The 137,060-nt window shown below is 33.7% G+C and overlaps 3 protein-coding genes and 1 pseudogene across 4 annotated transcripts; 3 read left to right on the forward strand and 1 right to left on the reverse strand.

Annotated features, from left to right (window-relative positions):
* Positions 1 to 28,640: 28,640 nt before the first annotated feature.
* On the forward strand, positions 28,641 to 43,791 carry LOC112679440 (soluble guanylate cyclase 88E-like). Of its 2 annotated transcripts, XM_025549230.1 has the most exons (14): positions 28,644 to 29,028; positions 32,622 to 32,796; positions 32,998 to 33,124; positions 35,829 to 36,007; positions 36,074 to 36,255; positions 36,502 to 36,625; positions 36,701 to 36,836; positions 36,998 to 37,124; positions 37,328 to 37,532; positions 37,617 to 37,763; positions 37,868 to 38,000; positions 38,361 to 38,588; positions 38,872 to 39,102; positions 42,566 to 43,791. In XM_025549230.1, the coding sequence occupies exons 2-14, from the start codon at positions 32,629 to 32,631 to the stop codon at positions 43,588 to 43,590; spliced, it is 3,012 nt and encodes a 1,003-aa protein (XP_025405015.1). In that variant the 5' UTR covers positions 28,644 to 29,028; positions 32,622 to 32,628; the 3' UTR covers positions 43,591 to 43,791. The 2 variants fall into 2 exon arrangements, with proteins under 2 accessions (XP_025405016.1, XP_025405015.1); XM_025549231.1 differs by lacking the exon at positions 36,998 to 37,124 and having other exon boundaries at positions 28,641 to 29,028; positions 37,345 to 37,532.
* Positions 43,792 to 50,881: 7,090 nt separating this feature from the next.
* Positions 50,882 to 56,784, forward strand: LOC112679439 (annotated as a pseudogene).
* A 4,131-nt stretch (positions 56,785 to 60,915) lies between these two features.
* LOC112679442 (major centromere autoantigen B-like) lies at positions 60,916 to 62,644 on the forward strand. The gene is made up of 2 exons (XM_025549234.1): positions 60,916 to 62,190; positions 62,252 to 62,644. The coding sequence occupies exons 1-2, from the start codon at positions 61,961 to 61,963 to the stop codon at positions 62,331 to 62,333; spliced, it is 312 nt and encodes a 103-aa protein (XP_025405019.1). The 5' UTR covers positions 60,916 to 61,960; the 3' UTR covers positions 62,334 to 62,644.
* A 5,287-nt stretch (positions 62,645 to 67,931) lies between these two features.
* Positions 67,932 to 83,668, reverse strand: LOC112679441 (teneurin-m). Its single transcript, XM_025549232.1, has 26 exons — positions 82,826 to 83,668; positions 81,529 to 81,806; positions 80,607 to 80,823; positions 79,976 to 80,170; positions 79,688 to 79,897; positions 78,847 to 79,182; positions 78,373 to 78,580; positions 76,287 to 76,503; positions 76,040 to 76,216; positions 75,234 to 75,895; positions 74,916 to 75,151; positions 74,378 to 74,821; positions 73,551 to 73,731; positions 72,899 to 73,482; positions 72,574 to 72,819; positions 72,307 to 72,475; positions 72,052 to 72,229; positions 71,704 to 71,986; positions 71,465 to 71,636; positions 71,130 to 71,387; positions 70,827 to 71,055; positions 70,194 to 70,513; positions 69,765 to 70,108; positions 69,474 to 69,634; positions 69,120 to 69,395; positions 67,932 to 68,508 (listed from the first exon to the last, which is right to left on the reverse strand). The coding sequence occupies exons 1-26, from the start codon at positions 83,523 to 83,525 to the stop codon at positions 68,050 to 68,052; spliced, it is 7,740 nt and encodes a 2,579-aa protein (XP_025405017.1). The 5' UTR covers positions 83,526 to 83,668; the 3' UTR covers positions 67,932 to 68,049.
* Positions 83,669 to 137,060: the final 53,392 nt, after the last annotated feature.

The following is a 137,060-nucleotide window of genomic DNA, read 5'->3' on the forward strand; positions in this document are numbered from 1 at the left end:
TCAGGTGGTACAGCATTTAAATACAGGCAAGCATAACAAAAATATTAATTTAAAAGCCAAATCTAAACAGTCGTTCATTAAAAATACATTAGATAACCAAAATAAACAAGTGAATTTTCCCCTAGATTTATGTAGAGCAATGTTAGAATCGGATATACCTTTATAAAAGTTAAATCATCCATCATTTAAAATTTTTTTTAGAAAAATATACCGGTAAATGTGTTCCTGACCAGTCTACAATTCGCTAAAACTATGTTTCTGCAATTTATGAAAATAATATTTCTCGTATGTGATTGCCCAATTTGGGTTTCAATAGATGAGACCACGGACGTTGACGGTCGAAATGTTTGTTACGTCATAGTTGGTCTCCTCCACGAAGACAATTATTCAAAGCCGTATCTATTAATGTGTGAAGAACTTGAAAAATGTAATTTTCAAACTATTGGCAAAATATTTAATGATGCAATGCACCTATTATGGCCATCAGGATTGATAAAAGAAGAAGTATTACTTTTTGTTTCTGAAGCCGCGCCATATATGGTTAAATCAGCGAATTCCTTGACTATGTTAAATCCTAATTTAATTAATTTAACATGTTTGGCACATGGGATTCATAGAACTAGCGAATGTTTATGAAATTAATATTCTACTGTTGATAAATTAATAGTGACAATTAAAAAAATATTTTTTAAAAGCTCCCAGCTGAATTATTAAACTACGTGAACTATTCCCAAATTTACCTTTACCACCTCAACCAATTATCACTAGATGGGGTACATGGTTAAAAGCAGTAAAATACTATTCAAATAATTTTGGTTCAATAAAATCTGTAATATCACATTTAGACGACGAAGCAGAATCAATTAAAAAATCAAAAGAATTGTTTGAAGACAAACATTTACAAAATGATTTAGCTTATTTAAAAAGTAATTTTTGTTTTCTCATCCAAACTACTATTACTAACCTAGAAAAAAGTGCACTATCTCTTGACGAAGGTTTGAACATTATTTTAAATGTGAAAAATAAACTGAATAAATGTAACGGGAGAACAGCAGAATTGGTAAAAACTAAAATGGATTTTATACTAAAAAAATAAGGGATTTAAAACACTATTAAAAATTCATAGAATTATAAACGGTGAATATGAAAATGAAGAAAAAAGATATTAATATTAATCTAACTCCAGGGAAAATCGCGTCATTCAAATATGCACCAATAACCTCGTGTGATGTGGAAAGGAGTTTTAGTCAGTATAAATCTATTCTACGTTCAAATCGTCGGTTGTTCGTATTTGAAAATTTGAAACAACATACCATAGTAGTGAGTAATAATATAAACTAATATTTAATGTAATTATATGAACTTATATTTAATGTAATAATAATAAATTATGAATTATGATAAAAATATATATCTAGAAATAATAAAAATTTGTTTTTGCATATAAATCCTAGCCCTACTAATAACTATAATGATACAAACGGAACCTGTCGTGCCTCTAGTGATTATCGGACCATGGATTTTTGTTGAATTGGTAAATCTATATAAATTATCTACAAAATAAGATTATATTTAACATTATCATTATGCCTATAATAACTATAATAGTATAATAAACAAAGTAAATCGAAAAACGCGCATTTATTGGTGTGATGTGTACGTTGCGTATAATAATAAATCATAAGAATTATCACATAGGGTACCATTACTTAAAATTAAATAAATAAAGGACAGGACAACGGTAGGTACTTAACAACCTATAGGTATTATAATTACAATACAGTTTTCAAGATCAAATATTATTTATTTTTTATAAGCATATTTACATACATAATTATGTTATAGTATATTTAAATATAATAAATCAATTAAATAAATATAATAATGTAATAAATAAAATAGATACCAAATTTTAATTTTTTTATATAAATAACTAGCAGAACTCAGATATACTATGATCTAATGTTGTTACAATTGCCTTTTTATATAATATAGGTACAAAATAACATTTATATTTTACATCTGTAACACTTATTACAAATTCATCAGATAATAATGTAGTGTCAACAATAAAAGTTCCTAAATTAGATGATAGTGTGGAGAAGAATAAAAATTTGAGCAATTTAAAAATATTTGAACTATTATCTTATACTCGATTCATTATGCCATTTAACTATATGCCCATGGCCGGCTCAAGGTATAGGCGAGCTAGGCACCTGCATAGAGAGGCACTTTAGTAGGGGCAGTATTTTCAAAATTGACTCGTACATTTATTTTAGTTCTATTAATGTGTTATAAGAAAAATATTTAAATTAATTAATTTGTGAAAACCACTTACCTATATAATAAATTAAATTGTAAAAAAAAAAATAATATAAGTAGTATACGCTTATCAGAGAAAAATGTTTTACTTTTGGCTTAGCTCCCCTTTTCGTTTATATTTCTGCGGCCGCCATTGATCAAGACAAATATACTTAAATTTCAATTGTTAAAACTTAATTTTAATGAGTTAAAATTAAATATTAATTATAGTAATTTCCTGTGTAGTGTGTATATAGATTTTAGATAAATAAAAACAAATAAACTTTTAATGAAATATTTTATTTAATAATTTCAATATTAAAGGTATATATCATAAGCAATTTTGTAGGACTAAAATCAGGCAATTCAGTAAAATATGAAGAAGGAACAATTTGAGTTTTTTCAACGTAATATGATTGTGAATGTTCATTAAAATTAATTGTTTTTAGTACTTCAAAAATAGCTGAAGGTGTAAGGTCAGACAATATTAAAATGTATTTTAAAATATCAAAAATAGGTAAATCTACAATATCCAATACCAATTACATATTATTGTTTATTGTATAGTTTATATTTTTTATTTCAACCCAAGGAACAAAATTAGAATTTTCTATTCACGGATGATTTAGAATAGAAGCTAAGTTTTGTTTTATGTCAAAAGAATACTTTAAATTTTCACCGATCTTTAAAGAAGTTAATGTTGGAGAATATTTTGAAATCTGAGTAAATTTATATGAAATTTTTAACTGATTTTTTTAAAATTAATGTATAACAAATATTTTTTTTTTTACTTGATATTTATCGTGAAGCTGTTTTTCAATTTTCATGTTTGGCCTTTAACAGCATGGACCAAATATTAATCAACGGATCTACTTGTTCCATAATATGAGAATAATGAATCAAATAGTAGAATTTGGATTCTAAATTAATTTTTTTCAGTTTTAAATATAAATCATGATGTTATGATATCAAAATTTCAAGTAACTGTGGGCATTCGAATCCAATTGATGGAGCAGTAGTCAAATCAAGTATTTTTTTAAGTAAAATATATTATTTCCAAAATGCTGATTCTATAGGTACCAAATCACCTATCATAAAACCAAAACATCGTACAAAACACCATATTTCCGAAGCTGACATTTTACATATTGAGGGTTTGTTACTTTTTAATGATAGTTCAGCTATAAATGGTGGCCGATTATTAATTTCACTCGGACCATAACCAAAAAATTGAATTCTGTTATTTAAGGTTTTTTAAACTAAAATATTTAAATTCTAAAATAAAGTTTCTTAATATACTTGACATATCATAATTACATACACCTTCAAGTAAATCGTGCATTAAATCAATAAAATAGTTATAAACAACATGAAATGAATTAACATTATTACAAATGCATGGTTCAACAATTCCAGTTAGTGAAACATTTTTGGTATAACATCTACATTACATATAACCATCAATATTTCTCTGACAGAATTACGATTACCACTTTGAAATACAGAATAACGGAGAGCAGTCAAGCAATGCAATTCGTGCATCAAAAGATAAAGACAGTTAAACTGTAAAAGACCCATGTTCCGTATACCACATCAGCGTGGGGTGGAGACGACAATAATTCAACACAAAGAATTTATGGGAAACCCACAGATATATACTATGTAGAAAAATGTCATTGGCCATACCTGCACGAAATTTTCAGACACGCCTATATATATATATATATATATACTATCTGTAAGGAAATCCCATAATTGTTATTCCAACCATATAGTAATTACTCTACGATTTTAACATACTATTATTATAATTTCGACATATTTTATATAGCTATATTAACCTATAGTTAAAAATATAGTTTAAATAGTTTAAAAATACTTTACTCTAAATTAGAATTGTAGTAATCAAACTAAATAGTTAAATGTATCCCATAACTGTAACATTTACTTATTTTTACTAGTATTATTCAACTATTCCTGAATAGTATACACAACTATTAGTTGTAATGTCAGCACCTAAACAACTAGTTGCGGTAGCTACATAATAGTTGACCTAACTAAAAAATACTCAACTGTTAACTATTACAAATTTTTTTTTTCCGTGGGGCGGTGTCTGCTCGCGCAATGCTTTCCGCCCCGATGTAACTATGTATAGTATCAATGTTTAAATACGATTTGTCTATAAAAATAATAGTTATAATTTCAATTTTGACGTCAAACTTAAAGTGTTTCGTGACAATATCCGTACAAAATAATATCATAAATCCACAACGTCGCGATTATTTGATAGTTAAAAATTGTATATTTTCAATAGCGTTTCAGTACTTGTAGAGATATTGCTCTCGTAACGTGATCCCTGGTTTTAAATTCGGTCGCCTGCTCGTATGAGGGGGGCCTTTGTACACGCCGAAAGAATACGTACCGATGATAATTCTTTGGAAACGGTTCGTTACTATATTTCATACGGGATCGGACCCTGCACTCTGTTGTTGTATTGTACACGTAAAACAAAACGTCTGTTAGTGTGTAATATGTGTACATCTCGGAATACATTGTATGTTTAACATGTTTTTAATCGAAAAAAAAAAAAAGAATAAGTTATGAATTTAACATTGGTTTAAAATCATTAGTAGTATTTAACCCTTTTAACTACCTTTTGTCATTGTTGTTGTTTTATAAAATAATAATGGTTTTCACGTGTAAACGGTGTACATATAAACGGCGTGCACGAGGAATACACACTTAGTTCTACACTCCTACATTCACTAGCGTACATATATATATATATACTAACTGTATATAACATTACGTATAAACGTATTTAGTTTATTGTTTACTGTTAAATGGTTAGTTTTTCTGCAATAAAATTAGAATGCGATAAACAATTTGATTTGAATTACTTAAACGCCGAAAAAATAAAATAAAATGATTCGATGAAAAACACGTTTTCAATTAAAACTGCAACTATTTTCGTTTAAACAATACGATTTTGTCACTTTTATATTCAAACCGTTCTCGTGTGTGTGTGTGTGTGTGTATAAATTACATATCAACCACATTGAGCAATTTTATTTCTCAGTCAATGGTTGAAGTAATTAAAAACTGTTGTGTCGCCACACTCTGTGCTATTAATAACACTACTATATTGATGGTCATCGGGATCGCAGTCGACGTATTTATTATTTTTATTTTTACTGCCGCCGTGTATGGCATGACGTACTAGATATAAACTTCTATGGTCGTGGAAGAGAACATCGTAAGACTCATTGATGGACGACACGAAGGGCCGGATATAATACGAAATATACATGTACAGTGTGATTTTTTAAGCACACGATCACCCATTATCGTGGTTAATTTATGCATTTTTATTAGTAGACAGTTGATGGATAATTTAAGGTTATACAAAAATACTTAGATTTATTATGCATCGTAAGGAGTACCCCGGGGCAACATGAACTTTTTTTTCTTGAAATGGTAACACCATTTTTTTTTTACGCGCAAATAATTAATATGTTAATTTTTCTCAAACACTTGGTAGTAACTTAGTCGAAATCCTGATCAGAACTTCGTGCTATTAACTAGTGCATTTTTCACAAATAACGATTTGAAAAAATACACAATTTAAGCACACAAATAAGGTGAGTGCACTATATATTCACTCTGTATACGTAGATACCTGTGTACAACACTCGTAACACGAACACGTCATTATGTGTATCGTCTCGTTGACTACAAAAAGTCTCGGAAATACATCACTACGGTACCACGGAATTATCATTGAAAATACATCACCGCCACTTGTGCTTCACGACGTCACTGCTCGGATCAATTTTTCAATGAACCCTTTTTTTTCATTTTAACTCACGTTAAAGGGGACGGTTTTACGAATAGATTGCGCTACGAGTTTGTTCCAAAAATAATCGTAACCTGTAAAATTATTCACAGCGTCACCCTGGCCGATATGGTGTAACCGTCGAACACCTTCTCGGCTTTGTTCGGTGTTTACCGAAAACAATCAAACAATAAATCACGGCCGAGCCGCCGTCGCAGGATGTGTGAACCTGCACGGAACAACTACGGATGGTTAAAAACAACGTGTCCATGTTTGGAGAAATCGTACACGACTTGAATCAATAATGTTGCTAGGGACGCACTGCAATATATCGGTGTAGTCATTATCCGCTCCCATCTACGACACTATTGCTCCGGTTCATTTTTAAAGCCATGCGATTACGAAACGGCTAGCTGATTGTGTAACATAACGATACTATTGTTAATAATATTATTATTATTATTATTTGTATTAATAGTATAACGTAATATTATAATTACCATTGCGATGCGCGTTGTTGATTCAACATGATGATTAGACGTCAATTTACAGTTTTAATGAGCTCCAACGCTTGTCAAAAATCATATAAAAACCAAACGTTTTAAACATCTATAGAAGTAAAAAAAAAACTGTAAGGGTTGGGCCATTGTTTTTGGATACCTGTTGTTTAAAAATATATAAAACGATTCTTTTAAGATTGATTAGTTTTGATTTTTATTCAATTACATCATCATAAATGTATGTTTACATATTTGAAATAACTTGATTGAAGAGTTCCACCGAAATTTGAACGTTGATTTTGAGTTAAAAAGTATAAGCGGTCACTCGATACCTGGAGAACCCGAAAAAAAATAGAAAAAAACGATAATCCACCATCTCGATTACAATAGTCAACGATACATTATACATATTAAGGCTGATATTCGGATCAACTTTTTGTACGTAACAGATTTTATTGTGTTGGTGGGAGGAGAGTCAATTTTCTTTTGGCTACAAGTGATAGCATCTTTTCTTACATAAGAAACGATATTTTTTTTGTGGCTTGGTGTACGTAATAAACATGTTACATTTCGTTGAGATAACAATACAGCATGTACATCGAACAAAGGCCGTAGCCACATCATTGTACACGTGTTTTAGAATATTTACATTGATACGGCATTTGTATATATACGTGTGCGACGAAGTGTTTTTGATACATAATCAATCAACAACTTATTGCGTTCAACGGATACTAAACGGATAACGTTAACAACAGCTCGGAATGCTTTAGCACGTTATTGTACTTAATCCATGCCACCGTCGCCGTTGTTTAACTATTTAACCGATTTTGGATATCATTAGCAATGCTACGCGTTAAATTCAGTCAAACTATCGCACACGGCCTTTATTCGGGAGTTGTCTATTGCACACGAGAACGATCTAACGTGTAGTACGCACATACCCGTAATAACATTAATGTTAGTCTCCCGCAGGACGAACTATTAACTGTTTATCCACTTACGAATTATAAATAACCGTGTTGTTACATAGGTACCCAACACGAGCTCTCGTACACGTAACGTGCGTTACATGATGTGTGATTGTATACGAACGGTACGATATTATAATTATTATTATTGTTGTAATTATTGCAACTACTGTTGTCGAACCACGTAATACGTTGACAATAACCACCAGAACTTTTAATTAATGTACAAGGAACGAACGGTGTACGTTTTATTCCCATTCGCCGTCAAAAACCATAATTGATTTTTCTTTTATCAGTCTTGCAAACACGTTTAAAACCGACAAAAAGAAGAACAAAATTAAAGTTTTTAACCGTTTGTTAACGTTTTTAAGTTGATTAATCATAATACATTTTATAATGAATAAAATGACCAATTCGTTATTCTTACTGGTAAATATAATGAACTATGTTTGAGATGTATTTGGATTTTTATTATTACATATGATACGCACAGCGGTCTTATAATATATTTTAAAAGTATCTTTTTTTTTATTTTATTCGCAGATATGAAATACTTGTATTCTGCCATTTATGTTCGTAGAAATAAAATGGGACTTCGTTTTATAAAGAATAAGTCGCGAAATGATTTATTATTTTGTTTCTCGCACAAACTATATCAAAAATATATTTATTTAGAATGATCTGACATCATGTCATCACGGGGCTATACGACTGGGTTCATGAATTTGAAATTGTTTCAAATCGAAAACAGAAAGCGCATGTACATTGTGAGCACACTAATAAAACAATTTGTAGAGAAACGATTAATGGAGTTTTTTTTTTTTTTTGTATTATTGCTATCTAATAATATTTCAATAATATTTCAAGAAAACACGGTTGTCTAACGTAGAGTTTAATATTATTTCTTCTCGATGCAATAGTTTTGTTTTTTCGTTTTCTTTCAAACAATTGCTTTAAAACCCTCGATCGTATTTCAGACGAAGTCGCACACTCAGCGAGAATAGGAAAAAATAAATATATTGTAAAATTATGTGATGAGGTTTCTTGCGAGATCAACATGATAAAGGACCGTCGTGGAGACCACATTATCTTAAACTTTCGGTTTTCGTACGAAATAATATACGATAAGCACTTTTATGAAAACTTTGAAACTCAACAAACAATGCCGCACAGTCATTTTTGTCGCCCAAAAGAGTGAGGGAGAGAAAGAAAGAGAGAAAAGGAAAATAAGAACAACGAAATTAACATGCGTTGTTGCCTATAAAGATCAAGGAAGCCGGTACAAAAGCAGAGCAGAGAGGCCGGAATGAACGGCGACGAATGGTTATTCTGCTGTTACGGTTTATGTGCGCGTATTGTTTGGACACAGTTCAATTCGCAGACAGTCGAGTAAAAGATTATCCGTGCTAATGTTGAATAACGCGATGACTTTTGAAAGCGTATTGCACGGACTGCGTACAAGACGACGCTCCGGTAGTTGAACAACACTAATTCGTAATTAGATAAGCGCGTCGTACACGTGAAAAACAAAACCAAAACGTTACAAGTGTAAAACGCAATGTACGCTTTCGGTGAAATCCATTAAACAATTATTGTCTTAATCCGATGTAACTTTTTCAACTTTTCGCAACTCAATAATTTCCGCCGGAGCGTCCGCAATAACTTATATTTAAAAGTGTATCACTGTTCGAGTAAATACAGAGATTTGTTTTTTATTATTCGACACGGACACAAACTATAAAGCGTACGATCATGTCAAATCGTTCACTTCCAACAGTCCGATATTGTTTCGCTGTTTGTTATCACGTCCGACGCGTGTTGTACGGTCCGGTCTTTTGAATTGTAAAGTTTTATCGACGTTCGTCCGTTACAAAAAGTTTATTAATATTATTGAAAACGTGTAGTATGTTTTCTGTCCAGTGTTTTATAATTTATTATTTAATTTGCCTCATTTTCAGATTCGATATGGGAAGAGAAATAATCTTAAATTTAACCTTAACTACGTGACAAAATATTCAAAATTATTGGTTTAAATACGCAACTATGGGTGAATATTATGAAACTCAATCGACACGGTTTTCATGAATTTATATCGAATACCATTACAATAATGTTTTCGTGAACGAGGTTTGAACGATTCAATACAATTATATCGAAAAATCGAATAGTTTTGATTAGTCTTAGTGTAGTACGAGGAGTTTTCCATGAAACACAATGATCGTTTGACATGCGTTTGTTTGTGAATTAATTAATATTACGGCAACACAACTTTAGTTTTCAACGCGCACTCATAGGTGCATTTATCAAAATCAAACGAACACAATGTAGATTAAGATCTGAATATCATTATTATAATATTTTTAATTTAATGCGGAATTGGAGTAATTGAAAAACTTAAAATTGAATATTACATCACGTGGCGCATGTTTTCTATACCGACTGCCAAGACTACAAAACTTTACGTTTTAATATGCATAATTATTACGATCGGAATAATGTTTTTTTTTATCGGTCGCATTACAATTAATTCGAGTAGCTGACTAAGTTTTAGTTAATCCAATTCACGATTATAATATTGAAATACGTACACGAATTATATTGTTATTCGCGTGGTTTGCATGTGTGGCCACTGGTTATGACATCGGTAATGTATCAAAGCAGTAGTTGTAATTGTTACGATAAACAGAAACCATCATGGGGTTCTTAATTGAACGGCACGACGACAGCAGCATTCGCATGTTCAACTATTGTTATTATAGGCACGCCGATTTTATTGCCGTTTAGACTGCGTGCGTGAATATCGCTTCGAGCTCGGTATTATACCGCGTGCAAATGGTAGTTCGGATCGCACTAACAAACGAGCGCGTAAAACGTCCGTTCGTACGGATACTAAACATAAATTGAATTTCGTGTATCGATTCGCGGTCATGAAAAACCGCGACAAATAAAAAAACACACCTCGGACTGGCCGAATAGTTTTCGGAGCGTAATGGCTTATGGATGCGCGACACGACAACGAATCGCCGACCAACATTAACGTGCCGTCCCCGGAAGCGAACACACCTGGCACGTGAAATACGTCCAACATTGTATTTTTGTTTCTTCCCTAGTACAGATATATCTGATACGAGTACGTAATTCGACCCGCAAAGAAAAATTACATGATCAGGACTTTTAACCAGGACTCAGGGTGGTGACCTGTTTCGATTAGAACAGTACGTTCTTCGGAATACCGTTCATACACAAACTCGTCAAGTATACGTGCGTATAAATAAAATACGTGAACATTGATTTTGTGTTTATATTTTTTGGTAACGGTCCAAAAATAAAAAAATTAAATTGAAATACTTAAATATTGAATTGACATTTCAAGGAGTTAATCGTTCGAGTTGCTAGAGAAAGTGTTTCAAAAGATCAAAAAATGTTAGTTTAAAAATAAAATTTCGTTAACTTAAGCAACTCTTTAAGGTGCTGTAGTTCACTTCTTTTTTTTTACACCTGAGGAGCTGTATAGTTCGCTCGCAGTACTTAATCCACTTGTTGTACATTATTTATTAAGTTATTAAAAATATTACTCTTGGGAAGCAACAACTCTACAGTGTTGGGTTTCAATGCTCTAAAGTCGGCATAACGATGAATTAGGACGTATACGTTTATTATATTTATTTTCCAAACGAAAATGACGTATTTAACGTGCTAAAACTTTACATAGAAGGTGTACAATGTACACAAATGATGTACACAACAATGAATAGTTATAAAGTAAGATCAAAGAAACGGAAAACGTATACTGTGATTTACATCATGGGTAGAAAAAAATTACCAACACATACCATTTCAACATGGTTTGTCTTTTTTTTTTTAATTATTAAGAATTACGAAATAGTGTTGTCGATATGGTTTTTCCCTTGAAAACACTTTTACTTGATACATTCTTTGTAAAATATGATATCTGAATTGACCGATTTGGTATCTATAACAATTATTTGCAATAAAAACAAATTAACAAAAAAAAAAAAAAAGGTATTAAAAGTGATATACTTTGTAAGTATACAAATTACTTTGTAATACATTTTGTTAAACTTGAATTATTTTAGATTAATATTAAGATTGAAATTCAGATTTTCATATAAAATTCATGTTTTAAAGAAATTTTCAATTGCAACATTTGAACAAACTCATTTTGCTAAATTATTATATGTAAACATGGACGATTCAAACTATAATATTTAATTTACGGTATTTAATTGAAGAACACCAATTAAATTTGATTTCAGAGTATTTAAATTTTATAAGTATATTTCGTAAAAATTATTTGTAAAAAAAAGATCAGAACTGGTGTAATACTTTCTTGTTATTAAAATATAATTTAACATAAGTAATTATATTCTCATCTTAATCAGAATATTTAATTACAACAAAAACGTTTAATGTTCAGGCTAATTTAATTATTTAAAAAAAAAATACTTGGACTCTCATTTTTTTACTTAAATTTATATTTCTTTTGGTTCGAATAATATAATTGTAATTTAACAATCTTAATCATGAATAAATATGCATATATTTTCAAATCCATACTACTTACATCTATAAGTTTATAAAAGATTTACAATTAATGTAATTAACATTATCCGACGTTGAATTTATTTAAATTCGTTTCACTTGGATCTGTATTAATTACATAAGTGACTTACTGATAATCCACTAATACAAAAGACAAGAATTTAGCTTTTAGAACAGATAAACTTAAAAGTTTATATTTTCACTAAATATTTGAATACATAAAAAAGTTTCAATGATAAGTAGTTTTACCCAAAAAAAAAAAAAAAAAAAAAATGATTAAATACAATTTTCAAAAAAAAAACCATTTTTACAAAAAAGTTATTATTACTTTGTATTATGTTGTTTATACGAGCACTAAACCAAACTACAAAAAAAAAAAAAAAATTATGTTACTAAGTAATTTCTTTTGATAACACATACTGGTATTATATAATAGTAAACGTTGTTTTTTAAACATTCTACTAATTTAATTACTATGCAATAGAACATAAAAGCTTGTAAAAGCATTTTGTAAACATAAACATTTTCTTACTACATAAATAATTAAAATTAACCATGTGTACATTATTAAATGCTCACCTATATCATACTTAATGGAAATTAAATATTTAAACATTTAGTATATATTTTACGAAATATGATAACCAGACTGACTATCATGGCGATCGCATTAACTGTTACTTACACGATAATTTTTAAATTTTTATAATAAGAAATTGAATAAAATTAATTATGACTGTTACTTGATTATATATTTATATACATAAATAAAGTTTTTTTTTATTACATAATTTATGAGCTTATATATTATTTATTAAAAATTTTATTCAAACATTTAAATCTAAGATTAAATTAGCAGAATTTAATATTTATAAATTTAGAATTGGGGCACAACTGCACATGTTATGTAAAATTATTAATCCTCAGTTTTAAGTTAAAATCGTGTGTACTCAAGTTTACGGAAGGCAAGGAACATAATTTTAATTTATCGGTAGAACAAATACGGTAAGTTATACACTTTATTAATACATTGAGAATACTAAATATTATCATATAACGCCATTTTGGATTTAAATCAGTATTTAACCTTGATTAAAAATCGAATAATCAAAAATAAAACCATTTAAACTTCCTCTATACTATAATATAAAGTAAAAAATATAACGTTCACACATTTTTACACATCAGAACATTTGTAACATGGTTTTAAAATCTACACCCATTTATTTGAAAATATTTATGGACATTTACCGTCATTCGAATTTTATCTACTTTGCGTTTAGTTTTATTTGAAAAATCCTGATGTTTTAGATAGGAAACAATTGCCGCACATATTTTACAGTCGTATCATTAAAAATGATCTTTTGTTACGTGCACCAGTATCTCTAAATTAACCAAAGCGAGTTTATTAAAAATTCTTAGTATTCAAAAATATAAATAAGATTCTTGTTTTGTTATGGTTTCTAAAATATTTATGAAATTTTTTCCATGTCAAAATAAACAAATTTGTTATTATTATAGCATAGTAAGCTATTATATTTTAAAATTATATCCAGAAATGTGCAAACATATATTATAGATACTTATTTATATTTATACTTTTGTATAGATATAAACTTATATATATATAAAGTTATATTGATATTATATGGGTTGGATTAGCTATAAATTATTTAGGTATTGAATGTACAGCTCAAGTTTAACTTTATTTTTTATTATTTTTTTTTTTTGAAACTGTTAAAGATTATTAGTTTATAATTTAATTTTACAAAACAACTAACAATCTTTTACTTTATTGACCATTTGTTTTATTTTATTTTTTTTTTTTTTACACTAATTAGTTTGTTTTTAAAATTACAAATTATTGTTTTTATAATAAACACTTAAACATGGATGAAACAAAATAAAAATTGTTGACTATAATTATTTCAATGATTTTGGATGTGAAAACGGTCTTATTCGATATTCAGATTTTTCCGCTTGGGCAGTGAATATTTCCAAGCGTTACCTTTTTCGCGTAACGGCCAATACCTATTATATTATTCAAAGGAAAGATGGTTTTTATGACAGCTATATCTGAATATATATGTATTCAGTGCTACTGAACCGATTTGCATGTTTTTTTTTTTTTTAACGTGAGTACTTTGTGTGCAGATGACTAATCTATTGAGAAAAGTTCAACAATTCAATTAATTAAATAGTTATTAAAAATATTAAGTTTTTCCTTGTATATGATATTGGTACAAATCAGTGATATGGAGAGGGAAGTTTGGTTGGCCATCTGACCACCCATCGCATTACTCGACTAGACAAAGATAGAATGGCATAGAATGAATTATCTCTTTGAACAAATATGGTTCTTAAAAACGTTCAATACCACAAATAAAAATAATAAAAAAAAAAGCACGTGAAAGCGTGTAATTTAAATGAATATTTACTTCATATTTTATACAATAAATCCATATCTTTAAGCTCATAAATATGTTTCCACGCGTTCCGAGGGTCGCCCGTGACATTTTCCGGTTGTTTTTTTTACGTATTCGATTTTTTATATCTATTCGGTACATTCAGAAGCACCGTCAATACGAATATCTCAATAAAACTATATCTATATTAGCATAACGATCCCGAAGAGTAATGATTATTAAAAGTACAAGGCGTGGAAATGTTTTATTTATTTTAACCGAACTGTATGGTAGATAGTAGTGATAGGCATATCCGGATTTCATAGATTATCCGAACTATTCGGATTATTCAATTCAATTTTTCTATTCAACAACAAATACTATTCCTAAAATATATCTTCACATGATGCTTTATAATTACTTAAAGATAATTTTTATTAGATAATTGTATGAACACTTGTCCGTGTAAATAATTACATCGATAACAATTATTATTGTATTATTTTTATATTGTATTGTAGTATAAATTCAACTTATCTTCAGAAAATTTTATTTAATAACCATTCAAAGGTTATGCAGTTAAGATAAGGTAAATGGGTCATGTTATCGCTGTTAGTCATAGAGGTATAAAGTAAACCCCAAAATGTAATAAATTGTAATTTTGGTAACTAATAATACATTAGAAAAACTGTTGAAATCATGATAAGTAAATTGAAATTCATAAAATATAATATTAATCTGTTGTTACAATAAAATATATAATGTATTTTACTAGAAATTAAAAATAATTGTATGTTATATAAAAAGCAAATTCAGAAATCCGGATAATCGGGATACTTCGGCAAATCCGGATGAGAATTTGATTCAAATCCGGATTTGAATATCCGAATATGTGGCTAATTCAGATATTCGGATTTCAGGTCCATTCCTAGTAGATAGTAACGTGGATTAGTATTCTTAATAATTCTAATATCCTACCACGTGGATAAGGCAATCGTTTCCACGGTGATCAGAATTAAATATTAATCCGTAGCCACTAGCTTCGTTCCGGCGGAAACAAATCCGATTTACATAGGACAACAACGATAAAAATAATAAGCATGGTAACGACCGGGAAACCTTTTCCGCTCTGCCGGAATCCAATAATAATTAATCAACGTATGTATGTTAAGCAAACAGCACTCACGGACTGCTGTGGGTCTGAGGTAAAGAACTGTACCGGCCACGTAATGCACGTACAATGTTTACATTGGACGGGCGACGACGGATTTACTGAGTTCAGTCGCAAAGTTTCGGCCGGTCCGTCGTTTACTTTGGAAGGTTCAAAGAGATTCGCAGATGAAAACTGAGTTTCGAAAAAATACACGTGGCACGGTGCCGCCCGGGGGGGCAAGTACAGTTGGACCGTTACCAAAGCGCAGTTCTCTTGAACCCCACACGCACGCGCGAATACGAATATTATAATATTGTACACGTGGATATCGCTCGTGTTATGTGTACACAACGGTTGCAATAAAACGTTGTTTGGAATCGTTTTCGCGGTACGAACAGAAGGGGAAAAACGTATTTTTTCCACTTTTATGTTGATGAAAAGAAGAAAAAAAAACAGCGAATTTCACCACGAAGTGGACCCCACGAGAAAAAAATTTGATGACCCCAATACGGTGTTCGTTCGTGTACGAACGCGTTATTCCGTGAATTGGACCCTGAGAATTTGTCCGAACACTTTAACTATGTCTTTCAGAACCGTCAGCGAAAGGGTTTTCCTCGTAGAGCTGTGAATTGCAAATCATAACGACACCACTCGACCAATTCAAGGAATATTTACGTAGAAATGGATACCGTGCTACGGTCCTTGTTTTCGAAAATCAACAGTTTCTTCTTCGATCCTTAACGGTGTGTTATCGATTACATGTTTTATGATCAATAATAACACTTGAAAGTGCATTTTTCAACTGGTGTGACACTTGCTTAAACATTTTCATTCGCTGTATTTCACCCTGCATTATATAATGTGTATATCCGCACAGTGGCGTGATTGAAGGGTCTCAGAAGTATTGGTATATGACCCCTAAAATATTTAAATATACGGTTTTTTTGTGAATGAAAATATTTAAATAATTAATTATTTACTTATGAAAGGAAACGTTCGAGGATGACAAAATTGAAAATATGTTCTATCAACAGTCTATCAATGAGAATCATATTAAATACAGTATATTATCATAGTTTAAATAAAATTTTTAAATCAATAAGTAAAAAATATATGTTTAAGTATAAAATTAAATAACTAATGTGTCCAATACTATTAAGTATAAACTTCATTTAATTTTCCTGCAAGCTGCAATGTATGGTAAAGTTTTGATTGTTTGAAAATGATTGGAAAGTATCAACGAGCAAACATTTGTAGGCTTTATGACTTAGGCCCTACAAATGGTTTATACGTGAAAATAAATGTTGCATAAGTCCAAAGGTGTTGTCAGGAATTTTGTCAAGGATGATGCTTGATGCGTAGTATAAATGCTAATTTCTAAATAATTCTTAAATTTTTTTTAAGTAGGAATATTTTTACAAATTATATGACAACACAAAGTTATTTAAATTTTTTTTTGGCGGCCACATGTAATGTGGGCTACTTGAAAATTCTATAGTGATAATAATAGACTGCTTTCTACATTTTTAAGTTGTATTATTTTTTTTTTTTTTAAGCTAAGAGATGCAAGTGCTCGTGGCATCCATATTAAAGTCATAAGGTTATAAATCATAGTTGTAATATTACATTGTTTAAAAAATAAAACAATCGGGGATGGGGTGTATATATGTATACGTATAATTATTTATTATTCCTCCACTGATTAAAATACAGCACACGCGTACATGTACAAAACGGTATATTATATTATTTCTGAGACACTGTACGCCGCGGTTCTGCGCGAATTACGTGCACCGAACTCTCCCGATGTTTCCGGTTGACAAACTTTAGTTATGACCATGCCACAGATTTCGGTACCTAACAAAGTTCTGCTCCCGTACACGATATTCGCCAAACGACTGCACTGCAGTAAACTTGTTTAGTACTTGGCTTTAAGCGTATTAAAAAGAAAAGAAATAACCTATAACTTCCGGCTAGACGATTTACGGACAACAGCACGCGCACGTGCTATTCACAAATAAGAAAACCGACGTTTTACCATATCATTATTATTATTTTTACTATCCAACATCTAAAAAACCAGGTTTCAGTCTTCCTAGACGAATTCGGGTGACTTCTGAATCGCTGGCAGACCCGTAGATGCAATCACATAATACACGAATGAAAACTACGTACTATTTCTTCCCATGACTGTGGATACCATATGCAAACAATCCCTCGTATAGCGACTGAATGCCTGATCCGCGCATTCAAAGGCACTCTAAATGATATACATACAGCTAATAGGGATTTAATAGATTGGATACGAAATCAGGACATTAAATTATAATCTATAATTTCAAATAACTCCCAGTTGTAATAGTTACCATTTGTCTTACTGAGTGCTTAATATCACTGTTAACATAATCTCGTATTGTATAGTTTAGTATAGTTTAGCTTATATTTATTATTATTTTGTTTTATTCTATTTTATGTTATTCTATTTAGTATATTTGTTAATAATTATAAGTTTGAATTTGTTGATCTACTCTGTCATACGAAATAAAAAATTAAAAAATATATAGCATTTTTATCATCATCGTACAACTGTTACAGACAACAACGCGAAAACAAATGTCGAGAGCAAGACGAGTGATACTAAAGAGTGATGATAATGATATTTTGCCATTGTTATACGAATACTTGACCGAAATAAAAAAATATCGTTTAAATATACTTTTGAACCGTATTTTAAATTATATTAAATTATTCACAACACGAAATCAACGGATGTTAATTATTCGAATGATATTATCATATCATTGATTGAGATTCTTCGCAGTAAAAATATACTGATTATTGTTATAACATATATTATTAAGTTATACGATAACTGTAAACATATAATAGTAAAAATAATAGTTCTACCTCCTCATACGATAGTATAATGTAGTTAATAAAAATTTGAATTGGCAACAGTGCATCAACTCAGATAAACCTTATAAAATACAAGAATTATTGTTTTGAAATCCGTTTAATTTCCGCTTATTATTTTTCGTATTATTTACTAATCAAGATGTAATGATAATGGTTTGAATTTTTTAACAATAGAATAGTGTTTTGAAATCGAATATAAAATAATTTTTTCTAGTTGGTCACGTAGGACATATACTTTATTTGTTTTGCTTTCTTTGGTCGAGGATATTGACGTATTATCACTGTTTTTGTTTCATAATTTTAAATCATTCCATTTACCTAACACTGGTCATAAAATTGTTAAAACATAGTACTATTGAGCTATTGCTTAATGGCAATTTTCTGGAAATCTATTGAAAACGATACAATTATTGTGATTCTAACAAAGCACCATTCATATTTAATTCCCCGTTTGTCGGTAGGACTACGAGAAACTTTTAGTGCCTTGTACCGCCACAAAAGTCAAATAGTATTAATCGAAAATAACACATACCATTGTTGATAATTTCCGATAGTTCCGATGAAAATAAAACATTAGTACTACGCTCCAATGGATAATTTCAGTTTAACTGGTTTTTTAGTTTTTTATGCAGTGAATTTTTTCTAATTATCATTATTTGTCTGCATTTTATGGTAGGTTTATTTTTTAAATTAAATTAAGAAGCTAAATAAATATTTAACTTTCGCAAAAATATAATTCATGTTAAACTAGCAAAGTTTCGGTTACATAGTAAAATAGAGTTTAATATCCTTAATAATTCTGTTAATTTTTATTTTATAATAATAATAAATGGATATTTAGTTAGAAAATAAAAATACAATTGATATTAAATACAGCCCAGTGAACAGTGAACCAACGAATAAAATATCTTAATTTTGTTATTTTTCTAACGCTCTTATTTTATAATTTTTGTTTATGCATTTTTGACCATAAAACTAAAAAAAAAAAAAAACAAATACAATAAATAATTGTTAAACCAATGCTTCCTCATTTTGATTGATACCCAAAGTATTCGATTTTTAGCTAGATGATATTTTTCTTTACCAAACGTAGTTTAGTGGCTAAGATAATTTTATCAAGATAAAAGGTAAAAAATAATGTTATCGCAATAGAATATAGCATTGCATAAGAATCATATTCTTGGTAAAAAATACCTATATGACCATATTATTGCCAGGATTCATACTAAATTGAGCTGCTGAAAGTTCTGTTGGGGAATGTTGTTCAAGAAATATTTACTTTAACATAAAATAAAATTAATAACCATACTTTTTCCTGCGTTTTATATTATGGTGTAATTCGTTTCGCTTAAATTAGTGAACTACAGGATACACATGTTTCGAGGATCTTTGGTATAGCTGGTTTAAACTGCATAGTGTATATATGTAAACCAAAGAGTAAAAATATGAATTAAAACTGTCATTAGGAAAAATCAATGATTTCATCTGAAATTACTGTAGTGTAAACAATAAATTTCATTTATATCCTCAAAAATGTCTACTTGTAGATCAAAGTAAAATAAAAATAGTAAAAAAAGAAAAAAATCAATGTAGAAAGGTTTTGTCTCCATGAAAGTTATGTCGGAGCATTGCATCCCTTTGCACTACATTTAATCCAGATCATTTTCCCTTGAATGCTCACTGTACCACAAACCCTTTATTAATGGTCTCGTAGTTCGTTGACTCTCATCTTACATAATTTAGAATTGGTCTTTATATTAGGCGACATAAAAATAATTGTATTTCTGTTGCTGGTACACCATGTTGTATGCATATCGAATACGTATTAAGCAGGTTTATTGTATCACGCGGTCATCAGAAAGCCTTTGAATTTTAATCATTCACCATTGTTACATTTCTCGGCTCCCGCGTTTACGCGTAACGTGTATTTTCTCTCGACCCTCAATGAACTCTAACGTTAATTAATTCCCATACCAAACGTTTTTGTTCGCTAAATAAATTCTTGTTTTCATCTGTCCATAAAGCAGCGACAAAGCTATTCGACTCCCATGCATTCGAAAGACGAAACTATAATATTTTTCTCGATCAATGTTGACGAAAAAACGATTTATTTTTCTTGAAATACCAGTAGTGGAAACCACTTACAACTCATTGATGTTGTTTGCGGCAGAAAAAAGTAAACCGCGCATACGTATCAATGTACGCGCATGGTATTTCGATCGGAAAAAGATCGAAACCGCGGTGTAAAACGCATTGATTTTTCGTGTTACGATTATTTATGTGGACTATTTAAAATTCATCTAATCCGAACTCAAGTTTCAATACATTTATGTAGTTGCAAAGGAAATCTCTCACAAAAGCAAATTATAAATGAACCGGTGACACGTATTTTCCCTCGTGAATAATACATTATTATTTAAGAGCATTGAATATACTGTTATACTAGACAATGTTTTGCTTAATTCGTAAGAACACGAATGTATAAAAATGATATTATTTGATTAATCAATCAAATTATAGCTATAAAAATAATCTGTAGTAAGGATTTAGGTAATAGAAAATACTGTGTTAAACAATTTTAATCGATACAAATAAAAAAACAAAATCTGTTTAGCAACGAATTGAATTCAATTTTATTTTATTTTATTTATTTATTTTTTTTTGTCGTAAATAAAGAGTATTTGTTTGGTGTAAATCGACTTCGATATAGAGGAAAAATAAAACAAAATGTATTTGTTCGTGTCATTAGAAACGTTAATGTATTTAAATGGTATTCGGTGTATTTCATATTGAATACGCTGCACAAAATAGCTTTAGAGACACAGTATCGGTATAACGGATTTAGAGATTAATTCGCTCTGTTATTAGTTATTGCATTACAGTCTATAAATAGCATCAGATATGATTATAATATGTGCATACCATTGCTAGCGATCGGTATTGATTGTGTAAAAAATAAATAAAATACAACGCTATTTCAACGAGCGTTGCATTTGCTTGTTTTTGCAGTCCTAAATGTTTACCACTTGGACCATTATCTATCTTATTAGAACATCTTCGAATCAAAAATGAATGAATAATTATACAATCAATACCATCTCAACCACGAATTCCAGTTACGAATACTAGTTCGGTTTCGCTAATACTCACGCGCCACTGATATTATTTTTAATGTCAACCCGCCGGTAACTATTCATTGTGATAACTATACCGCGAATGGGCAATGAAATAAAGTTTCTGTTTAACACTGTCTATGAAATTTTGCTATTCATGTCTATCCAATTATTCCACTTCTAACATTTGATCAAAACATAATTTTCTATTATTTAAATACCCAAGACAAAATTATTTCGATAGACATAGTTTTTCAACTCGAAAAATGATAAGGGGAAAAAATCATAATTTCTTGTTTCTTTTGAAAAATCTTCTTTTTACCATGTCATATTTTATGGTTAAAACTAATTCGTTCCTTATCATAAGATATTAAAGAACAGAATATATTTTTGATTTTTAAAAACTTTCCCATATTTTTGTATTTTAATCCTGGAAAGATTTATTTTTATTAAAATTATCAACAAAATGAACTCTTATACCAAACAAATTTTAAAATAGTGAAAATCATTTAATGTTTGAACAAAAGCATAAGAGTACTATCATCCAATAAATTTATAAGATTGATAGAATACTTTTACACTGCATGGTTTTTTCGGTTTCATAATTCGAATTATAAAGACACTCAACATTTTTAAAATGTTAATATTACATTTGTATTTTGTTCAGACTTTTCTAGGAAAATAATTTCAACATGGAATAAATTATGAACAACCACAATATATATATATGTATATAAAATCAATCTCAATTCAATATTTTTTTTAAATTCTTTATTGGTATTATTGTTCAATTATTAAAAACCTTTTTATATGAAATTGTACAACTAATACAATTGAGTCAATTCAATGTGAAATATTAACATGCACCTTGCTGTGGTTTATTTTTTATAAATAAAACTAAATCATTTATATATATAATAAAAAGCGTACTTTATATTTTTAGTGTCCAATACATTTATTTTTTAGAACGGCTGTGCTCAAATATATTAATGTTGTAGGATCATGAATAATAGTAACATCAAAAATGGTAAAGGTTTTTTCGATTTGGTTAAGATAAATAATATTAACTTTATATTAAGTTTTCAAGTTTTAAAACTCAAGACGATACGTTTTATTAAAATTAAAATATAAACAGTTTATTAATATCGTCGTCATTATTCAAGGAAACAATAATCGATTTTTCCATATTACAAACTTTTAGGGTTCGTTTTTTCTTGCTTGTTTTTCCTATCAAGAATTGTATACACTACACCAGTATTTATTTCAAACCTTCTATCCCGGTGAGTTATCCTATATTTACTAAAAAACTCTACCAAAAATATCATGAAGAAATTAGTATTATATGAGAATCCATAAGATAATTTTATGCGGTAGTTTATTGTTATATTTATTTTTCCATAATTAAACCTAAGAAAAAATTGAACCATATTAAATTTCATTTCAAAAATAGTTATTTTTGGTTTGATATCTTGAGAATTTTTTTAGAATTTTTAGAAGAGATTTATAAGTAAAATTAATTTACCATTTAACTGCGTGAAAAATACTCAAAGTATCTTTTGTCAAAGAATTATATTCTTATGAATGTTCAAGAGAATGATTTGTAAGGTAAAATCCGTGATGACTTAAAAATGTAAAGATTTTTCAGTTACAATCATATGAAATAGAATTCTTATTATTTATATTTTATATTATAATCAACTAACGCTTGGAATCTTTTTTTTTTTTATGGAAAGTTTATAGCTGCTTTTAAATTAAAATAAAATTATTAAAATGGGCATTCAGAATTGAGTATATATTCGTATATAAATTTGAACGTTATTAAATTATTTTTCAGTAAACTATAGTTGTTTTTAAAGTTTGATAATAAATATGCTTCTAAATGACTTTTTCATCTTTTTGATTCGTGGTTAACAAACTTTTGAAAATATATTTTTCTTCTATAGGTTACTGCTTATGTAATCAACATATTGTGAAATTATTTTATATCACGTTTAAAATATGTGTGTATGTCAATTTGTAAGATAAAACAAAATATTACATACCTACCTACATATTTAAAGTTCCCTTAAATGCTTATAGAAAAATATTGTTTGAGTTACAATTTACTTTTCGATTTTTAAATTATAGAAACCTTAGAAGAACATATTATTATTAAATGTTTATTCTTTTAAATCGAAACTACATATCAAATTTCAAGTTATGAGATAAAACATGAAATAGCGAAAGTTAAGCAACAAAATATCCTCGAAAATATATGCATTGTGCCCTATTTCATTATATCCATAATATACTAAAATAAATATATTATCATAATTTTAAACCTATAAAATTATTTTCTGAATTATAACAAAACGGTTGAAATAAATTTTGTTCAAAATCGTTCTGCTATTGACATAGTATTTTAACTATTTAGAAGCTTTTGAAGTTCCTAGATATTTTATCAAAATCTGCACAGAAATTTGAAAATTTCTAAACTACAGAAATTGTAGTTCATTTACAATAAAACTGTATGATTGATAAGAAGATTTCACGGACCGTCCAGAGAAAACTATTGGCATTGAAATGAACTTTTTGAATAATAATATTAAAGAAAAAGATCGCTTAGGTGTATAACCAGTGTTGAGACTTATCTAGGTAAATTATCTAATAACTTATTCAAGATAAAATTTTTACTTATCTAGATAATTGTCTGTATTCTTGCCAAGATTAGAGTTATTTTTATTCTTGTATGGAGACGAATCCAGCAAATCAGAGATCATCAAAATCGGCCCAGCCATTCTTGAGTTATTAATTCTGTAAATAATCTGACTTTATTTTATACATATAGGTTGTGTATTCATAATCATAATTCGTAAATTATTAATAAGTAATTATTTCTTGGTATGACATTTTGTTTGTGTTTCGGAAAAATATTTCTGGTATTTTTAAACTTAATTTCTCATTTTCCACGAAAGTTCCAAATATAGTAGGTATTTGATTTTAATATAAACATGTCACTCAACGCTGATTAGTTATTATTTTACTCTTGGAACCTGTAAAGTCGTAACTACTTAAATTATAATGAAAATCATCAAATTAATATTATATGGAAAACAATATTATTAACTTAAAATATTTTTTTATGTATACTGTATTCATCCCGATACGTACAGAGCAAATTTCATTTTTTTTTTTTTTTTTTTTTTTTTTTTGTAACATTTTAGTGATTGACTATCATTATATATTGTACATTTTATATAAATACTGCTTAATGGTTCACTACATTACTACAATAAACATTAAACAGCTAGATACCTATTGATAATAATGATTATAATTGAGTCTTCATAGATATTATTAGAATATGAAATATTGACCAAAAAATAACAATTTTTGAAAATATCTTTTTTTTTTTTATCTAGATAAAAATGAAATTCTCTTTTATCTTTATCTAGATGAATTCGGACATAATATCTTTAATCTTTATCTAGATAAATTTCCCATTATCTATTCCCAACACTGTGTATAATGCAAACCAGAGTAGAATATTATATTTAGTCACATTAAATAATCTTAAATCACATGTATGCTTCAAATAGTTCCATCGGTTCGGTCGATTAAAAATACGCGCATAACAGTTTCGTCAAAAGAATGAAAAAGCCAACGTATAGCCTTGAGAACGTGGTAGGTTTTTTAATTTAAAATGTCAAGATCTTCCTCGCGTGATATCAATGCATGTGCCATTCACGGTAAAATAAATGAAACCGCACTCGTTCATAAATGATTGTTATTAAAAACCATTTAAATTCGGAGTTGAGTGTAGAACTCTGATAAATACACGGAACCCGTATTCGTTCATGACGTTGAATTATATTGAATTCTTAGAATCACATCTGTGATAACACCATAAGTAACCGATAAATAATAAAATTCGTTTATTTGGAACCGTGGGGTACCAGTAGACAAATAGCCGTATAAAAAGGTCTATTTGAAAGTCAAGGCTTTACACATGATCCTAAGATTTCACACGATCATAGATGGTGGTTCATATAAAAGGATTTACTTTGGAAAAATAAGTATTAGTTTTTAATATTATTAATCCAAATATTTTGGTATCAAGAGTATATTAGTTTATTATTTAAAAATATTAATATTTTATTTTTTTCAGTTATCAATCAGTCATAAGTGCTTTAATAAAAAAAAAAAAAAAAAAAATGTATTCGGTATAGTAACGGTATTAGATCGTATATTTCACATCAGAAATTATGAAAAAACCAGATAATTTACATTTCTGTTTTTTTTTTAATTTTGGGTGAGATGAGGAATGTTCGAGATATTGAGTTATTGGTTTTAACTAACCTAACCATTACATGTTTTTTGTTACTATATACAAGATTTTGACTGGAAAAATTGATTTGATCATCACCAAAAAAAGTAAAATATATGGAAATAATTTTAGTTGATATCATGAGAAAATCCTGTTTTAAATCTCACGTCAGTTTTCTGAATGATTAAAAAAGAAGGAAAAAAATCGTAAATAACTCTAATTTCATTTAATTTTAACTGATAATTCTTTATCATCATAGCATATTATTTTTACACAAACTATTTTTATTTGTATCTGTGATATACATTTTGTACCTGAAGAATTTTTTCAACCATCACAATCATAAGAGATTGGAAAAGTTGACTTGTTACTTGGGAATGGCAGAATTGGGCACTTTTCAATTACAGTAATTGAATTACTTAAGTAATTTGTAATTTATAGTTAATTATTAAACATTTGTTTAACTAATAATTAAAAATAACTGAAATTTTTTTTAAAAAAAATTAAAAAAGCCGGAACTCTGAAATTTCACTAATAATACAAGATATTAAGAGTGATAATAATACTCTATTTATTATATTTCAATTATATTAATTTTTTAGATGCTATAGTTTCTGTTAACATTCGAGCAAACCCACATTTTTGTGACTCATCGATAACCAAAGAAACAGCATATAAGTATTGTATACATTTTATTTTATAATTTTACTCAAAAGTTTTTGATACTAAAATAAAAATAATTTATTAAACATAAGCTTATTAGAGAATTTTAGTAAATTTTTAATTATTCTCCGAAGTTCAACCAATCTTCTATAGATAATCATAAAATAGGTATTGAAATAAAACTAATATAATTTATTAATGATAAAAATAATATCCTACAATGCTTAAATAATTATCCAGTTATCTAGGAAATATCTTTGTTCGTCAAACTCCGTAGAAAGATATTTTTTATTTTTCGTGTTTTATAATGGCACCTTCCCATGTTAAAGGCTATTCGACTAGCAATTTGAAAATCATGTTTTTTTTAAAAAGGAAATTATAATTATAAAATGTGAAATTTATGTATAATTTAAATTTTATACACTTCTACTTATTATACTTACTTGTTAATTGTTTATTTAATTAACGTTTTAACTATAATATAAAAACTTCTTATTTACATTTTAATATTAATTTTATAATATTTATCTGCATTTTTATATTGTAATTTGTAAATAAATACTTCGATTTTGTGTAATTTTTAATTCGTAATTAATTACATTTTTTCGAATAACTTGCCCATCTCTAGAGAAAAGTAATTTTACGTTTTCTCCAATAATTTTCTAATAATTATGAAAAATAGATAAACAATTATACTATAAAAAACAATATTTACGGTTTCCTAGATATCAAAAAAATTTAATTTTCGTTTTAATCGTCACTTAAAATTAATATTTGTAGAGACTTGGCATTTTTACTCAATATTTTTATATTTGTGAATCGTATTTGATATATTTTTCAAAACATTTTTTTGCGCTACTTATAAATAACTGTAAAATTAAAATCTACAACTGAGCAATGTAAAAAAAAATGAGATTAATTTAAAAAAAAAATTGTATAAAATTTATATCGTACGATAAAAATTGTGGAAGTCCATTAAATTTTTTAGTTAAAAATTAATGAAATTCTCAATTTTTATACTTCAGGCTTTTTTCATAAGATTTTATTGATAAAAAATATAATTTATTGGAATATCTCAAAAATGTTTTTAAGGCATTTCAAAATGAAATATTGCCGAATTCTAATATTATATTTTACAAATTATTGCGTTGAAACATATTGTAGTATAGCCGTGGGATCAAAATAAAATACAACTTTTTAGAATAATCAACATTTACGTTAAACGCTGGTTAATATAATCGTAATAATAATAATGATGGTAAGGATCGATGGTTCGTGGTGGGATAGGAGCAGTTGGTGAGCAGTCAATCCTTAACCCGCATGGGGTCGAATATATAGTATATTCGGGTGACGGGGGAGATTTCCAGTGCGGGGTGTGTTTAAATTAGAGCCAAGGGTGGATATCGAACCGTGTCCGAAGGGGGTACAAGGAACTTGGTGGAAATTCGATTCGGCCAATGCTGGTTCATTTACTCGCCGCCTTCCGATCAACCGTCAACGATAGCCGTCGAGACGCGTGCGATCAATGGAAAATAATTAATTAAATATATAAATAAACATAATTGAATAATTATAATAATAATTATCGTCCCGGTTGTTCGTAGTAGTAATGAAATGGTAATATATGCAATAACATTAAAATCGGTGGAAATACGTTGTTGTATTGTTGTTGTTTCAGTGGAAACCGTCGTCGGTGAGAAGTGGCAGCGGATAAGTCGAGTGCGCGGCATGCACGTTGACGGCTCGATTAAGACAGCTACTGTTGCTGGAGGGTCGAAGCCGAATGAACGGGTGGGCGATGTGAAAACGAAGAGCCGTTGGCGGGCGGACGAGGACGAGGGATTCGAAGGATGATCGGCGGCGGCGGGAAGGACGTGAGAAAAGAAACGGGAAATAATATAATGTACGGGACGGGGTGGGGCAAGGACAATGTCTCGTCCACGGGCCGAAGCGCCCGTCATCGGACTCGGCCGCGAGAGCCGGCGGCTCGCAGTCCGCGACGCACTGGTTGATTCATACGTTTCGATGACGGTCCGTCTCTGCAGCGCTGCGCCGACCGTCGAACCACCGGTGGAGACTTCTTCACGACCAGCAGAGCAGTCCGCACAGTACTACTTATAGCAAGCCTGAACTGTTATCGTTAAATATTATTAAATCGTTTCCTTTTTTTTTACGGTTTCTACTCAACGTGCTGCGGGACTGGCGCTTTCGACAATACTACACACTTAATTATAATTTTATTTCCTTCGTCGTTATCACGCGTGCACGTGCGCTATCTCCCTCTCTCTATCTCTAGTAACATGTGAGTATATATTATATGTAATTTTAGTATTTTTGGACTCAATGGTTGACGTTTTTTTTTTTTTTTTTTTTTATATTAACACAACAGAAGTGCACGCGTGTTTGATCTCTCGGAATATGTTATACATGATATGTCTCAGGTTATGCGTTTGTTTCGCGATGACGTCGTTTTTCTTATTTTCATTTTTTTTTCCCATATTTTTTGTTCTTTTTTTATTACTATACGTACACGCGCCTTCCACGCATACCTCTTGCCGCCGCCGCCGCCGCCGCCGCCATCAATTTTTCTTTTGAGACGACTACCTATTGTTTTTACGAGGTTTTTTTCTTTTTACCCTACATTTTTACGGCCCTCGTATTTTTATTATTTTTTTTTCCCTAGCCCAAGCTTCAAACTTTTTTTACGACCGTGCGCAAAAAAAAAAAATAACAATAATTCCGAAAACCATCTGGTTAGCGATCTGGCCACTCCCAAACGACGTGCATCAAGCTCATTATGAAATCCATTAACATGGAAATCCATTGGTTTGCTCTGATTACGAGACGCACGATTTTTAACACATTTTATGTGATTTTAAGTTGTAAGATATTGTTCGGAATAGAAAAATAAACCATCAACAAAATGTTTCAAGAAACCAAAAGTATATGATGTGTTTGACTTTGTATGCGTGTATTTTTATGTTTCTACTTAATCCGTTTTAATCTTATTTTTTGGTTTTAATCCGTTTTCTGTTTTGGTCGTCTTCTTCGGGGGTATTCCGCTGCTTTTTCCAATCGTATACGTGTTAAGGTTTAGCAATACGGGTTCCATTAGATTCATCGTTAAACATTGTCATCTGGTAAATAGTCTGCACCGTTGGCTCATAGAAGGTCAATAAAGACATATGCCACAGTGCACATGACGTGATCAGAATTGATCGCGCTCACCGAATTCGAATACCGCTGTGTAATAATGTTATGCTTACCCATTCATGATTCGGAATTATACACGCGCAACTCATTTCCCGGTCCGGAATCGCAATGCGGAATATTATCTAACCGACCCCGGCCGCCGGATTCCTGTTACGTGTTGCTGGAATTATAAAATACCCGAGCTAATGTTAGTGTCCGACACATGTTATCATCGCACCGGCTTTAATTAAACTGCCTGTGGCCTATAATTTAATTTTCGAAATTGCTCGATTATAATTAACACGAATTTAAATTTGTTTAGTTTACTAAACGCGTACATACTGACGGGAAAACGCGTCCTGAGGCATTGGAAACGATTGTAGAGGTTGTAATTTTGCAAATTAGTACCGAGTCGATAAAAATATTTCGCTAGAACATGATCATTGCTTGCTACTCAATGTTCTTACGTATACTCCTGGTAAATTAGTTATTATGTCACGTTTTACATAGGACGGTAGCCAATATGCTCGGTAACTATTTTCATTCACTTAAACAATTTCAACAACGGCCACTTTTACAACACCATAACGTCATATTAATAATTATTTGATAAAATAAAATAATTCACATAAAATTATATCTAATTGATTAATATTCATTTATTGCATACATCACGTGCGTGCGCACATGTTCATGTGAATGCGTGCGTGCTTGTGTATGCGTGAGTGTGTATGTACGTGTGTGTAAGCATGCATATGAGCAACATAAATTTATGCAAGTATCATTTTTAAGTTTACAGTCGTGAAGAAGGAACAATAATTCTAAGTTTCGGAATTAAAGTAGGGACAATGGAAATCATTTTTTCATACAAACAACTTTTTTTTATTGTCTTAGGTACACGGTGTGTGTTCGAAACATTCGGTGGAATGAATTTTTCATAACGAAATAAAAATCAATATTTTAAATCTAAAGATATTCTCTTTGGGTATCAATGTAACTCATATGATGTACGCTCATAATATAATGTGATAATACAATATATGTACAGAATACATTGTATACAATTATGTATACATTATAATTATATTAAACCGTTTGAAAACATATCCAAACAAGTACATATCTTTTTTAAATTTTAACTACAATTTACCATGTTCCTTAACGTAGATTCTTGGCCAATTCGTCCAGTGACCATAAAGAATACAATTATTTTATTGATCTTAAAATAAAGCCAAATTAGATAGCAGGTACAATTGTTGCGATGATTTTTAACTCAATGGTAAAATATCTTACCAAAGATATTTGTAAATAGATATTAAATTTGGATATATTATAATATCGCATCAACTATGATGGTTAGATCTTAAACGTGTCGAACGTTAATAGTTTTTGGAGACCACTGTAAGATATTCGTTATGATCAGATGTTGATAAATTTGTATATTGTTTCATGATACGGCATAAGAAAAAAAAAGAGTGCCTGAAAACGACATCTCGTAACCGTACTCTTATAGTTGAAGGGAAATTTACGGCACCTCGGATATTGGACTAGTGAGCTTATGCAATGACCAGATGTTTCTATGGCGACGACATTTAGAGTAATTTATAGCCCCAAATCATCGCACCTGTGTGAAAAATACGTTAAAAAAAACACCCTGCACCGTAATTGGCACGCCGCACTGCGCTGTTTAAATCAGGCCAAATGTTTTGGATTAATAAATATTTGTCACTAGCAAAACACGGACATTAAAGTGTACGTCAAATGGGATGTCGGTGATTTAAATACTCGCGTGACTGCCGTACCGCCAACTAATATCCGTATCAAAATCGAGCTCGTTTCAAAGAAAAGAGGAAGGGAGACTATAAAAAGAAAGAAAAAAAAATGCTGCACAATTGAGTCACGTATTTTTCATTGGATAATTGAAAATCAGATGTAATAAAGAATGCTAAACAGTCCTTTAAAAATGAATTTAATAATAGCAATAATCTCGTACTGTTATCGTACTGTAGTAAAATATAAATGAATGACAAAAGAAAATTCGTGATTGAAATAAGATCGATTGTCATTTTTTTACTTAGATTTTTAAAAGTTACCGTGCGCGAAATAATAATTACAAAAGTATATTTATCCTATTGGAAGGCGGTCATATAGATGTAGTATGTTGGAAAATAATATTTCACCATCAATAGAAATATATGAATTGACACTCGTAGAAAATTAAAAAATAATAATGATGATAATAATAATAATAATAATAACTAAAGAAATTAAGAAAAAGAACAGCAGCAAAAGCTGTATGATACTGATAAACAAGAATTTAATTTAATGAAAACAATAAACGATCAGCGAGGGGGAGACTTTTCATAACAATTACGTCTGATATATCATGTTACTTTGTGTTTGGTAAATGATTTGAAAAAAAAAAAATCACCCTTAAGTCTTTTAGATTGTCCATTATCTAAAAGCACATTCTACGTGAGTCACTCTTGGCCAGGAACGTTTCATCTAACTGTTCCTTTAAACCAATTTCACAGGCAGTTTAGTCCAATATCTCTCAACGCGCGCCATTATTCTGGTAGAAAAAAAAAACGTCGACATTTTTTTCATAAAACAAGTGTATATATATATTTATTATATTTTTATTTCTCTCTTCCTCTCTCTCACATCCCTGTTTTCCTCTGTCCGTCTCTGCACCATCTCCAGATCAACGATGTACGGGCTTTTATTGGAAAACCTCTCGGAGTATATAAAAAAAATGTACGGCGAAGACAGATGGGAGGAGATCCGCCGAATGGCCCAGGTGGAGCAACCTAGTTTCAGCGTGCACCAAGTTTATTGCGACTCGCTCATACCTCGGATAGCGGAAAAATCGCAAGAAGTATGTACTTCACACGTTTTCGCATCTGCGCGTTTACCGTGAATACACGCGCTACACGCGACCTTACAGGATGTCGACAAACGCACGTATTATTATAATCGCGCGTGCGTCGGGTTCGGTATTTTTTTTTTTTTTTTTGCTGAATATTTTTATTTTTTTTCATTTTTCTATTTCTCTCCCCCTGTCTCCGTATCGTTCCAGGTACTCGGAATCACGGAAAAAGAATTTTTCGAGCAAATGGGAGTTCATTTCGTCACGTTCGTCGGCCAATACGAGTACAATCGTATACTGTCGGTGTTGGGACGTCACATGCGAGATTTTCTAAACGGTAAGAAACACAACAATCGTCATCGTTGTTCTCCGGGGGGATGAGTGGCCGGAGATCGATCGAAATTCACGTGAATCGCGTATCGTTATAGGTCGAGTTTCGTTCGGGGTGGAAAGGGGGTGAAATGAGTCCCAACCCCTATACATGCAGTTGATTAATACGCAGCGATAATCGCCCACGAGACTGGTCCACATTTTGATTCGTTCGTCCGTCGACAGGCAGTGCGCGCACAAAGATGTAACAGAGTGTCATTCTCGTGCGCCTCTATTCGTAACACGAATCAATGACGCACGCGGCCGACCTTACGTGCACGTACATTACACCCGTACATGTATAATGTATTAATGAAACGTGTACCCTACCTTGTCCGTACGAACTGCTAATTAAACGACCAATCGTTGTGCGTTGAATAAACTATCGATTGCCATCGAGTGACGAGTAACGAAATTCAATCAACGGAGTTTCACGTTGCGTTGAAGATAAACGGTTTGATAGCGCGTCGAACCACCAGCCCCTACCCACAACCATTCGCATTAAATTTGACCGCGTGTACCTGTAAACGATAAAATTGACCCCGTGATAGAAATATGTAATCGCTATTAACATCAAATTGTGTTTTATTTAACGAAGAGAAAAAATTAATAAATCAAATAACTCACGGCAGATATTTGCCCACAACGGTTGCGGTAAAACGTTATTTCGTTACGTAGTTCGTACTCTTCCCTTTCTCCGTCGTTTATCCGAAGTTGGGTATTCTTAGTACTTCTCGTAAGCCAACCGTAATATTTAAATTCGATTTTTTCCAGTTTGTGCTTTCAAAAATATAAAATGTCAAAGTTACCTATACTATCATTTGACTCGATCTCAATTTTTCCTTTCTTTTCTACTCGTATACCATTTTTATACTTGCCCTTCCCTTCCTTCCGTCCATTATTTGCCTTTATTCTCTTTTTTTTTTTCTGTATTAACTCGAGACTGAAATTTTGGTGCAATTTATTTATTAATTATACACTCATATAATTAGAACAACAGTTGATATTCTTTGGGTATAAATCCAATGTTTACATAGGATCTACAATGTCGCATAATAATATGTTCATAATTGCATAAACGATTTTATAATATCAAAAAGAGCAAACACAAACATAAAATACGAGATGATAATAATATGAACACATACAATGAAATAATTTCTTACGACATTACCCAATATAACAACGAATCACGTACAATTGTTAATACAACTGATTTTAAATTAAATTATATTTTTAATTAATTTATCCTAATATAGAAAATTTATTCCACCATGATTCGTGCACGTTTAGTTTTTTTTTTTTTTTTTTTTTAATTACCTAAATGGGCTAAATCTTTTAGTGGTTTGAACGTATATTTAGCAAAACGAATAAACCTTTAACATAGAGCTTGATTTAACTCAATATTTTTTAAATGTCACATAATTATTACAATCGAATCACATAATTTGTATTGCAATACCTTTTTACTTTTATTCTTTGCAATTTATCGTTGTTATTGTAGTCAATATAAATAAAAAAAAAACTAAAATATAAAACAGTAGAGTGCAGTAAATCATAATATATATATATATGTTAATTTGTACATGGATTATCGTAGTCAATTGATCGTGTAGGGTGTAAAAGTTATTAACAACGATATTGTGGCAGTTCTGTGGAGCCGATAACTATCACGATCGAACAACGGTATGAGATGCATATTTCATACGTATAATTTTACGTGTACGCTACAACTTCATACGGACGAAAACAATAAAACATTTTTGTTTTAAATAATAATTTTACTATCATGTTGTGTCAAATCATGTTTATTTTTAATTCAAATCTCATTCCTCCTGACACACCACGTTTGAAACTGCAATAGAGGCCCATTTAATGTATAGTAGTTGACAAATTTGAATCCCCAAGTCCCGGTCCGATAGGGCCTTATATTTGTAACATGAAAACAAGAAGAACGCATTTTCGACCGATTGTTCGAATATTGGCAAAACATCGGAATATAAAACGTTCCTAACTACGATAAGTTAAATAAACTGCGCATAAACGAGTTAAAAAGTTGTTACATTTAACCATATTAAGAAGTGAGCTACTTTTATTATATTTTTAATAACTTCGAATTTAACGGGTTAATACCATTTTTTCAGTAGCTACTAATCAGTTGATTCATTGTATAGTCACGTTAAGTTGAATTTTTTCCTGGATTTTAATCTTGAAGATTAAAAATATATAAAATATATTTTTTGTAAAATTTATCGATTTTATTAAAATATATAGGAATTGTAAATAATTTTTGAAGGTCTTGTTAAATTATCTTTTTTTAGATTTCAAGAAAGATAAAAATAACTCGTACAGCTTTATATAAATATTTTAATTCAATTCCGATAAATATGAAAGTTATTTTATTTTATCCAAGTTAAGTTATTTTTTTCACCATTAAACTTATAACTTTTACACAGAGAAAAAACTTATAATTTGACTTGCATCTTCATCAACTTGACTCGAAGAGTTGCTAAATTAAAGATAACTCGTCCAGCTTCGCGAATATTCCATTTTTCATACCTAGTAATCGGTGTACGTTATCGAACGCTAAGACGATCGGAGAGCATTCGACGTTCATATGTTTGGTATTGTCGTTGATTAATTATTATTTTTGGCGACCGTTGTGAACACAGGTTTGGACAATTTACACGAGTACTTGAAGTTCTCGTATCCGAAGATGCAAGCGCCGTCGTTCATCTGTGAAAACGAGTCCAGACACGGGTTGACGTTGCACTATCGCAGCAAACGCCGCGGTTTCGTTTACTACACCATGGGTCAGATTAAACAAGTGGCCAGGCACTATTACCACAAGGTACGGACTGCTGGCAACCTGGAATCCCGACACGATCGTAACTTGGGTGGATGGATAATGTTTCAGGAGATGCGCATCGAACTGGTATGTGAAGAGTTCCTGAACGATACGTTGCACGTGACGTTTCAGCTGGAATTCGACAATAGAGCGTTCACATTGGCGTCCATGACGATGACCCGAGAAGAGAAACATCTGCCAATCAGTGCGTCGGTGCTGTTCGAAATATTTCCGTTTTGCATTGTGTTCAGGTGGATGACCAAAAAACTGATGTAAAACTAATGCAATATTATTTCTCTCCGACGGTTGTTTTAGCGGTGTTTTTTTTTTTTTTTTTTGTTGTTAATTCATTTTTTTTTCGCATAAAATAATTATATCAACACTTCACATCTGAAGTCCGTTTCACGTGCGATCGTTTTGAGCCCATGGAGGGAAATAATAAGTGCTGCGAACGATACGCGAATGTCGAACTGACGTTTTTTTTCTTTATCCTATAGTTCCAACATGGTTGTCCATAGCATCGGAAATTCGCTGCTGGTCATCCTACCAGATTTGGTTGGTAAACAGATCACCAATTGGTTCGAATTGGTCAGACCTTTGATAGCTTTTAAATTTCAAACAGTAAGTGTGTCCTTCCGTGGGATACAGATAAACAGATGAACGTAATGTAAAAATTTTTGAATTCGTACTGAACAGATACTGAACCGGACGAACAATATCTTCGAGTTGGTCGCTTTGCAGCCCGTGGTCTCCGATCGGCCCATTGACCGGCAGTTCATTCTGAACAATGAAACCGACGTTTCACTGGAAGAAAACAAACTGCGACTGAGAGGTATATACGTAGTCACAATGTATTGCATAAATATTGTATGAATAAGTGGATGTCATAATAAACGGTACCATTGAACAAAAGGCTCAGGAAAAACATTTGTTGTTAACTGTTAGAGAGCGAAGCGTTAATTATTAAACGAAAACAACCCTTGTTTCGTTTAGGACAAATGATTTACATGGACAATTGGCAAATGATGATGTACTTAGGTACGCCGGTGATGCCTAATCTCACGGCTCTGGTCACTACCGGCCTGTACATAAATGATCTCTCCATGCACGACTTCAGCAGGTTCGTGGCCAAAATAGTAATTAATTTGAAAGTTTTCGTTCGTTCGTTCGGTAATTTATGCAGTGGGCAAGAGGCCTGAACGTATCGCGGTAGTTATACTGTGCGCCGTGCGTAAGACCACGCAAAGCTAACAACAACATCAACAATAATAATAATAATAATAATAATAATGGTACTCTCGTTTTGTTTCCGTTATACCCTAGGGACTTAATGTTGGTAGGGACACAGCAGTCGGCTGAGCTGAAACTGGCCCTGGACCAGGAGCAGTCAAAGTCGAAAAAACTGGAAGAATCGATGCGTAAACTGGACGAAGAAATGAAACGCACGGACGAGCTGCTGTACCAGATGATACCCAAACAGGTGGCCGACCGGCTGCGGAAGGGCCAGAACCCTATTGATACGTGTCAGGTGTGAATTACGCCGCCAATTGCGATTGATATCGATTTGTCGATGTTATCGTATTTAATTTTTTCGTTTTTTTTTTTTTTTCAGATATTTAACAGCGTGTCGATATTGTTTTCGGACATTGTAACATTCACCGAGATCTGCAGTAGAATCACGCCGATGGAAGTGGTGTCAATGCTGAACGCCATGTATTCCATATTCGACCACCTTACCGAGCGCAACGACGTTTACAAGGTTCATATAAAACTACTGTATTATTCACTGGATTCTCGCACGTTGCAATGATCGCCGTGCGGATTAATTAAAATAGAAAAGAAAAAATTAACAATGCATTTCAGGTCGAGACCATCGGCGACGCGTACATGGTAGTTTCGGGCGCGCCAATGACCGAAGACAATCACGCGGAGAAAGTTTGCAACATGGCTTTGGACATGGTCGAAGCGATAAAAGATCTAAAAGATCCATCAACAAGTAATGTTATTAATTTTATGATTACCGAACGGATCCTTTTCTATGAATTATGTAAATAAATCGTTTGTCATTTACCCCATTATGTATAGCGTTTTGTGTGACGTACAGCCATTACCGATTATTTACCTGTTAATGTACCGTTAAGATCAATTATGATGAACGTCACTGCTGATCCATTTTTCGTTTTTCGACTAGAATATCGTAATTCTGTACATATTTGGCGCTTGCCACTTCTGTTGCTTTAAAACAAATTTTATGATAGAACGCAACCCAATATAATAATCTTACCGAGGGTTTGCCCGTTTTTAATAATAAATAAAAACAAGTTTGTTAGTCACGTCACGTTCGTTTCTCTTGCAGAATCTCATTTGCAAATACGCGTGGGCATACATTCCGGCGCCGTAGTAGCTGGCATTGTCGGCATGAAGATGCCGAGATACTGTCTGTTCGGAGACTCGGTCAACACTGCGTCCCGGATGGAGTCCACTAGCGAGGCGATGAAAATCCACATATCTCAAACCACCAGAGACCTGATCTCGACATCATACACGGTCAGCGAACGAGGCGAGATTTACGTGAAGGGTAAAGGTAAGCCTCGAACATGTCCAATGGTTATATGGTAGAAAGGTAGTGGATAATACCTTGTCAGAGAAAAATGAACAATCTCTTTATTTATATATATTTTGTTCAATATAAGGAATTTACCGAAAATTATTTTTTTTATCTCCTTGAAAATTTACCATACCCTTCCGGGATAAAAATTCTTAAATATAAAAATTCTTAAATACATACCGGTCTTATTCTTTAGTCGGTTTTGCGGTCGAGAAATTCAGCTATGAATCGACGATGGTAAAAGTTTTTCTTTTTTTAGGGAACATGAAGACTTATTGGCTGGAACACAGTGAAAACAGGTCACCGCTGAACAGACTGCCAGCACTGATGTACCCCAACGTGTCGGAAGTGTGGAAGCCGAGTGTTGTGAAAAGCAATGCTAACATGGACGATCTAGTGAACGAAAGGAGGAGGACTTCTTCTCCAAAAATATATCATGAAGTGGCTCGACACTCCATACCATGTCTGTCTATTGAAAAATATCACCGAAGTTTGTATACAGACGTTGATATAGTTTTTATTTACCGACCGCAGCAATATTGTAAAGTGTGTTATTAAATAACTCATTGCTTGTATTTATTTTCTTGAATCGCATGTTTTAATCTCCGTTCTTTAAGTAACCTAATCAATCCACTACGTCGATTAAAGCTAGAGATTTATTAAATAATTAACTTAATAAGTAATGAAATTTGAAGTGGAGTCATTGGATGCCCCCTCCTCTCAAGTCCACATGTCTTTGTTTTTTTTTCTACTATTAGCCTTCAAAATTTACTTATTGTATAAACTATGTATACAGATCATAAATATTAATTTAAAAAAAAAATTGCATGTTTTGTCGACTGTGATAGTAAAAAATAAAAACATTAAAAAATAAGAACATTAATTAAATTCTAATATTTTTAGAAAATGTTAAAATAATGAGGTGTATTATTATGAGAACATAGTCTTATTTTCAGAGACGCGTTTAAATAGATTATTGTTTAAATTATTTTCATTACTTTTATGTGATTAGGCCAACTCCGTAAAATAAATGCCTTGTAATTGGTTTCCAAGATAATTCAAATTTTCTAGAAATTTGTTTTGTATGTCATCTTATAATAATATAAGGCAGTAACCGTACATAATAATAATTGTATACGACAGCAATCAAAATTTAATTCTGAATCTGCTACACAATATTTTAGTTAAAATAATTAAAACTTAATGTATGATATCTGGAAAAAATAATTCTCTAAACGATATAAATAAAATTAAATAAAAGATAAAATTAACTTACTGATTCTAATTAGATAATGAAAAACGAGAACAATAAAGGGAAAAAACTAATCAGATTGTAGTAATATTGTATAAAACAATGGTGATATAAATAAAAGAAACTCTTTTACTGCATACTATAGTAAAACGGATATGGAGGAAATTAATAATCTTAAACAATTATGAAAGTTGAAAAAAACTGTCCATTTTATATTGTTTTCAAGGCAAAGCAATATTTTTTGTAATTTTGCTAACGAAATTTAATACTTTTACGACTGTTATGTAAATTACAAGATTTAAAAACGAAATAAGTAGTTATAGTAAATTATACAATAATTCCTTTTTTGTACTTTAAGCTTCGACTATATCTGGCTTTTTAATGAGAAGGTTTACGATATCATTTTTGATGGTCCTTAATCAGTCATAAAATTATAAAAGTTCTATAAAGTTTTGATATTTTATTCGTGTGAATTTAGTTTGCTTTATTTTTTTTTTTTTTATCGTACTAAAAGAAATCTCCGGCTTACAGTGTCAGTTTACAAAATGTGGATTTTTTTCAGTTTGTTTTTTTTTCTGTTAAACATTATCTCATGGTTTATTATTCCGTTGTCTATTTAAATAATATCTTATCTTGCGGTTCCACTATTTTAACGGAAACGACTTGAACGATTTTCGCAACTTATCGTTTAGATTCGGTTCGGCCGTTTAGCAATATACTTCTGGTCGATTTAAGATTTATTCAAGCTGCTGGCGTTCAAATGTTTGAACATGTTGTTTACGTTTAACAGATATTTCGGCTCCACAGGTTTACGTTATTTTTCCTTCATTAGTTGTCCCTTGTGCAATTCCAGTGCGTTTGACTCATGTATGGTTTAAGATTACATTTTCTCTCTCCTATCGAGACCGATTTTTCAGCATACGTCTTATCTGTTGTCCCATCCATTCAAATGTCATTCACGATTTATGTGTCGTTTGCGGTCAAGAATTTTTGCTTATTCCATTACCGTTATTATCACTGTGCCATGATGGTTCATAAAATAATCATGTTTACCGTTTAAAACGGCTCGAAAAAGAAAACAAAAGCGCTAACGATGAGTCCACAGTTCAAAATAATTTGATGAATACATAGACATTTCAATAAATATGATTTTTTCTACATAAAAACTCATTTTTATAAAAGAAAATGTATACGAATAATAATATTATTACTTGTTCGACTGATAATGCATACGTTATTTATTTGCTTTAATAATGAATTAAATACGATATGTTTAATAATAACATAAAATAACAATGTAAAATACAGTCAGGGTGATAATACAGTACTTTATAATATTAAATAATAAATATCACTAATAAATGTAAGTAAGTAGGTACATTGTGATATGAATACTTATATGTTGATTGCGTACTTAAATATTTTTTTTCATTCTTTTATATCGAAAAATTCTATAAATGTTTACATTTATTAAAAAAAAATGAAAAATATCATTTGGTACCTTTTTTAATTTACTGAAATGAGAGATAATTAGTGTCCGAAGAACATGTTGAGTCTAAAACTTTTTTCCCATACTTTTTAAAGCTTCGAATCCTTTAAATAGAAACGTTTTTTAATACAAAGTTCTTTGTTTCTTTGGTTTCATTAAAAATACATGTACGTTTGAATTAATTATTTTAATATGTGCTGCGAACCGAATGAGATGTCCACTAAAAATATGGGCCTCTGCAGTCCGAATGGTTGAGAAAATATTATAAAATATACATTTAAGACATTATTACATCTAGAGTCGATATCTCGTAGGTAAATTACTATTATAATTATTACGCGGCATACACTCGTGGTGAGTCCATAAATTACACTGATGTCATTATTGTTGTTAACGTATTATACTATAATGTATGAAATTTTAATACCTGTCTCGTGCAATAGGATGATAATTAAAATAATTAATTAAAACGATGTCGAGCGCGATATTACGAATATGCGATTAAAATATAGAATTCATTGGACAGACATATAAGTTATACACGTACATGTATTGTTTTACATATTATTGAGATTATTTTAAGCACCTACTGTTTTATTTAATGTTAGTACCTGCAGCACTATATACTCAGGAATAATAATAATAATAAACGGTAATTTAAAGTTTATGTTTTATAACCATAAAAGTAACATCCGCTATGTGCACTTATGAGGGAAAGTTGAAAACCTAACATGAAAACTTGGGTAGAATTTATAGGAGTTGGCACGCTTATTGACATGTAATAAAAACAAAATAATAATAAAAATAATAATGCGCACTTTACAATGATCTCTGGTGACTGCAGAGACTTGTGACTTCATAAATAATTATTCGTTTTACTATCGAAGCTAGACGATTCTCGTGCTATAACAACTGTATTACAAAGTATTGCATGATGATTTGCATGCTATGACTTTTTATTATTGTTTACATCGTAATTCACTCGATTTTGTTGTATTCGAGGGTTATTCCTTTTGTTTGCTATTACTTTCCTAATGAACTGGACAACGGAGTTTGGAAGTTTTCCGAGGAAAAAAAGTGGTACCATTGCGGTAGCCCATCTATCAATAAAACGCGCGCTTACACAATAGTGTCGTAACGACGGTCGATATTTCAAATATTTTTTTAATTTTTTTTCCATTCGATTTACATTGGTAAAACGTCGTGTTGCAGAAGGCAGATCGAATTCATTGAGTTTTACGCCCGCCATGCCGCAAATGAAACTGCAAAGGATGACGGGCCTGAACAGGAGCTCGTCACCGCTGTCTCCCGCGGACGCGATGTACATAAGGCACCGGTTCAAGAGGCACATGGGCGGAAGAAGCGGTTCTTTGAGCTCGCCGATTTCGCCGGAAACGCACCGGGAAGAGAGATCTAATCTGTCGATCTCCGAAGCCATCGCCAACGCCGCGGCCGCCACCACCGCGGCCATGGAATCGTTGAGATCGTTCTCGCCCGAATTGTTGTCCTCACCGCCGACACCACCAACCCCACCGTCGCCTCCGTCACCCCCACCGACACCACCACCCCCGCCGTCACCACCACCATCAGCACCACCGTCATCATCGCAATCACCCACATCATCATCACGACCACCCCCACCGCAACCGCAGCCGGAAACGCCACCACAGCATCCGGTGGTGGCACATCCGGTTCCGGTCAAATCCAATCCCGTACTGGTACACGTGGCCGATTACGTATCGCCCGACTGCGTGGACTCTTCGTCATCGGAAGAGGAGGAGAAGGAGAAGGACGAACAGGTAGGATCGCCGCGGTCTTTCATCAAGGACGAACGGTCGTATCTACTGCAGGAGTCTTCCGATGAGGAACTTCGCCTGGTGCAAGTGGCCGAGACCGATTTCACGGAGAAGACCGAGTCCGACGAATGCGATGAGCAGATTTCCCACCTGTACACGAGCCGGTGCGAAGAGCTTTACGCTAGGGCCGCGTTAAGGGACCGATGCGAGTCGTCGGACAACGAGGAGGACCACGACGAAGACGAGGCGGAGGTGCTGTCTGACGGCGGCGAGGATCGGCCGATTGCGATCATGGAGAACTCCACGGTAACGACGTCCAAGTCCGACGGACAAATCAACAAGTTGTGGCGGCGGCGGTTGGGTGGTAAGACGGGCCCGAGCACGTCGATCAGGAATTCATCTAGAAAGAAATCCCAATCGCATTCTTGCTGTTTGGTATAAGTCAATACACCCGCGCACAAACACACAAACACACACACCCACACGCACGTCCACGCTACGTAAGGATCAGAAAAAATGTTATGCATCCCCAGTAGAGCACGGTGTATCAGCAGAGCTTTTTTTGTACCTGTATTTTATCTTTGATTTTACTCTTTCGGTCGTATTTGTATTAGTATATTATACACGTTTTTTATCGACAAACGGCATATCCTGCACTGTATTGTATTTTTTTTCTCTTGTCTTTATTATAATCGATCGCCATTTTTTTTTTTTTTTTTTTTTTTTTTTTATTGAAACTTTGTGTAAGATCGCCATTTTAATATAAATGTTTGTGCGTTCAGCGTATACTCAAACAATAGGTTTAGTTCCTATAAAGACATTGTTAATGTGTAGTATTTATTTTATGAAATAAAATGTGGTCGACCACCAATAGGACGTTCAAATTAAAATCGAAATATGATTCGTGTCAACGGAAAATTTACGTTTTTCCAAAAAAATGGTATGGAACTCTAACATTTTTAACGACCCCACGCGGGACATATACATATATACACTGTAATGATAAATATCGTTGGAATATTGTAACAGTAATTGAGTTTGCGTTCAATTTCTCCCTGTAGACCATCTGCACGTTTTTTTTTTTCTGAAATAATTTATTCTTATATTGGTTTATTTTATTTAATATTATGTAAATTCATATAGTTGTTTGAAAATGCTTCAAAATAATTGAAATTAAATATCTTTTTTTTTTCTAATGAAATAGTTACAAATCGGTGTTTTTTTATTTTTATTATTAATATAAAGCTTTGAAATAAATTATCACTCGAAACCATAGTTTTCAGACGGTTATCTACTCCATAGTCAGACTTTTAGTCATTGTACTTTGTTGATCTGTTAGGTCTGAATCAAATTAGTGTTCTAAGAATTATAACAGGACCACCAATAAAAATACGAAATGATTATAATGTAGTTGAATCTAGATTGCAGATTTAATTTTAATATATTATCATCCTATGTCAACCATAATGGTTCTACGAAGTATAAATATTTCTCCCGAATACTTATTTACTCGCTTTTCCTCCTAGTTTTTCCTTACATTTGTTTTCGTATTACGTATTTTGCGTAGTATTGAAAGTGTATTATCACACATAGGGATCACCCCAGCATGCAAATCACCGATCAGAGCGACGATTAGGCGACATATTTAACTTGATCCACCATCGTCAGTTGTTGTTAATCATTTGACACACGTTTTCTTCGCGCCAAGTTAGTTATAATATTGATTTTTTACACTTTAAATTCTTACACGTTATATCTGAATTGTTAAGACTATTATTATTTATTACACTTATTATAAATAAAACGATCATTATCTTACATCCTTGATAACAATATGTACGATCACGTAAAAATATTGTACCATATTCCATTCTTAGGATATACGCATCAGTGTCCGAGTTGACGACAAAAGCTTGTACTTTCATGCATTTATTTTTCAAGGAAAAAATGTCACTCACACATTTTAATAACAACAATAACTGCCGTTGTCATAAAGATAAATTGGTTTACCCATCAATACTTCTAGCCTAACATACTGAATTGAAGATAATAAGAATCGTAATTTAGAATGATGTGAAAATAATATTTCGTTTGTCCTCTTACATGTGCAGATACACATACACACACACACACACACACACACACACACACACACACACACACACCCATACATATACGTGACAATGTTGGTTAACGAATATTTTCTAGTTTTTCCATATCAAAAAAATGAAAATAAATAAATACCTACTAGAAAAGGGCTACATGAAGATACACTGCCACCAAAGATTAAAAATAGCAATTTATATTTTTTTTTACGTCAAAGCAGTGCTGCGTGTAACTCAGCAAAGTATACTGTAGTATTTTAAGGTGCTTATTTTTTTAATTTATTTTTTCCACCATAGTCGATATTTTATGGAGTGAATGATGATTGTCGCCGAGTTCAGAACCCACAATATTTCTATAATTTATAAATAATGTAAAACGTGACGGTAACTACAGCATGTTCGATAAAAATATAAGAACTACATTTTAAATTCGAATATACTCAAATTAGAATAATAATATGTATGATAATATTATGAAGAAAATATATAATTTTAAAGCTATAAGAGACCAACTATGGCTGAACGGTTTAAAAATCGTTTGACGCATGTATTCGCGAAAACGTGTATTTAGTCGAGAGAAACGATTAAAAAGGTTAAGTAGGGATAGTACTTAATGAAAACAGGGGTTTTAAATGTGGCTGTTTATAATTATTTCAAATTAATTCATATGGAGGTATTCGTCATAATAATGGTCCACCCGATACCTGTATTCAATCATTATTTTTTTAATTTATTTAATATTCATTATATTATGTGAAAAACAATATGGTAAATATATTGTGTCACATTAAAATAGTATCCAAATAAGCATTTTTTAATATTATTAAATCATTATTGTTCTGTATCGTTTATTAATCCTTCATTCGCTATAACTGCAGATTTTAGTATCTATGATGGATATCCCTATAGTGACTTATTCAAGTGTAGATTTTTTTTTTTTTAATAGTAAAACTGAAAAAAAATATATATTACAAAATAATAATCTGAAAACTACTACGCGAATATGTGTACCAGTGAGGTGCCCACGTCAAATTCGTCACGTTCAGATGAATGCTTTGGTACGTGTCGTATTTGAAATACTCGGGCTTAATAATACTACAATGAAAGCAAATTGGATTTTCTTTTTTTTTTTTCAATCAATGGAACTTTTCTAAAAATTTTATCCATCAACAGCACTAGGACTGTTGTAATAATAAATATTTTAGTCAGCGTTTCAAGGAAATATTCACAAGTTAATAATTTTCGTTGTTATGACGTAGGAATATTATGATATGATGTAAAAAATATAAAACCATCGGACGGTGGGTATTTCTATTAGGTCCTTACCTATACCGTATTCCGAAGACGAACGTCGTGTTTTGTTTCGCAAAAACTGTCTGAGCATGTAGTCGAGAAAATCGAAGAAGTACCGTAAATCCTAGATTGTTAACCACCACGACGCAGTATCGTTAAAAAAAATCTATACGAAATTGAATTGGAATTTTTTACTGTTTGAATTTGAATTGCATATCAGTCAACTCATATTGTGCGTGTTCAGATTTCAAAGACATAACCCATGACGTTATAATACGATGGTAATAACTAGGGCTGGCATTTTGATGTAAATGCATTTTTTTTTTCTAATGTCACAACATGTGGTTTCATAAGAAGAAAAAAGTTCCAAGTGTTACTGATTAATTTAATGCAGTTTTTATTTAGCATTTTATGACATATTTAAATTTATATTCATTTTTATGGCATATTTTGCAATTTTTGTGGCATTTTTTAAGGTTTTAGAGCAGCATTTATCTATAAATTCTTAAATATTAGAATGCTTGATTGTGCGTATCGGCATTTGTTCGCTCAAAATTTTCACGTTTAGTCTATTAGTTAAATCCATTAAATAGGTAAACTAATAAATACGAGAATATCGAACCATATAAATCGTTGTAATTTTTTTGAGTCTGAATAAGGATGTCGTTATAGGAAAAAAGTTGAGAAACACTATGTAGTAAACATGATAATAGGAAAAATTAAATAAAGTGATCGACCATGACACAGAGATCACATTGGAATCATCGAGATCGGTTGGCTTTACAATGGAACATAATCATTCGTTAACACACGTCTCGTTAGACAGTTAGAGTGCATTGTTTTTTAACCCGGGAGCATCGCATGGACAAGCAGAAACATTAAAACGCTTAAGCATGAAAATAGCATTTGATTTAGATTTTTTTTTTTTTTTCATAGACAAAAACAAATGTATATAATTCGAAAAGTTTTCTTCGCGTAAAGGGCTAGTTATTCATTCCATAAATGATAAAATATTGGTAACTATTACAATCCCGATTATAAGGTTAATATATTATATATATTGGTGTTTATTTCAAGAAAGGATTGCTTTGGATAATATACGTTAGTGCCTATATACGATCAGCCACAAGGATACAAGTCAAATGATGACTATTTCTTAATGGAATGTTTTTATTTTCTTAATATACGTAAATAAATGATATTCGAGGATGCCAATGAGAAAGGTCAAGTGGCTTTAGCGATCAGGGTGAAGAAGGAAATCAATATTATAAGTTTATGTGTAAAACGACATTATCAAACACGTTTACGAATAATCATCAATTAATTACTCTAAAAAAAATAAAGCCTCTAGTTATAACTGATTATTGCTCGGAAAAAAAAATCAGTCATCATTTCCATCCACAAATAGGAAGAGACCATAATTATCCCGAAAACTACTGACTGATCGCACTACTTTCCTCCCTATCCAAAATGTACGAGTGGATTATTCTTACTCATTTACGAAAAGCACTTCATGTCTAAATCAGATTACGAAAAATCGCCTCCAGACTAAACTTTAATACATACAACATACTTTAAAACTGACCAATCTTTCTCGTTAGATCAGTTAAAGATTTAACAGTCACATTCAGACAGCTTCTCTTTTCCTCGACGTGGAAAGTCTGGCACGAAAGCTTCCTGTACAAACTCACCCAGAGGTGTTCCCATAGGGTACACTAAATATACGCCGTATACTCTTAAGATTTTTTTTCAATATTATGGGTATACTGCGTATACTCTCAATCAAAATCGATATTATATGATTATATCGATCCATATTTTGTGATATATATAATAGGTACTTCATAGTAATAATGGTACGTTTTTTCCGTCGAATCTTTAGATTATTTTTACGATGTATTTATTGTTTTATGAATGGCTGGGCGATAACACACCAGAATGGTGATTGCGGGGCTATAACAAACCAGTTCCCTAAATTTATAACTGGAATAAACACAATAGCCTTTAGTCATAGCTCATAATCTTTAGATATTCAGATACCAGGAAATTTCGTATCGCGTACGGTGAAAGAAGTGGTGTACACAATTAATCACTAATCAGTTTATCCGTTACCAGTTTACCACCAACACGTAAAATTTATACGATTGCACTTTGTGCGGCCTACTGTTTAACTTAAACGTAAATAAGTAAGTTATAAATTGTAATATTAATTATAATTTACTAAAGTAATATTTGTCTTTGAGAAGTTTTATTAAACTCAACATTTAGTTTAATAAATTGTCCTATACTATATAACAACATATAACTATATAGAAATAGTACTGACTTTAAAGTGTTCTTTTTATTAAAATATGACTTCAAATTCTAAACGCGCAGGCGGCACACTTGATAAGTTTTTTATACCACTGTGGGATTTAAGTAATAAAAATCACTTACAATTTAATGTAATTAAAGTAGACACTATATTATATAAATATGTATGTACAAATATCGATACGCGTTACAATTGCGGAGGAGTTGCCGAATATATCGCGGATTATACTCACGGACTGATTAAATGAGCGTCGGACCAGCCGGTATATATACGAGTATATCGGCGTCGATTGTCTAGAACATTCTCGAAATTACCTTAACGAGATAATCATCGCATATTCTAGAATATGGGATTTCCCCTTATCCACTGACAATATTGTAAACAACTTGGACGATTCGCGGTGCGTTATTTACGTCACCACACCACGAGAAAAAAAACTAAAAGCACTATTAATATTGATATTTCTGGTAATAGTTCATTTTTAGTAACGCCCAATGAAAATAGTTTTGATTTTTCTGTTGATAGTCAAATCAAGATGTATTGAAAGTATCCAACATTTGGCCGACATTATGGACATAAGAACAGGTGATACAGTTTCATGGAAAAAATCCATGGTCAAATAGTAAAAATGGAAAACTAGGATGTAATACTTGTATTCAACTAAAAACAGTATTCAGTTTCAAAAATTTAACTCGGATAATAAAGTTCGAATTTCATCTGAGTGGGTAGGCTTTGAAATAGTAGCAGCTGCGAATAGTAGAAAAAATCAATTGGCTTCATTGAGAAATAAAATTAAACAACATTTAGAAAGCAAAGCTCATGTGTTAGCAGAACACATATTAATGAAAAGCTCAAACAAAATATGAGATAAGATGTTCGAATATATATCTGAAACAGAAATGGATTCCATGACTTGACTTTTTAAAACAGTATATTATTTAGCAAAAAATCACCGTCCCCTTATCTAGTTTGAAGAACTAGTATAATTACAACAAAGCAATGGATTAGACTTAGGCTCTTCCTTACATAGCAGAATAACTGCCACTCGAATGGTAAATGTCATTGCAAAGGAGATGAGCAAATGACTTATTTCACGTCTCATACAGTCGAATTCGAAATTTACCATAATGGTGGACGAATCGACAACGTTGAGTACCAAATGCACACTAATTGTATATATTTTATCATATATCGATACAGAAATGCCAATTGTAGCATTTTTAGACCGGATTGAGTTAAATAGACAAGATGCTGAAAGTATTGAGAAAGCTCTTTGGTCAAGTTTAAAATGTAATGGAATATCATCATCGTTTGCATTAAATAATTGGATTTCGTTTGCCAGTGACGGCGCAAGTGTGATGATAGGTAAGAAAGGTGGAGTTGCTACTAAACTGTGTGAGAAAATTCCCAATCTATTTACTTGGCATTGTTTATGTCATCAACTCGAACTCTCAGTATACGATGTTATAAAATATTGTACTTAAGTATCCCGTTTCCACAGCTTAATGGACAAACTATATGCTTACTATCATCAAAGTCCCAAAAATTCAAGGGGCTTGGACAAATCTTGTGTTGAAGTAGGCATAGAAATTAAAAAAATCGGTCGCGTCTTGAACGTACGTTGGCCTGCAAGCAGTTTTCGAAATATAAAGGCCGTATGGAATAATTATCCTGGAATATATTACATGTTAATAAAGAACATGATGCGATATCAAATGGCATACGAAGTAAATTAGAATCCTCTTCTTTTTTAGAAGAACTTGGACTCTTTTACGATGTTCTTTCTGAACTTGCAATGTTATCTTGCAAATTACAGTCCAGAAAAACAACCTTAATGCGTGCCCAATCGGAGATGAATAGAACCATTAGAATTTTAGAAAGTCTGAAAGCTCAACCAGGACAAAAAGAAAAGGAAATTATAGAAGCTATTCAGAAAGGGTATCATAAATATGTCAATATTATAATAAAAAAATCAAGAGGAATCAACAGGCTACAATTTTTGCAGAATCTAGTTGACAGAATGCGGCATCGCTTATTTGATGACTCAAAAGATAGCACAATCCTAGAATATCTTCAAGTAATGAAAATTTCAAATTATAATAATATTAAATTTAAATTTTACAATTATTTAAACAGCATAAATGGCATTTAAATTAAATGTTTTTTAGGTGTTTGATGAAGTGTTCAAAACAGCAACTAATGATGCCAAGGGAGAAGATGAAGTTAAAATAGTATCACAGAAATTAGGTTTATCCGAATTTGAAAGTGTAGTTGACTTCCGTTTAAGAAATGCTTCATAAAGTTTCATGAAGGCGTTAACCATACTCCCGACTTCAACAGCTGATTGCGAACGAGGATTTTCAGATATGAACTTGACAATAACTGATTTGAGGACTAGTTTATACATTGAAAATGTGTCAGATTTGAAGTTCATCTCTACTAATGGTCCTTCAGTTGCAGATTTCAATCCACGACCTTATGTGAAGATTTGGTTGAAAGATCACCGTTCAGCAGTTTCAGCTCCACGAGGTAAAGAACGACAAGAATCAAACGATGAAAATAAGTTGCAGAAAATGTTTTTTATCAATGTATTTTCCTAATTTTTTTAATATTTGTAAAAATTGACGAAATAATATACGTAATATAAAGAGGATATATAAAAAATCTGGTTTAAAATTTTTTCCATGTTATTGACACGCTATTTATCGGCTTTACTCCTATAAACCATAAGAAAAATATTTTTATTGTATTAAATGTTTATATTTGATGATACGAGTATAGTATACCAGGGGTGACCAGCGAGAAGCGAGAAGAGACTCGCGAGCCACAAAATATATTAAGAAATATGGAAGAGCCAAAATGTAAAAAAAAAAAGGTCATAGTATGGCCGCGGTTTGGTCACCCCTGTAGTATACTCTCAAAAAAATTAATGGGAACACCTCTGAACTAACCCATACCTAAATTGTTTTCGGAAGCTCCTTCGAAATGAATTAAGGTCTTGTAAGTATAAATGACATGTGATTGTTATATAATTTATGAGGTTTTTTTTTTTTTGTAATTCAAACCGTTAAAACCCGTTTTAAAAAAAGAAAAAAGTAATTAAAATTTTTTCTCATCTGTGAACACAGCATTTATTTTTATACTGCCACAGTAAATTGTCATCTAATCATCTATGGGCATGAACATTAAATGTTATCACAAATTGAGTAATTAAAATAATTAGTGTATGCAACGAACCAAGTGAAATATTGTGAAAATGAGCATAAAAAACGCGCGACAAACGCAAAAATAGTATTACACCTCGATTTGTACGAGAATTTTTCAAAAAATACAACTAGAGCGTATATTTTTAAACTTAAGATAAAATTTTAAAAACAATTTGAATAATCCAAGATTTTTTAAATAAGAAATTATTAAAAAGAAAATCATTGGGTTATCCATTGAGTACACACATTTACTGTTTACCTCATCCATTTAAAAAGTTCTGTATATTTATTGTGTTTGTCATGACTCTTTAGAGCAGTAAAAGTGTTTCGATTTTCAACTTTACGTTTGTTTCTGGTAGCGAATCGCAACTAATTAGTACCTTAGGTAGGAGGGGAGATAAAAATCAAAAAATGTATGTGTGTTATATATTATCTGGTACGATTGGTCCACAGTTATGTGATTTACCTAAAAAAAAAAATATTTTTTTTTTTATCTTAATAGCATATACTGATTTTTATGTAAAAATTGAATTATTATATATATTTTATTTTTATTTAGATAATTATTCTACAAATCATCTCTTTATACATACACTTATGAATTAATATATCTCGAAAAATTAGGGTAACGCCATCGGCAATAGACGCGGGTGACAAATCGCATAATATAATACGCAAGACCACAATCGTCCCCGGACGTTACCGTTATGTAATATCTTGGACATTTGATACACGATTATCATAATCATTTTCGTCTCACGTCCTTCCACTTCAACGCGCGTGCGTTTAACTGCGATGAAAATATAAGGGTCAAGGTTTAAAATCAGATGCATAAGGGTTGAATGGATTTTTATAACGTACCGTTTGAAATGTTCACGTATGGATCGAAGAACGAATGTTCGATCAGTGTTATAACAACTGTATCTGGACTACGTGCGCAACAAAGAGTCAGTTATCTGAGCAATCCGCTTCGGATTCTTGTACGAGGTTAGGGTTGACGATCGAATTCTTGGTACATCACAAACCCGGGGTCTCCGGTAGAAATATTTCCTCTTACCGGAGAGGCCGACAATATCCTAGCACAATACGACCCCAGCAAGGGAGTATATGTGACTTATTACACGAGTAATCTTTGCAATAACAAAATGAAAGAATTATTAAAGTCCGATGGCATTCATTCACACGGTGTTTCTGTAGGTATTGTTTCGCGATAACTGCACATCTTAGCGTAAGTGCATATTAAGACGAAGCGCGCTACAACAGCCGGTTTTGTTCAAATCTAGGAATCAAAAAAGTTGCCACCGCCAGCAAGACGAACATATTGATAATATGAAAATACTATATCAAAACGGGTGGTTAATACGTTATAGAAACTAGAAGATTTTACTGTCCAATTCAGCAATATCTGTGACGTTGACATTTTTCTTTTTCTCAGATATATATATATATATATTTAATGATATCTAATATTAAACTTCGATGACCAGGGAAATAATTCTTATTTATGATATTGTAGTACCTTCAACACAACATATGTTGCGCGACGAACTGCATGATATGTAAAATAGAAATTTACATGATAGAGAGACGAGTTGTGTATTATATTACAGTTTCTTTTCTCGCAATTAAAGTTATTATTTGATAATAAATATGTTACATTTTTTACGTTGAATAATTACTGCAACAAAATGTATTCCGAAAATGCCCGAGATTATTACTTCATTACCATTATTTAATTGTCAATGTATTCGCCCACGATTGTCAGCGTTTACCGCTTCTCTAACGATCTATATCGAGCCTTCAATGCGACGTAATACAATTAATGTCGCGCGTTAAAAAATGTTAGTGCATTATTGTCACAAATGAGTTTCATCGCATCATAACCGATAGAATATGACAACATATTTATTTGCAAAAAGAACACTCCCGGAGATCGAAAAAAAAAAATTTCTTTGCGACTACGTCGTCCGTCCATCCATTGTCTATCCGTCAACAACAGAAACTGTGCTAATTCACTCGTCACAGTTATTGCATTCTGAATGATTAATGAGACCGCGTGCAAATGACCATTAATGTCATTACACTTTCATTAGCGGGGTAGCTCTCTCTACCTGCACGTGTAAATATAGTGACGTGTATTCATTCGATTGTTCATTAATATTTAACGTCAACGAATATTATATTATAATAAATTGCATTATGATTTTGATTACATCATTTTCGGCCGTTTTTTTTTCACCCTTCCGCCGACGAAACTGTAGTTTCGCGGGAACGCGTTTCGAGAATTCGTACGTTGACGAAAACAATGTATAATACAAGTGCGCATGGCTATGAAAAAATGTTACATAGAACGTGCAAGTTGATCCGTTGGCACCTGTTGACTGGCCGTTGCAAAAGTCTATACCGTTATTCGAGCTTTAGGCAACTATTGCGACAAAAAAAAAAAATGCGTGATATATTGCCACCACGTCCTATCGATTGTACTTGTGACATCAGTAGCGGCGAGAAAAAATGTCATAAAGTCATCTCCTTATTCGTATCGTCGTGTTTCGTAACTGTCATGTCGAAGTATCGCATGCCGGTCGTTTTACCGCTTCGCAGGTGGCACGGCTCCATTGACCCAACCAAAGGGTCCACGACAAAAAAAAAATGTTTCGAGTTCGATGTACATCAGCTGCGTAGAAATATTATTACTACTGTTGGTTACGACAAAATATCCCGGTAATAAAATCTCGGTCTACATATCATTTAAATAAAATGCACCGTGAAAAACAGAATTTTAATTAAAAATTTATATTGAAATGAATTATATTACGAATGATTAGAAAGGAAATATTGAAAATACTAATTTTATGATATTACAGCGTTCGTTATTATTACATTGTATTGTTATAATTAATATCATTCATAGAAAAGGTCAAGTAATACTCTTCGTCTATACCACACAACGTAGAGAAATCTCTACACTCACAATTTCGAAATAATATAAAATTTGATGCTAAGTCAGTATATTTTTTTGTTGCGTTTACATTTTGGATTGGTAATTTCTTCAAATATAGAAAACAACTTCAGAGATGGGTACGAGAGCAAGAGCTGATAACTATTTGATTTTTTTAATTATTAGTATACCTCGGGTCGGCAATGGTAAACAATTAGGGATAATTTTGCTGAGTTATTTTAACGTGCTAACATAAATCTTGTGATGATTGTTGTGGATTGCGAGTTCTTGTACGAAATAATTTCCTCTTTTACGTGTATTTTCCTGTATGGAGAATACACTAAACGATCCACTAACGGTCTTCTTATTACTAAAGATACGTGTCACAATTTAAATTTTCTCAGCGAAGATAAAAGACTGATTAAATAACACGGAAACATAGGTAAATGTGGTTTAGCTATCAGAATTGTTAAAAATGCTCACATTTTTTCCATTGCGTGGTTTGAAAATGTTATGAACCCTTAACCAACTATTGAATGTACGTGAAGTTGTCCCTCCGAACATCTTCGATTGAATCCGGACCTACCCCTAAATTTAGTAACCGACATCAAATGATTTGTAACCGAACAGTTTCCGAGAAAACTCAATTTCCATTTCGGCGGCTAACATTTTATTAACTTACTATAGCAATTGCGTAATTCTCCATAATTGCAGTACTTTGAAAGTTCGAAACTCTTTTGATTGCTAAATATACATGTTTCATACAAAAAGAAATTATATGTAAGTATCTTCTTAAGGTTTATCATTTGCATCTGACTCACAAAACTTTTCTCTTACCTGACAAAGTTAATAATTTCCTCAAAAGAAAAGCTAGTGTTTGATACTTGCATGGTGTTTCATCACATTATCCAATTGTATTTATTTAAATTTTATATGATAGACATTTTAGAACTTAATATTTAGTAGATAACATTTTAAATTAGTTATCTACTATTATTTGTCGTCTGAATAAAATATAAAATGTGTAAGTAACTAAAATAATATTTTAGCTACTTATACTTATAATCTACTTTAAGTCATATTGCTGCGTACCTACAGTTTTTCTTAAAAACAATTACATAAAATGTAAACTAAAATAGAATAGTAGAACTGTTTGGGTGAAATCTTTGAAATTTTTTTAAAATCTAATAAATTGTTTTAAATTATTTTTATTTTTACAACATAAAATATATAAATTATATTAAAGAATTCTGAATTGAAAATGTTTAAACGTTTTAAAAATGTAAGGCCATTCGAAAACATTTTAATGATTGTAATTAGTATACTGGGTATCATGCTGTAATGTACTACACAATTAATGCATTCTATGGTATCGACTCATATCGGCTTACTGCTAATAAGATAAACAAGATAAATATAAATATAAATCACTGACAGAAATATTATACATGACAGGAAATTTTTATCTTAGTACACAACTACTGTTTGGTACGGGAGTATTTTATTTGCGATATTATTGTTCGTGATGATATCCACCAAGATTTAACACAATGTCAAATAACTCCTGTAAACTACCTAACTGTCAATATTTGTGCATCAGACCATGTCTGTTGTTAGTCCTATATAACTGTATATTATTAGGTCTGTGATCTAAATATAAAAAAAATATATACTGATGAATATAGTGATGAAACTTTGGTATCTTCCGATTCACTCAAAGCGACTGAAAATTGGCATGGCAAGGGTAATTCACAAGATCCAAAAGCTACTAAAATCTAAAGATGGAATTATCAATAAAAAAAAAAATTTCGAAATCGCATGGATCAAAATTCAGATATAGAAAGGATTCTAACTAGTGTTAGGAATAAATAGTGCAAAATTTATCAAGATAAAGATGAAAGATAATATATTCAAATTTATCTAGATAAAGATAAAAGATAATTTCATTTTTATTTAGATAAAAAAAATATATTTTCAAAATTTTTTATTTTTTGGTCAATATTTCATATTTGTAATAATATCTATGAAGACTCAATTATAATCATTATTATCAATAGGTATCTAGGTGTTTAATATTTATTGTAGTAATGTAGTGTATCATTAAGCAGTACTTATATACTTATATGTATTATATTTAATGATAGTTATTTACTAAAATATTACATAAAAAAAAAAAAAAATGAAAATTGCTCTGTACGTATCAGGATGATAACAGAATACATAAAAAATTATTTTAAGTTAGCAATATTGTTTTTCATATAATCTTAATTTGATGATTTTCATTATTCTATAAGTACTTACGACTTTACGGGTTTCAAGAGTGAAGTATTGACTATTCAGCGTATGAATAACACGTGTTTACTAAAATGAAATACTTATTATACTTGGAACATCCGTGGAAAAATAAGAAATTAAGTTTAAAAATATCTATAATATTTTTCCGACATGAAAATACAAACGAAATGTCATACCAAGAAATAATTACTTATTAATAATACATGAACTATGATTATAAATACAAAATTTATATATATATATAAAAGAAAGTCGGGTTAATTACAGAATTTATAATTCAAGAGCGGCTGGACCGATTTTTATGATCTCTGATTTGTTGGATTCGTCTCCGTATAAGAATAAAAATAACACTAATATTTGCAAGAATACAGAGAATTTTCTAGACAAGTAAAAATTTTATTTTAGATAAGTAATTAGATAACTTAGCATTATTTATCTAGATAATATAAAAGATGACAAAAAATTTATGTAGATAATTCCCAACATTGATTCTAACTAGGAAAAATACCCAGTCGAATTTGAACTCATTACGCATGGCGCTAAACAAATATCTAGCTCTGAATACACGTTCATTGGATACAGCCGTTGTCATAATAGCTATAGCGTACATAGACTTTCAGTCATATAGAAACTTTGAATATTATAGTTAAAACCATATGCTTAATTTCAATACAAAAATAGCCCTATATGGTTCAACAAAAAATACCAATAAAAAACGGTTAGTTATGCTGAAAAATATTTTCGGCGAGTTCAAAAACATTACAAATTTAAAAATAATAGATGCACGTTGTAACGTATCGTTGTTGTTACTGAGCTATGAAAAGAAGTTACATCTGCAATTGAAAAGATAAAAATGTTCAGATGATTATAGTATAAATAACACAAACCAATTGCTAACATGACCATTATTCTTCGTTATACCGACGATCAATTCAAAGTTTTACAAAAAGCTCTAATTAACTACTTTTCATTACAAACCTGTGATTGTGATCATTGTGATAGGTCAATTTCATCAACTAAAATACTAATGGATTACATTTTCATCGAATGAGATATGTATCAGGAAGATCAGAAAGAATTTTTTAGAATTACAATAAGATAGGGTGACCATACGTCCCGTTTAAAACAGGATTGTCCCTTTTTTTATCACTATGTTCTGTTGTCCGACAAATTTTGAATGGGACGCTTTTTGTCCCGTTTTTAAAATAGGATCCCGTTTTAATCCCGTTACTTCCATAAAAATTGTAAACCAAGAGTAAAAGAAAAAAATAAATAAAACATGTCATATAGTGCATATATATGTACTGCGAACTCATGTGCGAGACTTCTAACGAAATCGATATTAAATACGAATAGTTTACCAATATATAGTACTATTTATAATCAACGATATTCGATATAATATGTATATTAGGTAAATTAATCAAAAAATCGAACATAGTCGTGCAGTAACGTGTGTACATTACAACGATCTTGTGTTACTAATGTTATAGCCACTGTGTATCAGTTATTTTTATTTAAATTGTTGCGAGTCGTTAGTGTTATCACTTTTATTGTTTTTTTTTATAATGCCTAACAGAAAATATACTTTCACTGTACCTTTGCAGATTAACTAATGCAGTAATAAAAAGAATATTTTCAATCACAAATATTTTATGAACGGACGAAAAAAATCGTTTTATCGTACCAACTGTCAAAGCAATAATAATTCTTAAAAATAATTTTAAAAAATATTTCTGTAATGATTTTTATGATTTTTTTGTGAACACAACCAAAACTATTAAATGCAATCAGTTCATCGAAATAATATAATGTCAAAAGACGTGATGAAAAAAAAACAATTGACATAAACTCAATAAAAATAAAGAATATTTTAAGTGATTTTTTTCTATCTCTCAACAAAAAAAGATTGCAAATCAATGTTTTATTAAAATATTAAACTAATTAAAAATTATTTTTATTCCATATAATATTGAAGTTAAAAAAATATGGTCTTTTTTTTTGAGAACATATTTGTCCAGTTTTTTTTTTTTATAAATATGGTTACCCTACCCTAAGAGATCAAGATTAATAAGTATACATAATGTATATTATGTGTAAAGAGCGGATTTAATTGATATTGTAATTTTTTATTGATACCCAGTAAATCAAATCTGATCAAATATGTATACGAAACAGATTAATTACAGTCATCCTATTTAATTTAATAATGCAATTTTTTGTAATTATTGCAATTTTTGTATATTTCACGTGATAAAATATACAAATTATTATTTCCAAAATGATTTTACATAAAAAATACAACTACGACGTAAACTTTTACAAGTAGTTAAATGTAGTTTAGGATTTTTAAAATTATATTTATCTGAGTTATCCACAAAACTCACAAGTTTAGAAGAATCAAATAGTCAATTACTTTATAGTTTAAACATATTTAATATAAATACTAAATAAATAAATAAATAAATACAAAACAAATACCAACTAAATAAAAATATTTAGTATAAATATTTCTATAAATATTCCCGGTCCCAATGGAAAAATAGTTAAAGATAAAAAAAGTTAAATAAATAAATAATAATAGTTATAGTTAAAGATAAAGTAAAATGCCTAAGAATAAAATGAAGGATATAAAACTATTAAAAATTACTCTGAGATTATGACAGGAAATCAAAATGTTTATTTAGATACATCACTCAATTTTTTAAATTATTTTAAATATGCATCTATAACAAGTGTCGATGTTGAGCGTACTTTTTCATTATATAAACATATTTTAAATAACAGACGATACGATTTTTAAGAATACAATTTAAATATGTATATAATTATAAATTTTAATTTAGAAAAATTATATATTTTGTAAATATTATATTGATGTCCATAATATTATTTAAGTAAGTAATTAATGATTATATATTTGATATGATTTTACTATGTAATTTTAATGTATTTCATTGCAATTTTAACATATTTACACTGCAAATTTGATACATTTTCATTGCAATTTCAACATCTTTTTAGTGCAGTTTTAAGATAACCTTGATAATTCGAACCTCTATAAGTTGAATTTTCGATAATTCGAAGGAATGCCTTTGCTCCGGCCTTACAATATATGATATGTGTGATAAGTTTTCTTGATAATTCGAATTTCGCTAATTCAAATTTCTCTATAAGTCGAAATATTTTTAGTCGAATTTTGGCTTATAACTCGAATTTATATAATAATATATATATACATAATACGTACATATTTTGATAAGTCGAAGGTCAAATAACCAAGTGTATTATTATAAATACAGGTAATCGTGATCGAAAACTGATTAATATTATCAATCTAATCTTTATCTAATGCTTAAAAGGTACAGTTATAAATTCAACGATATAATACGATTTAATGTCTATATCTCCGATAAATTACGTTTATCTACTATATTAAGGCTAGTCGCTGACATGCAATTTTCAGTTGTACGATAGTTGCGCAACAGTTTCATCATACCGCACTCACAAATGTAACTGTATTATCATGTCACATTATACATAGGATGTAATCGCGTAATCGAACGATTTGTGACAAAAGACAAACTTATTAGTTGGTCAAACTGATTAGTTGCATGTGAGCTGACTGTCATTTATCACTGTGGAAGTCACCCATGCGATTAAACTGTTGCGCAATTGAAAATTGCATGTCAGCGACTAGCTTTATTGTACATTTATTATTGGTAAAATTATACGTCAATTGAACTACGAAATGTATACGTCGAATATTTAATATAATGCTGTCACAACAAATGTTGAGTTTATCTTGTGATTTTGTGAAGTCAAGATGGAAAAACGTTGTTTAAAGTCTTTAACAATCAGTGATAAAATAAAAATTATTGATGAACTCAAAAAAAGAGTGAAACGCAAAAAAGATATCGCGAGTGAATTCGGTATTCCTGTTAGTACTTTATCGACTATATTGAAGGATAAAGACAAAATTCTCAAAGCAGTTAAAGAAGCCTCATGTTTATCACGCTGGAAGAGATTTAAAGCATCAAGTTTCCCAGAAATTGAGCATGCTATGACGGAAATGGATGAAGCGAGTAAGAGATTATAATTTACCCATTTCAGGACCGTGAATTCAAGAAAAAGCTGCAGAGTTTGCAAAGAATTTAGGCCTCACATTTCTATTCCGGATTGGCTGGAAAAATTTAAATCAAGGAACGGAATTGTAAAAAAAATCATATCAGGTGAGAGTGGTGCGGTGTCTGAAATTGACTGTAAACATTACCGAATAAATGTAAAGTGTAGACCTAATAAAAATTTGACATTCAAAGGAGATACTTGACATGGAGGGAATAAGAGTAAAGAACGTGTAACAGTAATGGTAGGAGCTAATATGACTGAAACAGAAAAATTAAAATTACTCGTGATTGGAAAGTCAAAACAACCAAGATGTTTCAAGAAAAAGAACGGGGCATCGTTACCAGTCACATACGAGTACAATCAAAAAGCATGGATGTTATCCACCATCAATAAATCTTGAATATTCGACTTGGATAAAAAATTTTTCAACAATAAAATAAAAGTGCTTCTCTTTGTCGATAATTGCTCTGCACATCCAAAAACTCTTTTGCATGAACTAAAAGCAATACAGGTAGTATTTCTGCCACCAAACATGACATCCAAACTACAGCCAATGGACCAAGGAATCATAAAAAATATAAAGCATCATTATCGGAGAAGTAAAATGCAAAGAAATTTGCGAAGAATAGATTCTGGACTTGAGATAGATAACATAAATCTCTTAGAATCAATTGAATTACTGCATAAGTCTTGGGGAGCAGTCACACAGTTCACAATTGCAAATTGTTTCCATAGAGCCGGCTTTACAAAAGATATAAATAAGTTGTTTATTTAATTAATATGTTTCTATGATTTTTAATTTTGTATTACTTTCGTCTTATAGAAACTCAAGAACATATGGAGGAAGAACCAGTCGAAGAAGAAAATCCAATAGAGTGGGGTCGATACCAGCAGCTTTTTTCTGAGACTAGTACAGTTGAATTCCAACATTTTGTTGAGGTGGATTCTGATGTTATAACAATATAATATTTTACTGATGATGAAATACTGAACGATTTGAAGTTCCAAGAAATGCTTAACGAGTCAAGTGGGGAGGAGTCGGATATTGATGATGATGAGGAATTGCCTAAAACTTCTCTTGCCCAGGTATTAGATAGTTTACAGTTTGTCCGTAAGTACATTCAAGAACAACCAGAAATTGGAGATGAGATTTTTTCCGCGCTAAACGTTATTGGAAACTTTACAGATAGGTAAAAAAAAAAAAAAAACAATTAAAAATATCAGATTTCTTTAAAAAATAGTTCTACTTTAATCATTATATTTTCTTTATAACATACAATTTATACATATACATATTTATTACTTTATACTTTTTTAGAAATTTTAATACAATATACATACCTACATACATTATACATTTATTAGTAAATATATAAATAAATAAATTATAAAATGCACTATTTGTGTTTTAAATAAAATAATATTTTTGCTAGCTCGAATTTTTTTTTTTTTTACCGATTTGAGTTATCGAGGTTTCACTGTATTTTAAATGCAATTATATCCGGTATTTAATTATGTGTAATAGTTAACTGCAAACATAAAACGCTTGATTTTTTTTTTTATATAGATTCATATTTTTTGGTTTGGTAGCATATAATTCGAATCGCTATGTTTCACGTATCAATGGTCAATCAACATTTGGGAAACTCACAATCAGGGGCGGACTGGAAGGTAAACGGCCCAGTATTCTACACCAATAAACGGCCGGCCCAAAACGTTTATACCATCCTTAACCTACTGGCCATTTTTTTTTCGGATACCTAGTTTATCAAATATATTATATATAACATACCTACTTCTTCGTCTTGTAGTCTGTAGAACTCCTGAAAATATACTAAATACTTACCTTATTGCGATTATAACAATAATTGTACTAAATTAGTGGTGCACAACCTGGGGGTCGCGAAATTTTATTAGGGGGTCGCCAATAAGTTTACACCAAATGAAAAAGTTATTTATTGTGTATTATTTTATAGTTTTATACAATATACAATTATTTTGTATCGTTGATGGTTGTATCAATCTTAATATTATATTTTATCTTAATATTGTAATAACAAGTTCTATTGAATTCTGGGTTATCTTGCAAATACATTTGAAAAACTAAATTGTCTAAATTTAAAAAAAAACACACTATTGGTCTTTTGCATATTTTTCTGGAGAGGTAATTTTATCGGCGCTCACTAGTTGGGGCCCGAAGACTCTTATTTAGTCTATTTGAGTCCCGGTGTTTTTTAGGTAGTATATCAGTTGAGCCCCATGATTGTACTATTCTAGTTGGGTCCGTAAAAAAAAATATTTCCCTTCTCATTTTCACAGACTTGTACTGTCAGTTATCTATAAATTATAACACAGGTATGAATTTTTTTCTTTTTTGAGTTTTTAATTTATAGTTAAGTTAAGTTTTCTAGTATATAATTACTAAATAAAAATTAGAATACCGATATATGGTAAATAAATAAAATCATTAAAAAAATTAAAAATTTACAATTGGTACACATTTAAACGATGGAACTTTGATAAACTCAAATCTATTAATTTTTTAACATTATCAAATGTGTCAATTATAAGTTACAGGTTTTACTGTCGTAGTGGCCGGACCAAAATAGATGTTGTTTTTATAATTGGATCCAATTAGTTGTTAATTTTTATCATAAATATTATTTGGAACCCAACTCGGTTACGCCCAATTTTATACTGTATATGAAATAATTGAGTTTCACATTTCAAGTAAACGGGTAAAAATATATAAAAATCTGTTTATTTAGTTCAATTATGTTGGTAAAGGTTTTTCAGAGTATATTTTTTATACCAAGTACAGCTGTTCTTATATTATTCGGTTGGATTAAAACGTACTGTTTTCAACCAATAGTACATTTTGCAATGATGAATACAATCGGTACGTTTTAACTATAATGTTTACAAAACGTTCTGTTGTAATTTTTCGTTAATATTAATTATTGCTATGAATTTATTTTAAAGTACATAAATTTAAATCCTTTGACATGCAATTGATGTGGAATGACATTACTATTTACTATCAGATATTCAATTTAAATTCATTGGATTAAAATAATATACATAATACATGGGTCATGGTTTATTTATTATTCATATGGATTTAAAGTATACAATAAATATTATAATATATTTCAATATAACAAACACTTTTATAATAACTTTTGTTTTTTAAACAAGTTAAATAAAATATCAAAGATGAATACTTTCAGACCAGAATGTATAAAACAAGTTAATTTTAATAATACTCGTATTAAGTCTTTAGTACTTAAATATTAAAATAAAAATAACAAATTAAATGCAATATCGAAGAGGAACTCATCTAGACTTGAATACATAAATAAAGTTAATATTTTATTAATAACATTAACATTTATGTACGTGTTTTTAATTTACTGTTAATCTACGATGAAATCGTAAAGGTGAACAAAATTTAAATAACTATTAACAATGAAATCGCAGCTGATACCTGTAGCCATTGCGTGCAAGGTTTATTTCTGGACACTCGTGGTGCACAGCTTCTGCGCGTCGTATTACTGTTCACCAGTGACCGGTTATCATCCCATTACTAATATCTTCGATTCGCAATTATGATAATGATTAGTTTTTGTAAACTAATAATGATCGTAAAATTCAAATTCACAGTTATATTCACAGTTAAATTCAAAGTTTTGCTATTCGATTGGTGGGTAGGTAATAGAAAATATTAAAAGTTCTGCCGTTATGTTAATCATTTTATCGTGTCAAGTAGTGTATTACACTGGTTCACTATATAGCTGCATGAAGTTAACTTAATTTTTGCTTTTTCAACCATCGATTGAACTCGTTTCGACATGATCGCAATAGAAAAATATAATTTGATTAAAGCTACCAAGTAGTGTCTAATAATATAATATTAGTAAACAGTTCATGAATTCAATTTCAATATATTTGTTTAGAGCATATCACAAACAATAAACGTAGTGTCAAAGATATATAAACGATTTTCTTTTTTTTTCTTTTTTATTAGTGTTGGCCGATTTTATAGTAAAAAAAAAAAAAAAAGGACCCTTGAACATATTTAAAAAAAACTTTATGACTAATTTAATCAAATGAGATAGCAAATCCAAAATTCAGCACACTGCAGATAAGTCATTATGAACAGTACGTTTTGCTTCCTTTCTATATCATTTACATTGTAAACGGAACGTTTCGCATCGATTTGGAAAACATACGTTTCGGACAAACCGATGTTATCAGCATATTTCGATCACATTTTATAACTTATGATGACGAAATATTTAGCCAACCGAAGTTTTTTCGGACTGCTTAATCTTCGATGTTTCACACCGAAGAGTAAACGGTCCGTTATGACTGGATTTATACAATGCAAACGCGATACGTTTCGGCACCGAATCGTAACGCGAACATCGGTTTTCGAACGATAAATAGTACGTTTTCACTAAAATCCGGCAATCGGTTGTGCACCTTTTTAAATTAATGTAAAATTCGATTTCGATAAGAATTCCGCGTCGTCTCGCCACAACTTTTGATTTTCGCACATAAATCGAGTACACCGGTTCCGAAAACTAACGATTGGTAAAGCAACTGTTGGATCACGTTCTGAGTCTGGCGAAACACGAAACGAAAACGGTCAACGTGAACCGCTCAACTCGATTTTTCATACGCCCTGGTCTCGCCGAGTGAATGAAAAATGCGTGGTTTAACTAATTCAATTTTATTTCAATAATAAATATCATCGTGTATTACTCCAAACTAATTCATTTATCGTCTTAAAGTATACGTATTTATAAATATATATATATATAATTTATGTACATAATAAGTCTGCATGAAAAAAAAAAAAAGTATATTTACAAGTCAACTATTACAGGCTAAGGCTAAGTAAATAACATGAAAACACTTTCACGTTCCAACTTCAGTTCTGTATAAAACACATGACTATCACTACATGTATGTTACACGATTCTCAGTTAATAATTAATAATATAAGGCCCTATAAATCTGTATTATGATAATAATAATAAATAGTGTGTTCGTTATTAACTCTTTCTCTCTTTTTTTATTTTTCAAACGTAAAGCAAATAACATAAATATTTAAAAATAAATTTTACACACAGCGACACGACACCGCAGTTATATAATATAATATTGTCCGGTCGCTGTACATTTCAACGGTTTATTAATATATCGTTAACTATCATATCTATTGAATCGGAATCAATAACCACTTGGGTCGCTAAATGTCAATAAAGCCTAACGCACCATAAACGAGTAACTGTATAATCTACTTTTTTCTTTTTCTTTTTTTTTTTTAATTGTCATGCAAGCAATTAATATTTAACATAGCCTATTAATTACAGTAGACATATGTTATTGATTATGGTAACATAACATTATAATTATAAAGTATATAAATATCATGTAATTTTAATGTAATACGTATAAATAATAAGAAAAACAAAATGATTAAACAATTGCACAAAAAAAAAAAAATCATTATAATAAAATAATAATAACAATCATCTATATTTACATTTCAGTTGACCTTATTTACAAAAAAATCTGTCCTGTTCGAATAGAAATATTATATAATAATTCATCTGTCCCAGAGATATTATATTATGTACATATTTAGCAATGTTTCGTTTAAAAATAAAAGTTTTAACAAGGTTTCAATAGAACAGGCTATTCCTGAACAATACAAGTTACATAATATTATATATTATATAATGAGGGGAGGAAAAAAAAACGGTAGTAAATTTTTATATTCATAATGAAAAACGGTACCGATTTTCGGATCCCTGAGTATACCAATACAAAAATATAAGTATATTTTCGTTCTTAAAAAAAAAAATAAAATGTATCTTTATAAATTAAGATGTAAGGAGAACGAGTGTTAAAAATTAAATGTTCGTGTTATTTACTCGCTCAGAAAATGACTAGACACTATTTTCATTGTGGAATTAAACAAAAAAAAAAAAAAAAAGAAATTAAATAAATAAAAATATAACGAATCGAATAAATTAATAAAATAAAATCACGGCCTGGGAGGTGGACATCATGAACAGACGTGTTTCGAATGGACGGAAATTGAGCGTTTCATAAAAATAAAATACGCAACAACAGATATTATAATTAAGCTTGTTCGAGGGGACAAACGGAATATACAAACGGATTTCGACGTGTATAAAAATGCAGCATTCATGATGTATGGGTAAGGATCGAATTTGTTGGTCTGGTCGTCGGGGGCAAGTATTAAAATATATGATCGTAAATCGGCGAACGATTTAAGCGAGAAAGATAAAGAAAAATAAATCAATAATAATATTAATAATAATAATAATAGGTAGTTATTGGTAATAATAATAATAATAATAATAATAATAATAATAACACGTGGAAGTATAATATATATAAAACAATGATAAAGATGATAGTAATAATAATAAATAACCGCACGTTTGATGTAGAAATAAATAATGATCATAATAATAATAATAAAAATCGTAGTAATAATAAGTATACGTTGGCACTATTATAATAATATTATTGTTGTTTTGACGGCCCCGTGGTAAGATGATGGTATTAAATACCGCCAGTTCATTCGTCTTTGGCTGCGGTCCGTTTGTAATGCGTCCGCCTGTTGCGTTTCTTCCTGTTGGGCGTCTTGTGGAACCGTATGTTGCCGGGATCGTCGGCCAACTGCGGCCGGCGGCCACTGACGTCATGCACGTCCTGGCCCTCGTAACCGTCCACGCGGCCACGGTTCACTAGCTCCTCGCGTTCCTCCGCGTTCCACTCGGCCCTGGCGCCCTTCGACCCTGCCGACACCAGCGACCGTTCTGACTCCCACGCCCGCTCAACCGCCCTCTTGTGCGCGTGCTTCAGTAGACGGTGCCGTTCCTGTTGCGGGTCCGTGCCGTACCTGATCGATATCAGCGCCTCTGGGCTCAAAAGTCGCAGCTCTTTACCGTCCGTCGTCTCGTGAGTGGTCACGTTGAACATGCCTCCCAACCGTTTCAGCTCCTCCATGTCATCATTCTGTTTTAACGCATTGTCCTAAAACCGATAATAATAATAATAATAATAATAAAAATTTACAGTCAAATGCATCGGTTCCAAACTTAGCGGGGACCGAGAATTCAGGGGATTTAGGTGTTTCAGGATCAAGTCCCAGATTTTCTTCAAAGATCGTATTTGTAACTTATTTATTTAAAAAAAAAATATTTTACCATCAAATATTAAATAATGATCTACGAATTTCTAACTAAACTATAAAATTATTTATTGGACATTGATATTTTATTTTTAATTCGTTAATATTAATATTATTTTAACATGTATCGTAGGAATAGATAAGACTTATTTTTAGTAACTTCTTATTAGTAGTTGTACTCTGGTTCTCGAGAGTCAAATCTAGCACTGGTGGCCATTAAACACGATCAACATGGGTCTTCGGACAACCGTCTGACAAGTTGTCTGTTTGGACAACCACCATGTTCGATTGTTCCTCGCCAAGACTGGTTATAAGAAGGTTTATAGCTTTACAAATAATCACTCCCTGTCCCTACGGAATACTATCAGTAGCCACACTATTATGCTACGTGACTGTCTACTACAGTTCTGGACAGACCTTTAAAACATGACTTAAATTACGATTCTAATATTACCTTGACGAAATAGAACAAGTCTTTATCGTGCTGCTCAAAATGCAAGTCTAAGAAGTACGAGCCGTTAAAAACAGACATAACGACGTCTTGTACGACACTGTTGTCACCGTCCACCACGGATATCAGCGCCAGGCCTTCGTTGCTACGGGACACCAGCACACCCTCACCGAATATGGATCGCTGGAATGCCACTCTTGGCAACAGGTTTCTCGTCTGGGTTTCCATCTTCAGCAGAGGTTCAGGAATGAATCCAAATTCACCGAACAGTGACATTTCCTAAAGGGAATACGTAACAAAAAAAAATGTATTCAAAAAATTTCGATTCATTCCGTGTTTGTAGTTTTTTTCAAATACCTTCTCGACGATGCACTGTAGTCCGGATACCACATTGAATTGAGGAGTGAGTTGAGGAGAAGATACCTTTGCACTAGGTTGGTGTAATTGATTTCTAGTGTACGACGATCCAATCATGTTACTGATATCGTAACCATAAAGTTTCAACCAACTACTCAAATCTAAAAACACGAAATACATTAAAAATAACTGGAACATTGTTTATCACGATAATATTCTATTATTATAATAGTATAACGTGAACTACAAATATTGCTGGCCACTGCAAATTACCAATATATTGAGCCATACCTGTCATGTAGTTAATGTTTTGAGAGTTGCTAGAACTGATCGGATCGTTATTTTGGAATCTATAGATAAATATGTCCGTGGGATAATTGAGTCTCGACGACAGCCGTTCCCAGTCAGGCGTGATCCATTGACCAACCGATGGGTCGTACCACTTCTTATCGAGATATATCAGCCTAGTATGCGGGTCCAAAATGCCTCCGTGGAAGTCGATCGGAATATATAAGTCCGGATGTGTGTCCTTTCTGAGCCCACCGAATGGTGTTCTCGTGATCTCCTTAACGATGTTTCCAGAGACGTCGAACACGGCTAACGGCGATCCGTTTTGGTCGGTAACAACGAAGTATCTATAACGAACAAGAAAAAAATTAATATTTACAACCATCGTATATCACATAATATTTTTATTTTTGAATGAATCTCGAAATGTACCTTTGTTCGGGTGAATCGATTGCAATTAACGTGTTGCGATCATCGTACAGATAATGGTAAGTTCTGCCTGTACTCGGATAATGTATGGCCATAACCAAATTAGGCCGTTGAGGATCAGTATACAGGAATTGTGTTACGTTTTCACCAGTATTCTTGATACCCAATAGTCGATTTTTATGGTCGTAGTAATACGAAACACTAAAACGGTCACTTTCAGTTGCATCACTGAGTAAACCCATATCGTTGTAGTTTAGGTGAGTTTCTCCTCTCTTGGATACGAAACCACGAGTGTCGTAACTATAAAGTTGAACGTCAGCCACCTACAAAATAAGCGTTATTTAGTTAAATTATTCCCGTACGCTGTGTGTACAGAGTATTAAAAAACTATTTATTTATTGCATTTAATTTATATTTATTTCATTGCAAAGTTAAACAATACAAGTAATGAAACAATTTTAACTGTTAATATATTGAAATAAAATCATAATTAACATTTTGATTAATTAGATATTAAAATTTTTATCAATTAGATTACAATCTACAACCACTGAAATGGTTCAAAAAAATAAAATAAAATAGAATATTTAAATGTGTTACTGATACATTAATATGTAAATATATTATATATATCACCTGAACCACTCTATCACCGACGTCGTAACCTAAAGTTAACTTTTGTCCATAATCCATGATCCCGATAATGTTGCCATTTTCATCGTAGATATATTTCCAGTCGCTACTACCGGTCACCTCAAACAAATGACCATCAGCGCTATAAGTCATTGTGTTCTGAATTTTTGTCCTGCCCAAAATGATCTTCTGAGATGAAATTCTGTTTCTGACATCGTATTCTAATTCCATTCTACAGAACACAGACAAACGAATTAATGAATAAGTATGACATTTTCCTTAAAATGTTTATTCAATACAACATACCTATACACGTCCATGGACTTGATGTTGGTCATTACTGATTTCAACCGACCGTGATTATCGTACTCGGATATTGAGAAAAATTGTTTAGCAGTATCGTGAATGACGGTTTTGTTGAAAGTATTTTTGTAGATCCTCAAATCACTTATGCTTTCTAGCGTCCCTAGGTTTTGATTGTACTTCAGTTTCAATTGCGAAAGCTCTTTACTACCAATAGTGACATCAATGCTAGTAACGCGTGCATTACCGTCCAATTGATACCTATATAATTAAAAATAGTATTATATTTAATATAAAATTATATAATATAGTATATAATTATGCTTCAAAACACTCACTTCAAATGAGTGTTATGCAATCCACATTTAGCGTTGAACAAATAACGTTCGTCTTTGATCATACCCAAATGATAACGAATTTCATGTTTCAACTCGAAGCCAGGTTCTACTACATTGATATTCTTCACCAGATTGGTGTTGGTTTGGTAGGTATAGTGTATGGATATAAGTCCTACGGAAATGATAAAAAACCATAAGCAAAATAAGCATAATTCAGACATAAAATTCTAAATACGTACCAGCTAATATTATTTCGATATTTCCGTGTTGATCGTACAAATAGGAAACACGACCGGATTGATGTGGATAGATTTTGGCTAAAATATTAGCGTTATCGTCATATCTCAATTCGTACGGATGTGGGCTGACCGGTGAGTGATATTGGTACTTGTAGAATCCCAACGAGGTCTGTATCGAAAATGCATGTATGTGTCCTCTAGGAGTCGTCAGTGATTGGAGAGCTCCGGATTCGTCGTATTGTAAAAGGTAATCACTTCCTCTCGGAGTTGTCACTTTCAAAGGCTGTACAAGGGAAACGAATTTATTAAACACCTGCGCACAAAAAGTTTGCATATGCTAATACTTACCAAACTGCTGAACATATCTTTGAATACGTATAACGTAGATTTACCATCAGCATAGCGAATTTCAGCTAACCGTCCGGCTCTGTCATAGCCATACATTTCTTTGAGATCGCCCCAGCGCCACACGCTAAGTCTGCTAAAACGGTCGTACGTCAATTCTACCTCCGAATAAATTTTGTTCCTGTTCAAAAGCAAATAAGCACATTTTAATAAAGTACACAGTTTAATACGAATACAACGTTTTGCCGTTTATCTTACCTAGGTCCCCATCTAAAAGGTCTTCCGGCAATGTCATAGGTGATATTCAACAACTCAATGTGTTCATCTATGAACGCTGCTACGGTTCCGCTGTCTCTGTCGAATTCGAGAGACACAATGTTTTCACCGTTGATACGTAACTTCTTTCCCACTTGAGCTACAGATTTAGCTGTAAGTTAAATATTTTCATTTTTATTAAGTATTCGTTCTTAATATTATTTATGTTTTGTCAAATTTATACTGTATTACAAAAATATATATTATTACCTTCGCCGGGCTTTAATTTTCCACCAGATTGGCCTCTTAGGTAATACCTCCATTCAAACCTGTTAGCCAATTCGGATCCGATTTCGGTTTTCAGTTTTCCCGGTACTGGATAACTTTCCACCAATACAGAATTTGCTTCCATCAACACTGCGTAGGGAACTGATTCGATAGTCACCCGGTTTCCCCATGATGTTTCCGACACAATATCACCTTCACTAGTTATTGAAGTATGCTGCTCCGAACCGCCTACGAACGACAATAAAACAATGATTTTATTAATATTATGAACTGCAAGAAAATAAAATATTTAAAAACTTTAGTTTACCTAATTTAGTTTCCACAGATGTGCCTTTGATCAGCATGGTAGTTGGTTGACTGTCGTCATTATACACCATTACAGTGGCTCCTTTTACACTCAGATCAAATGCCAACCGAATAAGTTTTCCAGTGGGTGTTACAGCACCGGTTAGTCGTCCAAAGTCATCATAAGTGTAAACATATCCTCTTCCTGCAGAGTCCAACTTCGACCGTAGTAAACCGGAGGGGCCATAGTAGTCAAACGTTATATTGTAGTTGTCAGGAGTGTTGACCTCGCTCAAAAGTTTCATGCGAGACATGCGCAATCGGCATTTTTGGCCTTTGGTGTTCTCGATCGAGTTGACTTGTTGTGCGTGATCCCTTAACAGGAACACTTTGTTACCAGCTGCATCGGTAACAGAACTGAGTTTTCCACTGCTGGTGAATTGGTTGTACGTAAACTGGTAGCTAGTCTCTCCGGTAAGAATATTACGGGTTGTGATATGTTGACCGAAACGGTTGAAAACGTACAACTCTTGGGTGGTCGGTGAGTATACTTCGTATTCGCGGGTGGCTGTTGCTTCTGGGGATCTCGACATGATCGATCTTATTCTAAAATGATACACAAGTCATTATGTATGGGTTTGAAAAATAAGAATAACATTTTTTTTAAATCATACCTATAATTTGCTTGATCAGCCACGTGAACCACTCCATCGGGGGATACAGTGATCGACGAAATTGTATTAAACTTAGCGGTTGCTGCCAAATAATGATCTTCTTCGTAGCAATCACAGCCGCGATCCAAACAATTACATTTCGACTCAGTACCGGCGAAACGAGAAATTTTGCCTTCGGTACCTAAAATATTCATATAAATATATTACTAGGATATTTTGAGGCTTCGTATTTTATCGTTTTAGTAAATTATATAATATTTAATAAATAAAAAAAAAAAATTGATTTTTGCATGAAAAATTTGGAACAATGATTGTTAAAAACATATTTAGTACAAAAACTTTTCATTTAACTTCAATAGCTATGATTTTTATATTAAACGCTATATTATAAGGAAACTGTAATGATATTTTGTCAATGATGATTAATTTTATGTTATGAATATGTCCATCGGAGGAAAATATGAAATAAACCAGAGTATAGTGAGAACGTTGATAAATAATAATAGCTTTTTGTGATTAGATATCCCAAATGTATCTCATGTTAATTCTATATAGATTAAAGGATAACTATTCCCAGACCCATTAGGATACACGATCAGAATTTAAAAATAAGTAAACCCTATTCATTTTTATTTATTTTATTTATAGCATCTCCTCCTATCACAAGCAATAACCGTTTCCGATATATAAACATATAATATTGCACAGTGGTAGATAATATTACGACTATGAAATTTACCCGGTCGTGTATAAACATGATCATAAAATAATATGACTTTTTTGTTAACGGAAGTGCTATCGACAAATACTAAATGTTGAATACTTACTTATCACTCTGATCCTATTCGTTCTCTGCGAATCCGATTCCGCAACGTACATGTTACCGTTCGGAGCAAACGCAATGCTCTGAGGCATGACCAACGCGGTCTGCACGGCTAATTCTTGGTCCGTGTTCAGACCGGTACGCGCAGCTGGAGGGCAGTGCATCGGGCGGCCAGCGATGACTTTCAACCGGTTGTCCGTGGTCAACTTCAACACCATGTGGTCGTCGATGATGTGCAACGTGTTGTCCAAGGGATTGATGCTCAGATCGGTGGGCCATCTCAGATGCACTTCGCCGGTGTTCAGCGTCCCGTCGCAGGGTATGGGTTTCCAGTGCGATTTGTGTGTATGGCTACCGATGAGCGTGGACACCAAACCGTCTTTGTCCACCATTCGAATGTTCGTCCCATCGGCAAAGTAAAGAATGTTGTCCGAAGATATAGCGACACCTACGACAATAAAAACGCCCACGCAATAAATGATTGTTCGATGGTCGGTAAAAAGATTTAAATGCGCATAACTATACAATATAACGTAGCATACCTTTGGGGTAAGCGAGTTTCGCGTCTCTAGCCAACGCTCCATCGCCGCAGTGTGCTTCGTCACCGGGCAAGCAACGTTCGCCGGATCCAACGGCGGGTTCCCAGTTGTGATCAGGATCGGAAAAATTGTTCGGGTTTTTTACTTTTAAAATTTGATGACTTTCCGGATCAGAAATGTATAAAGAACCATCCAGCGGGCTGACGGCGATGTGATAGCGATACGACACCCTCGTAACACTGTAAATATAATTATTATTAATGTTATTTTTATTATTATTTTTACTATATTTATAAAATAGACGGAATGCTAAATGCTTACTTCAATCGGACCACAGTTTTAACAGTGCCGTCGGTCATTATACGTCGGATCAGATTAAAATCTCCGACGTATATGGAACCGTCCGGAGCGGAAGCTAACGCTACCGGAGCCAATAGTCTCTGTTTTAATCCATTATCGCCGTCGCAGTCTACGCAATCTAATGGTCTTTGATGTCCATCACCCATGGTAGTCAATATTATCCGAGGCTTTTGTTTCAAATAAATGTTCGAACCGTCGCCTTTCTGTAGTATACCTTCGTGGAAGTTGTAACGGTGGTGAATATCCAGATTCCACGAGCCCACTTCGGATATACTCATATCGTTTCCGCTTAGTTTGGTCGTTTGAACGTCCCAAACAATACTTCGGCAATCTGTGTACTCATATCCAACTTTGACCAATGCCGTCGTTACGCCATAAACGTTCTGCCGGTACACATTGAGCCGATTCCAAGCGTACGTGTACTTAATGACCGGATCGGCTTCGAACGTCTTTTCGAACAGTATTCCTTCTATAGTGATTCTCAAGTGAATCAACTTCAAAGTGGATGGAATCGTGTCGGGCGTGAGCTGAAGTTGTATAGTAGACAAATATCCAGCTGATCTGGAGCTGTGGTAAACCAAATTTAATCCTGTGCCCGGAATTTGAAAACTTTCTTGTACAACCTAATCGAAAGAATATATTTAACCAATCGAATACAAACGTTTGTGAGCACATGTATAATAATAACATTGTATAATGTACGGCATAAGAAAATTGCATACACGGCGTTTTTATAAAAAAAATTATATCATCGTAATATTATTAACCTGTGACTCGGCCAAAACAGCACTTTTATCAGACCACGACCCTTGGAAGCCGTGTTTCCAAGACGCTAATACCACAGGTTTCATTAGGTCATAATCGTGTGCCTTGCAAGCCTGGCCGCTGAGCTGAACTCCTTTGTCTTCAGTTAACGACATCACTATTGTCTCGATAATGACAATCTACCGATCCATAATGTGAACGCAAAGTTAGAGAAATCATTATTGTATTTGTAATATTATGCAAACAAACCTCATTCCAAGGTACGTTCACGATTTGCGTCTGTGCCTTAAAGGGACTACGGCCGAACTGTAAAGTCACAGCGCCTCCTCCGTTTACCAATAAATCAAACCAGCCATCTTCACGGGTTAACGTGAATCCCTCTGGTGCGATGTTCGTGCTAACCCGAACACCCATTAATCCCATTCCAGTGGACGTAACAACTCGACCACGAATAACTGCCGATCGGCTAAAGAAAATATATATTTTGTTTAACACTCAAATATTCTATTGAAATTTAATATAATAGAAATCAAAAAATAATCTAATTTACTGTTGTTAACGTGCTTTGCGTAAAAGTATTTAAACAATAATAATAATATCCGACTATGTGAAAGGAAACTGTTTAAGGATATTATTACGTTACGATATTTTTTATTTAAAACTGAAATACAATATAATTATTAATTTTTACTTAACTTCTCAAGAGTCAATTCTATACAGTTTAAAATTTAATTAACACAAAATTATATTATTTAACTTTATTTCCTTTGAATGATTATATTATATCTTACGACTAAATATCAAGTGATATAATTTGTGTTACGTCTCTAATAGTTTCCATTTAACGGAGTGAAACACAAAATGTCACAATTTATTAAAACAACACAAACATATACGGCTACAAATGAAGAATAAAGCTTTGACGAGTACACAATACAAAGGGGGTTTGAGGATAAAAGCGTAAGGTCATGCATGCAAAAGCTTATTTTATGCCTAGTCCAATGGTGATGTATATTCAATCAAACACATCATATAATTGAAGTCCTATTTTTTTTTAAAATTTTTTATTTATGTTTACGCAGGTTTTTATTTGTTGGAAAAGTACTTGAAAAAGTATTATTCGTATAATTAATATAAATTAGAAGTTTTATATTATAATTTTTATTTTTTTTTTGTGTTTAAAACGCTAATTTATGCTAAGCGAAATATATAAGAGAAGATGTATATATGAATGTAAAACACCCGTAAATAAATAGTGGGAATTATTTCCCTTCAAAAATAATACAAAAACAAAATCCATTCTGGGCAAACTATGGCCATTTCTTACCTCGTGTTGAAGTGACTCCAGAAAATGCTGGAAACAAGATAATATTCGAAAGAAAGCGTTAGGCTTTATTTAAAAATAAAAATAAATACATATATATATATATATATAATGTATAAAATATATTTTTATTCAAATGGTTTTATTTTTTTTTTTTTTTTTTTTTGCAAACGTTAATGAAAATATATGAATCCATATGTACATATATATGTATATGTACATATATACATATATATGTATGTAATATTAGTATATAAGTACACATTAAGCAAAGGTACACATTAAGCTGCTTGGTAGTCGTTAAATTTTTATGTTAAATGCAAACATTACTTCTCAACATTTTAATATTGTACGTAATCACAAGAAATGAAAAAATAAACACAAGTGGAAAAAAATTACGTAAAAAAATGCGTAAGCATAATATTATTATACGTTTACGTTAAGTGCTTGAGATTGATTTTTATGTGTTGCTGGTTACAATATTTATGTACATATATATGAAATTAAAACGTATGTACGTATGTGTGTGTGTGTGTATGTGTGTGTGTGTGTTGAGAAGTGATGCTAATAACATTTAATCGATATAGAGATTGGAACGATTAGGAAAGGATATTTTCACATGGGCACAACGCAGTTTCAATAGAAAGATTCAAGACAGAAAACATTGAAGGTAACAACACCATACACAATGAACACAGTCGCTTAAGAATTTCAACTTATAAAATATACATCGTAATGTGTGTGTGTGTTAATCATTTTCCCTGGCATTCCGACGTCCTCCGGACGAGATATGATCGAAAACACATTTCGCCAGAGAACAGCGGAATCAAAACGGTCGAACGCTACAGCTATATTAGTAGTAGCATTAGTAGTGGTCTTATGTAAATATATTTATATATTTCACATCGTTTTCGTGTACCTCGAGACGCGAAATACGTACGAGACGATAGAACGAGAAAAAAAAAATGATTAAAAAAAAAAAAAAACAAAACGAGAATTCAAAAATATTACCTTTCGTTGAACGTGTCGGGCCTAACGTAGTTCTGTAGACTGCCCTCTTCGATCAGGAACTTGGTGCGTTCGAAAAACGACGCGGTGATCGCCGGCGGCTGTTTGCGCAACAATATGTCGATGGGCTTCGGTGACGACACGCAGTGCTGACTGCTGCGACACATATGGTTCAGACAGCATTCCGGGTCCTCGCAGTCCATCAGACCATCTAAGTAAATACACACACACACACACACACACACAAAGGTTATGCGCGTTTTTCATCACATAAAGAAAATTCATTGCGGTTATTATATTAATATATGTTATCGTTGCTCTCGGCGTTTCGTTTTCGAAAACCGTTTTTCCGCGATCCGAATGCACGATGTTTATCGCTGCTGATCCATCGTCATCAAACAATCGGTCTATCCGTTAGGTCTGTCGATCTCCCCCTTCCACCACCCCGTGAAAAATCCGTTCGTCATCGGTGCTCACCTTTATCGTTGTCAACGTTGTCGTTGCAGTCGCGTTCCAGCTGGGTGTTGCAGTCCAAACCGTCCCATCCATCGGAGCATTTGCACTGCCACACGTTGTCGCCGTTCACCCGGCACTGCCCGTGACTCGAACAGCTGTTTGGACAGCCCTCCAGCGTGCAGTGTTTGCCGTTCCAGCCGGTCACGCACAGGCACGTGCCGTTCTTGCACTGGCCGTGCTCGTTGCACCGATCGTCGCACAGCTTCGTGTTGCAGTTCTGACCCGACCAGCCGGCGTGGCAGACGCAAGTGTCGCCTACGCAATGGCCGTGCGCGCCGCAGTCCAAATCGCAGAGCTCTGCGAAACGAAACACGACGGTTAGTTACGCGTTTGATTTAAACACCCTCTGGCACCAACCGATTTCCTACGATTCTATGCCCAACCGACGTGTAACTCGATGTTATTTTCGCATTAAAAAACACTGTTTTCGTATTCACCAGTAAAACATAAATTATCGCGTTAAAGTTATTATACAGTAAAATGTTTAATAGCACAATGTTCAACTTTTATAGGAGTGCTAGGAAGAAACTGATCGCTTTAATAAATCGTTTTTTTCCACTCCGTTTATGTGGACGAAAAAAAAATTTCCGTTTGAATGTTATCCCTCCCCAGAAATGTATTCAATCCCTCCCCACATGCGGAGAAACACTGGTATTACATCAACATTTTATTCCAAGGGGACCGAAAAGTTTCCGATGGTTAGTAACAATTTTTGCATCCGTAGTTCTACGTCACTATCCCACGCTCACGATGCACGTGGCAGGAATATAGGAATTATAGGGGTGAGATGAGAAATAGATACCTTTGGAACAATCTTCGCCAGACCATATAGGTTCACACTGACACGTCTGCATTTCGAGATCGAACGTCCCATGACCCGAACAATCGGGAAGACACTGCAGGGCGTCCTTATCCATTTCGTCGCAGTTCGTGCCTTTCCACCCCTTTTTGCATATGCAAGTACCCTCAACGCAAACTCCGTGGCCACTACAATTTGGGTTCGGACAGTCCACTGAAAAAAATATACATGATGTTATTATTTTCCGCAGAGCTCAACTCCCACCGTTTATAATATTATTATGTATTTTACCTTCTGAACAGAATTTCCCCTTAAAACCTAGCGCGCAAATGCATTTTCCGTTCGTACAATAACCGTGGCCGTTGCAATCGGGCACCTCGCATTCATCGTGTCTCAGGTTGCACTCTTTGCCCTTCCATCCGGGATTGCACTGGCACTCGCCGTTAATGTACTCGCCTCTTTGACTGCACAACACGGGGCATACGCCTATGAGTAGAAATTAAAAAAATAAATTAATACCAGTTAAAAGTTATCGGACCTGCAAGGGCAGATGTTTTAAAGCGAATTATCTCGTGTTTTGACATTTTTGCATGCAGTTATAAAATCACACCCAAAATTATATGCCACCAAAATATTATATATTAGTATTATCGTGTGAGAATCGGCAATCATTCTCGACATGGACCATTATGATTTTAAGTTATTATATGCAATGTGTGAAAAAACGACAAATCAATATAAAATATCAAACATAAATGTTAAAAAAAAAAACAAAAAACACTTAATATAATAACAAAACAAAAAAATCACAAAGGATCAAAAAAAAAAAAATCCAATTTTAAGGTATAAGGCTTCTAAAAAAATAAACATGAAATACATAAAAATAAATTGAATAACTAACTACGATTAAGTCAATACTTACTATCGCTGCAATCGTCACCGCTAAACCCAGGGTTACACTGACAGTGACCTAACATGCATTCTCCTTTGCCACTACATCCATTAGGACAGCTCACTGTCATGTCTTGCGATACAGAAGCAGAAAATGTAACCATTGTTAGATCCCCATCATCGTTGTACATCGATACGAACCAATGACCTGGTTCCAAATAGTGTGTAACTTCTTTTTTAATGATCGGCTGAAACACGGAGATAACTTGTATTATTTTTATGGTTATACCAATGTGAATGAGTGTTATATAGATTATTGAAGCGATTCGTTTGATTACAAATATTTCGTAAGTACGACATTGATTTATATGCGCACCGTCCACGATAGCGATTTCGGTCCATTCAATGTACGAGTAATAATATGATAGCCGTGTTCGGTGAACCATCATTACTAAACAAAATGCGCTGTAATCGGTACGGAGAATTTAATTTTTACATGAAATATCCCTTTACGTGAAGTGCTCGAATATTTTGTTCGTGTGGATAAATAAACAGAAATAGACGAATATATTCGACGAACAATACGGTTAAATTTACGCACCAATGACACAATGCGTGTGACTAAAACGAATGTATCCACGTTATTAATTCTAATTAAACATCAGACGAGAACGACGAAAGTTATTTAACGAAAAAAATAACGATAATCGTGTCTTAGTATCTCCACGTTTCAGAGTTGTATACGCATTATATGTATATTTGTCTCGCGTAGACAATATTTTAAACGAACGGATAAATAACTTATCGCGACATTTTACAATCTATACAATACTGATAGAACATTGGAACAGTTCCAATTCCAAAAAAAAAAAAAAAAAACTGATTGACCCATCTAAAACCAATTACACACCAACGGTATTGTATTATTATTATGCGAGAAGTCGGAAACTCACGTGTGCGGATCGAGTTTGTCGTGATTTGAAGCCGTTGAGCAACTCCAATATTTCGTACTGGGTGTGCGTGGGCAATGCGTTCCTGCGACCGTACACGGCAATGCTGGCACCTCTCGGGAAGTCGTAATCGAACCGGACGTAGGCGGCCCGTGAATGATAGAACTGGACATTCCAGTAGCCGAATGCCGGTATTTCTCCATCCACTTTGTCACCGAGTGTTATCTGGGCAAATGTCGTACCATCGGGTGGTGCCGTCCTCACCGGGAACAATTTTGACCCTGCATCGTCGGGGGGCAAAAATGGTAATATGAACGAAAAGAAATAAATATGAATGAAAATAAAATAAAATATTATATAGAGTTCGCAGTGGCAGTGAAAACATATCGAAGAAGCTAATTGTATTTCTGTTTGGGTAAATGAATTAATTTCTATCATCAACCGGAAAATTTAATTGAATATCGTACTTATATACGTGAACTCGACTCTGATAATTGACCAATTTAGTTAATTATAGACAATTTGGCCCAGTGCATTGCGACATCAATAGAATGTATCAAACTGTGTGCGTTTTATTTTAATTGTGTTTGCCGTGTTGCGGAAACATTTCAAAATTACATTATAGTCAAATATTCAGCTCGCGCGAGTTTTAAATGAGTTGTTATTCAATTAAATTGTTTTCTAGTGAAACGTCTTATAAATTAATATTTCATCGATTTGCATAGGCAATATACTTATACGTATTGCTGAATAATCTGATATTTACTCGGAATAAAAAAATTATATACGAAATATTGAGATTTCAAGAAAAATTTAATAAAAGTTTCAGAAAGAAAATAAAATAAAACTAATAAAACTCAAACTTAGAAGAAACATCAGTGCAATATTATTACCATAGACTACATAGAATACATAATATATCATAATAGTCATAAGAATCATTTTTATTATATACTGTAGTGCTGTTAGATAACGATGCATATAGCATAATTAAACGAGAAAATATTAATAATACAACATAGTAAAAATCATCTAAACTACTGAAAAGGAAAAAACCAAGTCTAAATACCACAACCAAAACCAAGATCATATATTTAATTTATAATAATTAAGAAAAATAAAACCATTTCAATCACCACGCATTCGTTAATAATTAGTTCAAATTACTATTAAAAAAAAAAGGCAAATACATAAGATTCAAACTACGAAACGATTATTTGGGAAGCAAATATTGGTCGTTGGCAGTTGTCTTCTTCGCTGTTGCCGCGTCCTGAAATACAAAACGGGTACAGTAACTTGCCTGGTTCACAAAACAGCAAAACGGGAGGAGGGCACGTCAAAACCTCAGTGGTTTCTGGTTGTTCTGACGACGACGAGTACGTGTTCCAAACCGTGGTGAACGAGTCGTTATAACCGATTTCGGTGGACGTCAGTGGTGTTGAAGGTGACGACGTGGAAAAGTCCGCCGTGATCTGGTCGTCGTCATCGAGACACGGGCAATAACACTCGCATTCCGTGCCGCCCATCGGAAAAGGTGCCGCCGGCTGCGGACGATTTACCACCGTCCTTGCGGGTTCTACAGGACCGACCAATTCGGGCTCTACGGGTTGCTGCACGGCGTTGGGCAGCGACAAGGATACCGTGTACACGGGGCTGCCGATCGAGTCGTCCGACGCTATTGTCAGATTGACCCGGATACGGTTTTCCGAATCCAACGGCACGATGTCCACGGTCTCGTTGACATGACCTCTACCCCCGTCGGCGGCCGCGGCGCCTTCTAAATCGTCCTTCCGGTAAACGATCACGTCGGACGTGTGCCGCTTCCGGTGCCTTTTCGTCGGAGGCTGTTGCCGCCGGTGTTTCGTTCCCGGCGACTTCAACGCTAATATGGCGTCGTACATTTGTTGGGGCAAAGCCTTATTATTGTTATTACGGTTCATGCGTGCATTAATAAGCGTTTGGTCGGAGGGAAAACCATTTACTACCGGTTTAGCATGCATTAATAAGTCGGCGTCATCACTACCATCACCAACATCGGCGTTAGGTCCATCACGGTCATCAACCCCGCCACCGTCGAGCAAGCTCGGTTGTTTCAAACTACGTTTACTACGACGTGCACGGGATGCGTCAGCGGGTTCGCCCCACCTACCTGTGTTTTCCGACGATTTACTGTGGTTCTGCGATTTCGGAGTCGCCAGCGAGTCACTGACGCCGCCATTCTCGTCGACCAGTACTGAGCACGATGCAGGACCTTGGTACGACAACCGCAAAAGGTTCGATGCTACAAAACAAAGTTAAGTTTATCATATTAGATAATATCGATTTGCAGCCGTCCCAGTTTATTGCCATTCGTAAAACGCGTATGGTTGATACCCGTGTACGCTTATCGATGTAATCGTGTGTTTTGTATACTTACTCGCAGTGAAAGTCAACGCGACGGCCATCAATAAGCAAACGATTATTAATACTATGGACGTACACTTCCACGAACATCGGGAAGCGAAACCCTTTTGGAACTGGAACCGGGATGCGGATGAAAAGTGATGAGAAGATGTTGGTCGTCTCAGATTATTTCTGACCGGTAATACCGGCATACCAACGCCATAACTTAAAGAGCACCTGAAAAAAAAAAAAACATGAATCACAATTAAACATGAATAATACTACCCTAGGCTACAGACAGTAGCGATTAGGTCAATCGTAACAAAAAAGTAATAGCAATTATAGTAAAATATTTTATTTTACATAAATCCTATAATTATTACTGTACAAAACAGGTATGGTAATTTTGATAGTGGCAATGACAATCAGTTATGAACCTAAATCGATTATAAACGTAAACAGTAAAAACGTCAATAAGTCTGACGCATGTGTAAACGATGAGAGTGTTTTCTACAACAATAATCTTTTTGTACGCAGATCGAGGGTTAAAAAAATCATGTGGTCAACAGAGCCCGCTTTGTATTTAATAGTAACGTGCGGGCGTTTACATTTGCCAGTTAAAATTCGTTTTTAAAAACGATTTCCAGAGCAAACCCTATTAAGTAATTCCAACGATATCAAATATAATAATAATAACTCCTTTCATTGTGACTGATTTATGTTTTTGAACCCTCTCCGGGAATAAGAAAAAAACTCATATAAGGGGTACTCTAGCCTGATTTTTGACACGTGTTTACGCGTAGGTAAGAATCAAACACATCTATCAAAATCAAGATATCAAAAAAAGATTAAAGTAAATAATACTGGTCCATATTTAACTATTCAAATAATTTTATATCATGAAGTTTTTATTTCATACAAAAACAGTTAAATGTTATAAACCAACCTTTCCGATGATTTATGAATATCAGTCTTAGAAGGGCTACTGCATGATGACGTATTTTTGTAGTCCAACACACTCTTCGTCATATCTGTAACAAAACCAAACATAATATAATAATATTTGACTAATTAATTATTACGTTATCGTAGTTTCGTGATTATTGTTAAATATCCCACTTTTTGATACAGAAAAATGAAAAGAAAAACTCTAATTTAATACTACACAATGTTTTCTCGGTACTATATAATCAGTATGAAATCACCGCGTCTCCCTGTCCACTTGAGAAAGTGTTAACTCAGCTGTATGATTTTAAAAGAAGAATTTTCCAGATGCATTATTAACGGTTCGGCGTATTTTCCGACGACGCGACAGTGTTCGGAATAATAATTGAGAGCCCTCCAAGTTTTCTTCAAACCATCTTTTATCGTTATTGTTTGCTAATGGCGTTTCTTTTCTTTTCTCGCAGACGATATCGTTAAATATTTTTAGTTAAGTAGAAGTGAAATAAAAAAATAAAAAATAAAACGAAAAAATCCTTATTATTATAAATATTTTAACGATGGTCCTTACCCGGTTGTATGTAAACCGATCCGGAAGCAGTTCTTATAACACAATTGGACGGTTCAAAGTCTAAGTCCATCGGGTGCTGGTGATCTCCCGCAAGATGTACCATTGTGCCGGCATTAGATCCCTGTCCGGAACCCTTCAGCCGACCGTTCAACCTACTCATCGTGCCGGGATTTCTCGGTGGTACATCGGGTGGATTTCTCAAAGATTCGTTTAGTAAACACCCTGTAAACATACATAAAATTTCATATGAGTCATTTAAAATACATTTTCAGTATACGTTTAGTAGAAAAAATAATTGGGTAGCAAATCGGTCCGGACAAATGATCGAATCCAATAATGCATTAAAACATTGATACCATTAAGAATTAATTAAAACAATTATTTTGATGATAAAAATGAAAATTTCCCAGCACTGTGTTTGCATAACAGGAAAATGAATGAATAAAATATTTAGAGTTCTGTGCGAGAAACTTTGTTGCTGTCTTCTCATATCCTCTCCTCTAGACACGCTCGTTCGTTCGAGTAAGCGACACGAATCAAAAAGGTGTACTACCGAATAAAAAAAAAAACTTTTTATTTCGTGTGAACTCGGCATTGGTGCGATTAATTATTTACGAAAGTCGTTAATATTGTAACGTTGAAAAATCATGCGACTCGGCATCGGCGAGTTGAGCGGACAGAGATCGAGTGAGAGATATGTGGAAAAAGGCATAGGGAGATAACTTTCCATTGAGCGCGCACAACACACCGCCGTAGTAGCAGTAGTGGTACTTGTAGACGCGGAATTCCGTATTAAACACCTTCGATCGCCCTCAATTGATTTTGAGTGTAATACCGTGTGCTAGCGGCAGGACTAAGACCGATGGGACAGACGTGAAGAAGAGAACCTCGGTAATCGGGATAGGGACGTTATTATCCCGGCCAGCATTAACTAGTATGCTATAATACGTATACAGGGAGAGTATGCGAGAGGGTTGATAATGACAGGAGGAGAGTGTCATGTCGTCTCAGCGGAAGGCGTATCAGATTAGGTCCTCGCTGGAATAATATACAAGATTACTGTTTGCGTATATATATGTAAGTGTTATTGTTTACGAAAGTAAGGACGGAGAAGAGAATGGGTATTAAGTGATCCGTCAAATAGAAATCGAGAGAAAGAGAGTACGAGAGTGCGGTGACGTGTGAGTCACATGCGCGAAACACATTTAGATTATCGTTTCCGGATGGCACGGAGTGGGTTTTCTACGATAACGCGTATAGATGTGGGGTGGCTTAAACAATCCGATTTAAATAGACTGAGGGAAAAAACCCAATATTATACGTACGAGCTTACTAATAAAATACGGTTTTTATTTTTATTTAACGCACTGAGGGTGAGGAAAAAAAAACAACAATTATAATAAGAAGCGAAACGAGGGTGAACGCGTGTATAACGAACGCGACGTTCCTTTGATCAATATAGTAATAGAACACCATCAATCGCTGAAATTCTTGAAACGAGTTCTTTTTCGGTATAACTTTTTACGATCTCAACAAAGTTTTTCGCGCAAGAAACTTTTTACGTGTTCCCAACCCCTACAATATACTTGTCGTTAGCGGGGTCTGGTAAATTACAATTTACAAAAACACTATAAAACCCATACCGGTTGTTAAAAAAGTTTTTCATATAAACCTCTGCTCTGGTCACGAAGATATGAAATTTCTAATTTTCAATGTTAGATTTTCCGATAAATCTTTTTCAACACAGTCAATGGTTCCAGCCTGTTAATAACCATTGCGCAAATACTTAGAAAATTAAAACGTTATCGATCATACGGTCTTGTAATATGTTGTATAATTCTTTAACTTGATAATTTTTGATTTTACATATTTTGTCCGTATGTTAATAATAATTGGTGTTGTATCTTATAGAAACTATACTATATTCATATACACGATTATTATTGCGCAGCGCAATTATTTTTTTACTTGGAAAAAATATTGGACTATGAGATTACATTATATTATATTTTGTCATATCTAATTTTTCGTCTCCAATTTCACGTTGATGAATCTGAATGAATTAAAAAAGTTTTCTGCATTCTTTTGTCATACTTTATACATAATGGCTGAAAAGTTTTCCAATTTATTTCAGATTTAAACATTCTGCTGGACAAGGGATAAGAATACATCATAGCATATACTTTGCAAGCTGGCTGAACTTAGGCTTTTTGGGACCTCGGCATTTGGTCGGTAACTTTATGGTCGGTTGTTTTTTAAGTTGCATTTATTCAATCCGGGAACGTCACGTTCCATATTCGTTTGTATTAATCCCGTATAATGCATATCACGTCTCTATGGACCTCCGAGCGTAAGGTACTTAAGAAAAACACGCCTGGTTACTTTCTTTAAGTATTTGCATACGCACTATCTGGGTTAACATTAAACTGACAGAAGGCTTGGACGGACAAACTCTACTCGGATAAGGCCGTGGAAACATGTGTTTCACATATGGATAAAAAATACTTTTCTATCGTATGCGTAATAGAAATACTCGCATTAAATATTAGTCGATACAATTTGCACTGGCGACGGTGAAGTTGAGCAGAAAAAAAAATAATTTTTAATCAAAATTGAATGTGGTTTCTATAAACTAGATATTCATGCATTATGCACGTTACGAACATAATATATTATATATATTTTAAGAAAATTATATTCATTTAATTGTAACTCAATTGATAAATAATGAAATACCCATTATTTTCATTTGGCATATAATAATGATACAATTTCTGAATACAAATTCAACGGTAGTTTGAACAAGAATAGAAATAAAAAGAAGAAAAGAGAAGTATAGAAGAAAAAACCCGCTTTTTTCTACATAATGAACGAACTGTCCAATGAGTCGTGTCGGTTTATTTTTATGTGAGGATATATGTGTGTGCGTGCGCTTGTATGTATCCTTACAAAGGGATTTTCGCGCTTGTCGTCCAGTTGCCGGTTCGTTAGGCTAGCAGGTTATAAAAGGATAAAGGGGAGGTGCACGGTCAGTGAACAGGAAGTAGACGAAGGACGGTGTGGACAGGGGTAGAACTCAGTCACCGTCTTAACGACTTGGTCGAAAACCGTTGACAACTCGATCACGTCCTAGCCACGGCCTTTACTCTCTAATGACGCACCTTCCCCCGAACGGAGCACCTACTACTCTATCCCATAACTACGTATACTCACAAATGTCACCCTCTCAAAATGCCATTCGAGTTGGTCGTGCTGCTACGTTTGACCTTTCAGTATTTACCTATTCCGCACCACCTCGGTTTGAAATTTTGACACTGGGCCAATAATAACGACCCACGGGGTCCGTCGTCAGCGTTTATTCGTTCATCGCCCGTGACGTGTGTTGGATATAAGAGCACCTTTCATGTCTTCCCTGTCGAAAAAAAAATCAACGCTCGTCGCGTTGCCTACCGAAATTACATGTATGACGGCGACGTGCGAAAGACGATCTTACGAACGCGGTATAACAGTCTTACAATTGCATTGCAAGAAGTCGTTTTCAATCGTACGCGTTTCGATTTACGCAAGTACGGAGGGACGTCTAGTTGCGTGTAAATATTTAATTGGTTATCGACGAGTTGCAACCGAACGTAAATAATGAAATATCGCGAGTAAATATGATGGCCATCGACGAACGTCAACACTTTTATACGGGGTTTCACGATTGATATTTGTACATGTGTTTGTAATAATATTTGTAAGAGTGTTTTTAAACCCACAACGGGAAATAACTTCCAGCTATAAATCGCGAGTTGTGTTATAATGCATTTCTTCGCAGTATATATTTTATACCTATGAGTATATATGTACATACACACACACACGCATATATATATACATATATTTGTGTATGTGTGTAGAAGAGAAAAATCTATGTGTTCACGTGGGCCATACAAATGTCGAAATGTTTTTGTAGTCTCTATTTAGCCGCGTTAAAAGCCACTTTGTTTTGTCTTCGGAATTCCTGCGGTATGCGACAATGGCCATGTTTGCGCGGGTAATGGATCCCTGTGTGTGCAAATGGGTACGACAAGCGCCGCGTGCACTGGCTGGCGTACAGCAGGGGGCAAATGTACACGTAATGCAACGCGAACGCAAACAGTTCGTTTTCGAGTGTCTGATTGCGGCAGATCTGGAGGGAAAATTAAGAGCGCTCTGCCCATTAACAAATTGCACTGTGACTGCACTCACGTGTGTGTGTGTGAGAGATAGGCGGAGAACGCGATTTGGATGATGTAGTGTGTAAACGTGTACACTAGCTTACGTATAAATATATATAATGTAAGTACAGTTATATGCAGCGTGAAAATATACGCACATAGTAACAACCCTTTGTAAAATTCACAAGGGGAAACTGACAGATGAAGGTCTTCTCTTCCACACGCTCTGGTTTTGAATTTGTCTCGGTTGACATATATTGTTAATCATCTGCAGACTGCGTAACAAATACACCGCAGGAGCTAGAGTGACGAGGTAAGTGGAGGGGACGGGTGGAGAGATGGAGAGAAAAAAAAAAGAGAATATTCGAAAAAAAATAGTGGAGGAAAAATGAACTTCACACACACATTTTACTATGTTGGAGCTGCGAATCGAAAACCCCGGAGTATACGACCGGAATCGATTAGACGTTTCATAAATCACGCGGACCCTTCGAAGACACACACACACATATATACATACATATACCCTGATATACATTATACACATGCGATATTCATACACTGCGCACCAAAAACACTTTTTTTTACGGACAAGTCGATGGCAAAGAACCTTTGAGGGGAACTGAAGGGTTTTTTTTAATTTTTATCTCTCCGGTACAAATTAATTTATCCGGCTTTTTTTGATGAAAACGAGAGGGTTCTGGACCTATACTACGTCATCATGTAACTTTTTTCTTTATCAATTTCCAATGTTATAATAAAATAAAAACGATTTATTGATTTTTGGTCAACAATCAATGATTGAAATGCATTGTAATTATTAGTAGGCCTATAACATTACATTATTAATCATATAGAATCGAAATTTTAGATAAACGACAAGAGTACAGTTGTAATAATATTTGAAAACCATATACATTGAGACAATTTAAATTGATAATACGAGTAAATTAATCGTTTTGTGGTCAAATGTCCGAGATAAACGTTTTCATATTTAATTAAAAAACAAATATTTTCCCATTTTACTTGGAAACTCGGTTGTCAGAAATATTTTATTTAATATTATGTTATATAGCCAAATCTATTTGCCTCTTTTGAGGTAAATATCCTCAAATTTCGCGTTAAACACCATACCCTACTCCAGTTAATAATAAATTATGTTGTCATAATACGGTAAACGTTACGCGAAACGTTTTAGTGGTATTCACTATCTGTAAATATATATCATTCTAATCGATCCGAAAAAACGTGTTGAGGCGATTAGTTTAAATCGCTCACATCCACAATCCTAATATTTTATTTTTCTGTCCATACACATATTATTACAAGATCGTAGACGCTTGGAAGTGTCCTAGAATACCCAAATCGAGTGATCCCACGGTAAACACAAGTTGCACCTATAATATCCCGCAGTTTTCTACTCCAAATAAGTACATTTTCGGACGCGAAGTTCTGCACATAAGGTGTGCACATACGTCGTAATCGACTCACTATCCTGAACGTCATTAATATATGATTATAACGGTGCGTCTCATGTATATCAGCGTATAAATTAATATTCGCAGAGATAAAACAGAACATACGCCTCGATTACATTGGGTGATTGCACGCTGGCTTGTTCAACACGCAGCGAGTAAACGAGTAGATCTATTATATCAAGCGAATTTAGTGGCAGAGAGTTAGGAGTAAAATCGCTCAATGTAATCGAGACTTTTCATACTTGTGACGATGGACGGAACTGGGTTATTTTAAAGTACCCGGTTTTAATTACCATTTGTCGAATTAAATATATAAACAGAAACAGTTTCTGTGGCGAAATGTACGACACGTGTTAGGTGCGTTACACACACATTGTGTGCTATTGTTACCCCGATCAGGAATAGTTGGACAGTTGAGAACGTACGTGGTCCGGTGATCGGGGCTGAGAGAACAATGCATTTCTGCAGTGCTGCAATATAGACAAATTAATGTGGGTGTGTTAAAAAGGCGTTGAACGAAGACACGCGAAAAAAAGCAACAAGACTGCGTGGACGGAGATAATAGCAACAAAAGCTGACGAAATAGTTTAGCGAGGGCAAGATACAACGGTTACAGGACAAGGGCAGAGGGGGGGGAAACATATCCTGTTCCATGCCCTTGTTCAACACTGCTTGGAAGGATTTTCGTCAGCATCACAGCACTATTCGGACGAGTAAACAAACAAGACGTATATTATTATAGTGGTTTTTGACGTCCACGTATGAGACGTGTAGGGCACACACGGGTAAGTCCTTTCCCGGGCGGTTTTACGGATGATGGGGTCGTGGTGACAAAAATAATAAATTTCTCGCCGCAATCGTTTACGCCGCAGTGGAACAACAAACGACGTTGATATTTTCCCGTTCTTTCGCAGTACGATCGCAACTCACTTCCAATGAGGGATTTCGTTGTTTTAACACAACGGTAGTCGAACGCGCGAGTCTGTGCGTGGATGAGTATAAATATATTAGTACATATATGTATATATACATGTGTGTGTGTGTGTGTGCGTGTGTACGTGTATATGTGTTTGAATTTATGAGATATTTATGATGCGCATGTACGTATTATATTATAATGTGATATTATCAAATATACACATACTGGTGCCGGATATTACTAGCTGATATCAAATTACAAATTCGGTGTGATTATTATTACGCGGGTACAGTGCCGATATAGTGCGATACATTTCCAAGAGAATAAATATTTAAAGTCTGCCCGCAGTGTAGGTAGGACGGCACTTCTCCGTCAACTCGATACAAAAGACGAATAATGGTAATATTATTATTATTATTATTATTATTATTATTATTTTTCATTATACGTATCTTTCATTTTGTTATATTTCATGATAAAACGCATTACGTTATTATAATCCCGAAGATATGCCGTATAGATGGAAATGGTGTAGTAAATTAAAGAGAATAAAAATTATATTGGATCAAAAAGATAAATAAATAACATTGACGTTCACGATATTCAGGTCCCCCACCTAGATACCCACTCCTCCTGCGCTTTTATAATAAATATATCCGAATACTATATGCACACGCTCGGTAAGAATGACGGCGACGACTATACGTTGTGAGGTTGGCGCGGTGAAGGGATTGGTGGAAGGGTAGTAGGTATCGCTGTTTCGAAACGGAGTAGATTAGCGTTGAGCAGACCCAGGGACATAAAATATACACTCGCAACGGTTTTAAATGTACATTATATTGCAAATTTCCAGAGTGTGTGCAATAACAGCACGTATAAATAACGATCCCCGATCCACTGGACCGTGACACCCGTTGCTGCAATTGCGATGCTGAACTTGTACACACACACAAATACATATACATACAAATGTACGCAGGATCAGTGTCAGCCCGTGTACAGTCCCATCGTTTAGGTGCGTGCGCAGGATCGTCTGAGGGTGGTCGGGGAAGGAGCAGGGTGACGGGGCATTTGAATAATCGGCAGATCAAGCTTTACGCGAATATATGCTATCGTTATACAATACGATGGCAGCAGCACCAGTGGGGGAGGTGGTATAGTAGTAATAATAATAATACCTATTTTCCAATTAAATGACAATCTGGCGAACGATAGTGTAATACACACAATAAAATAATACACGTCCATAAGTCGAACATATCGATATATTACACTGTACGCACGCAGTCGATTAGGTCCTCCCCGGGCGAGGGCAGGTCACTGCAATTGTATTTATTTATTTTTTATCAGGGAGTTTTCAGCTTTTTTGTGTGTTTTCCATTTCAAATCACAGCGTTTCGTTAAGTCAATCGAAACGATCGCAAATTTACACACACAACGTGAGCTGCAATGTGTATATAAGGCTGCCGTCTAATCCGTTCGGTGGTATAATAGCCGCAAGTCGTTAAATTAATCAAGCACACTTAGAAAACGATAAAGTGTTCGTACTTCGGTATAATACTATACGCCCTTCCCTGCACGTAGCGCGCACGTTATAAATTAAAAGTAAGTCCCGTACTACAGCAACATCTGTTGTCCTCGTTTTGCGCATGAGTCACGGCCATCATAACAATACTTCAATATTGTATTTATGCAGTTATGCACGCTAAGGTCTAGGGAAAATAATAATTACATTAACGATTTGAATATAATAAGAGAACCCTTTATGTCAATAGCGAAATTACGTTGTTTACTATTGGTTGATGTTATAAAGGAATCGCCATTTTCGTAGAGAAAATACACGACCGGTTGTTGTCATGTGCTACAAACGTTGAAACACATAAAAAAAATAGTTATCAAATAGCAACTACCGTGCGACGAGTGACTAACGATAAACACTACTGTTGAGGAATATTATTCTTTTTTTTTCATGAATAATGACTTATGTAAAAAACAATATTGCATGTAATTATTAGATAAGAATACGTTTTATAAGTTGACCTGGTCAAATTTATAATAATTGAAGTATTTGTCAGAGTGAATGTAGACAATTCGTTAGATTTTGATATTGATCATCAAATTATATTTTTTTCTTTTAACAAAACATTGTGTTTGTTATTTTAGAATTGCAGACGAACCCAGAGTATTTCTTCAACACGGTTTTGTTTACCGACCCCTCACTCCACAAAGCGTGTATAATTAGTTACGGTGGTGTTTGATCCCAGGACGCCTACCTGTCTTTCTTTATCTCTCATCCCACACCTTCCCTGCCATACACTGTCGCACGCCACTCCTACACCCTCCATTATTAAGAGGCCAATAAGGTTTAGTGACCGGATTAATGAGCTGCTCCGTTTAATTGGAGACCCCATGGCCCTTAAAATCCCTATAGGTCTAAATATAAATGTACATACTGTAGTATTACGAGAGTTATTGTTTCCTATAGTCAGAATTCTGCAGCGAGTTAGAGAAAACGAGAGAACTAAAACTTCAGACGACGACTTAAAATATTTAGAAAATGCTCCTTCCGTGTCAAGCCCATAGGTAGATACCATCTGCCAAAAACTTTCCGTTTTTCCCACATGTAACTTAAAAGTCGCAAACATTTACAATTTTCTTTCTTAACTTTTACAAAACCATGTGTATAAGTATATTGAAATATATTCCATGTATAACTTGCAAAAAATTCAAAATTATTGAAAATATGAAGACGGTATACACCATTATAAAGGTTCAAAAATAAATACACTGTATTATGATAAACAAGTTTCTTTCGTGAAAATTTAAAAAGCAAATTATTTTTGAGTATACTTTGTAATCATTGTTATTTTTCACGTTTCGGCTTACAATCATTTAAAATTGGTAAAATATATTGATTTACTTTTACATAATGTACAAAATAGCCTATATTTCGTGTTCATCAATTATTTAACTTTCAATAACGATGATATTCATGTATTGGGTACTTATACAGACGTTTTTCGGCAATATACCATAAATCTATATATACATATAAAATAAATGAAAAAAAGCATAATAAATAAGCAAGCATTTTAAACACTAATGGAACGTGCTACACCATAAAGTTTTACTGTTTACGGCTCACGTCAAAATAATATAAACGAAGCTAAATTTAGTTACTATACTTCACTTCTTGTCTACTGAGTAAATTGCTAAACCCGTAAATTATCTTATTTTTATTCTAGTTTGTGTAACACATTAAAAGTCGTGTATTATAGACGCCCAAAAACATCAAACGAATGTCGAGGATTGGATACGTATACATATTTATATTTTGTTATTTCCTCAGTATATCATGCACGCAGGAGCTGCGATTCAGAAGTTGTGAAATATTATATAGACCCTAATATTGGTCGTATATGGTAGTGGTTTACGGTTAAGCTCGTTTTTATGAACGATTTTGTATATCGAAAAACTATTACTCGCGCATTTTAGGAAACACGCACTGTAAACTGCCAATACCCCTCTGGTCCAAAATGACAGGCCACCAGACCGTTCACTCGTATGATACAAATCCAAATATTTCATAAAAAAATATACACACGTGTCTAGTTATCTCCCCTTTGAAACGGAATGGAATAAATCATTATATTATTACGCAGTACGCGTGCAGAGCTATAACCGAAAAGTCCAAGCGTCCGAGCGAATCATAAGCGACCGTGAGTGCGTTAAATTATAGTTACAGCTTAATCGGTTCACCCACGTCATAGGTTAAAAATATCAGATATATCGATCCGTGATATGTTATATTAACGATGGTACGTGAAAAGTTCTAATTATCACAGGTTGCATAAGGAATTAAATTAAAAAAAAAAAAACACCAAATAGTCGTTGTCGTTACCAATAAATTGTGGAGTTCCACAAGGACAAAATTATCTTATATTTTTAAAATATTGAGATAGATTTTAAAACCATTAAAAACTGGTTAATAACTTTTTTTAAATTTTGAAAAATTAGCTATAATACTACATTCTCTCACTGGCTCGGTGGGCTCTACTTTACCAATCTTAAAATATATTGAAAACCATGATAATATATGTCAAATTATAAACCAATGTTATTGTAAATCAATCAATATAGTTAAAAACTTAAAATATCTAGGTATTGAAATATGCTCCGATTTGATGTGAAAAAATCAAATAACATCTGTTTATAATAAGTTGAAAAAATGAATTTATATAATAAAATAACTTCTTGATATTCTAGTACTTAAATATATTAGAAAATTTTACTTAGCTCTTGTTGAATCGCAAATTACATACGGTATAATACATTGGGTTAAGGCCTATAATAATGTTCTTTCTCAATTCCAAATTTGTCAAAATCCAATAATCAAGCTTATGTTGTCATTCAGAATCTTATTGTTAACTATTTTCTCCATATCTATATTTATATTGTTAATATATTAATTGTCATACGATTTATTTTGTATCAATCTATAGTTTATTTTATCTGTTTCCGTTTTTGTTTTTACTTTTATTGTATACAATTATGTTATTAACTTAAACATAAATATTGTAAATACCTGTTAATTATAAATTCTGTTTAATGTATAAATAGGAGGCTCCACACGAGTTTATTTCAGTGAGACTCAGTTATCTCATGGATTTAAATTTAAACAAAAACATAAAATAAAAAAATATTAAGACCTATAGATAACACGACGACGGTAACCGATGTCGACGATGGAAAAAAGCCACCCCGTTTCCAGGTATAAACCAAGTAATTAAATGTCCCGGGAACCCTTATTAGTGGCAGCCAAAACTGAACCTAAACAGAGCTATGTTTATTCCGCACCCGATGCCGTCGTATTGGTCGTGACTCGCAAGAATTATTATGATGTTTAACGCGCGCGTCACGCAATCACGTCGGTCACGCACCGTTTTCGCAGTCCACACCCCGATATACTTCGTAGCTAGCACCCCCTCTCCTTACGAACCGGTAAAGTTCAAGTAAGAAAAATATATACGGGGTGGCAGTGCAGAGGCACCATTCCCGCAGTTTGAGTGATTCGCAAGGGTGCGGAGAAGTGCACGTAATAAGTCATCAATCCAATTATTGTAATATAATTTAGTTTTACCATACCTATAAATACGATATAGTTGAACATTAAACTAGAAGCATCTAAAAAGGAATGTTGAAAGTTTTGATGTCAAGAAAACCAAGAAATCAAGTGTGAACTCTTTCTCGGGAAATAATTTTAATCTTGAGAATATGTGTAGTATCGAATTAACTCATCCATTTTTTATAATGGAGCTATGCTGTTAAGTATGATTAAAACAGGCATTTTTTATATATTTGATATAGTTTCTTGATGCCGGAATAATTTATTGGATACAATATTAAAATAACTATGATTTTACTCTCATCTGAACAACCATATATTATACTGTTGCAGAATTTTCTTTTTTCGCAAACAACCAAATCCACGTAGTAATACATAAAAGATGATGATGGTTGTGAGTGTTGAATACATGTTTAAGCAAAATTATCATTACACCATTTACCATGGTGAGGTGAGAGTGAAATATCTCCTTCTCGGCGGTAAATTTAAGTATAGACGACCCGTATCTGTATTGACGACGGCGTATATGTGTGCGCGACGGCCGTTGTCAGCAGATCCGGATAGTAAGTACGAATTACACCGGAAACGGAAGTCACCTAAACGTCAAAGTACGACGCGCGTGCACGTTTTCAGTGAACTGAAATTCAAACGACGGGTGTTTCGGAAGGGAACGAAAATCGATAACGAGTTTTGATAATTATTCTGAGGCACATATATAGAAAAAACGTTCGTGCAACGAGCCAATTCAGGATGATCTAAATAATAATAAATTATATCGTTGTATTGAAAACGAAGCAATATACATATTTATACATATGTGTAAAAACGTTATATTAGTATACATCTTAATAAACGATTACAAATCGATATGATATATAAACGTGCGAGTTTATACTTATATTGTTAAATATAGAAAAGAACAAGTTGATGGGAAAATGAATGTGTAAAAAAAATGTAATAAATATCATAAAATGATATATCGCAACCTTTCGACATCATGCTATATATTTTCTATATACGTAAAAAAGGAAATTGGTTGACGTTGTGGTAAGCACGAGATTTTTGTAATTCTATCAATACGACTAACTCGAGTAGTAAATCTGCATTGAAACGGCTCGAAAAGTCCCACTAGTGAAACCTAGTTTAAAAGATAGCTTTTGACCGGATCGAAAAGTCCCACAACCCAGTTCAATCCTGATACGTACCTACCATGTTCTCGCGCAACATAACACAGAATATTTTACGACGATACAACCATTAAAATATAACGCGTAAATTGCAGTATTACGATTATAATAATGTCGTCGGTCATCCGAACCGACTGGTCTCGGTTTCGCTGAACGATGCATTATCATTATACACACGTGCTGCACGCATTCACGCTGTCGTTATTATTATCACTCCGACGGAGTTCGCGCGCGCAGTCCGAGGAGATAGGCCCCGACGGTCGAAACGTCAAACGCGCCACTCGGTCGGCGTGCGGGCTCGCGTGAATTAAAATACTCTCCGCGTATACCGTATATATATATATATTATATTAATCCAGTTACGATAACATCTTCGAGTAATGAATCTTTTTTTGAAAGGCCCGCTGTTGTTGCCGTATCGGCGAGGGGTGTACAACGGACGGGCGCTGTCGGTCCAATTAATATAGGGGACGCGCCGCCGTGAAATTGATAGGGCGGCAAGTACAGCAGTAACAGCAGCAGACAGAGAGAGAGAGAGAGAACGAGTAAGAGAAAAAGAGTTCCGGAGCTTTGAACTCGTGCAGCGGATAAGCTCGTAGCTCAAAGTGACAGACGCCCGCCGCCGCCGAGCCCGCTCACCCGCTCGACCACGCGGCGTGCGTAACGCAATAATCTACGCGCAAAAGTCCACATATATACGTATATCGAATCCGAGTTAATAAAATAATATATTATATTCTCGGTTCAACGGATCATTTATGCTATCCACTCGCTTTTCATTCTTTGCCGTTGACAGTGGTCGCGTGCATTTCGTTTGGTTTTTTTTCCCTGAAATCGAATCTTTTTTCGATTGACGACGCTATAACCTACGCTCCAAGTCCCTTCAATCGCCCTCGTTCGCGCCCCGTGAGACACGGTCTTTTTTCGAATTTTCCCCTCCGTTCACCGATGATCCACTGAAAAACCGAAAACCTAAATAAAATTACAAAGGCGTTCAACGGATATCTTCTTTGTCGACCGCATTGTAATATACATGCATTTGAATAAACGTTTCGGTTGGATTCAGATTTACGGGTGAAGGAAAGTGAACTATGGTCAAAGCGGTTTCAATTTTTCATCCACCTATACCTTTCGAAAACCAACAGTTCCAGGTTCGATAGCATTAGTTTTGAATTTTATCGGTTTTTTTCATTTTAAAATTAATTTTCTACGAAAGCTCGACGTTCAAAACGTGTTCGAAAATCCTATTTTTGTGAGTTTTCACGGATTCAATTGCACTCGCGGTCACATGTAGCACGTTATTGTTTTCGGAATCTTTCCCCAGCGAGAAGAATATATTATTATACTGCAGGCATGGCGGGCAAAAAATCAATATCATAACGGCCGCCGTTCCGTAAGGAATTCACACCCGACGGGCCGTGTTGCATATATGTACAAGTATATACCAGTATGTATACATGTATTATTTTGCGAAACGTTTTGGATTTTTCCATAGTCCTTGCGCGTGTACACGCAAACAGCGTCTCCATGAAAAATGGCACACACACGCACGCACGTAAGTACAACTATTCGTATAACCGGCTGGAAAAACCTCTTTCGCTACCCCTTTCTCAACCATCCACTACCCTTGTTCTTCAACATCCCCGTTGCGCAAAAATAGACGTATAAGTATAACGTGAGGCGGTGGTGGCTGGAGACCGAGAAAAAGATTGATTACACCGTCTTCCGCGCTCATCAGTCCTCCGGGTCGTCTGAAGCCAAGGACGCTTCCGCACGCGCCAGATAGAACGTAATATTTCGGCATTTTATTAGGTCGCGTGTCTACCAACCAACTACCACCCCGAACGCCATTACAATTTGTGAAACACGAATGACTTTTCATATCGTACAAAACGAACGCACTGCGTTAAATCCCCCTGAATTGTCGTTTTTGGGCTGGCCGACAATACCGGAAATGAACAAAATATTTATTGTTCCACTAGCTGCAGTAGTGTTTATAAAGTATAAATATACATATATATGCATGTATGTATGTGTGTATTTACGATTCGCCTCTACACATACACGTGCATATAAACACAACGCTAACCATATTTTATAATATATTATCGTACGTCTCATTATATCGCATGCACGTGTAGGTACAGCAGTATCAAACAAAAGTTGGGTTAATGTATTTTACGGTGTTTATAGCATTTATTATTATTATTATTTGAATACTATACGATTAACATTACGATGAAATATTATTTGTTTTTAGTAACAATAATTATTATCAATTTGAGATATCTCCCTGCACACAACAACGTAAACAACAATATTGTATATCATTTTGGAAATACGAGCACGTCCTCAAATTTCAAACTTTATTATTTTCCGCACCCTTCCATTCTCGTTGGCACAACGATTCTTATTTATAGTGCACTCCGAGCTATATACAATACTCGTATCACCATAAGGGTAGTCTATATATGTTATAAAAGGCTTAATGGTGAGTCGGTGAGAAAACCCAGACACTGGGCCGCAAATAAATTACATCATCATACACACAATTTAAAACGTCTTTGATACATTTTTGTGAGGACGTTGCAATTTCTTTAAATCACGACCGACGTCATCAAACGCAGGTAATTAATTATAAACGCTGCACTATGTACTTTTTTATTGTGTTCATCTCATCGGTCGATAACATACAAAAAAATATTAGTGCATTTTAGATGGTCAATGAAAAAAAAATATACTCTTATAACTGGCAGCATAAAATAAATAGAAAGTAAATATTAAAGAAAAAATTAATGAACAACACTGTCGTAGCATTATTGTTAACAAGGAAATAATCAAAGTTTAATAGAATTATTATAGTGTATGTATAAATATAGACATATACTATTATATAAAAACCGAATGGTTTTTTTAATCAGTAATCTGATTATCTATTATATATATTACAAATAACCAAATCACACACGTAGAATATAGATAAACTATTAATAGGTACTTTGACTTTTTTGAAAATTGTAAACGAAAAAACTATTAAATTTTACACGAGATATAATGATGAAAGTTAATCAGACGAAGTGTCACAATGAATGGACTTGAAAAACTTGATTTTAGTAAAATAATGTTTCAAGTATAACTTCTCATTTTTAGTTGTAATCTTTAGATATTTGAACAAATTGTTATTCATGCATCAAATTACTGTTGTATATGAATTACTATTATCATTATTATTATTAATTTATAATTTATAACTCGAATACATATTTCATTTTATTCCCAGAAGATCCGTGAATAGCTTCTGTAAAATGCCTCATATTTTGATTTTTCGGAAAACGTACCTCCTGACCAACGAAATTTTTTTCGAAAGTATATTATGTCATGGAGTTTAAATAACGGTTTTTGGCGCAATAAAGTGTTGGTGGTGCGATTTCGTTTAATTACTGGTCGTCGTTCTAATAAGTATTAGTGACCAAGCAATGAACATCGTTAGAAAATTAAACCGAAACGTCGTTATCAAGACAAAATAATTGTCTACTAAACATTGGTCTCGTATTCGCACGGAATTTTTAACGTGGCCGGGCGCTCGTAAAACCCCATTAAAAGGTCTCGGCGTCCGTTCTCATCGTGTTTATAGGCGATTTATTATCTCCTCTCCCCGTCAACACGTCACGGCGTCGTCGTCGTCTCGTTTTCTTCTCGAAATGTATGAGAACTAAGAGAACTACTGTACGCTACGGTGGCAGAAATGAGGAGGAAAAGGGAGAAAGTAGAGAAAAATCGCGTTTAATAATACCATATATTGTTGTGCATTGGACTATTTAATCTGGAAAACACTCCACTATAACAATATTACGAAAATTCTGAGCGGACTTTACGGTGAAAATATATATATGGTTTACTTTGTTGCGGCGGAATTATTAAGAAAAAAGAAACAAAAACTTTGCTAAAAGAAAAACAAACTACGAGAGATTACGCAATAAAAATGTCTGAATGGACAGACGCTATTTGTTCGGAGCGAAGTTTCGCTAAGAGTTGTGATCATTAATATCCATTTAAAAATAATTTAAGTTTATCAAATTATTTCTGATGGTATAAAATCAAAAGTGTATGTACACATATGTTACAATGTTCAGGTATAATGTGAGATTTGAGTGAAATTCAAATCAACATGAATAAAAAGGATACATAATATTGTTACTTTTCATATACATCATAACAACCTTTTAATATACAAAATAATCCAATGTTCGACTTCGCTGGAACGAATAAAAATGGTTAGTAGCATTCGTTCCTACCAAGCCATGAAAATTAAATTAATGAACTCAACCGTTCAAAACCAGTATAAAAAATAAATACAACCACAAGAGTATTATTTTAAATCACTCTTGTGTTATAGTTTCCATGGTTTATATGTTTTACAAATTCGCAATTAAAATTTGCAAAATTCACTCTACATCGCATAGAAATAACATTGGCGTTATAAACATAGCTATATACAATTTATAAACGATAACGGCATAAGGGATGATGGGTTTTCATTTAATTTCCGTGTTCGCATACGGTTTATAGTTAAAGAAGGAAAAAAGTATTTTATCTCCAACGAAACTTTATTTTTCAGTAAACACGAACGAGTTGTTCCAATCTCGTGGTTTCTTTTATCGTGAAATTATGAAATCGACGAAAGTGGTTATAAGCGAAAGAGTTTCTGAATGCTTACTTTCGTAATTTATTGTATTTAATAACATATCATATTAGGAAGGTAGAAGAGCGAAACACCCTATGTGTTCGTGTCTCGGTGAAAAATCGCTCCATCATATCGTGAAGGAACAATTGCGATTTCGAATTGAAAATATTAAAAACACTCTAAACGCCTGCGATTAACATTCTACTGAAATACGATGCTTCAGTGGCAAAAATGATTTTTGTTGGAAAGATCTAAAAATGAAGTGCAATTATTCTATTAGTACGTCAACCTTAGCGCCTTGTATAACATTGTGATCAAGCCGTATACGGTTACATGGTAAAACATTGGAAACCAAAGTGGACAATGTGTATGTGTCGCACGCTGAAAGTCGTTATTATTTCTTTTCGTTTATACCCAGGCGATAAAAACCGAACAACAAATCTCGCGTGTTTTCAGTGGCGAACGGATAATTCGTTAGGAAATACACGAGAATAAACTCTGACGGACCAGATTCCCGTCGCGTAATATACGATGTGGTGTCATGTCGAACAGCGCGAGAGTAACAGTACATATTATACACCGCCGTACCGTATACACCGTCCAGGTATCTAAGTGTAAAATAACGTACACAGGATACGTGTGATTAGGTAAAGTGGCGTGAATTATTTATTCGGACGACTGGCGCGCGCGCGTGTGTGTGGCCGGCACAACGCACGTACGTTACACGCACGATACCATATTATTACGGTCGCCGTTTGGGTGTACGCGTCGTGTGTGTGGTCTTTCGGCCGTTTTACTCTGATTGAAATATCGTCAGCAATTCGATAATTGATCTGGCGTACGATTTCTCGTCCTTCCCGGCCGTCGTGCAGGACATACTGCCCCGTTATGATGACCAATTCATATGGAACGAAACGAAAACGCCCGCGCGCGACGTGCAAAAGGGATGAACCGAGGTTGGGGCGAAGAGGGTGAGCTATATCAATTTTCCCTAATTGATGGACACCGGTCAGACACAATGTACTGTGTGTACACGATCGCGCGCGCACGCGTTTGTGTGTAACGTGGTAGTTGTTGTATTTTGTGTATACATGAACATCGTGCGCGTTTTCTTACCCACTACTACGCGCACAATATATAGTAATATTATAGATACGCAAAAACCTGGTATTATTATTACATGGCCGGCCACGAGCGTTAATCACGTTAAAAGCGTATTGGAGAAATATTATTATAATATGTTTTGCGCCCCCCCCCACCCCGTTCGGCGTGTTACGCGCTTAATATACGAAAACGTTCTAAAAGCTCCGCGGAATAATTATAATTTACCTAATGAACGCACGTGCGCTGCAACAGCATTATACATTCACGGTGCCGTCGTCGGCCGCAGTGGCATTGATTGATGGTCAAAATCGAACTACGACCACTTATTTCAATTTGCGTGATGTAAACGTGTGCGCGTGTGTATGTGTGTGTTTGTGTGTACGATAATAACAAACTCCTCTTCGCCGACGGACCGACCCGTGGCGCGCCTGTCGTGGTAGTAGCACCCGGCAAACAAATCAAAATGAAAATATTTGAACGCGCTCGACGCATTTGTAATAATATCTTGAACAACAATGAGAACGTGAGGCAAGAATTATTATATAAACGATGATGGCCAACGAATTGTGACAAATGTCTGTGCATCATCGTCGTCGTTCGGCTGTTGGGCCAAAACAATTCGTTTTCATAACAAGAGTCTGTTTGGATATATTCTCGACGTTCCTTTAGCCCCTTTTCGAGATGTCCCTTGGGAGACGCCGTCCATTCACCCACCGTTTTCGTCACGAATCTTAAACGCATATAAATCTCAGCTTGCCGTTCAACGGGGATGACTGTGGCAACGGTAGCGATGGTTACTAATTTTGAAAAACGATTGATATTCCCGTCTTGTTATAACAAGACGAAAGCCATAAAATAAAAACTGCGTATTATTTAGTCCTTGAATACCTAGACACATCATTATATCGATCAATGCGCATTATGTTCAAAACAATTTAACTCGTTGGAACAAGTTCAAACGTATATTGTAATATTTACTCGAAGGCAATTAGTATATTTTTACAATCTCCTATACATTATATACATACATGAATATTGATATAGCATGCGGTTTCTCGGTACGTGGCAGTTGTTATTTATTTGAGTTATCGAATGTCTTGTTTTAAAGGTCAAAAGTTTATCTATAAAATAAAATGAAATTGACATCGATCATTCGGATTCTCACAGTGGTACGTTACACAAAAACATTTGAACAACGTGTTGTAATATATTATTATCAGCTAATACTGTCTTTATATTTTCAAAAAACTTTAGTATTACGTCCTCAGTCAAACCGTAATGAAATCACGAAATTACAATTTCTGCGATTGGACATATAATATTATATAAAATAAAAAAATAAAACGATCAAATCTCTGAAATAAAAAAAAACTGTGTTAGTTACTTGCGTAAACCGAATGACTCCAATGTCGCTAAATGAAAAAGCAATATAGTTACACAAAACTATAGCTAATGAAATATCGGAGAAACTCGAAAAGTCTAACAGAATTGAACATTATTCTCAATAAAAACTTCAAAAATATCACCAAAGATGTTTTTTGCACAAACGCATAACGGCCAAGTGAACGTATCACGGTATCTGGTGACCGGACCGCGGAGAAGTCCGACGTTGAGGTCAACTGACGATCGATAAGATCGGTAATATAGTGAGAGGCTACACGAACTTATATATATATATATATATATATACCCACAATATGGCACGAGACTGCTTAAGAGTGTATACGAAGTAATAATAATGCACACGGGTTGGATACATGAAACACGTCTGTGCCGCAGCGATATTATTCCTCGATAATAATAACCGTTCGTCGAGGCATTGATCGGAGCTACGTTTCTCTGATTGAAATAAGAGATTCTCAAACTTTGGTTTGTGGGTTTCTTAAGATTCCAAGAAAAAAAAAAAAACAATAGAGTCCAATAACCAAAAATGCAAATTTCGAACTACAACTTAAAAACAATATTGTATCGATGATGATTCAATTTTCAATTTGTTTCTTTGTAATACATTCGTGTTTTGTATTAATATTATATTATCAACACTATAAACTCAATGTTTTTTTTTTTTTTTTCCGAGCGATACGGTCCAACTAATATTGTGCAATGTACAATTTACATAAAGGTTACAATTTAACTTATAATTCGATTTAATTTAGATGTGTCTGCGGAATACGGTTTAACGGTTTGAGAACCGTTGACGTGGGTCATCCGCGAGACAAGGAGCCACTACGATGGAAACCACTAAATAAGATACGCTTATATTACTTTTATATACTATATTATATACCATATATTACGTTTATGTACTCTACTCGCATGTTTTATTCTGCGCACTAATATACAACCGGTACACATACCTATAAATAATATTGTACTCGTGTGTGTTTTTTGTACCGTCATTTCGACGCGAATCGTACCGTTAGAGATAAAATTGAGACACGCCTCGAGACGATTTAATAATAAGTAAGACAAAAACCTTCACGATAGATGATCAATAATTAATTATATTTTTCTTCAAGTAAGATTTCATACTCGCGATAAGGTTTAATAATTTATAATTGTACGAGACATTATGTATTAAATTTATAATACCATAAATTCTCGTAGGAGTCATTATATTACGTATCTATGGTAAAATACTATTTCTACATAGTACTATCAATTGTCTTAGCTCCGACCGCGGTACGTCACTAAACTAGAAATATTCATTACTATTCAAAAAGATAAAGACCTTTTAAACGTAGTACCAATATACCACAAAAGAGATTATTGAATATATTTACTTCCGAGTTTTGTAGACTTTTAGTCAGTTTATTTTTCGTTTCAAACTCAGTGCTGTCAATATTACAATTAATAAATCCGCTAACGAGCGTTCAGGTGAAATGAGAATACCCGACGAAAAACGAAAATAATAGGAAAAACAAAACATACCCGATAAAAGACTGCTGCGATACGAAGCATTAGCGAATATCTGTTCAAAACACCCCGTACGACGACACTATATTTTATCAGCTTGATTTTTAGGGAACCGTTCAAGGCAGATTTTTCGAAAGACCTACCGCAGAGATACTAAGATATGTTAGGTGTATGTCAGGAGGACTTACCACCGTCATGCAACTGTAACGTCGCGTCTCTGGTGAACGCTAATTCTGAATCGGTGAGCGTTGCGTCCGAACAATTCCCGGATGTGCCGCTCGTGTCGGTGTTCAGCAAAGCACCGGGCTGCTGGTACGTGTGATTTGGCCTCCTGTGCCTGCTGTGGTACTGGTTTTGCGATCCGTGCTGATGACGGTTGGGCTGAAACTCGGCCGTGTCTTCGTCACATTCCCCGTCGCTGCTGTCACCGCGGTGTTGGTACGGTTGATACGCTCTGTTCGCTTTTCCTGCGAAAAACAAAACCAAAAGGTCAGTAACGTGGTCAGAATGAGACTCGCGATTACTGGCGCTCACGAGAAGAAGATTCGGGGTCAAGAGGGTAAACGAATCATTTCTCGCGGGAATATAAGCGCCATCGTTAGCCACAAACGAGATGACGTTATGATCGTTGTCCAGTGGTTTCAACCACCGGTGCAAGAGACGTATTAGTAAGGACAGGAGTTCTGATGCTTTCGCTATGGCCTAGAACTAAAACATTCGATTTCTATGATACGACACACTAAATTTCGAAAAAAGAAAACTTATTTCGTCTGTGACGCTCTGTAGTTATAAATATTATATATTATTTTCGTGTATGTAATGTGTAACGTACTGTAAAAATCATGTTATTTTTTCCGGCATTTGGTGTAAAGCGATTCTGCGCAATTTTGTCGTTTAAACGAACATATATATATATATATATATATGACTCCTGCAAAGGATAGAATTTTAGAACGCTCAATCAGATTTCGTAGTACACATTTTAATACCTATGTTAAAAAAAAGCGCAGTGTCTTAGTGCACACGATTTTAGTCTTATTATTCACGTACAATTTGTATATTAAACTATATGCAACCTAATGCGATGATACGATAAAATATTGTAGAGACGTTACACCCGGACCCCGTGATCCGATACACGTAGTACCACATACACCTATGGGTGCAGACGACCGAGTCATCGTCTTCGCATTTCATTACGAATCGATTGATGGGGTTTCGACCCGTACGCGGAAATGCACGAAGGGCGTAGGTCCTCCGAAACGGCGAACCTGCTGCCGCGTGTCAATAACGAATGGGAATGGGCACGCGCTAAGTCCTCGTGAAATATTATAATAATATATACACGCAACACATATACATTGGTCCGTTATCGTGTACACGCTTTTCGTCGGTGATCACGAGTTCCAAAGGACCCGGGGATATACAGCTCAATCACGATAATTGGCCAACGATTCCGTGTAGGAAATGAACGGTGGGCCGACCGGAGAGAAACGGATGCGTGCTTCCTTTAATTACGAAATGGACGGTTGTGCACACAATGACTATTCGACTTCCGTCTCGCGCGCGGACAATGTTAATAAAATAATATTTCCCTCCCTATATTCTCGAACATGGTAAATATTATAAAAGTCTTCAAAAAATCTCCGGCCCTGAAAACCATGTTGTTTTTTTTTTCTTAAAAGCCATATAGTTTGAATAAAAACTAAACGAATAAAAAAATAATTCAATAAGTTGGCTTTCTTTTTTCATTCGTGCGAGTTGCATATGGAATCGTTCGAACGCGGAAAAATATTATCTGCCGTTTTTATACACAGACTCTGTGTAAAATTCTTAAAAAAATATCAAACGGTATTATTTTCTTAAATAGTTTTCGCTAAATTTTACATTTCCCCTCGCTCGATTTGAATAACGACAATGTAAAAAGAAACTATATTAAGGGAATGCTATTACCTTCGCACCGTGAACGGAGTAGTTTATGTCAAATGCCCTATAGAAACCTTTGCTCAGGTTAAGGGCGTTGTAAACGTAGCAACAGGAGCTTATTATTACGAGTGAAAGCTAGGGTGTGAGAAAAATGTAGTTATCTGGGTGAAAACAGTATAATTTAAATGCATGGGAAATAATAAAAAGGAACCTCTTCCGCTGGATAAGATGGTATTTCTTCTCGCACTTTACTGTTTCTAATAACGTGTGCCGTTATTTATTTGTCGGCTATTCCCAACCCTTTGCTGCCATCGTTGCCAATGAGAGAATATTTTTTCCCCATTCAACAAGAACTAATGGTAGTGGTGGTAGCCTGCCAGGGAGGAGTACCCGGGCTATTGTCAGTACTCGTGTATTGTAGAATAAAAGGCTCCGAACAAAAATTAGCGAACCGAGAAATATCTCATGTTTGTTGCCCAGAGAAAACGTTTAAAACGCAACGACGACTGCGAGGCTTTTAACGCCGAGACTGATGTTGTTTACCCTTAGTTACTTGGAAAACAAACATACATATCGGATCCACCTCCCCTCGCTCGTCGATCAGCCCTCCAACAATCTACTTGTCTCAATACCATCTCCCATTATTACAAGTCTTCGTTTTCTATTAAAAACGACTGCCGAAAATATCTTGTGCCCTTTGCGCAGCAGATATGTAATATGGGAACTGAGTTTCATAGTATTCTGGTAAGTTAAAAAGCAATCGTCTTATTTTTTTTTTTTTAGTTTTCGACGACGCCACAAACAAATAGGATTTCAACAAAATAACTATAACTGTGGTACTTTACACTCCATATTCTGTCCCAGTAAAATGTTTACATTTTTTGCGATTCATATTTTTCGTTTCATACATTCATTTTATTTTTATATTCATTCCCGGTACTTTGTCAATTTGATAAAATGTGTAAGTATATGATATACTTCGACCGCTGTTTAACGAAAACAAGTATATTTCGAGTGGACAACCCTATTCAGTATTATTGGAACCAACGCGGAAAAATAACATTATATATTTTGGAAGCTAAGTCACTTTACGGAACTGTAGCACTTTATAAATAACAGTTTACGTAAGCTTGACAGTTGAATTAATTCTATACATGATACAATGAAGTGATTACTAATACGCGTGTTCCACTTTAATACGCAAACGATGGTCGGTTACAAAATCCATTAGTATGTTATAAATTCTAATGATGCATTATACGAGAACACATAAGCGAATCTAAAACCGAGTATTATGAGCGTAATACCTGCGATAGCAATAAATGTTGATGCGAACGAGTATACAACAATATAGTTAACAATTATTATCATTGTTGTTGTTTTAATACATACTCGGTTGTGCAGTCGGATTGTCGAAATTGAATTATAGAATGCCGAGTTAGTTTGTTTGGCATATTATTTGTTTGCACGCACAAGGTATATACAATACGTTATCAAGTTTACATTGTTAACTGTTAACGTCTCCTGCCTACTAAATGCCACATTTCCCTGATGATTTTCTCGGCAATGAACGCGACGAGAAAAATAAAAATGAAAACCACTAAATACCAATAACAATGTAAAATCGTTTGAACATGAAATGGAAATGAAACTGAAAAGTGCGTGTGAAGCGTGAGTTGTTAAAATAAATATCTACGTTTAAAAGAGGAGGAAAAATAAAAAAAAATAATAATAATAAATAAATAATGGCAAACATGAAAAAGAAAAGCTGGAAGAACATACAGGTCGTTCTGTCAGTACGAGCTTTAGACAATATGAACTGTTTATAGAAGGTTTTTGTGCGTAGTAGCAGGCGAAGGCAGAAGAAACTTTTATTGTGAAAGCCTCTTGAAATTCTCAAATTCATATCGCATTCGCAATAACTCGAGGTGAACTGCGGGAGTGCAGAAGTGGTAAAAATAAAGGGGTACGCTCATTTTTCAAATCGGGGTAGACGGCGTCCCTGCCAGTATTATTTTTTTCTTTTGTAATAAACCAAGCTCGTAGCTCGGTGGTTATCATCCATCTATGTCAGACAGTTTTCGGAAAGCCGGTCGGTGGTGTATGACCACGGAATCGATTCCGCAGCTCACGGTAATCATAAAATAAAAACATAAATAAATAAATAATAAACCGCATGTCCGGCCCGGGGACGTAGGGAAAATACACAACTGCGAGGTGCGGAAAATGTCTCGTAAATAAAATGGGTATACGTGAAAGTCCTTGTGCATGTAAATTTACGCGTCGCAGGATTTACGCTGTATAACTAATCCTCGGAAAGTGGACTCCTGGGGCTTTATAATTTTGAACGACTGGAAGACGAGCGAGGAAATGTCGGGGACAGGACGAGTGGTGCTGTATAAGTGCGATAAACCACCTCCTGGTCAGGAAGCACTAATCAAAAAGGGTTGATTTTGGACGGTTACCCGTGAATGGCCGGAGGTATGTGTTTTGATTGCCTGTCAACCATCCCAAGGGTGACATTTACAAAGTCACCATAACCATGCCCTTCTCCTAGCCTGAATCGTGTCTTATATTTTATACGCAAACACGTGTGTATTACTAGATAGGTGTATTCTACGTAATTGCCACGATCATAAGCATCAGCTTATTGTTCTACATGATATTTATAAAATGCCGCCAATACTTAATGTTGATAAATATATATATATATTTTCGGTATTATGAATTTAACGAATCGAAAATTTAAGTTGGATACAGGTACCCGTATCTATCACAATTTATTTTCAGGATTTCCAATCAAAGTTTAAAAAAAAAAAAAACAATGCGACTATCATTAATACTAATGAAATTCGAAGCGCATTAGTTCCCATAATATATTATTACGCTATTATTATTATGACAAATAAAATCTATGTCCATTGTTTATACAATATATAAGGTACTGTCCAAGGACCAATGTTTTATTTTTATTTTAGTTCATTGAAACTATGATTGTTGTGCATCACTTATTATTATTATTATTATTGTACATCACAAACTGTTTTTGTTGTATAGATTATAATTAAATATTAAAATTACATTTTTAACAACATACTATTGTTTAATTATTAATTGTAAAATAAAAAATATTAACTTTACGTTTGAGTTAGGAAAAAATAATACGAATTTTTATTTGATTCATTGCAAGCAGTCATAATATCTATTGTACTCAAAATTATTTGTATGAATGTACAAAACCGAATATATATTATATAATTTGTACATACATTTTAAAATTATGTCATACAATTTCGGTACGTCTAAGGACACATACCAAAGTCCCCCAGAAGATTAATGTCATGGAAACTTTTGTAATATTAAAGGAACCGCATCCATTCACTGGCTTTTTTTCATTTCGGACGTATGTTTTCTCCGCAGCAAACATCATTTCAAAATTGTATGGCTATACTGCTGTCGGAAACTCACTCTTATCGTATTGATATGAATTCATAAAAATCGTACATGATGAAATATTGACCCTCTCATACCGATCACAGTAAATTAATATTATTTAATTCCTCTCTTTCGTCCCTTCACCAATTTTGTTATTTTAATACAACAAACAAATTCGAAATAGGTATCATGAAAATTAAAAATAAAAAATAAAAAACTTTTTTTAAAATTAAACAAACCCCAATATGTTATTCTTGTAGCGTCGTAATTCCAATTATTGGTAGGTAAAAATGGTTGAGGAATGAAGATAGATATTTTCTGCTCAAATATGTTTTCAACTACCCATATCGCTATATACCAAAACGCGCACAAACTGACCGACGTATTCGATTGCAGAATTGGAAAAATTAAATTAAAAAAACATCATCTAATACCAGTGTGTCTGCCCAACGATAATCTCCGGTGTTACCAAACCGTAGCAATCTGGTGGACGAACATCTTAAAAAGATGTACCGGTGAAATACTGAACAACTGAACATGCACTATTTATAGCCTTGAGGATTTTAAGCTCGTCGATATTAACACAACTAAATCACACTATTGCCACATCGAACATGTAAATAATTTATTTGTGCACGAGGAAAAAATAAAATACCATGCTAGTAAATTGGTGTATTAATCCGAGTTCAAAAAAATCGTAATGGGATTGTGTTCGATTTTATATGGCCGATGGGAGATTTTTTTTTTCATCGTAATAAAAAATGGAAAATTACATTTCCACCGAGTCCTTGAGTACGATCAGTATATTTAGCGATGCGAGGGAATCTACGCCGTCGCCGCTACCGCTGCCACGTAATTCAACTCCGTCGGATGAGACTGATTTAAACCGATTAGCCGACAAGCGAAAAAATATATTAGAGTGTTGAATTTCAATGTCGACCTCGTCTTTTGTTTCAACCGGACTATCGTCAACTATAATATAGTGTTTTTTCCCCTTCTTTATATTTCGATCATTAATATTATTTTTCACGAAAAAAAAAAAAACACTTACAATATTCAAACGTCCTGTGATAGATTTTAATGGTATACACCGAGCGAATGATAATGATTTTATAATTAAACGAGGGAGACACGATGATAACGATTCTCTCTTGTTTCTCCATCTTTCTAAAACGCGCGCCTATATACACGCAGCACTCGGTAGTGGTTCTATATTTAAGATGAAATAATCTCAAAAACTGTTCTCCGCTCGTTTGTCAAACAAATCGTTAAGACGACCTCGCCGCATTCATATATATAGGTATGTATTAAATTGCTCCCCTCCCACGCGAACGGCCGACGGACCTCCGTGGTCGATGGCTTTCATGGATCACACTCTCAGCGACGTCGAGTCCATTAGTTACGACAGTGCAGCGAGGGACTCTCATTTAATTGACGTAAAAATCAACCGGGCCATTTGCCCACAATATCATCGGAGGGTTTTGCCTGAAATAACACTCGTGAATCATAATTAAATGCGATTATGTAGTAATTTATGTTTCGGCTAGTTCCAGAGAAGTGTGGTGGAAGTGACACGGTGGAAAAGGGTTAAAATATATAAATTTTGGAAAACACCATAGTCAATATATTCTATAGACACATTATATGCATTATTGAATAATAAAATTAGATACGACTTTAAGTGCGATTATTCACGCATTTGAGTGATAATAATAATAATAATAATAATAATAGTAATAATAATGATAATATTAATAACTTGTGGAGTGGTTGGTTTAGGTGCGTGTCATTCACTATCGTAGTAAGATAGAAAAACATTGGCGAGAACAACACACGCACACAATTATTTCCGACAAAATGAATTCGTAACGGTGTACGCACTGAACGGACCACCCTCAAACGGACGAAATGTCCCAGTTTGTAATAATCGAAACAGAAAATAAACAATATTTTTGAATACAATTTAATAATAATTCATTGCGTGTAACGGAAATCTAAAAGAACTACCGGAGAGAATGCGAATCACCCATGTATGACTGCGACAGCGACGCCATGATAGTATTTTTTTCTCTTTTTTTCGTTATTGTCCATTTTTTATCCATGGTTGATGATTTACAGGTTGTAACGTCATGTATTTTTTAGTAATTATTCTTATAAATACAACACACGTACACATATAACACACAAAACACTATATAATATAATTGTATTTAAAAAACATAATTTAATACACCATCAGTCAGAGTATGTAAGTTTTCATGCAAGATTATGTTCGTTGACTGCAATAGAGTGAAATCAACGGCACGAATTTTAATATTTATCAATGTACAATTTAATTAAAATTCTAAAAGCTTTTTTATTATTTAACAAGAAAGACAATTTTTTTAAAAAGAGTTCAGACACGTTTAGTCTCATTATTCACGTTTAACTTTTAACTGAGAATGAATAATTATTTCACGGCGAGTATTTAAATTTTAATTGACAAAATCCGAGAATATTTTTTAAAAATCCTACATGCACATATGCAGATGTAAGGAGAAATATGAATCATTAAATTTTACTTTTCATGGTTACGATGACGTTTAAAAAAATAGACTCTCAGTGTAAGGGTGACGGGTTTTTTTTTATTATTATTATTATTATTATTATTATTATTATCTACGCTACTTGGTTCTCCGACAGCTTAACAAAGTTAAAACGCCCGGTAATGAGAAAAGTTTGATTTTAATGAACCGAAAGCTGCACACGGCCGTTATTATGTCGGGCGAGTTTGTTAAAAACATCACAAGCCGACATCGGGTGGAAGGCGTTCAAAATCGTTATTCCGTTTCGGTGGCGTAGAGGAGAAAAGAACGTCATCCAGAATGTCTTTAGAGTTTTCCACTGAAAAATGATTTTTTTATTCCTAAGAAAAATGACCAGCGATAAAATAAAAAGGTATAATATTTACAGAAAGGTATTATTTTTTAAATTTTCAATCGATAATACATTTTACGTTAAACTTAAATATTAATATGTTATTGAGTACAAATATTTTATCGTTATCCGCGTTGACAAAAAAAAAATAAAATAAAATAAAATACTTCGCAGCAAACATTTCATACTAAATAGGGGTAATTATTAATTTTGGTGATTGTTCATAAAAATAATGTCACTGTGCTCTCGAAAGCAACCAACTTCTAAAGTTACGCTATACATTTATTTATAGATATCCTAGTGAAATGTTTATGACGGGGATATATTCATGTGGTAGTAATAATAATATTACACGGATACGGCCACGCGTTAAGTATGTACATAATAAACGTATGTACTCGTAAATACACATTGTTCCTACTTTTATTTTTCATAATAATTAAATTTGGAAAACATCAAAGAAGGAAAAATATTTTTATGAACACTTTACAGTATTATTAATTAGGTAAAAATTATTTTGAAATCCGAATACGCATTACACATATCCGTTTGTAAAGCACTTTTTTCACAATAGATTCAAAAAGAAAAACGCATTAAGTCTAATCAAAGCAATAATAACTGTAAGAATAGAATATACTGCGGTTGCAAAAAAAAAAAAAATATGACCTACCAGTCGATAGCCTGTACGCAATCGAACATGATAATTTACAACATTTTATCACGAACGAAAGGGATCTGTTTTCTCTCAGGGAAAAAAAATAAATGTCTTGTTCGGTTTACCGTAGAAATGTATATCTATACGAAAAATAATAATAATTATTGTGGTCGATCATAAACGAATGTCTTGTTTCAATTTTTTTTTATTGACCTAATCCGTCTTACACATTTGGAATAGTGAGAAGTCGATGATGCATATCGGTGTGTGTTTTTACGTGTATGTATACGTATTCGGTTAAAAATAAAAATAATAATAATAATTGGAAGTACGCGTCATTGTACACGGTGTCAAAACGCCACGGGTGATCAGACAGTCATAAAACAATAATGTTCATGTTACAGAGGTCTTCGTTGGCTATCGATTTGACAATAGTCCTTTTGTTTATGTGTACTTTACGGGCTTTTGATGTTGTGCGAATATTTTCTTCTTCCGTCTCCTCCACACACACACACACACAAAAACATTTTCAACTCTTTCTCAATATATCACGACTCGCAGATTTACAATAATACCTGCTGGTACGTATATATATATATATATATATATATATATATATAAGTAGTCGAGTATTCATTAAAACAAAAAAATTGTACACGCGTCATCTTGAAATTTTTTCGATTATAAAGGATGAACTAGTAAATACTCGACGACTTATAGATTTAGGTCGCGGTGATGGCACGACGGAAGAAGTGCGAGTAATGCAAAAAGTAATTGATGTACAGCGTTCCTAACGAGACATATTGTAGGTGTGTTATACACTACGCTTAAACGCGATATCCGCACGCGGTGACGACACGCACAGGTCCGGAATCCCAAACTGTTAGTGGTAAAAAAAATAAAACTTCGGTTTCCCCGTCAACCCGGATCAATGGAGTAAAAAACATTGTTATAACTCGCTAATTATATACACGGTCGTGTTGCAGTAACGATTCAAACTGCACGAGTGAACGGTGCACACCACGAGAGTCCTTATGTATATTGTAACAATAGTAGTACGTAAAACGCGTAGATTAATCTAATAGTATGGGGAAAACTATATTATACTCGTATTTTAATCACATATTATGTATAACACCGAACATATTTTTTTATTCACTCGTGCATTTTTTAAAAACATACCATGTTTTGATTGTGTGTTTACCAGATACAAATTATTACATTTTTATCAATTTCAGTCGTGCACTACGCATTTATTATACACATGTACGTTGCTTGAATTTACGAGCGAAATGCATTCCAAATGTAATTTTTGTACAATTGTCTATTGTATGCCACCAGTCGGTCCATTGGTATTATTTCACTGGTCGGAGATGGCATTCCGATGGCATATATATAAATGTGTGCGCGCGGGGAAGTTTAATCGAAGTTTCAAACGGGCGCGACAGCAGTGAGCAAAGTTCAGTACTTGTTCGCCACCAGTCGTCTTTAGGGAAAATTAATTTTCTTTCCATTGTTTTTCATCTTGAATACACGGTAATTAAACAGCCCAATGGAATCCGCTCACGGATGCCAGGAAATCAATCTTCATTATATATATATATATATATATATATATATGTATATTATTATTTATTCATTCTTTTCTCTTCATTATATCGCATTTTTATTTTTTGTTTTATATTGCGAGACACATTTTTATGGCCACCTTTCCCATTCATCCACCCCCACTTCCTAACGCTTTCCCTATTCTATTTTCTTACATTTCTGTTTTATTTTTAATCAATATCCCCCGATATTACTTATGTTTACGAATATTATTTCCGTCCCGTTCCTTCGCACCCCCTGTCGCGTTTAGCCATTCCGCGCAACTGTTCAGAAGATAAATCGCAACGACCGTGTTGTAGAAACGTAATATTCTGTTACTCAGAATTATATGCACAACATTTCATTGGCTATTCCGAAATAACTGTCGTTGGCAATTGCATTTGGGCAAAGGCGCACATGACAAATTGGCCGACGTTAGCAGATGTCCCGACTTATATGCATCGCGTTTGTCGGCAGACGCGCAACACTTGGGTTATGCAATGGAAATCATGAAAAATGTTTCATTTTAGTTCAGCTATTTCATGCTGAAATGTATTATAATAGCACAAAATGTAATACCTGTACGTAATATCCCTTTGGTACACAATATCAAGTATAATATTATTTTGCAGAGAGCGGTATCATGCGTGTATATGTATAATATTATAAATGTATGTTTTCACAAGAAAATAGGATTTTTAATTTTTCCAATTCTATAATAATTACACCATTATGAACAATATATTATTATAATTATATAGTTCAATTATTCTAAAGTACAATTCTTAAATGGTAAGAAATTATCAAATTGTTCGTCGGCGATGTGTCACAATCAGCAAAATCGAAACAGTTTTCAACAATCGTCACTAAGTAATCCAGTGGAGACTGTGTTATGTTTTTATAGCCCACGGCCATTATTATTTCACTGCGATCGGAAAACAGTATTTTATTTCGTTATTATTATTTTTTATTATTTGCCTACTGTATAAGGTAAACCCAGAATCGCTAACGAAAACACATAGCAACCGCGTCCGAACAAATATTATCTTTTGTCTCTCGTAGGCAGTATCTCGCCAAAGTCTTATATCGTCGTGTGTGCTTATATTTATATTGTATATATACATGTGTTTATATGTGAGTGTGTGTATACGTCCATGTAAATATAATATATATATATATATATATATATATATATATATATATAGGACCCAGATCATAATGATATTGATTAAATTTAACGGGTTCGGGTGTAGGAAAACTTAAGAACAGTATGCGTATGTATAAAACGCCATGACGAACATGCATTTGTCTTGAGGTGGGTGAAAAGTCGGTAAATCTTGCGTTATTTTAATTTCCTGTTCGAGGAGAAACGTAGTTTGGTCCGTGATAAACCTGTCGGGAGGCCAGAAATGCACACCGAATCGCAGTTAATATTTATACGCTCGGAGACGGCCCCCCTAATTCCACCCCGTTTCCTGAATACATTCACCCATGTACAAAAACCGACCAACGGAATGAATATTAAACTAAAAAAGTAATTATCGTTATGACGTATTACGAAAAGAAACAACAACAACAACATTCGAATACTCTCCATCTTAATTTGGAAAAAACAAAAACTACTCGTTATTATATTAATAAAACAATTTTCGACGGTAATTAATCATATACACATTATCCTAATATTGTATCGTACTGCAGCATAATTATTATAAAACGATGTTAAAATTTTTGTTAGAATTGTTTTAATTGAAATACCGACTGCAACAACAAAAACGAAAATATTTAATATTTAAAACGTTTTATTGTTTTTATTGTTAAAAAAAAAAAAAAAAATCGTTTCTAAATTATTTTCAATACACTATCGCCAGTAATACCAATAAACTCCTCTGCAACACCCGCACACATTTTTCTTCTCAAATCCGGTTTTGTAACAAAATCATTTAAGTCAACGATAAGTTTTTTCCCAGTCGCCTATTGTTTCATAAATAACGGGTTTATTTAAAAAAAATTGTTTACGTTTTTATTATTTATGCCATTTAACAACCTCGATAGGCTAATCTTGAATCTGACGAATTTGCTATAACATACTGGCATATCCGACGCACGCTCCGAAAACGAACACAGATTAACCGGACGTATTTGTATGAAAAATCCGACCGTCGGATACCATATTGTTAATTATTGATGTCACCTAATGCGTTGTGACGGGCCATTACCTCCTCCTTCCTCCTTATTAATCCTCTATACCATTCTTCATTGCGTTTTTTCTTTCTGAACAAAAAACGGAGCCCGATGCGTTTAAATAAACGTCGAATCACCTCAAATGTCCACAGCGCAATACATGTACTACACCATAAGTTCTAGAAATATTTCTATACCGTTTTCTAAGAAAGATAAAAAAAAAAAAATTGGAAAATACTAGTTTAGAAAAACCTCGCACGATCCAGTGATGGATTTCATCAACGAAATCGTTTAAAGACTCGTTAAAAAGTCCACCGTCACTCGGTTACATGTGTACATACATATATCGCGCGGATGTCCCTCAGTGCGTGTGTTGTTCTCCATCGTACCCGTCACACCAAATACGCACACAGGGGTCATAATGAAGGCCCGGCGGAGATCATCTACCCCCACCACCGGTGCGCATCGCCCGGTTTATTGATCTCGTGTTGCCCCTCGGCCCGTCGTTCTCCTCTCACCATTATACACCGACCGCCGAATGAGTACGCACACGCACATACGCGCATTCTCTAACTCACATGGCACACACGGGGACGTATATGCCCCCACACGCGGCTAAAAGTTCGGCAACGGTCGACGCGTGTCCAAAAGTTTTACCACCCTCTGGACCTGAAGATGCGGGTGAGGACAGCAGGTGTTCGCACGTGCGAACGTATTAATTACGCTAATTACGCCATAGTGACATCGCTTCAGCGGCACCCGATCTCCGGGAATAATAGCGCGGGTGAAATTAAGTACGTACGATTGGGCGACGAAGTGGAGGATAAAAAAAAAATATAAATAAATAAATAACGGTATATAAAAATAAAAGAAACATAATATTTTCTTCTTCAACCCGCTACTGGCGGCATGGTGTTTTGTTGCGTTGAATAAAAAAAAAAAAAAACAAATGATAAAAAACCTTTATGGGACTCTCTGCCGGCAGCTACAAGTATAATAAAATATATTATAATATAATACGTCACGAACCTCCGACTGGTGTGCCGCGCAAGAACGAATAATAATTATCATTCGCCGCCGATTCTCTCGCGGTGGCAGCGCTGGACCGTAGTACGTACGGGACTGACGGTGTAAATGAGTACGTCTGAAGGAAGAATAATAATATGAGCGATTCGGCTAGCGGGCATCCACCATGAATTAACAAGTATAATGAAGAACACTGTAATGAAAACAACAAGCCGGTCGGGCGGTATAAAAGTGAGGTGGAGATTGTCAAATAAAACCCTCTCGAAATGATTGCACAGCATCCTCCACAAATTATTATTATTGTTTTACGTTACACAATAAAACTCGCCGCTCTGGGAGAGTATAATATCACTATTTTTCCCGTTCGCCCTACATTAGATACAGGCATTAGCGGCAAACTGGATACATTAAAAATTACAAATGGAAATCAACAGACGTGTATTTTCAGTGTATTTGTGTGTATGTTTAAGTGTGATTGTGTGTATATAATATATTAAGTAGGAATATATGATTATAATATTTACGAACCAAACTATTGACCGAATAAGACACTCGCGGCTTTCATATTATATATAATTCGTAACAATGAAAGATAAACTAAAAATACTTCACTGTGAAAATATAACAGATTCTTCTTTATTTTTTTGTCTAGAGCAAAAGTTAACGAAGCGAAATGATTTTTTTATGTTTTACTGACGGATAATTTATTTCATCAGATCTTAAATTTTTATATGACGGACACCTATACCAAGAACTTATCAAATTCGAAATACATATTCCATGTTATACTTCAATAATTATACAAATTAATTAACCTAATACTTCAAATTATATTCAGTTAGAAATAACAAGATAATAATATATATTTTAATCCAATACAAATATTTAAAATATATTGGATGCTATATAATTTGGTAAAATATGTACGTTTTACTTAATTTAATTTATGACACAACTAAATTTGAAAATTTGGAACCGCGCCATACTAGAACGAACGAGTGTTCGAATTTAATATATATAAACCGTACTTTTTTAAATTTATTAAAAAAATAATATAATTAATAAACACATTGATATAAATAAAATAATTATTCAAATAATATGCTAAACTTTACATACAGAAACCGTTTAATTTATATTTAATACCCAACAACGATACCCAAAACGTCATGGGAATATGATCAATAAAACAATGAATTGCCACAGAGCAAAACAATTTATCGAGTATGCTAAATATGTCGATTAATAAGAAGAAATAAAATATTCAAATGCATAGCTATTTGGACCCTACATATTCATTACGAAGTCGTAACATGATGTTCGATGGACAATATCCTTCGGAAGATATAACTCAATAATTTTTCCCGGAATATAATAAATACCAGAATATTTTATATTTTATATTTAATTTAAACGGTCTGACCATCGTGTGTCTTGGACAATTGAATAAAAAAATGAAAGAAAAATGACGGTCGGTATAGTATAATGTATTATATAGGTACCATAGTTGAGAACACTGACTGGCGCCATTGCACCTCACAATTACAGTGAAAAAGAAATAATAGTAAATAAATAATAATAATAGTAATTGTAACGACAACGCGTAAAGGTATCTCTAAAGTACACTAAAACGTAGTCCTTTTTCGGGAACAAAAGGTCGGGTGATAAAGAGCAGTGACAACACATCCGATGCGCGTTTGTTCTCAAGGCGCCACATATTCGAATAACCCGTGGAGAGGAATGTTTCTACTGCTTTTCCAAGTACAGATTACACGTGGATAAATGTACGAAGGAGTGGCGCCCGGCTGAAGCCGAGGTACGACTACGGTTATAAAGGAAACAAATTGTAAACACCCATAATGCAGGTCGAACAGGTACCTGTAGACCATATAAAACATTATATTTATGGTAAATATATATATAATACCTCAACTGCCTAAAAGTACTATAGTGAAATTCCAAAATAATAATAATTTAATGTTTCATATATTTTTATTAAATAGTTATTTAACGTATCTTACGATCAACAGCAAAAATATCGTATTAACAATGATTCGACGGATTTGACAGAATAAATTAAGACTATATAAATCATGGAAATAAATTTGTATTAATATTTAAGTAACATAAATACATCGTTATAGTTTGGTAATTTTACATAGTTTTTTGTTCGAATTATATCGTTTATATTCTAGTATTATTTTTTATATCACTCGTAAGTATTTTCGATTCAGATGAGTGCAGTAGTAATTGACAATTTTATTTATTTTCTAAATAATAAGTTTTATAAATGATTAGTTTAAATTATTCAAAACTCAATTGGTACCCGTCAACACTTTCACAAAAATATTTTTACCTTCGGAATATAAAATAAGAGTTACAAGGTTTTAACAATGTTTTTTTAAGTAAGCGCCTTGTGTTACTTTATTAGAAATTATTTTTTCAACATTTCACAATTTTTATTCTCGTTAATTAATTAAACAACACATTTGTAACCCGATTGCAATGTATTAGGTTATACTTATTAAAGTAGATCGAGTCACAATCCACCTAAAAGTAAAAAAAAACCGGTATATCGGTTGTAAAGATAAATACATATTATTATATTATCTGTTGACGAAGGATTCACTTAATGGCAAGTAAAGCACGATTGACGTGTAACAGTGTGACTTTTTTACAAAATTAAATATTCAACATACTTCACAAGGGTGTATGTCCCTCAAAAAATTATGTTTAGTGACGGCTAAAAGCACACTTTTACTAAAATTGAGAAAAACTTTTTAAATCTGACGGGAACTGAATTTATTCTTCCGTGGGTCGATATTGAAAATCAAAACGAAACCGTAAAAGTATGCTTCGTATAAGAACCTCAAATTTCGGATATTCGTTGTGCATTAAATACGAATTCGGATGATATGATTTTAAAAACGTTATGACACATTTTTGAGAAACGTATCCCCGCACGGTAGACCGTTCTTATCATAGTCGACGCAGACGAGCACGTAAACCGTACACTTGGAACAATTACGAGTACAGAAATGTCGAAAAATGAAACGTGGCTTATAGAAGGACGGAATCGAACATCTGGATGAGCCGTTTATACCACTAATAATTATATAGGGACACAATGCGAAGAATCGAATCTATCTAGTAATCATTATATAATACTATAGTTGCCTGCTGCCACCGGATCGAATGAAGCAAGGTCGACTACGTAAGAATTAGGGTGTGAAATAGGGAATGTATATCTTAGCAGTTTCTAAGCGCATATCCGATGATCGCAATCAAAACACGAAACCAATGTTGGCATAAAGTCCATTTAGTCCTTTTATCTGTGGAAGTGACTGGTTTTCAACCGTGATTGTTAAAGTCTACAGTTTAAATGTACCTATATAATATTCGCCGAGAACGGCGTATGACCGAATGACGTTGCACCAAACTCATATTCTATCCACCAACTCTCCTCGTCCAGGTTTAATTCGGTGACATTCCAGACGCGGTACCGAATAATTTCCCTGACGAATTCCTGCATCGCGTCGTCAAAACCGCAAAAGCCACGCGAGCATATATACCCCACAGGATTTATTCTGGATTAAACGACTACTCCCGTCCTGCCGACCATCTGTTTAACTCTTGACCTAGCCCTTCCCTTTCTAATAGTCATGAGCGAAGAGGAATTGTATTAGATAGGTGTAGAAGAGAAGGAGCGACACATTTGTCCAGGACAAATATACATTCATATATATATATATATGTTGACAGGTTAATACTTGTATATGTGTATAAATTTACTTCATATTATACATAGAGTTAATCTTACAGCTATTCCGCAGGACCTGTTAATTATATCGCCCGAACATCGTGTCTGGTGCAATAATAACGACCGAAACCCGAAGATCGGGACAAACGAGAACATGCGTATTAATCGTACCGAAAACCTGCCATCACGGGTATTCATCGTTCTTTTCCGGGTGGAAATACGCTATCAACGCGCAAAGTAAGAGAAATAAAACCCTCACCATACTATTTTCACGGCCATATTGTGATGACCAAGAACCAACGAAAACTCGTATTTGGCGTATAACAATACACGTTGAATAGAACTGAAGTTTTTAATTTATTATTATTTTCCACAACAATATTATATATATAGTAATATTCAAATTGTTTTTAAAAAGTGGTAAGTAAACCCCAAAGCCATCCAATTGTTGTTAGCATGATGTATTTATTGTTAATATATATAATATTAGTAAGTAAACTTTTATATGGTAAGTTTTTTTCGATTAAATAATAGTTATAACGGTATTGCATAATATCGATTGTTTGTTTTCTTTGACCGTCTGTATATTAATTATGTTAAAGATAACGAACAACTGATTCCACAGGTCGAGTTTTGGGTAGAAGAAAAAAAAAATCTAAAATGGCTTTGTGTAGTTGGATTATAGTGCATTTAAATGAAAAACATTTCATACCACCTGGCCCATTCTCGACTCACAGTCATCTTAAGCACGGCAATGGTTTTCGGCTCTATTTTTTTGTACATTAAAATGTTTTTGTATATATTTAGACAAAATTCTCTTCGCACAGTATTAGTAGATTTGATTTAATTTTTTTTTTTATCAATCACAGCGCTTCGCGTGGTAATAATTAGAGAATTATGTGAAAATAACGAGACAAATGTTGCATCCAAGAATCTACTTATTTTTCATTAATCCTTATCGAAGTTAACATAAATGGATTTCCATTCGTTCCTTAGGGTTACATATTAATAATCATTTTCTTCTGATGGAAATATGTATTTGACGTACGCTATACGTAATAATACTTATCTACCAATATATGGCAATATTTGATTACGACGTTTGCTATTTGCGATCAATAATTCTATTGTTTTAAAAACTTGTATAATATTTTCTACAACTATTGTTGTTCAAAGACAGATTTTGCGCTAGCAATTTTCAAACGATTTTTTTTTTTTTTTTGTTGTTTGATTTTTATTTGTTTTTTTTTTTTTTTTTTTTTTGTACATCGTCTCGTGGATAAAGTAAATTAAAACAAATAAACACCTAGTTAGTTCGATAGTACTCAATCCACGGATCGAATTACACGCTATCCGATCGTACCAGGTTCTCGGCTATCGTGTTCGAAATTGTTTTCGAAAGTCCTTGCCTCTGCGCGCACTCCTTCCTGCATGCTGCCCTTCACACGCGCGCACAATCATTACGATCTTCGGTAAATAATTGTTAAAATGTATGAACACGCCAAAGCTATAAATTCACATTTAGCTCGCAGAACTTGTTTAACACGCGTAATCACGCGCGACAAGCAACTATGGTACGTCAGACGCGTTCGGCGGTGCAACTCTTCTCAGGGGGGGAGCATACATCGAGTCGACGGCGGCAAGCACGCAATTAACGAAAAACGGTTGTTCCGTGTCGGTTGTACGCGCGATGGCTTATGGAATAATTAAAAACGCCTCCATCGCAAACGTGCCCTGGTCCATGTATCGCTACCGTATAACAGACTAGCGTAATAAAGTACATAACATAATAATGAGCACGTCATGTTCAGGTGAAAACTCGGCGGCGGATAATACTGAATTCACCGTGATCCCAAAACAAAAAGTTATGATAAAAGAACAACTGACACAGATTTTTGAGGTAAACATGTGCACCTTCATAGTTAAAGTCGGTGTCATGAGTTAAATACAATATATTCTGAGGTTATTATGATAGGATGTATAAAGTATAATATATTTATTTTTTATATAAAACGATCGTTATAGTCATTACTCGAAATAAATTATAATGTGTACACATAGAACACAATATTAAATGCTGTCTTTATTATCATTTTCAAGTTGAGGAATGATAATATTTTTTCCATTTAAGTTTTACGTTAAGCCTTTTGAGAAGGACCGCGGAACTTTCGACACGTAGAAATTTATATGAACTATATTATTTCGCTTTTCCCTGGTATTCTGGCACCATAATGTTACGAAATCCGTGTGGAGTTTAAAAACTAATAGTGATATTTTATTAAGTATATATAACATCTGATCTTGTATTCGTAATTTTATTTTTTAATATTATATAAACTTTATAGTATAGGCGATTTTCTGCAGTAAATGTTGAATAGCATATAAGCTTTAATCGCCGTAGAAAAAAAAAAGCAATGGCTTGTAGTCGTGTGTTTGGAATACGTTAACTGAGAAAAATCGACATTCAGAGAATGGTTTTCGCTTTCGTTTTTGTTTGTTTTTTGGCAATTCCTATGGTTAAACTCGATATAAACACCACCTCATCCGTCGATTAATTCGTTTTCCTTTTCCTCGGTAACCAGAGACCCACTGGGGACTTTTGGACGACAGCCAGGCTGAATAGCATTTATGTCAAACTCAGAGAATATTATGGTCGCTATTAAGGGATAGCAAACGAGTGTATGCGAGCGACATGGATGAAGAAGGGGATCCATAGACAGGGTGTAAGAGAGGGAGTGTATGTGGATGCGTATGAGTGTGTGTGTGTGTGTGTGTATAAGAGAGAGAGACAGAGAGAAAGAGAGATAGTGAGTGAGATAAAGAGAAAAAAGAGCTTTTATTAAACTACATATTAACCGCGGCGCTCTCCATAGTATAGCTGACGCCATTAAACTTCCTCTTGTTCATTCCATCCAGCTATTACTCTATCTTTCTCTCTCTCTCTCTCTCTTTCTTTCTATCTCCCTCTGGTCATAATCGTTTACATGCGAAACGTCAACGAGTTTTTTCTAAAGCGTACCCACAATCCACAATGTTGGTGATGAGCATGGACAGAGGGTGATCTTTTGCGAGCAAAAGCAGGATTAGGAAACGTTATTAGCCGCATGTTATGATGTTGCGTCAGCGGTGGTAATAGGAATCTTTGAACTGCAGTTAAAAATTTGCATTCATTGCTCGCTTCATAATATAATCGTTATATATACATCGACCTTTGGGGTAAATACCCTTTGAAATATATTTCATGTAATTCCCAAGGTAAAAATTACCAGGAATAACTTAGAAAAATGTTAGTGATCGTATACTGTATTCTGTGTTCGTTAAAAATATATCCAAATTAATTGATCACCCAATACATTTAATAATAAGAATATAAAATATAATGTACCAAGTAAAATAATGAATAGTAAATTAAGTGTATTAAATAAACGTCTGAGCATTTAAGAACATTTATAAGATTCGTAATAGTTTAAACCATGATAAAAAATACAATAAGTACTTATTTATATAAGATATTAAATAGATAAAATAAAACTGAAATTTTAAACTATTTAACGATACATTTACATGAGTAGTAAAGTTTTTCTATAATCATAATGCGTAACTGAAACTATTATTATAATACACATGTAAAATAGAAAGTGAGAGATTGTACAGAACAACTTGTGGAGATCGTATATTAATAAACTACAAAGAAAATTCTTCGCAAATAGAAACAGTCACGTTTTTTTTTTTTCTTATATAAAATACTTACATGAATACAGTAACCCAACTACATTACTTCGTATGGTATAATAATTTATCATTGCCTATATTAGTTTATAACGCGTTATTATTATTTTATCATTTTACATGCACACACACATACTTGTGTATATGATTATATAAACGCGTCTAAAGAAAATCTGTATCAACCGAACTCATTCTTTCGAACACCAAAAGGAACACACAAGTATCATAATATGTGTTCAGAATCCGCAACGCTATCCATCAATAATGATTGGAAAATATATATCTTAAAGCACAACAACATATAGCGTGGGAGGTACGGATAAAGGTAATTTCTCTCAGATTATGTTCGAAATGATGCGTACAATGTTGAAGCACACTGTACGTATTGCATGCGAGTAATACAATACTGACCCGTACGCGCACAGTGGTTAAACGGTCCGGACGGAATGCCATAAGTGGGTAGAAGCAGTGCGCATGCAGATTAGAATGGAAAACGTCCGTATGCGTCCGGTCAATTAGGTGGGCGGAAAGTGGTATGAAATTTAGTGATGAATGGACCTAATTATTGTGCGCGCACGTGTGTATTTGTGATCAAATGACACAGGTAGGGGTAGGTATACAGAGGACAGTTCAAGCGCTTGTTGGCAGCAAGGATGGCGGACAGAGGCTCGTATCGGAAGTACACGATAAAGTGAAAATGGCAGCGGGGTCAGTCCCTGGAACTTCCGCTAACTACAATTACAGAGCGAACAAAGTCACATTGAATTCGCTACCACCCCGTTCATTTGTCCGACCGTTCGCCACCGCACTCACTACTGGCCATCGAAGCCTTTAATTACGATGCTGCCTCCCTCTGGTTTGAAATGTTACAGAACATAGCGGTCCGAGTGGTTCGTTAAACTCCCTTCATCCCTTCGGATCTCCTACCCACTTACTCAGCATACAATTAGGTTTCCGGGATATTCGATTCCATGTATAGTCAGAGCCCCTGGGACAGACTTTTTATTTTAACTATCTCTCTCTCTCTCTCTCTCTCTCTCTCCTCTTTATCTTTCTCTCTCTATCACTGTTTTATTATTTCACTCGAATTTCATTAGTAACCGAATACGCCCTACATCAGCTTGTCAGCTTAGTATTCGCTAAACGGATTTCGCAGCTTCTCGATAGCTACATATACATTATATACATTATTATATTATATATATATATATATATATATATATATATATAATATATTGGATAGTATTTCACGCAACGTACAACGTGTTTTTCGAAAGTTTTGTTCCCATGACACAAAGAAAGTTTGTAACTGTGACACTTATGAAACACGTATACATCGGAAGGGATGTAAAAAAGGCGGCAAATTTGACCTTACAAACTTATGCACTCGCTGTATAGTATGCTAAATTTAATGCGCCATTTGAACAATATAATTATAAAGATTTATATTTTTCCCATATGACCCTAGGTGTACTATAATACTTGTATTTTTTTCAACGTTCCGAAGAATCAAATGGCTTATAAAATGTACCAGTTGTTAGACTTGACTGCATTTCGAAAGCTCTTGGATCCCATTGAAGTCAATTTACTAAATAATCTTAGACACATAGAAAAGTCAGATTGTTCGGGTTTTATGGATGAATATGTCCCGCGGGAGTCTAAGTCTCGGGACAAATTGACACAAATCGGAAAGCTTCTGTATGTTTATTGGTTTGGTCAACATTAAGGGTTATAACACAATTGAAATGATTCCTTAAAGCAAAATAAAGGAGTATATCTCCGGAGGGAAAAAAATCGATAATTTAAGACTCTACCATGTAATCATAATACATATAAATGGTATTTTAATGAGTTTACAAATTAATTCATAACTATATATACTCGTTTTATTATTTCTTCGTTCAACAATGACGATGTATAATGGTATCGCCCACATTGTACGATTTACACATACCAGAAGATTGAGAATAAGATATAAATATGCATGTTGTTTATAATGTTGTCTATGTAAATAATATTCTTTCTAGTTTTTTGTTTGTAATAATAATAGTGTTTCCTCGGTACACGATGTGGATATATCATCGGAATATTAATTAATTAGTATAAAAAAAAAGGTTGAATTTGTTTATTATAAACTTAAATAAAATAAAAATAAAGTACGACGAGAGTATCTTATCGTTGAAATTGACATTGATACTTCTAGAAAGACAAAAAAAAAGAAGAAAAAAAGACACCTCTAGTTAGTAATTCAAGTCTTATATTTTAATTAATGTCTATAAGAGTGTATACACGTCGAAACACGACGTGAAATGGAATTTCAAACGAATAACAATGATATTACTTTCAATGCATACACTTATATAAATAGGTGAACAACACGTGGAAACATTAGCCCGTGAGAATTCGAAAAACACTTGAAAAATAAATATTCTGGCGGAGTTTATGTTTACGTCAATGTGGCGAGTCAAAAATTGTAATCCGATCGTTATACGAATTATCATTATGAAACCATGGGCATTGGTGGAATGCGAAATGGAAGCATGTTTGAACGATTTGAAATTTAACGAAATTAACATCGAAACAATAATGTACGCCGCACGAAAGAGGTGTGCAATAATTGATTGTGTTCAAACATTGTGAAACCCGGACATCACTAGCGATGGAGCGCATCGGTGGATTCGAATATAGGTTACAGAGAGATACATGTCGTCCGCCTACCCGCCTACGCTGTTTGTGCGGTACACGTGTAATACGCAATGTTCGCTGCGACGCCCGCGGCGGCCGGACTTCGAGCCCGGTCGCGTTTGGCCATTTTCACGATACCACCACGGACGTTAGACGACGAAAACCCGTAATTCATATTATTGTTGTTTACTACACTTCGGCGTGTACGGTAGTCTTCCTTGTGCTGTACGCAAGTTATTATTTCGGGCGCGGCGAGAAATTATCGCGATGCACGCGGCGACTGCGCGCACCCTCTACGCCACCACCACACTTCTCACTTTGCGGCCCGCGCTCGTAAGGAACGATATTTATGTGCCACCGCCGCCCGGGCGCGGTTGACATTAACGGCTTTTCCAAATTACATTTTTGTGTATACCCGACGACGACAATGGTTTCCCCTCCCCCCTCCATCCTCCCTTACGACGCTACCGACGCTACGCACCACCGCCGACCGTTGCGCTCGGTTGGTTTATCGGCATGGCCGTAGATACCGCGCGGGAAGCTTTATAAATCGCGACTCCCGGATTCAGCCAAACACTGACTCTACAATTTCCCTCAATGGTGGTGGAGGGAGAAGGACGGTTGATCACGAGTCTGGTAGGACAAAGGTCGTGGATTTTAATTAGACAAGGTCGCTGCACGTAAAGCCCTCGTGCCGTAATGGTTTCGTCTGGGTGGTGTGGAGGAGCCGCATCGAAAAAATTAAGAATCCCTTATGCTCACGTGGTGCAAAGTCCTTCGAGAAAAATCATCTTCATGGTTACGTTTGCGTCCTCGAATCCAATCGAAACGTTGTAAACGCTTAAGCAGAAATCGTCTCTAGACGTGCCTAGCATTTTAGACGCACGTCAACAAATAGAAGTGGAAATGTTGTGGAAATGTCAAGTCTTAAAATGCTAAATATCACAGTGTATTTTGTCCAAAATAATATTAACAACTACCGCTATGGTCCAAAGTACTTAATTCTACTTCACTTAAAACACTTTACTGTAGATATTTTTTTGTTTAACATTTTTTCGACGCTCGCAGAAACTTAAGTGAGGAAATGCAAAATACCTTATGTATACGATTTCCTAAATCAAAAACTTTTCACGTGAAAGTTTTGATACTTTTTACAACTCAAAATATTGTTCACTTGAAATCTACATTCTACGCATATATATGTACAATAAAAATAAATCGCTATTCCGTCCAACTCGGAACCAAAATTAGACCATAATTTCAATACCCTGAGGCAATCACCTCGATAATCTTCGAAGTGCTCTACGCTCGTTACTATAGTTTAATATTGTTTGAAGACACATCTCCTTAGTGTAAGAGTTGACGAAATTATTCAACAGCTAAGCACAGTTGTATTAAATAATGTTTATTGTACATGGAAATATAGCCATGTAATCTAACCGTACAGAATAAAATTATGGTCGTTTTGAAAATATATCAGAAGAGTCGCGGGGCCCACGGCGACGTTGCATCTGTGAGTAGCGGCAATCATAAATCTCACACGTACACGAACTCTAATTCTTACACTATACCTGCCATCTACGACTGTATTATACACTGTACTTATACGCGAAGGTTTACTGTACCAATACCGGTTCTACGTCTACGGAAGACGGTTAGTTAGAAAGAAATACGCGCGGGAATGCAGTGTATCATACACACGCACGAGAAACTGCAGCAATAATGGTCATCCAAAACGAGTGTACATCTGAATAATATTGGATTTGGAAAAAACTAAGTAAACACCGTGCGAAAATCGACTGATCAAACAAAGACGTATGTCATTGAATTTAATATTGTGATAAAATCATTGTTTCAGTTAGGCCACTCTAAGTATATGATACGTCGTGGTCCATGGCATTTATATGCAAAGTAAAATAACATTTTTGTTATAATGCATACTACACTACTCAGTGAACTTGATCGATGAAAATTTTTAGAGGGTTGCTCACTGAAGAAAGTGGGGCTAAAGGGGACTGATAGAAGACACAGTATAATTTGAACAGAGTATTATTATCAATGAGTTGATAACAATAAAATACTAATATGTATAATAAGAAAAAATTGATAAATTCAATTAGCCATGAAATAATGATACACGCTGATTGCGAACTTCCTCGCTGCTGTCACCATGCGTGCTAGCTCGGAACTCATAAATGACATAGGCATGTGATACAGGAATACACTCTACCGAGATTGTATATGCGTGAGTTCGTATGATGTATAGGTATGATCGAAAACAAATAAGATTCAATACTCATTATGAACCATCGGGTTTGATATCGTTGGGCTGCGAGCGAATGTTATAACCTGCGACGGCATCGTCACAGTACATATAATATAATACATGGGAGTGCAGCAGTTCTTGTGTACTGTTTAATTCATCGGACCGGATGTTTCGCCGGTCTAAGCACGTTTCCGGTCGGATTCATATAATATCCTCGCAGTGCTGATAAATCATTTCTAAAAGCGCCCCCGTCCCGCGTTCCATTTTCCTTACCCCGCGTTTTCCTGTACGGCGGCACTGCTACTGTTGCCGCCGTACAAACTTGTACACGCGCGCATCCGCCTTAAAGTGTAGTAATTAGGTTGCAACTTTAATTGGTTGGAAAATCCCCGGGTTCGGATAAACTCAAAGGAGGCGGTGGTTTTCTGTCAACTCTGCGCGAACTCTCCTCATCGGTTGCAATAAAGGGCGCGGAAGGTAACACAGCAGAACTTTCGCACAGTGTCCTCGCCCGACCACACTGCGCCGCCGCCGCCACTGCCGCCACCGCCGCCGATGCCTGTGCGCCCGACTACTAATTGTGAGAGAAAACGCACACGTCGTACAGCGAAAATACTACGACGCGTATATCCGCCGCCGACGGAAAACTTTAATTGCCATTTTATTATAATACCGGACTATTCACGGTGGGCATTTGCGAGTAAGTCGGTTTAAAAAGACTTAAACGATTCGAATATCGTTCGGACGTAAAGCTATTTATCAAAAAGTTCACACGGGAGTGAAATACACGTGGCCCCGGACGAGGGATGAGTAGAGAGCTGGCAAACTTTCTCACGAGCGTTTTGGTAATGATTAAACGAACTTGCAGCCTTGTTTTAGTTTCTTACCTGCCACCTTCGCCCCCGCGAACTCCTAATTGTTCCCAGTGCCAAAACGTCGCATTTACCCGCGGTAATTGAGATAATTAATTACGCGCACTCTCGAGAGGCAGGTTGCTTCAAAGACAACGTCCAATTAGTAATGATATAATTCACCAAAAAACTAATTGTAGGCAATTTTTTTTGTATTACTGTTTGTTAGAATAATATATATACAAGAATAAAATCACACAGTGTACAATAACATGGTTCGTGATTTTTAAACGATTCAACTTCCGGATATTAACAGATGATACTAGTTCTAGCATTAAATTATAACTAATCGACAGAACTGTGGTCGAGAAAATGTACTATTCATTAATCGAATTTAAATTGTTATTTCCGGAGAAGTCTCAACGTGATAACAGTTGACATTTTGCGTATTACATATAGAGATTACACAATTAGTATAAAAACAAATCGTCGTATGCGTATATAGTCGAGTAACACCATACCCCAAAACTTTATAATTTGAAAGGCTTGTATTATATATTTGATCCCTTCAGATGTATTTCAATATTAATTCATCCTTATAACATACATTTATTTCTCCCGCTATAAATCCGAGGAATCGTAAAAAGACTATGTTTACAATAAATTATACTATATGCTATGTTAAGTAATATTTTAATTATTTTTACTATTTTAATATAGTTTTAACATTTTAACTAGGCCAATAAAATAAAATTATAGTTTTTTGATAATACTAAATAATGTAAATATGGCATACTAGTCAATTGCAAATCAAAACTATATTATTTTTTAAATATTTTAATCATGCGTAGGTATGTAGAAGTACTAAGATATACTTTTAATGTGTAACCAAACAGGTGTGTGAAAAGAGACATCGATTAACAGTCTGGTATCGAGTGCTAGGTCTCACCGTCATCTGTTACCCGACACATAGTGTAATATTAGTAAAGCATATGTGCACGGATAAGGAAAAAAAGGGTTTTAAAGATGAATTTTCAATCTGTTACACACACTCACCAAAGGGTTTGAAGTTTAGCAGGTCGAAAAGGGTGTGGAACGAGTTAACGATCCAGCGCACCACAGATACCTGTGTGCGGCGACATATGGTTACCGAGGAACAATATTACAAAACTACTTTATACAGACAGACCTCCGTGTTATTTTAAAAAAACTCTTTTTGTTTAGTTGTTTTCTCTCACCTCATCGTACGTATTTCATTTTAATACAAATTATTTTTCTTTCAGTCCTCTAAAAGTAATGGGTTTCATTTATCACGGGAACAGGTAGTACCTTTACAAATTACATCAGGGTAAAATATCAAACGCAGTGCAATCGACTCCTAATTGCACAACACACAACGCCCAGTACTACATATTAGAACATTTGAAAAAAGTAAAAGACTCTATGTTGTATTGTTTTACTGACTTGAACGTCATCAATGTTTTTGACACATCATTCACACACAACTAAAAGAAAAGTTACTATAATTTATTTATTTTTTTACCACAAAATAAAATTTCTTTCGAGTTCCTATCAAATTATCCAGCTATTTTATCATCAAAAAATACGGTTAAGTTTTAGAGTTAATATCAAATTAATTTCGGTGATTTTTGGTGATATGAAAGTGCTTCAAGTCTACGAGCTATTTCATTCATTATTACAACATTAGAGGAGAATTCAGATAATATTTTCACTATTGCAATTGAGTCAATCGGGCTCAAGTAAAAGCAGTGTTATACTATCTTCGATCCTTTTAAAAGAAAGAAGAAAATAGATTTTAGAGAAAGAGTATGACATCTACCTGCACCCTTTCTATCCACACGATAAGTTGAAGTATATATTATATGGGGTGTTGCAAAAGTCCTGTACCGATGCCGCGACCAGATAAACATCTGTTGTAAACGTTCAATGCGATAATTTATCGAAGACGTGCATCCATTAGTTTTGCTTGGGAAATATCTCATGCTAGATCGAAAAATAATAAAAATATTGAGAAAAGCTAAAAAGAGAAAAGGGAAAAATAACAGGATCCTTCTCTATACGTTTTATATTACGAAAATCGGTCTGCTCTCCAGGACGACCCCGTTTATGATAGCGCTTATATTATTTTTGCAGCGTGTGAGTTGCCAGACACGCGTTTCCAATACAGTCATATTTCCATGTCGATACATCGTAGTCGCACATTATCTGGTCTCGTGCTTTATTGCCGAGGGTTACTTTTTCGATTTTCTTTTTTTATCTCACAGCAAAATGATATAGTCAGAATACATACTATTATTATACATAACGGCGGCAACAATATTATAATCCCTTCCAGCCATATAGTGCAGATACTAATGCGAAACATGGCGTTCCTCCACCCGAACGTATTTACTTTTTATGATATCATATTATTATTAAGGCCCAGTGAAAACATGTAGTCTCATCTACCGTATTCGTCAAAAGGTTTTATTTTTTAACCAAGTACAAAGTAGTTCTATATAAACGAACCTACAGCGAGAAGAAAACCGACAACGTCGACGGCATTTCTCTGAAATCCGATACATTACTGTGCGTATTGTACTCAACAGATAGATGCGCTTGTATACCCATATCATCTTGTAAACGGCAGCTGATTGTAATATATTAGCGCAAAGCGAAAGTAGGTATATAATATTTAACAACGGCGGCATTTGATTTCTTTTAAGCTCGGATTAACGTGTGTAAAGAGGGCTCAACGGACAATGGAACACGGCGAGCGCCAGGTGCCGTATTCCGGTCCGTGAAACCGATATTGCGTATTTATAGCAACACCCGAGGTAACGCGTGGGCGTACTGCGTTAAATTCCAACGCTGTTATCACGCGCCAACCGGATGCTACCAGTTTCCGTTATCAGCGGTCCGTCCACCCGGAACGGATATGCTCGCAATAGGATCGATAATAATTTTCAGGGCAGTATTCTCCAACATATAATATCTGTAATATATAT

Source organism: Sipha flava, unplaced genomic scaffold (assembly GCF_003268045.1).
Source record: "Sipha flava isolate LNK unplaced genomic scaffold, YSA_version1 146_pilon_pilon, whole genome shotgun sequence".
Taxonomy (NCBI): Eukaryota; Metazoa; Arthropoda; class Insecta; order Hemiptera; family Aphididae; genus Sipha; species Sipha flava.

Excerpts from the sequence above, each read along its gene's own strand:
- LOC112679440 (XM_025549230.1), top strand. The coding sequence starts at position 32,629 with ATGTACGGGCTTTTATTGGAAAACCTCTCGGAGTATATAAAAAAAATG. Across the intron at positions 32,797-32,997 it reads TAGCGGAAAAATCGCAAGAA|GTACTCGGAATCACGGAAAA; the intron begins GTATGTACTTCA and ends GTATCGTTCCAG. Across the intron at positions 38,001-38,360 it reads TCTAAAAGATCCATCAACAA|AATCTCATTTGCAAATACGC; the intron begins GTAATGTTATTA and ends TTTCTCTTGCAG.
- LOC112679442 (XM_025549234.1), top strand. The coding sequence starts at position 61,961 with ATGACATCCAAACTACAGCCAATGGACCAAGGAATCATAAAAAATATA. Across the intron at positions 62,191-62,251 it reads TTTACAAAAGATATAAATAA|AAACTCAAGAACATATGGAG; the intron begins GTTGTTTATTTA and ends TTCGTCTTATAG.
- LOC112679441 (XM_025549232.1), bottom strand. The coding sequence starts at position 83,525 with ATGCATGCTAAACCGGTAGTAAATGGTTTTCCCTCCGACCAAACGCTT. Across the intron at positions 79,183-79,687 it reads TGGCGAAGATTGTTCCAAAG|AGCTCTGCGATTTGGACTGC; the intron begins GTATCTATTTCT and ends TTCGTTTCGCAG. Across the intron at positions 68,509-69,119 it reads ACTTGTTCTATTTCGTCAAG|GACAATGCGTTAAAACAGAA; the intron begins GTAATATTAGAA and ends TATCGGTTTTAG.